We start from the raw sequence: 144,179 nt of genomic DNA on the forward strand, positions 1-144,179 counted from the left end.
GGCTTTCCCTCTGTCGGTTCAGGGGGAAGGTCCTTATCATCAATCTTCCCCTGCTCTAAAAGCTTTTCAATGTAGGGACCCTGAGTCCAAAGGACACGCTATTCTCTTGGCTCTTGTTTCTTGGTGGTATGAGCTCCTCCTGTCTCTCTGCTCGCTTCTCTCTTTTATATCTCAAAAGGGGTTGACTTAAGACACAACCTAATCTTGTAGATGGAGTCCTGCCTCATTAACATAACTGCCACCATTCCTACTTCATTAACTTCATAGAGTTAGAATTTACAAAACATAGGAAAATCACATCAGATGGCAAAATGGTAGACAATCACACAATACTAGGAATCATGGACTAACCAAGTTGACACACTTTGAGGGGAACACAATTCAACCCATACTGCCAACTTAGTCTGGAAGCTCCTCTGAAAACTGTTTAGCATCATAGAACACGCAAGCCTCCACTGACAGATGGGTGGTAGCTGAGTATGAGGTGCATTGGCCAGGAATCGAGCCCGGTCTCTGCATGCAAGGTGAAAATTCTACCACTGAACGACCACTGCCCTCACATCCTTGCTTTAGGAGATGACTGTTAGTTCCTACTCTGCTACTTTCTTATTGTTTAACCCTGGGCAAGTCACCCGTCTTCTCTGGGACTGTAAAATGGAAGTAACAATACTTGCCCATGAAATTATTGTGAGATTGATCGTGGTGCTTCACCTTCTCTTTCTTGGTTATGTGGCAAGTCACTGCCCTCATCTCTCATAACTTCCCTGAGGCAGTACATCCAAGGGTTTGGGAGCCCAGGATGTAGAGCAGGCATTCCTCCACCTCTTCTTTGAACCTCTCATTTTTTTTTTTCCTGTAAAATGGAGATAAAAGCACACACCTGCAGTATGTTTGGGAGTGTTGGTGGTTCAGTAGTCGAAGTCTCCATTTTCAGCCAACGCACCTCAAGCGCAGCTACCACCCATCTGTCAGTAGAGCCTTGTGTGTTGCTATGAAGCTGAATAGATTTCAGTGGAGCTTCCAGACCAAGATAGACTAGGAAGAAAGGCCTGGTGATCTACTTCTGAAAAATCAGCCAGTGAAAACTGTATGGATCACAATACTCTGATCCTGTTGTGCATGGGGTCACCATGAATCAGGCGCAAACTCAACAGCAACTAACAACAACTAGGGTGGTTAAGCAGACTAAATGAGATGATGTGTGTAAAGCTTCTGGCACATACTCTGAGCTCAGTGAACAGATGAACTGAAAATGGTGGCAAAACTTTTTCCCCTTACCCCTTGTTAACAGGGATGTGACAGGGCTGTTAGAAGGATGTAACAAAGTAAGAGATGGGAATGGGTTTTACGGTGCCCTACAGAGGAGGGATTCCTCTTTGAATCAGGAACCTGGAGCCCTAGAAGACCTGGGCAGGTGTTTTGTCTGTTCTCAGAGGTAAAACTACCCTGTCCATAACCTAATAAAGCTATGGCCACACCCGGGGCCACAGTCACTTAACCACAGGGATAAAAACCCCCATGAGAGCAATGCTAGCACCATTACCCTACCTGGAAGTGCCTCCAAGATCAGTATCAGGTGACTCCCACCCTTTGGCCACAGGAATAAGACCAGGCCGAACCCTGACCCCAGCTTAGCCAGTAACACTATTCTTTCCTCAGAATCTTAATTAAGAGACTTAAGAACTGTTGTCAACCCTTATTGGGCCCTGGAACTATAAGATCATGTAGCTTTGAGGCCTAAGCAGGGGCCTTGGCCCTGGAGGCTAAAATTATGGGGGATCAATAAAACTAGGGCTATATGTCTGCTCAAGATTAGAAAGGAGGTGATTAGTAGGGAGAAGTAGAAAAGACAGAGAGAGAGAAGCTGCCTGACGATTGCCTAGATCCTGTAAGGCCAAGCTCTATGTCCTGTAATTTGTTCCATGAACTTCTTCAGTTTCATTCCATGAAGCCATGCATAATTGAGTCAGATTGGGACATTTCTGTTCCTTGCAATCAGAAAGGAAACCCTGGTGGTATAGTGGTTAAGTGCTATGGCTGTTAACCAAGAGGTTGGCAGTTCAAATCCACCAGGCTCTCCCTGGAAACTCTAGGGGCAGTTCTACTCTGTCCTAGGTCACAAGGAGTTGGAATCGACTCGAAGGCAGTGGGTTTGGTTTGGTTATTTTCGCTAATCAGAAGACCCCAGTGGTCTCCTCTCTCTCCTATCCCTGTATCCAATCAGCCTCCAGGTCCTAAACATTCTACCACTTACCCTTTCTGGAATGTACACCTTCTCTCTCGCTGACCACTCTCCATTGCCACCAGGATGTGGGCCAGGCTCTTTGGTGCTGTGTTCTAGACATCTTATGACTTTACTCCCACTCACCTCTCCATCCTCATTGCTCAACAATACCACCATCCCTTCATTTATGCAGCCCATGCTCCAGCTCCTTCAAACTACTTTCTTCCCTGTTCAAACCTCATATTTTCATCCTTCTATGCTAGGGGATATCCCTCATTTCCCTCCCCATGACCAAAGTCCTACTTTGACTTTCAGGTCCATCACAAAATCACTCCCTGGCTGGCTCTCCACCCCAAGCTGAATGCATCATTCCTGACTCTGGGTTTCCACAGAACATTCTTTATTCTTCTAGTGGAAAGAGTCAGGAGAGCAGAGTGGTTCAAAGCAGGGGCTTATGTGAATCCACCAACTTATGTGGGGCTGCGATGGATTGAATTTTGTCCCCCAAAAATATGTGTATCAACTTGGTTAAGCCATGATTCCCAGTACTGTGTGGTTGTCCTCCATTTTGTGATCCATGTAATTTTCCTATGCGTCGTAAATCCTAATCTCTGCCTGTGGTTAATGAGGTAAAATTAGATTATGTTAAAGAGGATTAAGGTGGGACTTAACATTCTTACTCAGGTCACATCCCTGATGCAATGTAAAGGGAGTTTCCATGGGGTGTGGCCTGCATCACCTTTTATCTTACAAGAGATAAAAGGAAAGGGAAGTGAGCTGAGAGCTGGGGACCGCATTACCACCAAGAAAGCAGTGCCTGGGGGGATAGGGGAAGAGGGCATCCTTTGTACCAGAGATTCCTGCCCTGAGAAGCTCTTAATCCGGGGGAAGATTGACAATAAGGACCTTCCTCCTGAACCGACAGAGAGAAAGCCTTCCCCTGGAGCTGATGCCCTGAATTTGGATTTCTGGCCTACTAGACTGTGAGAGAATAAACTTCTGTTTGTTGAAGCCACCCACTTTTGTTTCTGATATAGCAGCACTAGATGACTAAGACAGTGGCCTTGGAAAAATCTTTAACTTTCTGAGCTTCAGTTTCTTCATCAATAACCTGAGGGAAACAATAGTACCTACCTCACAAGGATGGCCCCTGGGTGGCACAAACAGTTTGCACTCAACTACTAAACTAAAGGTTGGCTGTTTGAAACCACCCAACAGTGCCTTGGAAGGAAGGCCTGGTGATCTGCTTCCAAAAGGTCACTGCTTCAAAAATCCTATGTTACAGAGCAGTTCTACTCTGTAATACATGGGGTTTCCATGAGTTAGGAATGACTTGATGGCAACAGGTTTGGTTTGGATTTTTCACCTCCCAGGGCTGCAGTGAGAATTATTTAAGATGATGTACATAAAGGACCATGAGTGCCTAGGTGGTACAAACAGTTAACATTCTCAGCTGCTAACTGAAAAGTTGGAGATTCAAGTCCACCCAGAGTTGCCTCAGAAGAAAGGCCTGGATTAACAGGATACAAACCATAACCAACACACAAAATCCAGAAGATAAGCTAGATAACTGGAATCTTCTAAAAATTAAACACTTAGGCTCACCAAAAGACTTCGCCAAAAGAGTAAAAAGAGAACCTACAGACTGGGGGAAAATGTTTGGCTATTACAAATCAGACAAAGGTCTAATCTCAAAAATCTACAAGAAAATCCAATACCTCTACAACAAAAAGACAAATAATCCAATTAAAAAATGGGCAAAGGAAATGAACAGACACTTCACCAAAGAAGGCATTCAAGTGGCTAACAGACACATGAGGAAATGCTCACGATCACTAGCCATTAAAGAAGTGGAAATCAAAACCACAATGAGATACCATCTCACCCTGGCGTTACTGGCACGACTCAATAAAACAGGAAATAATAAATGTTGGAGAGGCTGCAGGGAGATCGACCTCTTATGCACTGCTGGTGGGAATGCAAAATGATACAACCATTTTGGAAAACAATACAGCACTTCCTTAAAAAGCTAGAAATAGAAATACTATACAACCTGCAATCCCACTCCTAGGAACATATCCTAGAGAAATAAGAGCCATCACACGAATAGACATATGCACACCCATGTTCATTGCAGCATTGTTCACCATAGCAAAAAGATGGAAACAACCTAGATGCCCATCAGCAGATGAATGGATAAACAAACTGTGGTATATACACACAATGGAGTATTAACCAAATAAAAAATCAAACCCAGTGCTGTTGAGTCGATTCCGACCCATAGCGACCCTATAGGACAGAGTAGAACTGCCCCACAGAGTTTCCAAGGAGCGCCTGGATGATTCGAACTTCCGACCCTTTAGGTTAGCAGCTGTAGCACTTAACCACTCTGCCACTGGGGTTTCCAATGGAGTATTATGCAACAATAAAGAACAATGATGAATCTGTGAAGCATTTCATAATACGGGTGAATCTGGAGGGCATTATGCTGAGCGAAATAAGTCAGTCACAAAAGGACAAACATTGTATGAGACCACTACTGTAAAAACTCACGAAATGGTCTACACACAAAAAGAAACTATTTTTGGTGGTTACTAGGAAGGGAGGGTTAGGGATGGAAAAACACTAAATAGACAATAGATAAGCAGTAACTTTGGTGAAGGGTAAGTCAGTACACAATACTGGGGAAGCCAGCACAACTTGTACAAGACAAGGTCATGGTAACTCCATAGACACATCCAAACTCCCTGAGGGACCAAATTGATGGTTTGAGGGCTGTGGGGACCATGATCTCCGGGGACATCTAGCTCAATTGGCCTAACATAGTTTCTGAAGAAAAATGTTCTACATTCTACTTTGTTGAGTAGCATCTGCAGTCTTAAAAGCCTGTGAGCGGCCCTCTAGGATACTCCACTGGTCTCACCCCTTCAGGAGCAAAGAAGAATGAGAAAAACTAAACACACAAGGAAAAGATTAGTTCAAAAGACTAATGGACCACATCTACCATGGCCTCCACCAGACCGAGTTCAATATAACTAGATGGTGAGTCCAAAACAACTAGATGGTGCCTGGCTACCACCACTGACTGTTCGGACAGGGATCACAATAGAGGGTCCTGGATAGAGCTGGAGAAAACTGTAGAACAAAATTCTAACTCACAAAAAATGACCAGACTTTCTGCCCTGACAGAGACTGGAGAAACCCCAAGAGTATGGCCTCTGGACACCCAAAGTCACTCTCGAGGTTCACCCTTCAGCCAAAGATTAGACAGGCCCACAAAACAAAATGAGACTAAAGGGGCACAACTGTCCAGGGGCAAGGACTAGAAGGCAGGAGGGGACAGGAAAGCTGGTAATAGGGAACCCAAGGTTGAGAAGGGAGAGTGTTGACACGCCGTGGTGTTGTTAACCAATGTCATAAGACAGTATGTGTAGTAACTGTTTAATGAGAAACTAGTTTGTTCTGTAAACCTATACCTAAAATACAATTAAAAAAAAAGAAGAAAGTCCTCGTGATCTACTTCCTAAAAACCAGCCATTGAAAACCCTGTGGCGCACAGTTCTACCCTGACACACTGGGGTCACCAGGATTTGCAATTGACTAGATGGCAACAGGTTATATAAAGAACCCAGCCCAGTGTGCAGAACACGGGAGGTATGCAACAAGCTGTGCTCCTTCCTGTCTTTTGAACCAGAACTGGGCCTCATGCAATCTCAGAGACACTGGGGAAAGAGCCACGTTTGGGCTCTCCTGAGTAGTACTAGTGGCATAGGAACCAGTTTCATCCCTCTGGGCAACTCCCAGACCAGAGGACTTCTAACACCTCCCTCAAGACTCAGAGTGTGCGACGGTCAGGAAATTCTGTGCCCTGCAATCCCAACCACAGCCCTCAGTTTTGCTACCTCAAACCCAGAGCTGCCGCGAAGCCCAGGAAAAGACAAGAAATAATGGTTGACAAAAGCCGGTGGTTTTTCGTTGGAATCTTCCACAGACCTCTTTGGTAAATGTTATCACCATGCCACGTCATTCATTACCTTAATTGTTGTTAATTTTTTTTTTTTTTTCCAAGCTGTCAGACTCAGCAGAGATTACTCATTCCAAAGAAAGCATGTTTTTTCTATTTTGGTCAAATAGTGGTTTGGGTTTGCTCCGAATGAGAAGCTTCTTCCGGCTTCCTTTGAAAGATATATATTCAGAGCAATGAGGTATTTTGGGCCATCAGATACCAAAGCCCTCCTGCAAGACAGGGAGGCTATGAGGAAAATGAAATGGGGAACTGTAATTGAGAACAGCCGAGGAAGGTTGAAGATAGCCAGGGAAGGTTTTTTTGAGCATGTGACATTTGCGCTGAGCCAGACACGAGAAGATGAGGGGGAGCGGTGTCCCACGTAGGGGGAGCAGTGACTGCAAACGCCCTAAATGGGGACAAGCTTGGCTAAATCTGGAGATTAGTAAAAATGTTGTTGTTAGTTGCCATCAAGTTGATTCTAGCTCATGGCGACCCCACGTGTGCAGAGTAGAACTGCTCCATAGAGTTTTCAAGGCTGTGACTTTTTGGACACAGATCACCAGGCACCTCTGGGTGGGTTTGAACCACCAACCTTTTGGCTGGTAGTTAAGCACTTAACCATTTGCACCACCCAGAGACTCCTATGACTCCTTATATGATGAAACTGCCTGCTAGCTTGCGAAAGTTTTTACATCTAGTATAGAATTGGAAACTTTTAGAGTTGGGAGGGGCTGCAAATATCATCCCTGTCAGCTGGGTGGCCAATGCTTGACTCCCTTCCAGTAATATCACTTCACGGTGTGTGAAGCATACCACTTCCTATTAAAGCCCTCCAGTGGCTACCCACTGCATTTAGGATGAAATCCACGTGCCTTCCCACAGCCTGAAAGGCCCCACACCAAACCCACTTCCAACCACTGTCCGTCTGCCTCACTATACTCAGTCATGCTGATCTCTATGGTCCTTGAGGAGGCCAAACTTATCCCCAGAGAGGGCATTTGTAAGGTCCCTGGGAGGCACAGATGGTTTGCTCTTGGCTACTAACCAAGAGGTTGGTGGTTCAAATCCACCCAGCAGTGCTGTGGAAGAAAGGCCTGTCTATCTGCTTCTGTAAAATTGCAGCCAAGAAAACCCTATGAAACACAGTTCTGCTCTGAAGCACATGTGGTCGCTATGAGTTGGAATCAACTCAACAGTAATGGGTTGGATTTGGTTTCAGGGCATTTGCAGTCACTGTTTCCCCAACATGGAATGCTGTTACCCCTCATCTTCTCATGCCTGGCTCAGTTCAAATGTCACATGCTCAGAAAGCCTTGCCTGACTCTCTTAAACAAAGTGCCGCTCCCAGCCATTCTCAATTACATTACCCTGTTTCATTTTCTTCATAGCAATTATCTGTAGCTGAAATTATCTGCCTTGTCCATCATTTCTCCTTCGTCTGGCATGTCAGATTCTTGTCTGTCTTGTTCATCACTGCAACCCACAGCCAACCCAGTGCCTGACACAGAGTAGGTGCTCAGTAAACATTTGTTGAATGAGTGAATGTAGTAACCACTTTTTTCATCTGAGTCTCATCAAATCTCTCTGAGGCAGACATTCATGGTATGCTCATTTGACAGTTGACAAAATGGGCTCTGAGACAGGAACTTAGTTGCCCAAATCCCTTTATCTAGCTACTCTTTGTGCTATAACAAACCATGCTAAATTTACTGGTTTAAAACAAGAAGGATTTATCATTTCTCTCAATCCTGTGCATTGGCTGAGTGTTCTGCTGGTCTCGGCTGAGCTCACACGTGAGGCCATATTCAGCAGTTGGGTCGGCTGCAAGAGCTGGGACAACTGGGCATCTCTCTCCGTGTGACCTTTCAAGACAAATGTCCTCACAGCATGGTGTTCTCCGGGCACAGTCCAAGAGGGTGAAAGTGGGAGCTGCAAGGCCTCTTAAGGCCTAGCCTAGGAAATTGAATGGCATCATTCAACTCTAGTCTGTTGGTCAAAGGAAGTCACAAAGTCAGTCCAGATTCAAGGGAAACAGAGATAAACTTCACCCCTTGTTGGCAGGAACTGTCACATTGCAAAAGAGCCTGGGCTGGGCTGAATTGTGGCCATCTTTGAAAATCTACCACCTCCAGTAAATGTTGGGGCCAGCTTAGCTTGAACCTCTGACTCAGTAAGGAAGACCGAGGGAAACAGCAATATCAAATGAGTCCGAAAATCTTAAGGCTTACAGAAAAATTTATCTCTCACTCATATTACATGTCCAGCGTGGGTTGACTGTGGAGTCCCTGGGTGGTACGAACAGTTAATGTGCTCAGCTGCTAACCAAAAGGAGTTTCAAGTCCACCAAGAGATGCCTCAGTAGAAAGGCCTGGCCATCTACATCCTAAAATCAGCTATTGAAAACCTTATAGATGAAATAGGCATATATATAGAAACCGAAGCATATTAGTGGTTACCAGGTGCGGGAGGGAGGGGAAAGGGAGAGTTATTGCTTAGAGGGGCACTGAGTTTATGTTAATGCTGGTGGAATAATTTGGGAAAGGTTAGTGATAATGGTTGTACACTCAATGTCTCTAAATTATACGTGTAAAAGCTGTTGCCTTGGCAAATGTTTTGTTAAGTATATTTTAACCACAATTTTAAAAGGAATTAAAGCCCTAAAGAGCACAGTTCCGAGATGACACACACTGGGTCACCGTGAGTCAGAGTCAACTCAAAAGCAGCTGGTTAGGTTAGTTAGTGGGTCCAGGACTTCACTCGGGTACCCAAGGTGACGGAGCAGCCTTTACCCTGGGACCATGCCTGGAACAGCGCCAGTCTCACAATAGAGAGGAAAACCCAACACGCACTGGCCCTAAAGACTCTCTCTGCTGGGAAGTCGCACAAATCATTCCCTCCAGCGTGTTAGTGGCCAAACAAGCCACAGACATACAATTGTGCCTTTGGGAGTGGCAGTGAATACGATAGACAGTAATCCCGCCCACCCTGGAGCCCATTTCAGTCTTCGACTCCTTTAAGACAACATTACTGAGCCAAATCTCTTTCATTCTATGTCTACCATGGGTCCAAGGGCTACTGTCTCAGTGCAGAGAGCCCTGCAAAGAGGCCAAGATCATCAGAATCTTCTTTTTTCCAGGACAGCATCCTAGCTTCTTCAGTCCCCGCCGCCCCGCTGCCCCCACCCCACAAAGCTTAAAAGCCTGCCAGCACTCCCCACCTTCCATTGCTCACAGGATCAAGTCAAACTCTCACCCAAGTCCTCAAAGCCCTTCACCACCCTGCTGGCCTCTCCAGCCTTGTCGCCTGCCCTGTCTGCTCCCCACACCTTAGGCTGCAGTTCTGCTAACCCATTCTGCATTCTCTGAATGCCCCAGGCTGTTTGGAGCCTTTCTTCTTGCTGTTTCTTCTGCCTACAAAGCCTTTTCCCTCTTTTCCACCTCCTGAAATTTTGCTTTCTTTTAAGATTCAGCTCCAAAGCAACCTCCTTTCTAAAGGCAATCATCTTTTCCCCTTGGCAGGATCAGTCAACATTTCCTTTTTCTAAACCTCTCCATCATAGCATCTATTCATGTACTCATTCAACAAATATTTACTAAGCATCTACTATATATGCCAGGTACTGCTCTAGTTTCAGGGAAACCCTGGTGGCATAGTGGTTAAGTGTTACAGCTGCTAACCAAAAGGTCTGCAGTTTGAATCCACCAGTCACTCCTTGGAAACTCTATGGGACAGTTCTACACTATGAGTTGGAATTGACTTGACAGCAACCGGTTTGGGGTTTTGGGGGGAGGGATTGGTTTTTTGGTGTGAAAACCACTGTGGAAAGAGGGTGACTGCCTTAGATAAGATGGCCATGGAGGGCCCTCTCTAGAGAGGCGACTTTTGAGCTGGGACCAGAATGAGGAAGAGTCAGCCATTGGAAGGTGTGGCGGAAGAGCGTTCTCAGCAGAGAAAACAGCCACTGCATAAGGCCTGTGGTATGGTCCTGCTTGGTCTGTTCCCTGAACAGGGAGGCCTGCTGAGAAAGGCGGAGAGCAGTAAGAGATGAAATCAGAGAGGTGGGAGTGGCCGGAGCACGTGGGGCCTCGTAGAGGTGATAGGGAGCTTGAATTTTACTCTTACTACCAAGGGAACTCACAGGAGGGTTTTAAGCAAGGAAGTAGAGCAACATGACCTGATTTACCCTTTTTTGAGATTACCTGATCTACTCTGTGGACTGCAGGTAAGCAAGATAGAGTCCAGAAGGCCAGCTTGGAGGCTCCTGAGATGAAGGTGACTTGGACACATGGTGCTACAAGAACCTCTCTGGGAAGCTGTAATCTCTGAGTGCCAGGGGACCCTGGCCCCTTCATCTCTGCATCCCAGCACCTAGCACAGGCTCCTAAGGTCTAGCAATCATCACATTAGCATATGTCCTATATTCATGCCCAGCTAAGCCTGCTCCCTTTCCTCTCCTTCACCCAGCTTCTGCAGAGGCCCTACACCAGGTACCAGATTCCTCAGGCAAGCGGGAGCACCCATCTGATGCCTCCTTTACACTGGGCTGGCTGCCCCAGGCCTGGTACAATGCCCATGGCTACACTGCACAGCCAGGCTCCTTTCCATTGAAGACACTGAAGGCTTCATGGTTAGCACAGCTCCCTTGATATTTCAGATAGGTTTTTCCATGTAAATCTCAATTTCCTTATCTGGAAGATGGGCATTATTTTCCCCATCCAGAAAGGCGTTTGTGAGAAAAGCCCCTTCTTCCAAGACCCTGCTCTCTACTTGTCTCTCTACATCCCTTCTTGCAACCAGAACAAGCCCACACTTGGGGATTTTCTGAAGTTCCACAGATTTGTTTTTGTTTGTTTTTAAATTTATTAAAACTAATTTGTTTCTATGTGCCCTTTAGCCTCAGGTCCTCTGATTTCTAGATTTTAGATCCCAGAATTATCCAGGCATTTCTCTCTAAACTAGCTCTTTCCCTTTTTTAGCCCAATTCAGGGTGGATAGAAAGACCAACAGTTGAAAAAGGACATCAGGCTTGGTAACATGGAGGGTCATGGATAAGGAGGGAAACCCTCAATGAGATGGATTGACACAAGAGCCACAATGGACTCAAACATGTCAAAGATCGAGAAGACCGCACAGGACTGAGAAACCTTTCATTCTGTTACATATAAGGTCGCCATGAGTCGGTTTCAATTGGAGGGCAGGTAACAACAATAAGGTCTTGTTGGGAGGCGGGGGGGGGGGCAAGATGAGGGGCTTCCCCCTGACCCAGTGGTGGGTCCAGCCCCCAGGACAGGGGCTCCAGTAGTGGCCAGAGACAAGTGTTGGACCACAGCTGGCACGCCTCTTCCACTCAGCCCATGTCTGCACCAGCTGGACTCTGGGCCCCAGGCCAGGCTGTCTCCCAACCTAGGGGAAGTGAGAGGATGTGAGGGGGGAGTGCGCAGAGGGAGGAAGGAGCATGAGTGGAGGGGCAGCACAGTCACAGAGATAAGAGGAAGCGAAGTGTCAGAGTCAAAGAGGAGGAAAGAAGGTCCAGGAGAAAGGAAAAGAGAAGGTGAGGTTTTTGTGGTGAGGGTGTGGGAGAGGGAGATGAAGAAGAAAAGCGAAGGAAAAATGTGTGTGAGCGCGCGCGTGTACGCGCGCTGTGCATGAGAAACAGAGAAACAGACTTCAGAGGGAAGGAGGAATTGAGAACGAAAGGAGGCAGGGGGAGCGCGGAGCCAGTTGGGGGCGGAGCCGAGGAAGTGGGTGCGAGGCGCGCGCCGCCCTGGGCATCTCTGCCGGGACCAGGAGCGCAGCCCGCGCAGGCAGGCGCGGGAGCCGAGGGGAGCCCGGCCGCAACCCCGCCCGGCTGCAGCGGCACCAGGTAAGGCGGCCGCCTCCTCGCAGGGCCTCGTTCCGGGTGGGAACTGCGGTGGGCGCGGGACCCGCAGGAGCGGCCGGGGGTGACCAGGCAGCTGCTCCCGGACCCTGGCGGGCGTCGTGGCCGCGACCCCGGGCTCGAGTCCCTGCCTGCCACTCGCGGGATGTGCCTGACCTTGGAGAAGTCCCTCTGACTCCTGTCCTCCGGTTTCTTCCCTGTGCCCCAAGAGGGGCGTTCTGAGGATGGGATGCAAGCCCCCGTTCCCCGCCGCGTTCGGGGCGCGGGGTCTGGGTAATGTCACCTTTTCCTCGTGGGGGTGGGTTTGGAAAGTCCACTTGTTCCCAGACTGTCCCGGTTTTGCCCGGGTTTGGGCGGTGGCATTTTTTGGGGGGGGGGTGGCTGAGTGGGAGGGTTCCGTGGGAGCACGGAGCCACTTTCTCTGTTTAAGCCAGGCCACCAGGGAGCCAGGGATGAGGAGGAGGGGTGCTCTGAGCACCTTGGGGACCCCAGGCAGCTGGCTTCCATTGGTGCCCTGGACCGGGGAGTTAGGACAAGCAGCCCCCGGCTGGTTGGCAGAAGCCCTCCCTGGAACATCTGGAGAAGGATTCGCCTGCCTGGTGAGAGGGACTGGCAGTTAATAGCCATTCCCCCTTTTAAGTAATGCTTTGACCTTGAACATGTGAGCCTCAGTTTCCTCCCCTGTAAAAAGGGGGATGCTAATACACCCCTTGGAGGGAGTTGTGAGGGTACCGAGGTGGGGCAGACAAGTGCCAGTGGTTTATGGTGTTCCCCAATAGGATGTCATCCCCAACTCCAGTGACCTGAGAGCCCTGGCTCTGGTTGCTTCCTGAGAACACATTTGTATGCTCCAGGTCCTCTCCCTCTCCTTTGCCTGAGATGGTCAATGGTTGGAGCGGAGTGGTGGCCCTGGGTGGGCATGAAGCAGGGCCCAGGGGGCTTGAGGAACACAGGAACTCGGCCTCCCACCCAATCACCTGATGGTTCTCTAAGACCTGGCATCTCCCAAATGATCATTTATGTCCTGTAAAGGCCCTACCTTATCCTCTCCCTCTGAGCCTGAGTTTCCTTACCTTGTAACAAAAGTAATGAATTCCTATCTCTCAGAAGCAATGAGTTCCCTGTCACTGAGGTTATCAAAGGCAATTGGATAGATTTTATTTATTGACATTTCTGACCCTGAGGTATAAGGAGAACTGAATAAAAGCACCTCTCAAGCACCTAGTAGGTGCAGACCTGTCTGTACCTGGTGCTTTATTAATGTATAGCATTGGCTACAGCCATCACAACAGCCCTGGAAGCAGGTGCCATTCAACCCAATTTACAGATGAGAAAGCCAGGGCTTACGAGGTAAATGGTTTCCACACAGTCACACTGGCAGGAAGGGACTGAGCTGGGATTGGACCTAGGTCTACCCGACTCCTAGATGTTTACAGTGGTACCACGTGGCCCACAAGGTATGAATGTGTAAGGTTCCTAGCACAGGGCCTGGCACCTGGCAGGTGTGAGATCAGTGTTGGTTTGTAGTTCCACATGTATGTAGTGGGAAGAGCTTTTACTTATGACTGGATAAAGTGGGTTGGCAGAGGGGTTGGAACATCATTGCCAAGTGCTTTGTCTGGGGGTCTGGAAGGAAAGGAGGTAATTACTCAACACCCCATGGGAAGCAGATATCAGGCCAGCCTGCTAGCTTCTTTTCCTTCTTCCACCACCTTGTCCTGGTTAACCTCTTCCCCATTAACCTTGGCCTAGGCTGAGTCTCCTGGGTTCACAGATACTTCCCATCCTCCATCCTTGGCTAACGGCTGAACTGACCTTCCTGGGCCCTGTGTCTTAGGAGAAGTTGAGGCCAGCTGTGGTCCATCTCCACCAATGCCCGAGAGAGGGAAACGGGATTAAGTCACTATTCCAAGAATTTAGCTCAGCATTGGGGAGGAAATTCCTGATGCCGGGAAAATGAGTGTCCTGGCAAGATGGAGAAGTTCCTTCACCAAAAATGTTTTCAAAGAACGCAGGAGTACATCCAGATAAAATGATGGGGATCCAAGCAAAGCCCCTTTTAAATGCAAAGATATTCACCAACAATCACAGATCGTCTAGAGGTCCAACAGTAGGGAATCAATTAAGTAAATTATGGAACAGCCATATGATAGAATATCATGTGGCTATTAAAAACACAAAGTTTGTAATGAATGGGGACACGCTTATGCATATATATGTCTGTGTGTATATATATGTGTATATATGTGTTTGTGTGTATATGTATACACACATATACATATATATATACACACACGTATACATATATATATACACATACATATACATATACATATATATGAGCCCTGGTGTCTCAGTGGTTAAGTCCTTGGCTGCTAACTGAAAGGTCAGTGGTTTGAACCCGCCAGCTGCTCTGTGGGCGAAAGATGTGGCAGTCTGCTTCTGTAAAGATTACAGCCTAGAAAATCCTATGGGGCAGTTCTACTCTGTCCTATAGGGTCACTATGAGACGGAATTGACTGGATGGCAATGACATCCAAAGTAACTGTGTGTGTGTGTATGTTGTTATTGCTAGTTGCTGTGGACTTGGCTCCAACCCATGGCAACTGTAATGGGTTGAATCGTGTCCCCTCAAAATATAGGCCATGAGTCCCAGTATTGCATAATTGTTCTCCATTTTGTGATGTGTTGTAAATCCTAAACCTCTATATGTTAATGAGGAAGGCTTAGTGTGGGATGTATCTTGAGTCACACCCTTACTCAATTCACACCCTTACTCAAGACACACCCTTACTTAAGTCACATGCTCACTCACACTTTTTATCTTACAAGAGATAATGGGAGAGAAGCAAGCAGAGAGGGAGGGGACCTCACCACCAGCAACAAAGAAGAGCCAGGAGTGGAGTGTGTACTTTGGACCTGGGGTCCTTGCACTGAGAACCTTCTAGACCCAGGAGACAGAGAGCTGTAACACCAGAGACAGCACAAAACAGCAAGAAGAAGGGACAGGAGAACCAGGAGACTGGCAGTAGATGGCACAATGGGCTACTGACCCATGGGCAGGAGAGCTAAGTGCCTTTTTGGGGTACCCCTGGGCACATATCGGTGGAGCTGAAGAGCTTTGTAACACTTGCCCAAGCAGGGCAGAGGTGAGGTCGAGGGCCCGGGGAGGGGGGGTGGAGGGAGGTAGAGAGGCTTGCCTGCTAGCATGGCTGAGAAGCTGTCCTGACCGAAGAACTATATTCTGAGTCATTTCTGATCCTGATCCTGTTATGCCAAGAGATCGCCAAGGAATGCTGGGCCCACAGTTGCTAAAAGGAGACAAGGACCTTCCTTCAGAGCCAACAAAGAGAGAAAGCCTTCCCCTAGAGCTGGCACCCTGAGTTCGGACTTCTAGCCGCCTAAACTGTGAGAGAATCAACTTCTGCTCGTTAAAGCCAACCACTTGTGGTATTTCTGTTATAGCAGCCCTAGATAGCTAAGACGGCGACCTTGTATATAACAGGACAAAACATGCCCAATCCTGCATCATTCTCACAATTGTTGGTATGTTTGAGTCCATTGTTGCAGCTTTCGTGTTAATCCATCTCATGGAGGGTTTCCCTCCTTTTCACTGACCCTCTACTATAACAATCATGATGTCCTTTTCTAGCAGTTGGTCTTTCCTGATGACATATCCAAAGTAACCAAGACACATACACACACACATATATACGTATACACACATATATATACTTACATGTGTTTGCGTGTGTATAAAACTAGTTGCCATTGAGTCGATTTCAACACATGGTGACCCCGTGTGTGTCAGAGTAGAACTGTACTCATTAGGGTTTTTGATGGCTTATTTTTCAGAAGTAGATCACCCAGGCCTTTCTTCCAAAGGCCCTCTGGGTGGACTCGACCCTCCAGCATTTCTATTAGCAGCCAAGTGTGTTAACTGTTCATACCACCTAGGGTGTCTCTCTCTCTCTCTTTCTGTCTCTCTAAATATATGGGGGGCATGGTCAGATCTGTGGCAAAACCTTAGAAGAAAGACAGGAAGGAAATAGGCTAGAGAATGTTAACTGTGTTTGCCTGAGGACAGCAAGATTATGGGACATTTATTCCCTGACTCTTTATATTTTCTGAATTTTCCAGATTCTATGCAATGAGCATATACTTCAATCATTAGTGCACATAGAACTGTCTGGCTTTTGCTGAGCGCAGGGAGGGAGATCTCTGTGTGGATCTATAAAACTGGCAACCCATCTCAGGGCCTGCCAGGCCCATGGTGGTGGAGACTGAATTGTCTTTGGAAGGGCTCAGCAGCATTTGCCAGATTGAATTTTTTACCATATCTCGCCTCCTATCTTGTCTCTTCCAATTCTGATACATTCGTCATCCTTTTGTCAATCTGATAGTACAGATCTGAGGACAGTGCACCCTTACTCAAATGTATTCCATGCCTACCTTTTCACAATTGGATCAAGCCCAATGTCCTTAGACTGGCAAACATGGTTCATCACAGTCTGGTCCCTTCCCAGCCTCATCACCTCCAGCTATCCCACTGTACCCTCTGCTGGTCCAACTACAACAATCTACAGTCAGCTGTCTGAATCAACCCTGTTCTTCCCACCACCAAGCTTTCGCAAGAGCACTTTCTCCTGCTTGCAGTGCCCTCCTTTGCTTGACAACTCCTTCCTACGCATCCTTCAAGATTCCGCTCAAACCAGATCTTCTGGGAACCCCACAGCCCACAAGTTTATCTGTCGCCCCCAGGCTCCTTGAAAATAAGGACAATGTCACCCACCCACCCCTTCTCCTCACCAGTACCCAGGACAGGGCTGGCACATACCCACTTGTGAATGAGAAGGCACCTCTGTCTTGAGGCTTGGCAGGTCCCTTGGGAGACAAAAAGAATAATTCAATTATTAATACAAATAATAAAAAAAAATAGCTGACATTAATTTTGTTCTTACTTTATGCTCACAATAATCCTAAGAGGTTGTCATTGTGGTTAGTTGCAGCTGGGTCGGCTCCAACGCATGTATAACAAAACAAAACATTGCCTGCTTCTGCGCCATCTTCATGATTGTTGGCATGTTTGAGTGCATTGTTGTAGCTATTGTGTGAATTTATCGCATCGAGGGTTTCTTTCATTTTTCTTGGCCCTCTACTTTACCAAACATGATGTCCTTTTCTAGCAGTTGGTCTTTCCTGATGAGCTATCCAAAGTAAGCAAGTAAAAGTCTTACCATTCTAGCTTTTAAGAAACATTCTGATTGTATTTCTTCTAGGACTAATTTGTTCATTCTTCTGGGAGTACACAGTATATTCAACATTCGTCACTAACACCACAGCTCAAATGCATCAACTCTTCTTCTGGCTTCCTTTACCCAGCTTTCACATGCTTACGAGGAGACTGAAAAAAATCAGGGCTTGAGTCAGGCATACCTTAGTCATCAAAGCGATGTTTCACTTTTGAAAACTTTAAAGAAGTCTTTTGCAGCAGATTTGCCCAATGCAATATGTCGTTTGATATCTTGACTGCTTCTTCTTCCATGGCCATTGATTGTTAATCCAAGTAGAATGAAATTCTTGACTTCATTTTCTTCTTCATTTATCATGATGTTGTTTATTGGTCTAGTTAAGGTAGACACTACTAATATCTCCGTTTTACAGAGAGGAAACCTAGAGTCAAGAGTCAGGTACATTAGACCACTTGCCCAACATCACAGAGATTGCAAGCCAACCTATCTAAATCCAGAGCTAACGCTCTTAACCAGAGTCAGGTCAACAGGCCTAGTCAGCCAGCCTTTAACCAACCTGTCACAGAAACCCAGTAAGAAGCAGTGGATCTGCTGATTTCACAGGTGAGAAAAGAGCTCAGCAGTGAGGCCTCCAAAGTGCTGGACTGTGTGCTGGATGCTAGGAAGCCAATGTGCATAAAGCATCATCTCCAGGGAGCTCATAGACAGAGGGGGTGGTGATGGTGGTGTGAAAACAGTGTCCTAGGGCCTTTGATGGGGGAAGTTAAGAAATCAAGGGGCCTCAGTGGATACATGGCGAAGGCTACGCAGAAATGATATTTGAAGTGGTTCCTGAACAACAGGGTGCAATTCACCAGGTGAGAAAGAGAAGTTAGGACAGTTGTTCTGAACAGGTGACAATTTTGCCCCTCAGAGGACATTTGGCAATGTCTGAAGACATTTTTAGTTGTCACAGCTGGGAGCAGGGGTTGCCAGCATCCAGCGGGTAGAGGCCAGGGATGCAACTAAACATCTCACAATGCACAGGAAAGCCCCCCACCCCCCACACAAGACTTATTCTGCTCAAAACGTCAATAGTGCTAAGATTGAGAAACCTGCGTTAGAAGTAAAGGGTATTTTTGAATAGGGACCAGTATGTGCAAGACACAGGCATCCACAAATATTTGCTAAGCACCTACTCTGTGCTGGCCACCTTGTTTCCATGATAGCCTTGTTGGCCACCTGGTCTCACCACTTCTGCTGCCCTGCCCCACTGTCATCCATTCTTCACACAACAACCAGAGTGGTCTTTTTTTTTTTTTTTCTTTTAATATAACAGCATTATTTACATACCATACAATTCACTTATTTCAAGTGTACAGTTCAGTGGTTTTTAGTATATTCGGAGTTATGCAACCATCACTACTATCACACATCAGAACATTTCCATCATCCCAGTCGTTACTCACCCTGTGCCAGTGCCTCCCCCTCCCTCAGCAAAGCCCTAGGCAACTACTAATCTACATTCTGTCTCTATAGATTTGCCTGTTCTGACATTTCATATAAATGGGCTCATACAATATGTGGTCTTTTGTGTATAGCTTCTTTGACTCAGGATAATGCTTTCAAAGTTCATCTACATTGTAGCATGTATTAGTATTTCTTTCCTTTTATGGGCAAATAATATTACATTGTATGGTATGAATATGCCACATTTTGTCCATTCATTACTTGGTGGACATTTGGGTTATTTTTTTTTAATAATTTTTATTGTGCTTTAAGTGAAAGTTTATAAATCAAGTCAGTCTCTCACATAAACTTATATACACCTTATTATATACTCCCATTTACTCTCCCCCTAATGAGTCAGCCCGCTCCCTCCTTTCAGTCTCTCCTTTTGTGACCATTTTTGCCAGTTTCTAACCCCCCTACCCTCCCATCTCCCCTCCAGACAGGAGATACCAACATAGTCTCAAGTGTCCACCTGACGCAAGTAGCTCACTCTTCATCAGCATCTCTCTCCAACCCATTGTCCAGTCCAATCTATGTCTGACGAGTTGGCTTCAGGAACGGTTCCTGTATTGGGCCAACAGAAGGTTTGGGGACCATGACCGCCAGGGTCCTTCTAGTCTCACTCAGACCATTAAGTCTGGTCTTTTTATGAGAATTTGGGGTCTGCATCCCACTGTTCTTCTGCTCCCTCAGGGGTTCTCTGTTGTGTTCCCTGTCAGGGCAGTCATCAGTTGTGGCCGGGCACCATCTAGTTCTTCAGGTCTTAGGATGATGTAGTCTCTAGTTCATGTAGCCCTTTCTGTCTCTTGGGCTCATAATTACCTTGTGAGCTTGGTGTTCTTCATTCTCCTTTGATCCAGGTGGGTTGAGACTCATTGATGCATCTTAGATGGCCGCTTGCTAGCATTTAAGACCCCAGACGCCACACTTCAAAGTGGGATGCAGAATGTTTTCTTAATAGATTTTATTCTGCCAATTGATTTAGATGCCCCCTGAAGCCATGGTTTTTACTTTTTGTCTGTTATGAGTAATGCTGCTATGAACATTCGTGTACAAGTTTTTACGTGGATGTTATGTTTTCATTTTTCTTGGGACTATTCCTAAGAGTAAAATTCTGTGTCATGTGGCAACTTTGTTTTACCTTTTGAGGAACTGCCAGACGGCTTTCCAAAGTGCCTGCACTATTTTACATTCACATGAGCAATGTATGAGGTTTTGATTTCTCCACATCCCTGCCCGTGCTTGCTATTATCTGTCTTTTTAATAATGGCTTTCTTAGTGGGTATGAAGTAGAATCTCACTGAAGTTCTGATTTGCATTTCCATGATGGCTAATGACGTTGGGCATCATTTCTTGTGCTCACTGCTCACTTGTAGATCTTCTTCAGTGAAACTTCTATTTAGTTCAGAGTCATCTTTTAAACTTTGTGTGTCATCCCTTTGTTGTTGTTGTTAGCTGCCGTCTAGTCGGCCCCTGATTCATGGCCAACCCACACAAAATGGAAGGAAATGCTGATCAGTCCTGCGCCATACCCGTGATTGTTTGCGGGTTGAACTGTTGTGATCTATAGTGTTTTCAGTATTTCCAGAAGTAGATCCCCAGCCTTTCTCCCTAGTCCGTGTTAGTCTGGAAGCTCCCCTGTAACCTGTTCAACATCATTGTAACACAAGCCTCCACTGACAGATGGGTGGTGGCTGCGTGTGAAGTGCATTGGCCAGGAACAGAGTCCTCAGGGATTTCCTTACTTAGAATGAAAGCAAAAAAAAAAGTCCCCACAAAATCTACAAGGCCCTATACAATCTCGCCCTGCCTATGGCTTGGAATGTATCTCCCATCTCTCTCCCCTCACTTACTCTGCTCTGACCTCATTGCCTCAAAAGCGACACGACAAGCTTGCTCCCTCCGTAGTCCTTTGCACTTGCTGTTTCCTCTGCCTGGACGTCCGTTTGCACAGTAGCTGTGTGGTCAGACTAGAGAGACCCTCCTGTCTTCCCAATCTCGAGTACCCACCCCCAAGCTCTCTCTAGCATATCTCAAGGTTTCCTTTAATCATTTATTACTATCTGATACGATCTTTCTTTTATTATTATGGTAAATACACACACACCAATATATATAGTTGCTATGGCTAATTAATGTCACTGAATTGTATGTGTAAAAAATGTTGAAATGGGAACTGCTTTGTTACATGTGTGTATATCTACATCCACATCTGTATCACTGACTCCACAGCAACGGGTTTGGTTTTTTGGATATACGGTATAAAAATATCCAAAAAACCAAACCCGTTGCAGCAGAGTCAATTCTGACTCAGTGATATAGATGTGGATGTAGATATACACACATGTAACAAAGCAGTTCCAATTTCAACATTTTTTTGGATATCTATACGGTATATCGGAAACCCTGGTAGAGTAGTTGTTGAGTGCTACGGCTGCTAGCCAAAAGGTTGGCAGTTCGAATCTGCCAGGCGCTCCTTGGAAACTCTATGAGGCAGTTCTACTCTGTCCTATAGGGTCACTATGAGTTGGAATCAACTCGACGGCAGTGGGTTTGGTTTGATTTTGGCATACTGTATATCTGTATCTATATGTATAAGAAGCCCTGGTGATGCAATTGTTTAGTGCTCGGCTGCTAACCAAAGGATCAGTGGTTTCAACCCAGGTGGATTCAGTGGCTCCACAGAAAAAAAGACCTGGCAATCAACTCCAGTAAAGATTAAAAAAAAAACTCTATCCTATAGAGTCGCTGTGAGCCGGAATCAACTCGATTACAATGGATTTGGTTTTTTGGTTTGGAACATTTTCAAGGTTCCCATGTTGTGGCATGTATCAGGACTTCAATCTCTTTATGGCTGAAAAATATTCCATTTATGTATATGCCACTCACTGTGACCCCGGGTGAGACATCGCCCCTCCCTGGGCCTCAGCTTCTTCATCTGAAAAGCAGTGGAGTCATGACTGGCTGATCTCAAAGGGCCTCTCTAACTCTGCCCTTCTCTGATGTCTTCTTCTGTGAGACAGGCTGCCAGGAGGGCACAGGCTTTTGCAGTGAGAGAAGGGTGGCTAGAGCCAAGTTGGTCACGGATAGGATCAGGCAGCACGGCTGATGGTCGCCAGCCCTGGGGAACAGTCTCCAAAAGCTTGCGGCAGCTTTGACCTATTGTCCAGCCCCCAGACACAGCAAGACAGATCATAAACACCTCCAGCCCCAGCAATGACTCTTACACCTTGGGGTCACTTTCAGCTCCGGAATTGCCCACTCTTCCTGGGAGACTACTCCTCCAGCCTCAGTGTTCTCTTAACATCAGAGGCATTCATTTCACTCATTCAGTCATTCAGCAAACACTCCCTGGGCCCTGCTTGTGCCCAGCCTGGGCAGTGTACTGGCGACCCAGAGATGGATAAATGTGACCCCTGCTGAAGGATGGATCTAATGAGGAGGGCTTACAAGGAGGGAGTAACATAAAAATGATGTCGCAGGGGGACAGATGCAGCCTGTAAGCCATGTGCAAACCACAGAGAACAGAGTCCACTCAGGTGGCCTAGGGGCATCAGGGAAGCATTCGCACAGCTGGGCTTAGAGGTGAAGGGGAGTGCAGAAGGTAGATGGTGTGTCTAGATATTCCAGATTGAGAAAGAACACATGCAAAGCACAGAGCTGCAAAACTGCCAAGAGCCCTCAGGGCATTCAGAGCAATTTGCTTTTGCCCAAGGCCCCAGAGGCTGTGGATGGAGGTAATAGAGGGGTCAAGAGCACTCAGATCTTGAAAAATCTTCAATGCCAGGCTGAGGAGTTTGGACTTCGTTTGGATAGAAGTCATGGAAAGATGTTAGGCTGAGGGTAGAGGTGAGCAGTTTTGTATTTTCTAAAATGCTCTTTCTCCAGACAGCAAGGAGGCAGGTGGGGCTGAGGAGAGAACAGGAGGCCAGGAACCTCGTCAGGATGCAGTTGGTTGTGTCCAAGTGAGCAGTGAGGAAGGCCGGGGCACTGCTGCTGGAGAGAAGGAAACAGATTTAAAAGCTGTTGTAGAGATACAATTTGACAAAGGTGGTATAGGAGGCAGTGGGAGGGGCCTAAGTAGTGAAAGACATGGGAACAGCTGCTGTCAGTCTCGTGGGTCCAGGAAGGCACAAGGACATGGCCATGGAAGGCACAAGGAACTGGGGGAGTGGTGTTTTTCAGGTGTCTGGGGAGGGAGAAGAGAGGCAGCAGGACAAAATGGTACAGACCAATGGATTTGGCTTTTTGGAAACCCTGCAATACATAGCACCCTCTGAGAGGGTCCCAGCACAAGCTGGTGGGTTCACTCAAGTCTGCATTCGAGTCCCCAGCTTGATTCGATTCACCTTTGTACTTCCCAAATGCATAGATTCCTTTCCAAAGCCACACCTTTAATAAACATCCATGGACCCACTTGGAGAAATGCCTTTTTCTACAGGTTTATTACCTGCCTGGGGTTTTTTTTCCTTTAAATTTTTGAATAGGTGAGGCCTTCATGTGGCTCAAAAGTCCAGTACACAAAGGAACAGGGTGAAAGGCCTAGCTCCCACCCCAGCCCCCATCTGCCCTGCCTCCCCCTCCAAAAAAAAAAAACAAAGAGATGATCATTTCTGTTAGCTTGTTGTGGCACCTCCCAGACTTTCTTGATGCAAATACAAGGAAAAACAAATATATATGTATATATGCAGTAAAACCCATGAAAACCGGCACCTGGGTAAGGCAGAAAACTGTCAGAGAAGGGAAACATAAATATTTTCCACTAATAGAGAGCGATAGAAAAGTGGTAAGACTGCAGCCTGTCAAAGGCAGAAACTTGCAAGACCCGGAAAAACAAGGCAATCTTGTCGAGTTCTGGCTCTCACAGATTTCACTGTACATGTTTTATTTTTGACACAAAGGGAGCCAATTATACCCACTGTTCCAAACCTTGCTTGCTTTTTTTTTTTTTTTTTTGGTCACTGTAGAATTAATGCTCAATATAGAAATTTTTGAAAGAAGAAATGTAGAAAGAAGATAGTAATCACATAGAACACCATTCAAAGAAAACCGTTACTACCATCCAGTCTTTCCTCCTCAGCATAAATTTTACTTACTGTTTTTTCCCTGTAAGCTAACAGGACAGGAGTTCATAGTTATAATCATCCTCTATCTACGATTTGCATCTTGGTATTTTTACTTAAATACAGGAATTTTCCCTTATTATTTCATGGCTTCCCAAAAGTGATAGTAGTGGCTCTATTAATTCTACTATGACATAATTTACTCAACCATTCTCTTTTTGAACATATGAAGGTCATTTGCAATATTTGGCTATTGTTACATAAGCCAGTTAAATCTACATTTTTTAATGTATTTGGGACTGGGCTGATTGGGCATCTTCAGAAAGCCTCGGAATCTGGGCCAGAAGGTAAAAAGCCCATGGTTTGATCTTCTAGGGCTGGGGGTAGGTAGGTCAGGTGTGGTATGGAGATAACTCAAGGAAGATGGGGAACCACTCTGGGCCAAGCATGGTGCTGAGTGCTGTGCATGACATACAGAATTAATATTTACTGAGCACCTACTAAGCGCTGAGCTTTACACACATTTGCCTGCTTGTTCCTCACAACAGCCATATAACATAGGAACTATTGTTATCTCCAGGGGGCAGTTGCAGTTCAGTGGTAGAACTCTCTCCTTCCATGCAGGAGACCTGGATTAGATTCCCAGCCAGTGCACCTCAAGCACAGATACCACCAGTCTGTCAGTGGAGGCTTGCATATTTCTAGAATGCTGAACAGGTTTCAGCAGAGCTTTCAGACTAAGACTGAGATCCACTTCTGAAAATCAGTCAATGAAAATTCCATGGGTTACATATGATCCCATTCACAACCGATCATGGGAATGGCTCAGGACTGGGCAGGATCTCATTCTGTTGTGCATGGGATTACCATGAGACATTGTTACCTCCAGTCTACAGTTAGGGAATCAGAGGCAGAGAGAAGTGGAGACATTGCTCAGGCAGCAAAGAGAAGCATAGAGTCAGAACCTAACTCACGTAATTGGCTCTAGAAGAGCCTTGCTCTTAACCTTCATGAACCCCTCAACACCCTGGTAGGATTATAATCTTCATTTGTTATGGATTGAATTGTGCCCTCCCCCAAAAAATAAGTGCTGTAAATCCAGGTGGCGTCACAGCTCCCTCAAGGGTACAGGGGGTGCGAACCACACCAGGTGACACTGGCAGAGGGGATGACACCGGCAGAGGGGATGACACCAAAATGGGTGTTTAAAAAAAAATCCCTGTAGTTAGTTACAACAACAACAAAACATTTTTGTAAACCAAGTTTACATGTATCAATATACCTACAAGGCTAAAACTCTATGCTAATTTACTTTTCGAACCTTCTAATGCACTCCAGTCAGAGCTGTCATTATTAGCCAATTACAGTGACGCTTCAGATCATGTGGTTTCATTCTTATGCACTACAAGCACAGGCTGTTGTTTTCGTTGCTGCCGGTGTTTGTATAGTGACTCATTTTGTCAAATTTTCTGGCTTTTAGCTACAATATTGTGGTAATTAGTATTTGTGAACCTACACACAATAACTTTTTTGAGAATGAAGTAGTGATTAAAGGAAAAGAAGGAGTGATATACAGGAATTACGATCTATAAATAACAGCAGTACAAAAAACATTACGAAGCATTCTGTATGGTCTGCTATGGAAGAAGGCCACGGAGGTGGTGGTGACACCATGAGCTTACCACACTGGGTGACACCAACCCTAGTGATGCCACTGGTAAATCCTAACCTCTATGTCTAGGGTTATAATCCCATTAGGGATCGATTGTCTTTGTTATGTTAATGAGGCAGGATTAGTGTATGGTGTATCTTGAGTCAATCTCTTTTGAGATATAAAAGAGATTGAACAAACAAGTGAGCAAGCAGAGATGGGGAAGAGAGATGCCAAGCCACATGAAGGCTGTCCAGGAGCAGAAACTCAAAAGAACAGACCCTCTTCCAGATCCAACAGACAGAGAGCCTTCCCCTAGAGCCGGCACCCTGAATTCAGACTTCTAGCCTCCTAAACTGTGAGAAAATAAATGTGTTTGTTAAAGCCTTCCATTTGTGGTATTTCTGTTACAGCAGCACTGGATAACTAAGACATCATTTTACAGAACAGGAAATTGGGGCTCCAAGCAAAGTCCCCTGGCCATAACGGCCTAACTGGTAAGTATCAGAGCTGGGATTAGAACCCACTGCAGCAGGGTGAAAGGACTCTTGTTCATCAGGAGCCCGGGGCTGAGATGAGAGGCAGGCTAGGAGGAAGGGCTGAGGAGAATTCCAGAGCGCCATTCTGAGGGCTGACAAGGTCAAACTCATGTAGAGTGAGGTGAAAGGCATTCAAAGAAGCTGAGGGAGGAGAGAGCAAAGTCATGGGCAGAGCTGTCAAAATTCGGGAGGGGGTGCAGGAGAAGCAGGGAGAGGACAAGGCTCAGCCCAGTGTTGAATTGAGGAAGAAAGTAGAACAGTGTTGATGCAGAGCAGTTCCCACGCTTTCCCAGGGCGAGGTCCTGCTTGGTTAAAATAGTTTTTTACAGAAGTTTCCGAACATACAGAGCAGTAGAGACAAGAAGCCCAGTGCTCATTCCCCTCCCCAGTGCAACAATTTCCACCTTATGTCAATCATCTTTCTTCCATCTCCTCACCCCACGTATATGTTTGTCTGTTCACTTGCATATTTTAAAGTAAATAAAATATATTTCAAAGTAAATTCAAGACACTAAGGAACTTTGTTCATAAAAATTCCAGTGTTCATTTCTAACTGATGAGTTCATGACTCCTTACCATTATTGCACCTGAGACAATTGCAGAATTAATAATGCTTCCTTCGTATATTCTGATGTTGCTGTGTGCTGTGGAGTTGATACTGACTCCTAGCGACCCTATAGGGCAGAGTAGAACTGCCCCATAGGGTTTCCCAGGCTGTAAGCTTTCCAAGAACAGATCGATAGGTCTTTCCTCCTGCAGAGCGACTGACCTTTGGGTTGGCAGCTGAGAGCTTAACCATTGCACCACCAAGTGCTCCTTAGTATATTCCAGTACCTGAGCCTGTATCCAAGAGTTTTGTTTGGATCAGGATCCAAACAAGGTCCACATGTGACATTTAGATATGATATCTCTGAAAGGACCCCTCTTCAAGCTTTAAACAAGCTTTGAAACTCCACTAAAGGGGTTTTGCATTTTCTGTTCACAGACTGAGCAGAACCACAAAGGCCAGTGGCATCTGTAACTTGATATTCCTTTTCTAAGGTAGCTGAATTTTATTAGCCTCAAGAGCAGCTACCTCAAGGTGACAAAGTCCGGTGTCTCAGAGGCCTGGCGGGTGGCGAGAACCAGACCACCTGGGCTAGGTTCTGGCCCTATTGCTTCTCTCTGCAGCCTGAGTGATGTCTTGGTGCCTGTCTACCTTCAATTCCCTAACTGTGTTATTGTTAGCTGTCGTCAAGTTGGCCCTCGACTCATGGTAACCCCATGCACAGCGGGAGAAAACGCTGCCCGATCCTGCACCATCTTCATGATCAGTTGTGGATCGGACGTTTGTGATTCTTAAGCTTTTCATTGGCTGATTTTCAGAGGTAGATCACCAAGCCTTTCTTCCTAGTACATCTTAGCCTGGAAGCTCCCCTGAAACCTGTTCGGCACCATAGCAACACACAGGCCTCCAATCACAGACACATGGTGGTTGCACATGAGATGCATTGGCCAGGAATCGGACCTAGGTCTCTCTCCTGGGAAGCAAGAATTCTACCACTGAACCAACATTGCCCCCTACCTTAACTGTAGACTGGTAATAACAATTTAAAAAAAAAAAAAAATTGCCATCAAGTCGATTCCAACTCATAGGTGACCCTATAGCACAGAGTAGAACTACCGCAGAGGGTTTCCAAGGAGCAAGCAGCTGGTGGATTTGAACTGCCAACCTTGTGGTTAGCAGCCAAGCTCTTTAACCACTATGCCATCAGGGCTCTGGAGATGACAACAGTCCCTACATTATATGGCCATTGAGAGGACTAAAAGGATGAATGTATGTAAAGGTTGGCACTTAGTAGGTGGTCCACATAGTGTACAAGCACTCAGCACCATGCTTGGTCCAGATTGGTTCCAAGCCTTCCTCCAGCTCCTCATTCGCCTCTCTCCTGCCCCACCCTGTGCCCTCTCAATGCAGGATCGCATGTACAGCCCCTTCTTCATGAGGCTCTCAGCAGCTTTCCCCAAACCTATCACTTAGGGAAGCTCTGCTGGGGGAGAGGGGGAGAAGCATGCCTGCAGAGGGTGTGGGGGGAAGCCACCGCTAAGCCCCAACCTTCAGGGGGCTGGTGGAAATGTGGCCCAGGACTGTTTTTCAAAAGAAGCTGGAAATTTGGATTTTTACATAAAATCTAATTTTTTGAAATATTGTTCTTTCTCCCCCATAAACACGACTTGAAGCAAATAACACTCTTCAGCAGTGTGTGGCCGTTACTTTGGTCTTTGCTGCCCATGCATTTGAGAACAGGCAAGATGCATGTCACTGGTTGTGTCACCACACTGTGATTGATGTCCTCACTGGTAATAACACCCTCGCCTCCTGCACACCCCATGCTCACAGACACGCACGCCACTGCAGCCAGGAACCACTGGTCTGCACATGCTTGTGAAGGAAAGGAGATTTACTTGACCCAGAGCAGAAGATCTTGCTGGGTCCACATCAGACACTAAACTGTGGGCTCCTCAAGGGCAGATGGGGTCTTACACAGCACAGGACTGTCACAGAGCAGTAGTCAGCAAACTTCCACTGGGGGTTGAGGAACTGGGGGTCTCTGGAGTGAAGAATGGTGGACCCTGGGAGCCCACGAGCTCTGGGTGGCTCCAGAGAGCTGAGCTGGGCCACAGGGAGGAATTGGCAGGCAGGCAAGCAAGCTTGGGATCAGCGTGAGGGGATCTTGCTAACAGTGCTGCCCAGAGATACAGTGAGCTGTCCCTCCTCCTTCACTGGAGCTGTCAGGGGAAGGCCTCACTCGACTGCCCCTCTGACCACGTCTCATACTATCATTCATTAAATCCTTCAACAATCTTTGGAGTAAGTTATTATTACCTCCATTTCCCAAATAAGAAAATTAAGGCACCCAGAGAGTCTCTGGTGACTTTATGAGTAAGATCGCTAAAAGGTCCTCCTCACCAGGAGATCCGTTGCTCCCCAGTGTGGCCACAGAAAAGGGAATGACCCCCCCATCTTCGGAGGTAATCAAGGAGAGGCAGCCTGGCCATTCATCTGATATGCTGGACAGGAAAATCTTACATACTCAGCTTACTGAGTTATTTCTTGGTCTCCACTCAGCTAGAGTATGATTCAGAGACCCAGCAGTGCCTCTCCCCTAACACTCTCTCTTCCTCTCCCCTCCCTTCCCCACTACTGGATCAGCAGTGTGCCTGAGAACACTGAAAAAAAGCCAGGTTGCAAATGGCAGTTGTAACCACTGGCCCAGAGAGAACCTACAAGACCCTTGAGCCCACCAGGGGCCCTTTGAAGAGTCTGTACAATTCAAATTGCTGCCTAATTCCATTCTCCTCACTGGCCAAAGACAGGCCACATCTGTGATGGCAAAAATCCCTTGATTCACTTTGCCAACCCCTATTTGGATGTGGGCCTGTAACAAATGCTTACAGAACCTCATGTGTGTGCAATGGGAGCAACAGACATGGGCCCCGCACCCCAAGGGCTTACACTTGTCTAGCAAGGACCAACAGAGAAACAAGGATGAGCATAAATGGTGTTTAATTACAGGTGCAATGAGTGCATCTGATCTCTTTGGAGAGGGTTAGTAGAGGGTGGGTGATGCTTTGGGGGAACCAAAGAAGGCTAGTGTGGCCAGGAGCCTCTGAATAAGGTGAAGAGAAGTTTGGATTAATACTAGAAAGGTCTCCAGGGGCCAGATCACCTGGGTCTTGTGGGCCACAGGACCGGTAAACCAGTTGCCGTTGACTTGATTTTGACTCATGGTGACCCCAAATGTGTCAGAGTAGAACTGTGCTCCTCAGGGTTCTCAATGGCTGGTTTTTCGAAAGCAGATCACCAGGACTTTCTTCCAACGTGCTTCTGGCTGGACTTGAACCTCCAGCCTTTCAGTTAGCAGCTTAGGGCATTAACACTTTTCACCACTGAGGGACTCAGGGCCACGGGGGTGAGGCTGGGTTTTCTCAGAAGAGCGGAGGGCAGGTTTAAGCAGGAGTGTTTTGACAAAGTTCACTCTTTAAGAAATCTCAGGGCACCTAGTTAGTTTTCTTTGTAGTCTCCATATATTGTACTCTGACAGCATGGCGGTGTCCTGGCCCCAGGACCAGGTTCCAGCTCTATAAATTCCCTGTCACTTCCCACCCTGGCCTTTAGCCCCACTTCCTTAAGGTCATTCCTCTGCTCCCAACCCGAACACAGTCCCATTTGGGCTGTGCAGACCATCCAGGGCTCACAGAGCTGCACCCAGTACTCAGACCACTTCAAATGGACATCCATGATTATTTGGAGGGCTTGTTGCTTCTCCCCATCTGGCGACCTTGGATGCCTTTTCTCACAAGAAACATAGCCAAGAGCTTCCAAGAGAAGACCAGAGAACAGCCGTGGGAAGGGAAGGGACATTTACTGAGGAGCCATTATGCATCTAGCACTATCCCTTTACTTTCACGTTTCATCTTCCCACCACTGTATGCTGTGATGCTGTGCCCATTTACAGATGGGTAAACTCAGCCTGACAGGGGCAGAGGTGGTTCAGTGGTAGAATTCTCTCATTCCATGTAGGAGATCTGGGTGCGATTTCCGACCAACGCACTGCATGCATGGCCACCACCCATCTGTCGGTGGAGACTTGAGTGTTGCTATGATACTGAATAGGTTTCAGTGGAGCTTCCAGACTAAGATAGACTAGGAAGAAAGACCTGGTGATTACTTCCAAATGTCAGCACTGAAAACCTTATGGATCACAAAGCTCTGATCAACAACCAGTGACGGGGATGGCACAGGACTGGGAAGCGTTTCGTTGTGCATGGAGTCACCGTGAGTGACCGTCTCCATGGCAGCTAACTACAGCAACGAACTGAGCTTCAGAGGATGAGTTGCCAAGCAATATCGTGAAGAAGCCATCGAGCCAGCTTCCAAACCCAGGTCTACCTGGCCTCTTACCACTACATGGTGTCAGCTTCCTGGGATGAGGAAAATGTTTTCCCAAATGTGTGATCCTGAGATGGATTAGGGTGGCCAGTGGTACAGAAATCCACCAACATTCAGTCATACAGTGAGAAGGCTCATTTTTTAGTTCTCCTCAAACCTCCTTCTTTATGTCAAAGAGACAGTCTCAGTTTGGTGCTGATGCGTCTCTACCACCTCTAACACATGCCAACTCCCTTTCTAACAAAAAGAGGGTTAGGTGGGGCCCTTCAGGCAGTAGAAGCTACATAGAATTTAACAACGCTGGTTTTGTTTTCACTGTATTTATTTTTAGGGTGAGGAGGTATTGGTGGTTCAGTGGTAGAATTCTCACCTTCCACGTGGGAGACTCAGGTAAGATTTCTGGCCAACGTACATCATGTGCAGCCACCACCCATCTGTCAGTGGAGGATAGCGTGTTGCTAGGATGCTGAACAGGTTTCAGGGGAGCTTCCAGACTAAGACAGCATAGGAAGAGAGGCCTGGTGATCTACTTCCAAAAATCAGCCAATGAAAACTCTGTGGATCACAACAAAACCAATCCACAACCAATCATGGGGATGGCGGGGTGGGGCAGGACAGGGCATGGTTTCATTCCATTGCGCATGGAGTTGCCATGAGTCAGGGGCCAATTTGATGGCAACTAACAACATCTGAGGGAAAGTTATTCTGGTACTCTGTTTACTGTAATGATAAAACCATTCTTTTTGCAATAAATTCAATCACTTTAAAGAAAAATATAAATAAAAACTAGAATTGGAATTATGTGGATTTGGCAAAAATCACAGAGGTGGTGCCTGAACAAATGAGGTTTGGGAAATGCAAAAGGAGCAGGGCAGGATAAGCCGTAGGGACTTAGTAGCAGAAAGGGCTGGATTCCTCCGACTCTCCCTTTGAGCACCCATGTTGACTCCAGCCTGGACACTCGCTTCTCTGTGTTACAACTGCAAAATGGACTAATAGTGACTGCCCTGGCTGCTTCACAGAGTGCTCAAGCAGGACTCACAGTGAGACAATGGGCTTGTGGAAGGGCCTTGGAAAGTGGAGGAGGTCAGAGAGGATTAAATAAGATAACCAGTGTATGCAAATGTTCCTGGCAAATGTTAGCTGTTTGCCGCTGATATCCTTAAGGTGACCTGGCTGGCTGCAGAACATTTGCTTGTAAGAGCAAGCTTTACCTTGCTGGAAGGGCAAGACCTGCATGGAACAAAAACTGGAGGAGAGGAACACAGACAGGAAGGAAAAGACAAAGGTGGGGAGGGAAGCTGCTGCTGCTGATGGTGGTGATGATGATGATGTTGGTGATGATAGCAAAGACAATGGTGATGGTGGTGTTGAGAATGGCCATGATGATGGTGGAGGCCGTGATGATGGTGATCATGATGGTGATCGTGGCAGTGATGGCTATGATGATGGTGGTGATGGCAATGGTATTGGTGATGATGAGTCCAGTCGGAGGACCTGAGGGCTGTTTAGTGTAGAAGAGTAAAGACCCTGGAAGACGTGGTACACTTGAGGGCTTTCTGGAAAAAGGGACTCAAACTTGTTAACCAGGGTCTCAGGTTCTTCAAGAATCTGCAAAAAATGTCTGCAAACTGACCAAAAAAAAAAAAAAGTGCTAGATCCAAAATACAAAAAGAAAACCACAAAATTGCAAGTAATAACTGTTTAATTGAATATCTCCAAACATAACATTATGCCAGCTAGTCTATGGCAGCTAATTCTAGTAAATAGTCATATAAATTATATTTACTGTGGAATGTGCATATACTGTGATGTTTTTGTTATGCAGTGGGGTACAGCCTCCAGAAGGAAGAGTGTGTAGGGCCCTGTAAATGTCTTTAAATGGCTGTGACTGATTGGCAAATACCTCAAAAGATAGTGAGCCCCCTATCATTGGGGTCATGCAAGAAGAGCTAGGATGTCTGCCTCTCTAGGGTGGTATAGAAAGGGTTCCTGAACACCAGTGACCACTGTGTTTTGTTTCTACCCAGAGCCCACCTATTTCATTGTTTTTAGGGCTCATGATTCCTCCCCCCCCGCCACACACACATAAATAACAGTTGTCATCGAGTCAATTCCAAGTCATTGCAACCACATGTGTATCAGAGTAGAACCGTACTCCACAGGGTTTTCAACGCTAATTTTTCAGAAGTAGATAGCCAGACCTTTCTTCTGTGACATCTTTCTCCATAGAGTTGCTGGAAGAAATCTTTGAGATATTCGAAGCCTATGTCCTCATCTAACTGCTGAGGAAACTGAGGCCCAAAAGGGGTATGAAACACAGCAAGTCAGAGCCACACCAGGGACGCAAACTCAGTATCCAAATTCCTAGCCAGTGCTGTTTCCACCCCAGCTCCTGTCCCCCACTCCCCTGTCCCCTCCCTGCAGTTTTGCTTCTGGGTGGCCAAGATTTGTGCCTCCTTACAGTCACAAGCCAGGTCTCAACTCTCCCAGAAAAACAAAGGCAGAGCTTGCAGCTCTCCTGGCCCAACCCCACCCTGGACACTCCCTCCTCAGGCCTTCCTCACATTTGCCAGCCCACTGCTGGTGGTGGACTTTGGCCAAGTCACAAAACACTCGTAAACCTCAATTTCCTCACCTGTAAAATGGAGATAAATAATGATACCGATGTAATACGGTTGTTTCAGAGATTAAATGGGATAAAGTATGTATAAAGTACTTAGAATATTGCCTGGCACTGTCAAAGTGCACAATAAATGGAATAGCATATTGTTATTATTGTTATTTTCAATACTCATTTAGCCAATCCAATAAATATTAATTCAGCTCCAAAAATGCCAGTCAGGGAGCAAGCAGGGTAAACCATGGCCCTGTGGAGCTCTTATTCTAGTAGGGAGAGACAAAGAGTGAACAAAGAGAGACACAAGAAAAATACCAAGGAAAAACATGCTACGCAGAAGAGGAAATCAGGGGTGGGGGGCAAGAGAGAGGGTGAAGGGAAATATTTTTGGTGGTCACCTGCAGAGGTAATATTTCCTCTGAGTGTGAATGCATAGATTGGGCAGAACACATGCAGAGCTTCAAGGAGGAATGAATGTGGAACCTCCAAGGAACTGAGGCAGGTCAGTGTGGGGAAGTGTCCTGACGGAGGCATGGGAGGAAACAGGAGATCAGAGAGGTTAAAAATCAGAGATCACAGATTCTGCAGGGCCTTGTGAGCCAAGGAAAGAGTGTGACGGCACAGCTTCAGTGAGGTATGAGCAGGCGGTGGTGTTATTGGATTAAAAGGCCCACACCAGGAAGGTTGGTAGATGTCACAAAGGTCCAGGCAAGAGATGATGAGGGTCTGGACAAGGATGGTGACAGCTGAAAAGGAAAGTAGATGTATTCAAGATATATGTATGTATGTGTGTTTATATTTATATATATGTATATGGAGCCCCTGGGTGCTGCAAACAGTTAATGTGCTTGGCTGCTAAGTGAAAAGTTGGAGGCTCAAATCCACCCTGAGACCCCTTGGAAGAAATACTAGTAATCTATTTAAAAAAAAAAGTGCCATTGAAAACTCTATGGAACACAGTTCTACTCTGACACACATGGGGGTCACCATGAGTTGGAATCAACTGGACAGCAGCTGGTAAATGCATATATATATATATATATATGTTGTTGTTCTTAGGTGCCATCAAGTTGGTTCCGACTCATACTGACCCTGTGTACAACAGAACAAAACACTGCCTGGTCCTGCACCTTCCTCATAGTCGTTGCTATGTTTGAGCCCATTGTTGCAGCCACTGTGTCAGTCCATCTCATTGAGGGTCTTCCTCTTTTTCACTGACGCTTTATTAAGTATGATGTCCTTCTCCAGGGACTGGTCCCTACTGATAACATGTCCAAAGTACATGAGATGAAGTGTTGTCATCCTTGCTTCTAATGAGCATTCTGGCTGTACTTCTTCTGAGACAGATCTGTTCTTTCTTCTGACAGTGCATGGTAGAGTCAATATTCTTCACCAACACCTCAATTCAAAGGCACCAATTCTTCAGTCCTTATTCATTCTCCAGCTTTGCAAGCGTATGTGGCAACTGAAAACACCATGACCCGAGTCAGGAGCACCTTGGTCCTCAAAGTGACATCTTTGCTTTTTAACACTTTAAAGAGGTCTTTTTGCAGCAGATTTGTGCAATGCAATGTGTCCTTTGATTTCTTGACTGCTGCTTCCATGAGTATTGGTTGTGGACCCGAATAAAATGAAATCCTTGACAACTTCAATCTTTTCTCTGTTTATTGTGATGTTCTTATTGGTCCAGCTGTGAAGATTTTTGTTTTCTTTATGTTGAGGTTTAATCCGTACTGGAGGCTGTAGTCTTTGATCTTCATTAGCAAGGTTGTGTCGTCTGCATAATGCAGGTTGTTAATGAGTCTTGCTACAATCCTGATGCCCCATTTTTCTTCATATAGTCGTTTCTCAAGTTATTTACTCAGCATACGGATTGAATAAGTATGGTGAAAGGATACTACCCTGACACACACCTTTCTTGACTTTAAACCACACAGTATCCCCATGTTCTGTTCAAATGCCTGCCTCTTAGTCTATGTACAGGTTCCTCACGAGCATAATTAAGTGTTCCGGAATTCCCATTCTTCGCAATGTTATCCATAATCTGTTATGATCCACACAGTCGAATGCCTTTGCATAGTCAATGAAACGCACATAAACATCTTTCTGGTTTTCCCTGCTTTCAGCCAGGATCCATCCGACATCAGCAATGATATCCCCAGTTTCATGACCTCTTCTGAATCTAGTTTGAATTTCTGGCAGTTTCCTGTCGAACTGCTGCAGCCACTTTTGAATAATCTTCAGCAAAATTTTACTTGTGTGTGATATTAATGATATTGTTGTTTGATAATTTTCGCATTCTGTTAGATCACCTTTCTTTGAAATGGGCACAAATATAGATCTCTTCCAGTTAGTTAGCCAGATAGCTGTCTTCCAGATTTCTTGGCACAGATGAATGAGCACTTCCAGTGCTGCATCCGTTTGTTGAAACATCTCAACTGGTATTCTGTCAACTTCTGGAGTCTTGTTTTTTGCCAGTGCCTTCAGTGCGGCTTGGACTTCTTCCTTCAGTACCACCTGTTTTTGATCATATGATACCTCCTGAAATGGTTGAACACCAATTCTTTTTGATACAGTGACTCTGTGTATTCTTTCCATCTTCTTTTGATGCTTCCTGCATCGTTTAATATTTTCCCTGTAGAATCCTTCAATATTGCAATTCTAGGCTAGAATTTTTTCTTCAGTTCTTTCAGCTTCAGAAATGCCAAGTGTGTGCTTCCCTTTTGGTTTTCTAACTCTAGGTCTTTGCACATTCATTATAATACTTTACTTTGTCTTCTCGAGTCATCCTTTACAATGTTCTGTTCAGCTTTTATCATATCTTCCTTTTGCTTTAGCTGCTCTACATTCAAGAGCAAGTTTCAGAGTCTCTTCGGACGTCCATTTTGGCCTTTTCTTTCTTTCTTGTCTTTTTAATGATCTCTTGCTTCCTTCACATATGAGGTCCTTGATGTCACTCCACAACTTGTTTGCTTTGTCTTTTTTTTTTTTCTTAGTGGGGGGTTGTTTATTATGTTATATATTGTATACGTATGGTATAAATACCATATATAACATAATAAACCCCCCAAAAAAACTCATTACCATGAAGTCAGTTCCTATTCAGTGACCCCATAATATATTTATATGTATTTTATAAATATGTGTACATCTTTCAGAGGTAGGCTCCCAGGGCTTGCTGATGGATTGGGTGTTGGGCATGATGCCTCTGTGTGTGGCCTGAACAGCTCGGTGGAGGAAGGCTGGAGGAGGAACATGATAGGAAAGGACATCATGGGCCTCCCTCAGTCCCACACTTCCCACTTTACAAACATGCGGGCACCCACAATATCCGGAAAGGGTAGATCTATAGGGACCGAGAGCAGATTTTGGTTGCCAGGGGCCGGGGGAGGGAGGATGGGGAGTGACTGCTAATGGATACAGAGTTTCCTTTTAGGGCCATGATAATGCTTTGGAACTAGAGGTAGTGGTTGCAAAACATCGTGAGAGTATTAAGTGCCACTGAATCCGTTCACTTTAAAGTGATTAATTTTATGTTATGTGAATTCTAACTGGATTTTAAAAAAAGGGAAGGGGAAATAAAGACTCTTTCAGATAAACAAGAGCTGAGGGAATTTGTCCTCAGATGTGGGTTCAGGGTCCCACGTGGATCTATGGCAGAGGCCCCTACCTCAGGGATGAGAAACAGCTCAGCCAGAACCAGTCCCCCAAGGAGCCAGTGAGTGACTGAGCTGGACTAGATGCGTGTGTGTTCTGGGTGAACGGTGCCTGTGGAAGCTCACTGACTATGTGGAATAAGACCTGGTTCAAAGCCCTGCCTGCCTCATTACTAGCTCTGTGGCCTTAGGCAAGCAACTTTACCACTGTTGTTGCCTGATTAGGATCCGTGACCTGGAGCAGCCAAGCCACTGAAATGTACTCCAAGTCAGAAAGAGTGAGAAAGTTTATTTAGGAGATGCACCCCACTGAGATCCATCTCCGACAGTAATGCAGACTGTCTCTATAGAATCCCAAAAAGCAATTTTACAATAGAGCTTACATAGAATTTTTACAAGGGTCAGAAGTGTCTTTGTAGCCCGCAGATGGCATGGCCGGAGGAATTATTCATTACAAGATAGTGACAAGAGACTCTTTATCAGGCTAAAGATATACATGAGCACTAATCTCCACGCGGGGGTCCTAAGTCACAAGTGATTGGACAGAACAAAACAAAGTTATTTACATCAGATCAAAACAAAGAAGAAAGTCATTAGCATTAGATCAAAACAAAGTCATTAACAAAGGTATGTGAAGGAGGAGGCAGGCAGAGGGAGAAAAAAAACTTACAGGTTCATCATGGCCTTAGTTATGTCAAGCTCTCAGTCGCCCATTTTGAAAAGGAGAAAACATGCTGGGGAGCATTAAGGTCACACTGTGAATCTCCGTTTCATCATCTGTCAAATGTGTACAATAATAGCCTCTGCCTGGCGTATGGTAGGCACTCAGTAAATGGAAGCGGTGGGTGTACTGGCTTCTGGTCCAGGTCGCCTTCCCCTCAATGTGATGGCAAAGCAGTGATATTCATCAAAATCAAATATCCACTTTGACCACACCATCCAGCACTGGGCTGACAGGTACCCGTCCCAGGGGCAAGTGGGAATGTTCTCTCGACTAGAACGTGCCTCAAATTCTAGACAACGTGAAGATCACCTTTCAGCCTGTGCAGAGGGGCCCCACCAAGGGGGCTGCCATGCTTGGAACAAGCTCCACTAGAGAACAGAAGCAAAAACAGCCCTGGTTCTGGTTCTCCTGTGGCTCAGCAGAAATGAGAGGGAGGGACTAGGCTCAGACCTACTGAGAGGCCAAGGCCCTTCTTTCTAATGAACTGAGCCTTCCCAAGAAGTCCTTTCCTGCTGTCAGGGCTTTTACCAGATGCCCAGCCCCCTGTGGGGAAGGAGTTAGAAATCTGCAGCCACAGAGAGGACGGTGGAGAAGTGTACTGAGCTGCACAGGCACAAACAGTCATGCTGTCGGTTTTAAACGCCAACAGTATGGTTTCTTTCTCTGTATGAAAAGCCAGATTTGTATTGACAGAGAACAGGGACTCTGGAGCCAGACAGACCTGGGTCCAAATCTTGACTTTTCCACTGACTGGTTACGAGACTTGGGGCAAGTCTCTTACTTTTTCTGAGCCTCAGCCTTCCTATTTGTAAAACAGGGAAAACAAGAATCCCTTCTTTCAAGGTTGTGATAGAGATTAAAGGAGACAATGTATATAGAGCCTCAGGCAGGCCTGGCGTGGATCAAGCATTCTATATACGCTAACTTATGCTAATTAACAATGGCTTTGTCTTTTTGGATAACCAAAAAACCAAACCCAGTGCTGTCCAGTCATCCCGACTCATAGCGACCCTACAGGACAGAGTAGAACTGCCTCATAGAGTTTCCAAGGAGCACCAGGCAGGTTCAAACTGCTGACCTTTTGGTTAGCAGCTGTAGCACTTAACCACTACACCACCAGGGTTTCCATGGTGATACATACACAAGGTAAAAAAATTCAAGAGGTGTCCCAGAGGGGATAGGATTAAAAATAAGCCTCCCTTCCACCCTCGTCCCAGCCACCCGGCTCCCTCCCTGGAGGCAGTCATTGTTACCATCTTCACAAGTGTCCTTCCTGAGCTAGTCTACCCTGCCCATGTAAAGATGTATAGATAGACGCACACATACACACACATATCCCCCCTTTTACTACCACACTCAGCACTTTTGTGGAGACCATCCTGTCCCAATCCAGACAACTGAAGTCCATCCTTCTAATGGTGGTATTCTGTATTCTGCGGTGTAGGCATTTACATTATTCTCAGCCTTTGCTACTACAAACAGTGTTGGGGTAGATCACAGGACAAATTCCTACAAGTGCACTTGCTGGGTCAGTAGTCTGAGTGCTTTTAATGTTAATGGATTTGCCATAACAGATCTCAACTCAAATATCACCTCTTTGGGGAAGCCGTCTATATCCTTCAGACCAGGTCAGGTCCTCCCATTCCATATTTCTGTGGCTCCACGCACCTCCCCTTTGTACTTCAACTCATAGCAACCCTATCGGGCAGAGCAGAACTGCCTCTTAGGGTTTCCAAGGCATGGTTGGCTGGTGGATTGCAACTGCCGACCTTTTTGGTTGGCAGCGGAGCTCTTAACCACTATGCCACCAGGGCTCCTGGTATAACTGTTAGCATAACTGCAGTTAAGTAAGCAGCTCTATGGTCAGCTACTTAATGTTTGCCAAGCTCCAAGGTCTGTCTGTCTTGCTCACTGCCCATGTTCGTTTCCTACGGCTGCTGCAACAGTGTATACAAATTAGGTGGCTTATAAAAACAGAAATTTGTTGTTTCACAGTTCTGGGCTCTGGGAGTTTGAATTCAGGGTGTTGGCTGTGTTGATTCCTTCTGAAGTTTTGAGGGACAATCTGTTCATGCCTCTCCTAGCTTCTGGTCATGACCATCTTCCCTCTGTGTGTCTGTGTCTCTTCTCCTCTTCTATAGGACAATACTCATATTGGATTGTTGTTGTCGTTAGTTGCCCTCGAGTTGGCCCCAACTCCTGGCAGCCCCATGTTCAACAGAACAAAACACTGTGCAGTCCTGGACATTCTTCACAATCGATGGTATGCTCAAGTCTATTGTTGCAATCACTGTGTATTTTGAGTGTCTTCCAACCTAGAGGCTCATCTTCCAGAACTATATTAGATAGTGTTCTGTTGTGATTCATAAGGTTTTCATTGGCTAGTTTTTGAAAGTAGATTGCCAGGCCTTTCTTCCTGGTCTGTCTTAGTCTGAAAGCGCCAATGAAACCTGTCCACCATGGGTGACCCTGCTGGTGTTTGAATGCCAGTGGCACACCTTCACAGCTACACTCAAGCCTCCACAGTACAACACACCAACAGAGGGGTGATAGCATATTGGATTAGGACCCATCCCACTCTGGTATGGCCTCATGTCAACTGATAACGTCTTCAAAGACCCTATTTCCAAACAAGGCCATGTTAACAGGTACCAGGGGTTAGGATTTAAAAAGCTCTTTTGAGGGGACACAACTTAATCCATAACACTGAAGTATCCCTAGAACCCATCACAGTGTCTGCCCCTGGAAATCACTCCATAAATATCTATAGAGTGACAGATGCCATTTCCTGGCCATGCAGCTTTGGGCAATAATAAAAATAACATGTGGAGAGAACCTACCATGCCAGGCACTGTTCTAAGTACTTCAACTCATAGCAACCCTATCGGGCAGAGCAGAACTGCCTCTTAGGGTTTTGTGCTACAGCTGCTAACCAAAAGCCTTTATTCTCTTTATCTTCACATCAACCTGGTGAAGGAAGAGCTATTACTGTCCCCATTTACAAATGAGAAAACCAAGGCTTGGAGAGCTGAAATAAAGTGCCCAACATCCCAAAGCTATTAAATGCCAGTGCCGGAATTAAAACCCAGATCTGTTCAGTGTCACCATTCTTGCTGTTAACCCCTGGGGCTTCCCTTCACTTCTCTGAGTTTCAGTTTTGTAGAATAAGGCCACCTACTTCACAGGGTCCCCCTGAGACCTGCCAAGCACATAGTAAAGCAAAAAAAAAAAGTTGTCACCTGGTCAATTCCAACCGATGACAACCCCATGTGTGTCAGAGTAGAACTGATCCATGGGGTTTTCAAGGCAGATGCTTTCAGAAGCAGATGGCCAGGCCTTTCTTCCAATGTACCTCTGGGTGACTTTGAACTGTCAGCCTTTCGGTTAGTAGTTGAGAACCCAGGGGCTAGCACATAAATGCTGTTTTCTTTTCCTGTTGTAAATGACTGCCAAAAAAAATCAGATTCATCTTTCAGGCAGAGTGGGAAATCCAATCAAACTAGCTTGGGCTGATTCCTCAAAATTGCTGGCAGCTTGTGCAATGGCCAGTCCCCCATGTGGTTGTGAATGGGGTCTTAGGGACTGATGCCATAGAAGGAGAAATTGATTTCACTCCTCACTGAAAAGGAAAAAGAAAGCACTGGACTCCAATTTGATAAAATTGGAAGGGGAAGGAAACCTCAGGCTCCAGACTGGTTTCTTTTTTAGTTAGCCTGGTCCTTTCAGAGAAATGTCCTGGAGCTTAGTAAAATGAAGGTGTTTGGCAGATAGAACGTACCAGAAGCAGCATTTCTTCAGGGCTTTCATGGGTGAAGAGCGAGAGGGGAGAGCTGTGTATCAGGTAGACCTGGGTTGCCTTCAGCTCTGCCACTGCTGGTGAGGTGGCCCTCGACCCTCCGAGCTCCTGTTTTTTTCACTGCCCAGTGGAAGGATGGTGGAGGGAAATGGTATTCTGGATCTAATTGCAACTCAGCTCCTGGGAGACACATTTAATAGTGAGTCACAAGGACCCCAGTGAGTAGGGGGAGCATTCTCTTGTGGCCCAGAAAACTCAGGACTCGATTCGGTGGGATTAAAGAACCCCTCTTTCCTGTCCACCTCAGAAAGCACAAGCCTCTGCCAGAGTGAGTGCAGCTGGGAGGTGGAAATGAGAGAGCATGGAGCGACTAGCTACCTCTGGAGGACTTCCTGGAGGAGGTCACAGATGAAGTCAGGGCTTGAAAGAAGAGTAAGAACTCACAATTCCAGCAAGAGAGGAAGGGCATTTCAGGCAGTGGGAGCAGCACATGCACAAGCATAGAGTCAGGACATGCCTGGCTCTGTTCAGTACCCGCAGGAAGTAAATACCCCTGGAGTGTTTCTCAAAGTGCTGTCCAAGGACACTACAGGGCACTTGGCAGGTGGGAGCCAAGATTAAAGAGGAAGACAGGACCAGGTCACAAAGATTCTTGAATGCCAGGCCAAGGTTCCATACCTAGAGAAAATCAAGGCTACTAAGTAGGGAAATGACCGGAAAAGATTTCTCCACACAGAGCCTAAGATGGGTCTAATATACCTCTGTTGAGAGCATTGAGGCCTCAGCTGTGGTCACTCTTGGGGATGAATTAACCACGCACAGCCTCAGACAGGCATGAGATGAGGCAAACGCTGAACTGCTGGCCCCGCTCTCTGTCACTTCTGCAGTTGCCTGGTGCTGACTGTAGGTAAAGGTCAAAAGTCTTCCTGGGAGAGAAGGGTGAGTGAGTGGGGAGGCACCGCTTTCCATGAGCGAATTCTCCAGAAAGGGCCTTTTCAAACTCTGTTCAGGCAAAGAGGAAAAGATGTGAGGGGAAGCAGGGTGAAAGGCACAAGTGAAACATCAGCCAGCTCTGCCCCCTGGGTAGAGGAAGTGGTTGAAGCCTTTTTAAATGAATTTCATGTAAATTCTACACACATACAGAGAAAGAAGGAATGAGAGGTATGGCAGACTATAGTTTGAGCAGACCATTGGGCAGGATGTAATGCTCATTGTATTGTTTTCTCAGCTTTCTTTGTGTGTTGGAAATTTTTCACCATAAAATGTTGGGGAAAATACATCCACTCTCACACGCTCGCTAAAACATACCCATCAGACGCACTGAATCCCGAGGTGAGCACATCTTAGGCTTCCAAGGTGGGGAAACTATGTACACATATTTATGTGTGTATGTGTTTGTACACACGTGCATGTGCACATACACACACACACACACACTGGGTACCCAGTGCCTCACTCATTGTGTAGACGACAGGAAATGTTTGCTGGCTGGCTAGCTGGTTGGATGAATGAATGGATGGGTAGAGGGATGGGTGGGTAGATGAATGGGTGGGTGAACGGATGGTTGGATGGTGGATGGATGGATGGATGGATGGATGGATGGATGGATGGATGGATGGATGGATGGATGGATGGATGGATGGATGGATGGATGGATGGATGGATGGATGGAGGGGTGGAGGGGTGGAGGGGTGGAGGGGTGGAGAGAGAGAGACAAAATCCAGTCCCTGCCCTAAATGGTTCCCACTGTAGCTGGGGGACAAATGCAGAGCTATATTCACAATAGAAGGCAGCAGGTGCTGCAAAGTGTAAATCAGTAGGAAGTACAGGGGAATCCCAGAGGGAGATCACTCCTGCCTCCAGGCACTTAGGAAGGCATTAAGGAGTTGGAGGTATTTTAGCTGGACCTTGAAGGGAGAGTAATTGAGGTGAATGAAAGGAAGAGTGAAACAACCAATGACAGGAACAGCAAAGGCAGGAGTGAAAAGGCACACTCCATTAGGGGAAATACTCGGTGACCTTAACTGGTGAAGTTATGGGACAAATAGGACCCCTTTTGGTGCAATGCTTAAGCACTTGGCTGCTAACTGGAAGGTTGGCAGTCCGAACCCACCAGCCGCTTTATGGGAGAAAAGACCTGGCGATCTGCTTCCGTAAAGATTACAGCCTCGGAAACTCTATGGGGCAGTTCTACTCTGTTCTACAGGGTCACTGTGAGTTGGAATCAATTCAATGGCACACAACAACAATAAAAATGGGACAAATACAGAGGTGTGTGGTGAGATCCAATTGGAAAGATGTGTTGAAATCTTATAAAACAAAGAGTATTAAAGGCTGGCTGAAGGAGTTTGGACTGGGTTTGGATCCAAACTCAGTCACCTAGGAGTGTGATGTCACTTTGCTTCTGAGTCTCACTTCCCTCGACTGTTAAATGGAGACATTCATTCCCCTCATTCATGGGGTGGTTGTGAGGATTAAATGGTATCATATATAACATAGGTAATATCACTCCACCCAGGACTATTCTACAGTATAGGGCTACCCTTCAGCATAGCTTCCAGACTGCGACAGACTAGGAAGAAAGGCCTGGTGATCTACTTCTGAAAACTAACCAATGAAAACCCTTTGGATCACAACAGAATATAGTCCAATATCGTGCTAGAAGATGAGCCCCCTAGGTTGGAAGACACTACACGATGGCCTCAACATGGGCTGAAACATACCAATGATCGTGAAGATGGCACAAGACTGGGCAATGTTTCATTCTGCCGTACATAAGATTGCCATGAGTCGGAGCAAACTCAGTGGCAGCTAACAAGAACGTTCTACAGTACAGATGGACCATCATTTATTCAACCCGCCCCCTGTTGATGGATGCTCAGGTTGTTTTCCATGTTTTGCCACTCCCCAATCTGCTGCCGTAGGCATCCTTGTCCATATACCTTCCCATGACAGTGGTAGTCTTTCCTCCAGCGAGATTGTCAAAAGAATGAGTTAGATCTAAGTGACCTAGAGAGGCATCCATTGTATGTATATTGAAAATTTTAAGAGAAATTGTTGTTGTTAGGTGCTGTCAAGTAAACTCCAACTCACAGTGACCCTATGTACAACAGAACAAAACATTGCCATCCATGCAGTCATTGCTGTTTGAGCCCACTGTTGGAACCACTGTGTCACTCCATCTCATTGAGGGTCCTCCTCTTTTTCAATGACCCTCTTCTTTGCCAAGCATGATGTCCTTCTCCAGGAACTGGTCCCTCCTGATAACACATCCAAAATAAGTGAGACAAAGTCTTGCCATCCTCACTTCTAAGGAGCATTCTGGCTGTACGTCCTCCTAGACAAATTTGTTCATTCTTCTGGCAGTCCATAATACATTCAATATTCTTCACCAATGCCATAATTCAAACGCGCAGAGGAAATGGTTGAGTAATGTGTAGTGAGTGTAGGTATGTGTAGGCACAGAGAGAGCGTGAAACGCCCCAGTCATACCATACCATCAGCAACGGTCATCCTGGGGTGAGGGTTTGGAGTATTTGTTGGCCCAGATGGTTGTTTTTTTCTGTATATCTCGGTGATATTTGGTTTAGGGTAACGAGCATGTTATTGCTCTGGAAGTTTGAAAGGAAAATTTAAGAAAGTGGGTTATTTTGTTAGCTGTGATTCTGTTTGTACGCAAAGAGGAGCCACTGAAGATCATGTCCATAAGATGGTGACATGCTTTCTAGAGCAGTCATATGGCCCCATGTGTATGTGATGGAATGAGCTCCCCACAGAAGCCCCGTTTTCAAGGTGGTGACTTGAAACTTCTGGGAGCTGGGCTTTAAAATAAGAATATGACAGAAATGGTTCTTTGAAACTGTGGGAAGAAAGGAACCGTGGCTTGTTTTGCTCATTGTCTCCCCAGCACCTGGAACAGCGTTTGGAACCTTGTAGGTTCTCAAGGAGTCCCTGGATGCCACAAATGATTAATCACTCAACTACTGACCAAAAGATTGGTGGTTCAAACCCACCAGAAACACCTTGAAAGATAGGCCTGGTAATTTGTTTCTAAAAGGTCACAGCCTTGAAAACCCTGTGGAGCAGTTCTACTCTGCACACATGGGATCGAGTCAGAATCAACTGCACGGCAACTAACAACAACAGTTAACAGGTTCTCAAGAAATGTTTCTTGAATAGAACAGAGGGAGGAAGGGAGGGGAGATGAAGAAGGGAGAAAGGAAGACAGGGAGGGAGGGAGAGAGGAAAGGAGAAAAGGAGAGGAAGGGAGAGAGGAAGGGGAGAGAAAGGAGGAGGGAGGGAGGGACTCGTCATTGTATGAGAGACTGATCCATTCAGATTTGAAAACCTCCGAGCATTAGCTAAAAAGACGGTGCAATGCCCAAATATACCTCTACCTGGCTGCTAGGGAGATACAGAAAACTTTGAGCAGAAATAAGGATTCTCAAAAAGATGCCTTATTGGCCACCCCTCTGAAGTTAATTAAGTGTGGCGGTGAGACCCATGCTGTTTGGGATATTTATGTAATGAAGAGATCTTCTAAAAATAACACCCAGAGGCCCAGCTTGCTAGGCTGGTGGCTGAGCCAGCTGGAGCAGCAGAAGGTGATGGGTTGTGATCCCAGCATCCACACAATGGTTATGATTAAATGAGGCTTCTCAGATTCAGGTTGCAAAACCGCTCCAGGCAAGAGCCCAGGAGATATTTAATTTATGTCATATGGAGATCAGCTTGCTTCTGAAAGAGGCTCCTCTGTCGATTTTCCTGCACACCCCGTGACTCAGGAGATTGCCTGCTACTTGCTCTCTGAAAAATCAGGATCAGCTTTTGTGAAAGCGTTCAGGAACTGAGCTGGGCCTTAGCTTGCTTTTCATCAATGGAAAGCATAGAGTATCACCACTAGGAAGGAGTCTTTGGGGACATTGGTGCTTTAGTGGTAGGATTCTTGCCTTCCATGCGAGAGACCTAGGTTTGATTCCTGGCCAGCACACCTCACTCGCAGCACCACCCATCTGTCCGTGGAGGTTTGTGTGTTGCTATGATGCTGGACAGATTTCAGCAGTGCTTCAGACTAAGATGGACGAGGAAGAAAGGCCTGGGTATCTACCCCAAAAAATCAGCCAGAGAAAACCCTGTGAATCACCATAGTCCATCTGCAGCTGTTCATGGAGATGGCGCAGGACTGGGCAGTGTTTTGTTCCATTGTGCATGGGGTTGCCATGAGTCGAAGGCTGACTTGATAGCATCTAACATCAGGGGTTTTAATTAACAAACAGCCACTGAACTGATGTTTGCAGTGGGAAGAAAGGAAGGAAAGAAGGAGGAAGGAAGGAATAAACTGGAAACCACCTGAATGCCCATGATAGGAGAATGATGAAATAAACTACGGCCAGCCCTTCCCCCTCCCCCACTGTCTTAACAAACAGAAATTTATTTTCTCACAGTCTAGGAGGCTAGAAGTCCAAATTCTGGGCACCAGCTCCTGGGCAAGTCTTTCTCTCTGTCAATTCTGGGGGAAACTCCTTGCTTCTCAATGCAGGGACCCCGGGTTCGAAGCATGCGCTCTGCTCCTGCCGCCTTTTCTTTCTTGGTAATAGAAGATCCCTTTCCTCTCTGCTAGATTCTCTCTTTTATATCTCAAGAGAGATTGTCTCAAGATACAGCCTAATGCTGTAGATTGAGTCCTGCCTCATTAACATAACTGCCTCTAATCCTGCCTCATTAACATCGCAGAGGTTAGGATTTACAACATATAGGATAATCACATCAGGTCACAAAATGGAGGACAATCACAAAGTACTGGGAATCGTGACCTAGCCAAATTGACAGAGATTTTGGGGGGAGACAATACAATCCATGACACCCATGGACCCGTTACGCAGTCATTAGGAAAAGTGAGTCAATGAGTTCTAGACAAGCTGACCTGAATAGGAAATCACACACACATGAAAAAAAAACTCAGTTGTGTTTAGTCAATTTCAATTCATGGGAATCCCATATGTGTCAGAGTATAACTGTGCTCCACAGAGCTTTCATGGCCCTGACTTTTCAGAAGCAGATCACCAGGCCTCTCTTCTGAGGTACTTCTAGGTAGGTTCAAACTGCCAACTCTTCAGATAGAAGCCAAGTGCTTGACAATTTGCACCAACCAGGATCTCTCAGGAAACCACAATGTGCTGCTAAATAAGAAAAGGAAGATTCAGAGATGTGTTTAGAGTATGGTGGTGGGGCATGGGAGTGCTGGTTTTGTACAGCCTGTGAGCTAAGAATGGCTTTTACATTTTTAAGTGGTTGAGGAAAAAAGTCAAAAGAATAACGTTTTGTGACACGTGAAAATTATATGAAATGCAAATTTCAGCCTCTATAAATAAAGTTTCATTGGCGCACAGCCACGCTCATCCATTTGCACGTTGTCTATGTCTGCTTTCGTGCTATGATGGCAGAGCTGAGTAGTTGCAACAGAGACCATATGGCCTGCAAAGCAGAAAATACTATCTAGTCCTTTTCTAAAAAAAAGTTTACTGACCCCTTATCTTAGTTATCTAGTGCTGCTATAACAGAAATACCACAAGTGGGTGGCTTTAACAAACAGAAATTTATTTTCCCACAGTTTAGAAGGATAGAAGTCAGGATTCAGGGCAATGGCTCTAGGTAAGGCCTTCTCTCTCTGTCAGTTCTGGGGGAAGGTCCTTGCCTCCTTTCAACATCTGTGGGCCTGGTGCTCCTTGGTGATCTTCATGTGTCTTGGCATTGATCTTCCCCTGGGTCTAGGAGGTTCTCAGCACGGGGACCCCAGGTCCAAAGAACATGCTCCACTCCTGGTTCATCCTTCTTGATGGTAGTAGGTCCCTATCCTCTCTGCTCGCTTCTATCTCCTTTTATCTCTTGTAAGATAAAACATGTGACTCAAGTAAGCATGTGACTTCAATAGGGGTGTTACTTAAGTAAGGGTGTACCTTGAGTAAGGCAGTAATTTGAGTCACACCCTTTTGTAAGGGTGTGAGAATGTGACTCAAAATACACCCCACCCTAATCCTGTTTAGGACTTATAACACATAAAATAGAGGATAATTACATAATACCACAAAATGGAGGACAATTACATCAGATCACAAAATGGAGGACAGTTACATAATATTGGGAATCATGGCCTAGCCAAGTTGACTCATATTTCTGGGGGACACAATTCAATCCATGGCAGCCCTGGTTTGGAGCATGATGGCATTTTATAAAACAGCAGTGTTAGATACCATTCTAAGTGCTTTACAAGAGCACATACACTATTTATTTATTCATTCATTCATTTTATCATTTATTCAGCAAATGCTTAATACCTACTCACTGAACCTGGCACTAGGCACTGGCGTTGAACAAGCAGACATGGCTTTTGTTCTTTTGGAGCTTAAAGTCTATGTCTAGATCTTTCTCTTTCCAATATAAATAATCCTAGTCCCTCCCAGTGTTTTTCACAATACTTGTTTTCAAGCTCCTTGCAGTCTGTTTCCCTCTCTCTCCCCCACTATACATCCCAAAAGCCTCAGTCCCTCCTAAGGAGGGTATCAGAATGGTCCCCAGGCCTCCCAGTATCTCACAAGGAGGTCATGTTCCAGAAGGACCTACCTTAGATTCAGTCTGGCTTCAAAGTGCTCACCATCCGACTTTTCCATTTGCAGCCTCAGCTCTCCAGTGTCCCCCAAGAGGGGAGGTACCCTAGTCCTTGACTCCTTTCATGTGGATGAGAGCAGACGCCAGCTACAAAGAAGGATGCGGCCATGTCTTCACATGACCCCTACTGCAGAAAACCAAAGCCACCTCCAGACACACGTCCCAGTGCCCGGTCTCTATACAATACAGTCCCAGGAGAAAGCCGGCCCTTCATGGCGTGATCTGAAAACCAGAGTTTGAGCCACGAGCTTCAAGACTTTCCTTTACCTCTTCTTCACTGGTGTTCATGCCCACTCCTCATTGCAGACTGCTTTATTTATTTCTAGAAAAACAGCCTTGGGTCAGTCCTTGAAAGGCCCCCCCAAATCCGGACCCTTTCTTTTGGCTCTGTTGGGACTCTGAAGCCCAGTGGTTGGCATAATTGATACTTCAGGGAGCTGAGGAGAAGCAGCCTGGGGCCGTGGCCTGGGAAAGGCACTGCAAGGTCCCAGGATGGCGCCCAGTGACACACCCTCTTCCATAGCATCCAAGATCACCATTAGTGTGGTCCTCACCATCCTTATCCTCATCACTGTTGCTGGCAATGTGATTGTCTGCCTGGCTGTGGGCTTGAACCGCCGGCTCCGCAGCCTGACCAACTGCTTCATCGTGTCCTTAGCCATCACTGACCTGCTCCTTGGCCTCCTGGTGCTTCCCTTCTCTGCCATCTACCAGCTGTCCTGCAACTGGAGCTTCGGCCAGATCTTCTGCAACATCTACACCAGCCTGGACGTGATGCTCTGCACAGCCTCAATCCTCAACCTCTTTATGATCAGCCTTGACCGGTACTGTGCTGTCACAGACCCGCTCCGCTACCCGGTACTGGTCACCCCTGTGAGGGTCACCATCTCCCTGGTCTTTATTTGGGTCATCTCCATCACTCTATCCTTCCTGTCTATTCACCTGGGGTGGAATAGCAGGAACAAGACCATCGGTAGCAACCATACCACTTCTCAGTGCAAAGTTCAGGTCAATGAAGTATATGGCTTGGTGGATGGGCTGGTCACCTTCTACCTGCCTCTGCTCATCATGTGTGTTACCTACTACCGCATCTTCAAGATTGCCCGGGACCAGGCCAAGAGGATCAATCACATCAGCTCCTGGAACTCGGCCACTATCAAGGAGCACAAAGCCACAGTGACCTTGGCTGCTGTGATGGGGGCCTTCATTATCTGCTGGTTCCCCTACTTCACCGTGTTTGTCTACCGTGGGCTCAGAGGGGACGAGGCCATCAATGAGGTCATTGAAGCAATTGTTCTGTGGCTGGGCTATGCCAACTCAGCCCTGAACCCCATCCTGTACGCGGCATTGAACAGAGACTTCCGCACTGCATACCAGCAGCTTTTCTGCTGCAGATCCACCAGCCACAACTCCCGAGACACTTCTCTGAGGTTTACCGACTCTCAGGTGTCCAGGAGCGAAAGCAGAAACCACAAGGGGCAGGAAGAGAAGCCCCTGAAGCTACAGGTGTGGAGTGGGACTGAGGTTACGGCCCCACAGGGAGCAACAGACAGGTAACAGCCCAAGCCATTTATGGGGGGTGCCCAGAACAGGGTCACAGGGATAGGGGTCCTACTAATGGTAATCATGGTGAAGAGATGGCTGAGTTCACGTGGTATCAGTTACATGCCGGGCAAGCACTCCTCACCAGCACTTGGGAAACCTTGTCTCGTTTTAATCCTCAAAGAGCCCCCTAAGGTGGAATTTTTACCTCCATTTTAAAAGGAGCACTTGAGTCTCGGAGAACTTGGCCAGGATCACATAGCTGGGACCTGAACAGAGGTCTCTTGACTCCAGAAATTCTAGGCTCTTCTTTCTAACTATGTTGTCCTTAAAATCAGGAGTCCTAAGTTTGAAGTCCCGCTCTGCCATTTCTTGGTCATAAGTGGCCATCTAACTCCTCCAGGACAGCACTCGAAAACCACCAGTTGCCTTCAGGTCAACTCTGACACCTGGCAACCCCGTGTGTGTCAGAGTAGAACTGGGCTCCATAGGGTTTTCAATGGCTGTAGATTTTTTTTGAAGTAGATTGTCAGGTGCCTCTGGGTGAACTCAAACTGCCAACCTTTTAGTTAGCAGCTGAGTGCGTTAGCCAGTTGGCCACCCAGGGACTCTTCAGCACTCAAATAGCCATGCATTAATGCTACCACCCAGTTGGGGGTACTGTGGGGATTAAACAAGAAACCCAGCTGGGTTCAACATTTATTGAGCATCTACTATCGCATCAGCTTTTGCCTTGGGGAAGCTCAAATTGGTAGAGATAGAGGATTGGCAGATTCAGGGGGGCCTTGAATGCCAGCCCAAGGATTTGGGCATTATTACTGTAGATCTTAGGAAAAGATTGGCAGGTTATAGCAAGGGTGGAGGAACACTGGTAGATCTGAACTTTGCAAAGGGGGCTCTGGTTGCAGTCTAAGACATGGACAGGAAGGGCAAGACAGCAGATGGGGATGTCAGAGAGGGGGCTGTGGCCCTAGTCCATGGAGAGGAGAAGAGGATAGAGCAAAATCTAGACGGCTGGGAGCCCTACTGGTTGTGCAGAGCGCAGGAGATGCAAGAGAGGAGGGTACCCTGGGGTTCCACCTCCACTAGTGTCCAGGCTGAAAAGATAAACAGTACCCAAATGAGACTTAGATAAACTCACTGGTGACAAGGACAATGCTGTGTACAAAGGGAAACCGCACAAAAGATTTGAGGCACCTTGAGGAAGCTCACTGTGTAGAAAGGCTGCTGGGGAACATAAAGGAAAGAATACAGGTAAAGTCCCAGCACGTAGAAGTTGCTCAATAAATGTTGCTTTTCTTTCTCTTCCCACAGACCATACCTTTGCCCCATAGAATGCTGGTCAGGGGGAATGACCCGTTCCATCTATCCATCCACCATTCATTCATTCATTCACTCATTCCTTCAGCAAACATGCCAGGACCTGTGCTGAGCACAAGGGTTGTAGAGATGATGTATTTGGGGTTTATCGTGATGAACAGTTCTGCAAAGTCAATGGCTAGCACTGGCCTCAGCTCTGCCCTCATTGTTCTGTGACACAAGCAAGTCCCTCCTGCTCCAGGGCCTCTGTTCCCTCCTCACACAGAGTGTTGGTTCTGTCCCATGCAGCTTGCCCTGCTCAACTTCAGAGTTGCCCAGAGCTCCATGAGCCGAGGTATGTGAACACACTCTGTGTCTCCCAGGTGGCTCACATATCTGCTCTCTAGCACAAGCATTGGTCTCAGAAAACACTTGAACAGATACGGCAGGACTGCACCCTAGGGCCTAGGTTCTGGTCTGAGAGTCGTAGGAGTTGGCTCACTGGACCTGTATCACCTCCAGTCCTTGCAGGTACTACCCCTACACCCACCTCAGGTATGAAGTGGTCCCCCAGGACTTGGGTCCCATCCCTTACACCCTTCCACACTGTCTCTCTGGGACAAGCCTTATTTCCCATGCACCCCAACTGTTGCCTCACTTTTTCCCTGGCCTTCTGGCCTCTAGACCCTTCCTCTCAAATCCTTCTTCCAAACCACCTAAAGGTGTCTTTCCAAAATTCAGATCTGGAGACTTTCACTTCGGGTCACAACGGATAAATGCCTGCCTTTGTCCTTCCACGCTCCCTCGTTCAGGAAGCAGCCTCAAGTACAAAGCTGATTTAGCCAAGTAAGGAAAAAAGAAAAAAACACGAGGCATGGACCATATCCAAGGAAACAGTGACACGATTCAGTTGAGTAATGTATATTTTTCACTAAAACATGGCTTTATGCTGCTTTTACCTGTGGAACTCCTGGGGTACTAGGCTGGCTTATAACCCTAGTCCTAGGGGAACTCACTTATTCAATAAGCGCTTAACAACGACAATGATGATAATAGCTAACACTTAGTGAGCACCTATTATTTGCCAGTTTTACTTTCTTTGAAGTTGTTTATGTGTATTAATCATTCTGTGAGGGCATCCAGTCCCCCCCCGCCCCGCCCCGCCCCTGTGGCAGGTACTAAGGATGCAAATAGAGATAAAACCAGCCCCATCCAATGCCACTACTCTTGCCACCTATAATTGCTTCCAGTCTAGTAGAAGAGCAGACAGGTCACGGTGCAGTGCAGCCTGAGCTAAGGATTGAAACCCAGTGTCCCAGGCACTCAGATGAGGCCACACTTGGCACAGAGAGCGGATCCCTGGGCCTTAAATGAAGAACAAGACCTGTTCATCCAGGGTGATGCTAGACCCTGAGACTCATGGCCTCATTTCGTTTTCAGCACAGCCCTGTGAAGTAGGTACTTGTTTCATCCCCCCTCTGCAGATGGGAAACTAAGGCTCAGAGAAATGAAGTAACTTGCCCCCAAGTGACACAAGCTTGTAAGTAACCCAAAGCCAGGTTTTGAGCAGCAATAGCAGCTTTGTTATCAATGGACAGCCCTGAGTGAGGTGGGGAGCAGGACTGTGAAGAAACCAAGGCCCGCAGAAGAGCAGCACCCACCAGGTCACACACCAGCTGCAGAGCCAGGACCAGAGCACACGCTTATGTCTATCTGCAGCAGGCTCTCCTCCAGACCCCAGGAGCAGGCACCAGGGGGGTTGGCAGAGAAGGATGGGATTACCAGTCAACCCCAAGGGCCTCTCACCACGGTTGAGCATGGGGGGTACAGGAGGCCCAGAACCAGAACAGTCCCAGGTTGATTTTCCCCTGAGGCTGTGGGTGAGTACATCCCTGGATAAGGTTGGCTCCCAGCTTCCCAGCTCACTGCCAGCTCACCTTGTTCTCTGTCCCAGAACCCTTATCACTGCCAGGGGTGGTGTGTCTGCCTGAGCTGAGAATTCTGGGGGGGACAGATCAGATCTGCCTCGGGTAGAGTAGGGGCTCCAGGCAAGAAGGTGGCCTAGCTGGCCCATCCTCCCTTCCCTTCCCGAAGCCAACTAGCAACCACATTCCTGTGAATCTTCCCCTAAATGACGCTCTGTCTGCCCCCTCCTTGACCACTAGTGCTGCATCTTCGTTTGACCGCGGACAGCCTCACCAGCCTCCTCACTCACTCCTCTGCCCCCAGCCTCATCCCTTCTGCTCCTTCACTCCGTGAGTTTTCTAAAGCACAGATCTCACTGAGTCACCCCTGCTGTATGACCTTCATGGCTTCCTTGGCCACTGGGTACAGTCCTGTGTTCGTGTCCCAACCATTGCCATGGAGTCGACTCCAACTAATGATGACCCCATGTGTGTCAGAGTAGAACTGTGACCCATAAGTTTTCAATGGCTGATTTTTCAGAAATAGTTTTTAGATAGCCAGGCCTTTCTTCTGAAGCACCTCAGGGTGGACTCAAACCTCCTACCTTTCAGTTAGCAGCCTAGAGCGCTAACTCTTTGTACCACCCAGGGCTGTAATTAGTGTCCTAGGACTTAAAACGGCACACATTCATTCTCTCATGGTTCTGGAGCCAGAAGTCTAAAGTCAAGGTGCAGGCAGGGCTGTATTCCTTCTGGAGGCTTCAGGGGAGATTCCATTCTCTAGTCTTTTCCAACTTCTAGATGCTGCCCACATTCCTTGGCTCACTGCTCCTTCCTGGTATCGCTCCAACCTCATAATTCTGTCCTTATATCTCCTCCTGTGTAGCCAAATCTCCCTCTGCCCCCCTCTTTTGAGGATACACATGATTACAGGAAGGGCCCAGGATAATATCTCCATCTCCAGAGTTCCTTAACTTAATCACATCTACAAAGTAACCTTCACTCTGTAGATTGGGACGTGGATATCTTTGGTGGTCATTTTTAGCCAACTGCAAGTTCCGATGCCTTAGCCTGGCATTAGAGGCCCTTCATGATTCCGTCCCTGGCCACCTCCTGCTCCATTTCCTGTCACCATAGGCAGGCCCAGGCTTACCCTCCACCACCCTCTGCCCCAGACAAAATAAGCCACTCAGAGTTGATTCATTCTAAAGCACTCATCAAGGACTTCCTATATGCCAGCACTATCTGGGATGTGTTCTTAGTTGAGAACCTAATGTACAATAGAACAAGACATTGCCTGGTCCTGCTCTGTCTTCATGATCATCGGCTTGCTTGAGTCCATTGTTGCAGCCACTGTGTATTTTGAGTACCTACCAGTTTAGGGGACTCACCTTCCGGCACTATATTGGACAATATTCCATTGTGATCCATAGGGTTTTCACTGGCTAATTTTCTGAAGTAGGTCCCTAGGCCTTTCTTCGTCATCTCTCTAGTCTGGAAGGTCTGCTGAAACCTGTCCATCGTGGGTGACCCTGCTGGTATTTGAAATACCAGTGACTTAGCTTCTAGCATCACAGCAACACGAACTGACAGACACATGGTGGGGAGCAAAGCAGAGGCCCTCCTCTCATAGAATTGTATACTAGGGTGGTGGTTCTCAAAGTGTGGTCCCCAGACCAGCACTGGGCTCCCAGAAGCAAAGTAAACAGCTCCAGGCCACACAGCCTCGTACAAGGCAGAGCTAGGATTTGAGCCCAAGCATATCTAAGTCCTATGCCTGAGCTCCTTTTAGGATGAACACCTGCCTGAACTTGAACTTATTTTTGACTTTCATCCCAGTACTAGTCACAACAGATACCAGATGGGAAAGCCAAGGCACAAGGTGGCAAGTGCCCTGTCTAAAGCGCACAGCAAACTGGGGTGGGGCTGGGAGTAGAACCCATTTCTCTGGAACCTGCCCAGGGCTATTTGGGCCCCTTTTCCACCCACTCACTTGCTTTCTGGATTATCTCCCAAGGTGGAAGATAGTATTCATAAGCACCTGGGTATCAAGGGTCTCTCTCTGGGCGTGGCACTCCCTCATTCCTGTGCTTGGGGCTGTGATACTCTCAGGTGCCTGGAGGTCTGGATTTCAGGAGAGCCGTAGAATGACTTAGAACAACCTCTGTAGGAAGGGGTGCAAATGGAGGTCAGGGCTCCCCACCGCTTCCATCAAGCTCTCCTCCCCACGGCCCCCTCACATGTGTTCTCCTTCCTTCTACAGCCAGAGAAAACTTTTCTGAATGGAAATGGCATTATACTCCACCCAAGCTGTTCCTTTTGGAATAAAATGCAGTTAGCTGCCTTGTCTCATGCACAGGGGATCAGACCATTGTGATCCATAGGATTTTCATTAGCTGACTTTTCAGAAGTAGATCCCCAGGCCTTTCTTCCTAGTCTGTCTTAGTCTGGAAGCTCCGCTGAAAACTGTTCAGGATCATAGCAACACACAAACCTCCATTGACAGTTGGGTGTCAGCTATTCATGAAATGCATTGGCTGAGAATCAAACCTGGGTCTCTCACATGGAAGACAAGAATTCTACCACTGAACCATCACTGCCCCCGGTGGAATAAGATGTCAAGTCCATATGGCAGCCTCCAAGGCCCTGCACCACCTGGTTCCTACCACTGCCCCAACCTCCTCTCACACCCCTCTGGCCTACGTCACTGACCACATGTCCCACCTCATGGCTCTTCCCTCAGCCCTGGGATCCTCTTCTTACCCCCTTTTCTGTCTGGCTCACATCCCTTCAGCTCCAGTGTTACATCCTTGATCCTCTTCTCTTTTGATTACCACCCTTATCCTCTTAAACCAACTTGTTATGATGCTTTCGATTTGTTTAATGTCTGCTCCCCTGAAGCCAAAAGTTCCCGGGGGACAGGTCCATGCCCCTACTGTACAGTGTGTTGTGTCCCTAGCACCCAGCACATTGTTGTTAACTGCTGTCGATCAGTCCCAACACATGATGACCTCGTGTGTGCCAGAGTAGAACTGTACTCCATAGGCTTTCAGTGGCTGATTTTTTTAGAAGTAGATGACCAGGACTTTGCTCTGAGGTTCCTCTGAGTGATTCAAACTGCCAGTCTTGTGGTTAGCAGCCAAGTGCATTAACCATTTGCAGCACCCAGGGACTCCTAGCACATAATAGCCTCAGTAATATTTGTTGAATGAATAAAGGCATCTATTCTCAGGTTCCTGCAAGCCTCTGTTCACAATATTTTCATCAACTAATCAATACATAACCTTGTTTTATGTGTGTTTCTGTTTTAAAGATGCCATATTTATATATTTTTTTAATTCACTGACATTGAACTCACAGCCAACAGTACTATAACTCAGGCCTGAGCAAAGCTTATCCAACACACATATTTTCTCCATAAGGCCCATTAGAGTCTTCTTGTGTTTAGTAACACTAGGAAGCACTTCAGAAGTATACTTGGGGGCCATTTGAAATAGCAAAATCACCAAGAAAAAGTTCAAAAATGAGAAAAGTGTGCCACTAAATAGACCATGAAAAGAACACTTGTTTACAGTATGAGAGCTGAAACAAGAAGACAGCTTCGCCTTGTTCGACATCAGCTGGGAACACAGGCGTCGGGCAACTCAAATTTTTAGCCGCTCTGCACATGTCCAGGAATGACTGGGAAAGTGGTTACAAATAAATTTTAGTGAGTTGGCAAATTCTAATATATGGAATCCGTAAACAGTGAGGATGGCTGTGCTAACACAGCAAAATTGTAAGAACAATGTGAAAGGGTACAGGTACTCAGCATGACTCCTGGCATGTGGCAGGCACTTTAACAAATGTGGGTTTTCCTTCTTCAACAGCCGTATCTTTCTCTCCTGCTTTCCTCTTGTTTTGTCTGTTTTTCTTTCACTTTTGATCTTCTTCCTCTCTCTTTTGTAACAGCTTTATCGAGATATATAGCACATTCCTTACAATTCACATATTTAAAGTATATAATTCAGTGGTTTTTTTGTAAATTCAGAATTTTGCAACCATTGCCGCAGTCAATTTTAGAATATTTTCATCACCCCAAAAAGAAACCCCTTCCCTTTAGTGATCACTCCTCTACCCCTAGTCTTCCCAAGCCCTGTTGTTGTGTGCCATCAAGTAGATTCCTACTCATAGCAACCCTACACGACCGGGTAGAATTGCCTGTAGTATGTCCTAGGCTGTAATCTTTATGGGAGCAGATCACGAGGTCTTTTTTCCTGTAGAGTGTCTTGTGGGTTCGAACCGCCAACCTTTTGGTTAGCAGCTGAGCGCTTAACTGTATTGCCAACAGGGCTTCTCACCCCAAGCCCTCAAAACCAAAAAAACCCCATTGCCCTTGAGCCGATTCCAACTCATAGCAATCTCACAGGACCGAGTGAAACTGCTCTATAGAGTTGCCAGGGAGCGGCTGGTGGATTCAGACTGCCAACCTTTTGCCAACCACTGCACCACCAGGGCTCCCCGCAAGCCCTAGGCAACCGTTAATCTACTTCCTGTCTTTATAGATTTCCCTATTCTGGATATTTTGTATAACGTGTAGTCTTTTGTGCCCAGCTTGTTTCACTTAACATAATGTTTTCAATTCTGTCTTTTCTTCCTTCATTTCTTTCTTTTATCTTTTTCTATGTGTTCTTTCCCACCCCTCTCTTTCCTCCTCTTCCTTCCATCCAGTGTTCCATTTCTCCTTCACCCAGTGCTTGGGCTCTATGGCGGCTCTGGGCCATTTGTGGGCCCTGGGTGGAGAACTCCAGGCTTGAGCCTGGTCATGGTCCATCCCGGTGGCCCAGGCTCCTCCCTCCTGCCCAGGTGGGCATAGAGCACCCACTCTCAGCTGCGGGGCTGCACTTCTGCATGGCTGCCAAGCAGAGTGGGGGCAGCAGCGGGAGTTAATCCTTTCCATCTTCTGTCTCTTCAGAGAGTTTGGGGAGTGAGACCCTCACCCCCGGAGAGGAAGTCAGGTGAAGGAGACAGAGGGAGAGGAGGCGGGAAGCACTTTACAGCCTCAAAGGTCAAGGAGAATAAACTGCGGCCCCCCAGGAGTCACTTGAAAGGTAGAGTGTCATTTACTGTTTGCAGATTGTGCCTTTGAAGTGAGCTGAAGGCCCCATTTGTACCTGTGCGAAGTCCCCTTCTTCCCTCTGGCCTGTTACAGACCCCTGCCGCTGCCCTCTCCCTGATCTATACCTCCTGGCTCCTTCTGACACAGGTCTGACGCAGGGCTTGCTGAAGTGCCGCTGTCCCTGGGGCTGGGATGGGGAGGAAAGGTCAAGTGTACCTTCAGGGCCACTGCTGGTATCATTGTTGCTGCTGTTACTGTTACCTGCCTTCAGGTTGGCCCTTGTCTCATGGTGACCCCATGCACAACATCCCCATGACCAATTGCAGATCGAACCGTTGTGATTCGTAGGTTTTTCACTGGCTGATTTTGGGGAGTAGATTGTGAGGACTTTCTTTCTTTCTTTCTTAGTCTGGAAGCTCCACTGAGACCTGTTCAACAACCTAGCAACACACAAGCCTCCACTGACAGAGGAGCCAATGGCTAGGAATCAATGAGGTGCATTGGCTGGGAATCACACTCAAGTGTCCCACATGGAAGGCGAGAATTCTACCACTGGGCCGCCACTGCTCCTAGTATTGTTGTAACCATAAGAAAAAGGTGCACACTCTAGAACAAGTTAGGAAAGGTCTCTTCCTCCAGGGCACCCACCCCAGGGCACACAGATTGGCAAGCAGACGGAGGGCTGGATTTCATCCCTTACGTACCTTGTTGGTCTGATTCCCTTGGGCAGTGAACATCCTGTGCAACTGTACTTTCCCCATGGGCCTTGTGGGGGATGCCACTTTGTAGGGCAGGGTCGGCAAGGTTTTTCTGCAAAGAGCCAGGTTGTAAATATTTTTAGTTCTTCAAACCATATGGAAACCCTGGTGGCACAGTGGTTAAGAGCTATGGCTGCTAACCAAAAAGTCAGCAGTTCGAATCCACCAGGTGCTCCTTGGAAACCCTATGGGGCAGTTCTACTCTGTCCTATGGGCCCGCTATGAGTTGGAATTGACTCAATGGCAACGGGTTTGGTTTGTTTTTGTTTTCAGACTGTATGGTCTCTGTCCTGACTACTCAACTCCCAATGTAACGCTAAAGCAGCCATAGATGATACAGAAAAGAATGACGGTGGCCAAGTTCCAATAAAACTTTATTTATGGACACTGCAATTTGAATTTCATATCATTTTCATGAGTCATGAGTTCTTTTTACTTTCTTCTTTCAACCACTTCAACAAAAACAGATGGTAGCTGGATTTGGCCCACAAGCTATAGTTTGCCAATGCTGGTGTAGTAGAAAGAATTGGGCTCCAGTTCCAGCCCCAGCACTTATTGGCTCTATGACCTTAGGCAGGTGGCTTGCCCTCTCTGAGCCTCAGCTTGCTCATCGAAAAATGAGAATAGGAATCCCTCCCTGTGAGGGTTGTGATGAGGCTTAAAAGCAATTTGTGTAAAGCACCAAGCACAGAGTAGGTACTTAGTGAGTGGTAGCTTCTACTTTTTCTTTTAGCCCCTTTCAAAGGAACAACTGAAATGTTCAGGGCCAACTTTGTTGTTTAATGTCTCAGCTGTGCCACTGAATATTTCAAGTCAGGTCCTGACCTTGGGCCTCGTGTCTCTCATCTGAAAATGGGGGGCTTGGACCAGTCTCAAGGGACCATTCCAACTCCCACTTTGTACGAATGCTTAGCAAGGGATAGAAATTATGCAAAACCCCAAGAGTGTTTGTGTCAAGAATCTTCTGGCAAGGGCAGTGAGGAACGTGTTTTCCATATTAATGAGTCGCTCTGACTGCGGAGGAAATTCAGTAGAACATGTACTTGTCACAACTCAAAGCTGCTGGTGCAGGGGCAAGAATTGGCAGGATGCAAGGGAGGTGCAGGGCGAGTCTGTGGGAGACCCTGACCTGGGGAACCAAGCAGAGTGGGCTGTTCACTGCCTCTGCCGCTGACTGCTGTGTGACCTTGAGAAGATCACGTCCCTCTCTGAGCCTCAGTTTTCTCATCTATAAGAAAGCTGATATCTGGTGACTGTCACTGCCCCTGCAGAAACAGGAGGGAGTCACTTTCTGTTTGGAGGAGACTGGTATAGGGTCGCTATGAGTCAGAATCGACTCGACGGCAGTGGGTTTGGTGTTCATTATATACAGTGGCTGTTTGTGGTCAGTGTGGTGGGGGGGCAGGAGGCAGGGATGGAGGTGTATCTGAAATCTGCTGGGCCTGGAGCTCCACACCCATGCCGGGGGTACACAGTTGCTGAAACTGTCCTGGGCTGGAAGGAGCCACCCTCTTCCTGCCCAGCTATGGGAAAGTGCTGGGTTGTCCCAACTGCTGAGAAGAGGCAGCTGGTGCTAGCTGCCAAACCTTTGGTTCTGCCTGGATCTCTGCCTCTCATCAGTGCAGGAAAGTTGCAGCATGAGGGAGGGGTCCTGCAGGCTTTGGGTATCACGGGTCCGTGGGTGAGACTTGGTCCTTTTTCTTCATGCCAGTCAGGGTGGGTGTCCATCCCCAATGCCCAGAGGACTTCCCCTAGCCAGATGTACTCGAGGGACACAGAATGCTTATAAATATTTAATTATTGTTGGAACAGAATCTAAAATTGAAAGTCAAAGAGAAAACCCATTCCTGTTGCCACTGTATTTGTTTCCTAGGACTGCCACACAGAGTACTACATATTGGGTGGCTTATAAGAACAGAAATTTATTCTTCCGGTTCTGGAGGCTGGGACTCCAAGATCAGGGTGTCAGCCATGTTGATTCCTTCTGAGTCCTCTAAGGGAGAAACTATTCCATGCCTCTCTCGTAGCTTCTGGTGACAGCAGGTGATCCTTAATGTTTTTTTGTCTTGTAAATAAATCACTCCAGTCTTTGCCTCTGTCTTCTCATGGCCATCTTCCCTCTGTGTCTCTCTATGTCTGTGTCTCCTCTCCACTTTTATGAGGACACAACTCAGATGGTGATTAGAACCTACCCTATTTCATTATGACCTTGGGTAAACTTAACTGATAACCTCCACAAAGACCCTATTTCCAAACAAGGTCACATGCAGAGGTACAGGGATTAGGACTTAACGTATGATTTGGGGGAACACCATTCAATTCATAGCAGCACGTTACACCACCCTTGAGGGCATGCTCTAGACTCCCTTCCTGTCTTAATACCATGGTGATGGAGGGCCCACACAATCTTGTGCTATTTCCTGAGCAGCTGGCCTCTCTCTCATTGTAGTGGCTGCTAAGTCCTCCCTTGCCTTATTCATTCGGTGGTCCTTCACCAAACACCCATTCTAGACAAGGTGCAGGGCCTGACCAAGGAGCCAGGGAAGAGGGATATGAGTACAGACATGTGACAAGTGCCCAGAAAGGGATGAACCTGTCAGCCTCCACTGATAGACAGGTGGTGGCTGCACGTGAGGTACGTTGGCAGGGAATCAAACCCAAGTCGCCTGCATGGAAGGGGAGAATTCTACCCCTGAACCACCACTGCCCCCATATTACCAGTACTCATTTCAAAAAGCCACTGTACGGATTAAAAGAGGGAGTAAACATAAAGCCCCTAGAAAACTGCCCGCAGTGATTGCTAGCTTGTAGTAGTTTGATGGTGTTGGGGTGGGGTGCATGGAGGAGCCCTGTGACTGGCAGAAATGTCTCCCTATTATTGTACTTGGCCATTGCTTCCAAGTTTTTGCTATTATAAGCAACCGTCTGATAAACATCTTCGTGCATGAAACATTTTGTTTCTTTTAGGTTATTTCCCTAAAAATTGAGTTTCTGGAAACAGAATTACTGTCTAGAGGGGAGGGATATTTTAGCCCTTAGTTGCACTTTGCCTTGCTGTTCTCTAGCAGGCTGTGCAGGATGCCCAGCTGTCAGCTACATCTGAGGGCTTCACTTCCTTGAAGATGTGTCAGCTGCAGGGTCCTGGAAGTGCCGGGAGGCTGGCTGCTTGAGGGCGGGGGTGTAAACCACCAAGAGAAGGGGCTCCTGGGAGCTAAGCTCAAACGTAGCATCCAACAGGCAATTCCCAGCTCCGCCATCCACAGCTGGATGACTTTGGGCAAATGGTGGACCCCTCTGAACCTTAGTTTCCACATCTATGAGTTGGGCGTGGCACTGCCTGCCTCCCGGAATGGAGTGTGATGAGTGATGGGAAATGACTTTACGAATTGCCTCCTGCACCCTGGGTTCTTTTTGATAAGCACCCACTGCCTGAGTGGGCAGGAGCTTTGGATGACCTTGAATTTGCAAAAACATTCCACAGCTTCCAGGAGAGGATTGGTCAAGCCAGCCAGTCTCAAATGGCCGTTACTGGAGGGTTCAAGCAACTGGGTGGGGTAAACACAGGGTGGGGACCTGGGAGACCTGAGTGTGACCCAAACTCTGAAGAGGTGCCGGACCACTGCCGGTCCTCCTCTGAGCGCCCTTGTGTCTGTTGTAAGATGAAGGTGGGCAGGGGTACCTCCAGCTTTGCAGTCGGGCAGACTTGGGCACGGGCAAGGGTCTGACATCAGATCACAAAATTGAGGACAACCACACAATACTAGGAATCATGGCCTAGCCAAGTTGACATATATTTTGGGGGGCACAATTCAACCCATGACACATAGACATGCATCACACATACACACATATATACACACACAAAGATATACAGACACACATGCTTACACACGTACATGTTTCACATGGATGTCGTGAAAGTTAAATGAAATCATGGACATTAAATGCTTGACTCTTGAATGCTGTCACCATTTTTCTATCCTGCAGTCCTTGTTCAGCGGCAGGAAGTGGATGACGTAAAGCTGGGGGAGGGTCTGAGCGGGAAGTAGGGCTCCTCATGTCTTGACTTCCCCTTTATGCCCAACATGCTATAACATACCCAGCACTGCTTACTAGCTATGTGGCAAGTTACCTAACCTCTATGGGCCTTAGTTTCCTCCTTCACAAAATGGGAAAAATAATAGTACCTACCCCACTGGGTTGATGTGAGGATTAACTGGGTCGATACATGCAGAAGGCTTAGAGCCAGGCCCAGCGTGCAGTAAGAGCTCTGTGGATGACAGTTCCCATTTCGTTGTTGAGCACAGGCTTTGGACATTCTTTTTGCAGTGTGGAGCCCCCATCACTCCACCCACCAGCTCTGTGACCTTGGTCAGGTCACATGGCCCCTCTGAGGGCCCATCTAGCAGGGCTGTGGGGAGGGTCACAGGTCAATCACAGACTAAGTGCTCAAGGTGAGTGTTGAGTCACGCATTTTGCCTGAAGGCCTTAAAACGGACGCCCATGAGAATTGCTCAGACACACTCCTTTGTGGCTTTGGCCCTCCCAGTGGCGTGTGAATGCTTCGCCAGGGGGGCACACTCCCCCCCATCAGGCACCCACTGCCCATGCGTGTAGGTGCAATGTCACTGACCCATGAAATAGTAAAATCTTGGGGCAGGGCCAGTCTAGGCCACAGGCTGAGGCCATTCCTCTGTCAGTTCCTAATACTCCTCTGCTCCAAATCTTTCTATAGCTCTCCAGTACCTGCCAGATTATATCCAAATGCCTCATCCTGACCCTCACATTCTGGCTACAGAGTCCCTTTCTCCTCTCCTCTCCCACTTCATCCCCATTCTCCTTTCTCCTGCTGAACTAGACCATTCCCCATCCCCAGTGCACAATCCACAGCTCTTGCCATTCCCTCTGCCAGAGGAAAGTTCCCTGCCTCCCCAAACACCCCTGTTGTATTTCCTCCCATTGCTCCAGGCCCAATTCACATGGCACCTACTCCATGTAGCCTCCCTGATTCCCAGAAACAAATACCATCTGTACTACACAGTCCTACTCACACACTCACACAGATCACACACACACTCACACAAATTACACACACACTCACGTCCAGGTGCATGTGCGCACTCACACACATACACACACTCAGGCACTCACGCATACTCACAGCCCTGTGTGCTCACAGACATGTTTGCACACACTCACATACACACACTAACAAGTACACCCTCAAGCCCACGTATGCTCATGCACACCCGTGTAGTTTTGCTTCTACACTGCTATGACTTGTATGTAAGATCACTAAGTTACCTGAGACCCTGTCCTGATCATCCCACATCTCCCACAGTATTCCACACGTACTGGTTGCCCAGTACCGTTTTGTCAAATTCATTTTGTCTGCCCCACAGGAAGCAGCATAGCATAGTGGGAAGGAAAGGAGCTTTGGACAGTTATGGATTTAAATTTGAGCTCTGCCAGTGAGTGACCTGGGGGCATCAATCACCAACCAACCCGGAGCCTCAGTTTCCTGGTCTGTGAAATGGGGACACGTGTATTTACCTTGGAATCCCTGAGTGGCTCAAACAGTTCGCTGTTGGCTACTAACTGGAAGGTTAGCATTTCAAACCCACCCAGTGGTGCCATGGAAGAAAGGCCTGGAGATCTGCTTCCATAAAAATTACAGCCAAGAAAATCCTATGGCGTTCGGTTCTACGCGGTAACACATGGGGTCACCATAAGTCGGAATTGACAAGTGGGTTATACTTACCTTGGAGTCCCTGGGTGATGCTTGGCTGCTAACTGAAAGTTTGGGGGTTCAAATCCACCCAGAGGTGCCTCAGAAAAAAAAGACCTGGAGACCTACTTCCAAAGAATCAGCCACTGAAAACCCTACAGACATACATGGAGTCATCATGAATCAGAATCAATTCCACAGCAACTTATTTCTTGTACTTACCGTATGTGACCATGGGAGATTAAATAGGAAAAGGGCTGCAGAGCACCTGGCCCAGGAGGCACCACGTGCACACCCGGTCGATGCTCGTTCTTGCCAATCATCCATTCATTCACGTCACCGGCATAATTCACACGTCCTGCTCCCTGCCAGCCCCATGGAAAGTGCTGGAGCCATAGCCAAGCCTTCCCTCAGCAAGCTCCCATTTGGCCCCAGCTGTGACCCACCAGTGTTTAGAAATGTGTGTCCTGGGAGGTTCCTAATCAAAATCCCCTTTATGGGCCTACAGCCCCCTGACCTGCATCATGTATTTCCTTTACCAAGGGAAAAAAAAGAAAAAAGGATTAATCATTTGTGCTTGTTACCTCCTAATCTCATTAGAGAAACCTTGGTGGCGTAGTGGTTATGTGCTAAGGCTGCTAACCGAAAGTTCAGCAGTTCAAATCCACCAGGTGCTCCTTGGAAACTCTGTGGGAAGTTCTACTCTGTCCTATAGGGTCTCTATGAGTTGGAATCTACTCAACAGCATCGAGTTTTTGGTTTTTTTTTAATCTCGTTAAGTCCCAAAGAAGTTCTAGGATTGGCTTTCTTGGATAATTTCAACCTTATTTGGTACAAAAGCGAACCCAGAGTGTTTGCAAAGCTCCTACAGAAAGTCTCTGCCCAGGCTCACATTAGCTTGCAAAAAGCCAACCACCCACTCACGCAGCTCTATGGATTTACGATTGGGTGTCGCCCCTGCCAGTCAGACTCTGATGGTGGGCAACTAGTTGCTGTCGAGTGGATTCTGATTCATGGCAACCTCAGAGTAGAACTGTGCTCCACAGAACTTTCAATAGCTTATTTTTCAGAAGAAGATTGCCAGGCCTTTCTTCCCAGGTGCCTCTGGGTGGGTTCCAACCTTCCACCTTTTCAGTTAGTAGTCGATTGTGTTAACAATTTGTACCGCCCAGGGATTCTGATGATGGCCGAACCCTCTGTGTTTACTTCCAGGAAATTGTGAAAGGGCCATGAGAACAAAAATTCCTTTCATGAGCAGAGGGCAGAAGTTCAGTAAATTCTCCATAATGGGTAGTACTGGTTTGTGGCAGAAAATGAAGGGGCAGGAAGACAACATTCTGCCTGGTCCTTGGCCAACTTGGTGTTCTGGAAGTGCCACCTCATGGCTTATTTTAAAACAACCCACAGTTGGGCCTGGCCTAGAGAAGAGGGTTGTCCCGGATTTTGGTGGGCACTGAAGGCTGTGGGAAAGACAGCATGTGGGTTGTGGATGGCTCCAAGGGCCTGAGCCACCCACTTCCCCACTCAAACCTCCTCTACTCCCACTTCCTCATAAAGGTGAGAAGACTTCCTTGTGACCCAGTTTCCAAAATGTAGGCCAGATTGGTGCTCTGGGTTCTCTTCATGTTGTGGGCGCAGGATAAGCAATGGCCTGAGTACAGGGGTCAGTCCAGACCCTCAGCACATTCCTGCCCACCATCAGTTCTTTGAGGACTCTTATGGGCAAAGCACCTAGTGGCTCTGCCCATTGCAGGAGAATCCCTTGGAAATTTCAAAATAGTTCTATTCTCCTGTCTCATCTCATGGCTTCAACAGCCTTTTCCTTGGATGATCCCCTTTTGACAGATGAAGAGAGAGGCTTAGGAAGGGAGATGGAGTTGTCTGAGACCAACAGCAGGACAATGAAGAAACCTATAGCTGAACACAGGACTTCTGGTCCCAAGACTCATACTTTTCCCCCGTCACCCCAGCTGCCAGCTGATGCTGAGAAGGTGTTTGTTGAAATGGCAAACACCTCTCACTGCCTCTCCCAGAGTTTCTGCCCACAAGGCTCCTACAGGCTAGTAGCAGTGAATAGGTGGCCTCATGGATTGAATTGTGTCCCCCCGAAATGTGTGTCAATGTGTCTAGGCCATGATTCACAGTATTGTGTGGTTGTCCACCATTTTAGGATCTGATGCGATTATCCTATGGGTTGTAAATCCTAACCTCTATGATGTTAATGAGGCAGGATTAGAGGCAGTTATGTTAATGAGGCTGGACTCAATCTACAGGATTAGGTTTTATTGAGTCAATCTCTTCTGAGATATAAAAGAGGAGAAGGACCTCATGCCACCAAGAAAGAAGTGCTGGGAGCAGAGCACATCCTTTGGACCCAGGGTCCCTGTGCTGAGAAGCTCCTAGACCAGGGGAAGATTGATGGCAAAGACCTTCCCCCAGCGCCAACAGAGAGAGAAAGCCCTCCCCTGGAGCTGGCACTCTGAATTTGAACTTCTAGCCTCCTAAACTGTAAGAGAATCCTATTTGCTAAAGCCATCCACTTGTGGTATTTCTGTTACAGCAGCACTAGAAAATTAACGACAGGTGGTTGTAATTAGTTGCCATAGAGTTGGTTCTGACTCATGGTAACCTTGTATATAACAGAACGAAATGTTGCCTGGTCCTGTGCCATCTTCATGATTATTGGCGTGTGTCATGGATTGAATTGTGTCCCCCCAAAATACATGTCAACTTGGCTAGGCCATGATTCCCAATATTGTGTGGTTGTCCTCCATTTTGTGACCTAATGTAATTATCCTCCATTTTGTGGTACCTTGTAAATCCTAACCTCTATATGTTAATAAGGCAGGATCAGTGTGGGGTATATCTTGAATCACAGGGTTATGAGACTTGAGTAACTCAAGTCACGCCCTTGCTTGAGTCACACCTTTCATCTTACAGAAAAAAAATTTTTTTTTTTTTAAGAAGATAAAAAGAGAAAGAAGTGAGCAGAGAAGGGAGGGACCTCACTACCACCAAGAAAGAAAAGCTGGTAGCAGAGCACGTCCTTTGGACCTGGGGTCTCTGCACTGAGATCTTCCTAGACCCCCGAGAAGATTGATGCCAAGACACATGGAGATCTCCAAGGAACACCGGGTCCGCAGATATTGAAAGGAGACAAGGACCTTCTCCCAGAGCAGACAGAGAGAGAAAGCCTTCCCCTAGAGTTGACGTCCTGAATTCAGGCTTCTAACCAGCTAAACTGAGAGAATAAAATTTTGTTTGTTAAAGCCATCTATTTGTGGTATTTCTGTTAGAGCAGCACTAGATGCTAAGACAGTATGTTTGAGTCCATCATTAGGGCTATTGGGTCACTCCATCTCATTGAGGGTCTCCCTTGCCTTCTCTGTCCTCCATTTTACTAACCACAATGTCCTTCTCCAGTGATCAGCCCTTCTTGATGGCACATCCAAAGTAAGTAAGCAAAATACCACAATATTTTATGATCTAAATTAGGTTTTCATTGACTGACTCTAAAAAGTAGAACATCAGTTTTTTTCTTCCAAGTTCATCATAGCCTGAGAGCGCTGCTAAAACCTCTCCACCATGGTTACCCTACTGGTATTTGAAATACTGCTGGTATAGCTTCCAGCGTCATAGCAACACTCAAGTCACCACAGTACAACAAACTAACAGATGGGTGGTGGATATATTGTTTAGGGATATACAAGTATTTGTTGAAACTGTAAAGAAAGCAATGGGTAACGCAAAATTCAGGGTAGTGGTTACTCCTGGGGAAGAGGAAGGCACACAGCCACAAATCAGGTACCGGTAAATTCTGTTTTTTTAACCTGAGAGGTGTTTACACAAGTATTATTTTCGATATTTTTTAAACCATGCATATGTACTTTATAAGGAGCCCTGGTATCGCAGTGGTTAAAGCACTTGACTGCTACCCAAAAGGTCAGCAGTTGGAACCTACCAGTCACTCCATGGGAGAAAGATGTGGCAGTTTGCTTTCATAAAGACTACAGCCTTGGAAACCCTGTGGGGCAGTTCTGCCCTGCCCTATGGGGCTGCTATGAGTTGAAATTGACTCAACAGCAAACGTATGTGTTTTATAGATAGCCTCTCTGAGTATATGATGTATACCATTTAAAAATATAGACGGACTGAACTAATACCTGACAAAGACAGGTAGCTCTGAGTAGGGGAATTATTTGAGATTTTTATTTTCTTATTGTTAATCTATATGTTCTGCGTTTTTTACTATGAACGTGTGATGTTTCTGCAATAGTATTATCTTAGGTGATTTTTAGAAAGAGAGGTAGTTATTTTGTAGCCTAGAGCTAGCTTTTCTTTGATAATGTCACAAATTTCAGTGCGAGTTACTTTATCAGAGCAGCAGGCTCTGCAATATTAATCCAAGGGCAGATACCTGCCTGCCTGGTCAAATATGTACACTGCTAACCTGAAAAAGGACACCTGAACCTCTGGAGTGCCAGGGGTATGCCCTTGAGGTCAAGGTGAGGGCACAGTGTTCCCTGGGGAAGGAGAGGCTGGCCAAACCTGCAAAGAGAGCTTGGGCCACACAGGCTCCAGGAATGGCTACACTGGAATGTGCCCCTGTGACTTGGATACCTAAATAAATAATGATTCCGACTCATGGTGACCCCATGAGTGCGGAGTAGACTGCCCCATAGGGCTTTCTTGACTGTCATCTTTATGGAAGCAGATGGCCAGGCCTTTCTTCTGTGGCAGCACTGGGTGAGTCTGACCCACAACACTTTACATTAGTAGTGTTGAAGAGTAAGAACGCTCACTACTGTAAAAGTAAAAGCAAAGAAATTTATTGAGGGTGATACAGTTTGTGAACTGGGAAAACACAGGGCAGAGAGGAATCTACCAAGTGTTCCCACCTTCCAAGGGAGAGGTGGGCCTTTTATGTGGTAATATGGAGAGGGTAAACACGTGATTTAAAAAAAAATTTGCCATCGAGTCAATTCCAACTCATAGCAACCCTACAGGATGGAAAAGAACTGCCCCATAGGGTTTCCAGGGAACCAATCACTAACAGTAAAATGGGGAGGTATAGTGAGAGACCATCAACACCATAATCTTCTCTCTTTTTTTTTTTAATTGAGCTCAAGGCGAAAGTTTACAGGTCAAGTTAGTTTCTCATGCAAAAATTTACACACACATTGTTATGTGACACTAGTTGCTATTCCTATAATGTGACCACGCATTCCTCCTTTCCACCCCGAATTTCCCATGTCCATTCAATCAGCTCCTTCCCCTTTCAGCCTTCTCATCTCACCTCCAAACAGGAGCTGCCCATTTAGTCTCATGTATCTATTTGAACTAAGAAGCACACTCTTCACAAGTATTTTATGTCTTATAGTCCAGTCTGTTCTTCGTCTAAAGAGTTGGCTTTGGGAACAGTTTTAGTTCTGGATTAACAGGGAGTTTGGGGGCCATGTCTTCTGGGGTTCCTCCAGTCTCAGTCAGACCATTAAGTCTGGTCTTTTTACCAGAATTTAAGTTCTGTACCCCGATTTTCTCCTGCTCCATCAGGGACTTCCTGTTGTGTTCCCTGTCAGGGTGGTTATTGGTGGTAGCAGAGTACCATCTATTTCTTCTGGTCTTAGGTTGATGGAGTCTGGTTTACGTGGCCCCTTTTGTCTCTTGGGCTCATATTTTTCTTGTGTCTTTGGTGTTCTTCATCCTCTTTTGCTCCAGATGGTTGGGACCAATTGATGCATCTTAGATGGCCACTCTCTAGCTTTTAAGACCCCAGATGCCACTCACCAAAATGGGATGCAGAACGTTTTCTTGATAAACTTTGTTATGCCAGTTGACCTATACGTCCCCTGAAACCATGGTCCCCAGGCCCCTGACCCTGCTACACTGTCCCTCGAAGTGTTTGGTTGTATTCAGGAAAGTTCTTAGCTTTTCATTTAGTCCAACGATGCTAACTTCCTCTGTATTGTGTGTTGTCCTTCCCTTCACCTAAGATAATTCTTGTCTACTATCTAGTTAGTGAATTCCCCTCTCCCTCTCTCCCTACCCATGTAACCGTCAAAGAATGTTTTCTTCTGTGTTTGAACGTTTTCTTGAGTTCTTATAATAGTAGTGTCATACAGTATTTGTCCTTTTGTGACTAATTTTGCTCTGCATAATGACTTCCAGGTTCATCCATGTTATGAGATGTTTTGAGGATTCATCGTTGTTCTTTATTATCGCATAGTATTCCATCGTGTGAATATAAAATAATTTGTTTATCCATTTGTCCACAGATGGGCACCTAGGTTGTTTCCATCTTTTTGCTATTGTGAACAGTGCTGCAGTGAACATGGATGTGCATATATCTATTCTTGTGGCGGCTCTTATTTCTCTAGGATGTATTCCAAGGAGTGGGATTGCTGGATCATATGGTGGTTGTACTTCTAGGTTTTTATGGAAGTGCCAAATCGATTTCCAAAGTGGTTGTACCACTTTACATTCCCACGAGTAGTGTATAAGTGTTCTAGTCTCCCCACAACTTCTCCAATATTTATTATTTTGTGTTTTTTGGATTAATGCCAGCCTTGTTGGGGTGAGATGATATCTCATTGTAGTTTCGATTTGCATTTCTCTAATGGCTAATGATCGTGAGCATTTCTTCATGTATCTGTTAGCCACCTGAATGCTTTGCCCATTATTTAATTGGGTTGTTTGTCTCTTTGTGGTTGAAGTTTTGCGGTATTGTGTAGATTTTAGAAATCAGACCCTAATCAGATATGTCGTAGTCAAAATTTTTTTCCCAGCCTGTAAGTTGTCTTTTTGCTCTTTTGGTGAAGTCTTTTGATGACCATAAGTGTTTGATTTTTAGGAGCTCCCTGTTATCTAGTTTATCTTCTGGTATTTGTGTGTTGTTAGTAATGTTTTGTATGCTGTTTATGCCAAGTATTAGGGCTCCTAGCGTTTTCCATATTTTTTCTTCCATGATCTTTATCATTTTAGAATTTATATTTAGGTCTTTGATCCATTTTGAGTTAGTTTTTGTGCATGGAGTGAGGTATGGGTCTTATTTCATTTTTTTACAGACGGATATCCAGTTATGCCAGCAACATTTGTTAAAAAGACTGTCTTTTCCCCATTTAACAGACTTTGAGGCTTTATCAAATATCAGCTGCTCATAGATGGGTACATTTACATCTGGATTCTCAATTCTGTTCCATTGATCTATGTGTCTGTTGTTGTACCTGTACCAGGTTGTTTTGACTACCGTGGCAGTATAACAGCTTCTAAAATCAGGTAGTGTGTGAGGCCTCCCACTTTGTTCTTCTTTTTCAGTAATGCTTTAGTTGTCTGGGGCCTCTTCCTTTTCCATACAAAGTTGGTGATTTGTTTCTCCATCTCATTAAAAAATGTCTTTGGAATTTGCATTGGGATTGCATTGTATCTGTAGATCGCTTTGGGTAGAATTGACATTTTCACAATGTTGAGTCTTCCTACCCATGAGCAAGGTATGCTTTTTCACTTAAGTAAGTCTCTTTTGATTTCTTGTAGTACTGTCTTGCAGCTTTCTTTGTATAGTTCTTTTACATCTCTGGTTAGATTTATTCCTAAGTGTTTTATCTTCTTGGAGGCTATTGTAAATGATATTGATTTGGTGATTTCCTCTTTGAAGCTCTCTTTTTTGGTGTAGAGGAATCCAACTGATGTTTGTATGTTTATCTTGTATCCTGATGCTTTGCTGAAATCTTCTATAAGTTCCAGTAGTTTTCTTGTGGATTCTTTGGGATTTTTTTGTGTATAAGATCATGTCACCTGCAAATAGGGATACTTTTACTTCCTCCTTACCAATTTGGATGCCCTTTATTTCTTTTTCTTGCCTAATTACTCTGGCTAGGACCTCCAGTACAATGTTGAATAAGAGCGGTGATAAAGGGCATCTTTGTCTGGTTCCCATTCTCAAGGGGGATGCTTTCAAACTCTCTCCATTTAGGATGATGTTGGCTGTTGGCTTTGTATAAACGTCCTTAATTATATTGAGGAATTTCTCTTCTATTCCTATTTTGTCGAGAGTTTTTATCATGAATGGGTGTTGGACTTTATCAAATGCCTTTTCTGCATCAATTGTTGCAGAATAAGATCATGTGCTTCTTGTCATTTGTTTTATTTATGTAATGGATTAAATTGATTGTTTTTCTAATGTTGAGCCACTCCTGCATACTTGGTATGAATCCTACTTGGTCATGGTGAATCATTTTTTTGCTATGTTGTTGAATTCTGTTCGCTAGAATTTTGTTGAGGATTTTTGTATCCATGTTCATGAGGGGTATTGATCTGTAATTTTCTTCTTTTGTGGTGTCTTTACCCAGTTTTGGTATCAGGGTTATGCTGGCTTCATAGAATGAGTTTGGGAGTATTCCATCCTTTCCTATGCTCTGAAATACCTTTAGTAGTAGTGTTGTTAACTCTTCTCTGAAAGTTTGGTAGAATTCTCCAGTGAATCCGTCAGGGCCAGGGATTTTTTTGTTGTTGTTAGGCGTTTTTAAATTACATTTTCGATCTCTTGTTATAGTTGTTCTACCTCTGTTTGTGTTAGTTTGGGTAGGTAGTGTGTTTCTCAAAATTTGTCCATTTCGTCTAGGATTTCAAGTTTGTTGCAGTACAGTTTTTCATAGTATTCTGTTATGATTCTTTTACTTTCAGTTCAGTCTGCTGTGGTATCACCCATCTCATTTCTTATTTGGGTTATTTGCTTCCTCTCCTGTTTTTCTTTTGTCAGTTTGGCCAGTTGTTTATAGATTTTGTTGATCTTTTCAAAGAACCAGCTTTTGGTGTAGTTAACTCAATTGTTTCTCTTTTCTCTATTTCATTTAATTCTTCTCTAATATTTAAAATTTCCTTTCTTCTGGTGCCCGAGGGCTTCTTTTGCTGTTCTCTTTCTATTTGTTCCAGTTCTTGGGTTAATGTTTTGATTTTGGCCCTTTCTTCTTTTTGGATGTGTGCATTTATTGCTGTAAATTGACCTCTGAGCACTGCTTTTGCTGTGTCCTAAAGGTTCCGGTATGATGTGGTTTCATTTTTATTTGATTCTGTCAATTTCTTTATTCCACCCTTAATTTCTTCTATAACTCAGTTTTTGAGCAAAGTGTTTTTCAGTTTCCATGTATTGGATTTTTTTCCTTGTTTTTTCTGTTATTGATTTCTACTTTTATGGCTTTATGGTCAGAAAAGCTGCTTTGTAATATTTCCATATTTTGGCTTCTCTTAAGGCTTACTTTGTGGCCTAATATGTGATCTATTCTGGAGAATGTTCCATGTGAGTTGGAAAAGAAAGTATACTTGGCTGCTGTTGGGTGGAGTGTTCTGTATCTGTCTGTGAGACTGAGTTGGTTGATTGTGGTATTTAAATCTTTAGTCTCTTTATCGAGCTTCTTTCTGGATGTTCTGTCCTTCACCGAAAGTGGTGTGTTAAAAAAAAAAAAGTCTCCTAATATTATTGTTTATTTCTATTTCTCTCTTCAATGTTGTTAGACTTTGTTTTATGTATTTTGGAGCCCTGTCATTGGGTGCATAAATATTTATTATGGTTACATCCATCAGGTATATTGACCCTTTAATCATTACATAGTGTCCTTCCTTATCCTTTATGGTGGATTTTACTTTAAAGTCTCCTGCTCTTTTTTGATTGTTGTTTGCTTGGTATATTTTTTCCATCCTTTGAGTTTCAGTTTGTTTGTGTCTTTCAGTCTAAGGTGTGTCTCTTGTAGGCAGTATATACATGGATCGTGTTTTTTTTTTTTTTTTTAATCCATTGTGCCACTCTCTTTCTCTTTATTGGTGCATTTAGTCCATTTACTTTCAGCATAATTATTGATCGGTATGAGTTTTTTTTTTTATGAGTTTAGTGCTGCCATTTTGATGTATTGTGTGTGTGTGTGTGTGTTGTTGCCAGTTTCTTTGTTCCACTTAACTTTTTGTGCTAAGTTGTTTTTCTGTATGTATTTTCTTTACATCTTTTTCATTGCTGTTGATTTTGTATTTGCTGAGTCTTTATGTTTTTCTTTTTTTTTTTTATTTTGATGTGTAGGATTGTTAGAGGAAACCCTGGTGGTGTAGTGGTTTAGAGCTATGTCTGCTAACCAAAAGATCAGCAGCTCAAATCCACCAGGTGTTCCTTGGAAACTCTATGGAGCAGTTCTACTCTGCCCTATAGGGTCGCTATGAATCGGAATTGACAGCAACAGAGTATTGTTAGTTTCCTTTGTGGTTACCTTAATATTTACCTGTATTTTTCTACATTTAAACCAACCTTTTATTTCTTTATATCACCTTGACTTCCTCTCCATATGAAAGATCTATGGCTACATTATTCAGTCCCTCTTTTTTGTTTTAATGTTGTCATCTTTTACATATTGACGTCTCTTTTTCCCTATTTTCAGCATTTTAGCTTTGATTTATTTTTGTGACTTCCCTATCTGGGTTGATATCTTGTTGCTCTTTCCTATGTTCTAGTCTTGGATTGTTATCTGATGTTACTGATTTTTTAACTGGAGTACTCCCTTTGGTATTTCTTGTAATTTTGGTTTGGTTTTTACAATTCCATAAACTTCTGTTTATCTGGAAATGCCCTAATTTCACCATCATATTTGGGAGACAGTTTTGCTGAATATATAATTCTTGGCTGGGAATTTTTTTCCTCCAAGGCTTTATGTATGTCATCTCGTTGCCTTCTTGCCTGCATGGTTTCTGCTGAGTAGTCAGAGCTTAGTCTTATTGGTTCTCCTTTGTAGACGACTTTTCATTTATCTCTAGTTGCTCATAAAATTCTCTCTTTATCTTTGGTTTTGGCAAGTGTGATTATAATATGTCTTGGTGACTTTCTTTGGGGATCTACCTTGTGTGGGTTTCATTGAGCTTGAATAGATATCTTCTCATCTTTCATGATATCAGGGAAGTTTTCCGCCAACACATCTTCAACATTTCTCTCTCTATTTTCTGTTATCCCCCACCCCCCCGCCCGCCACCCCATTCTGGTACTCCAGTCACTTGTAGGTTATTTCTCTTGATAGAGTTCCACATAATTCTTAGGGTTTCTTCATTTTTTTAAGTTCTTTTATCTGATTTTTCCTCAAATAAGTTGATGTCAAGTGCTTTATCTTCAGTCTCACTAATTCTGACTTCCAGTGCCTCAATTCTGCCCCTATGACTTGCTATTGAGTTCTGAAATTCTGAATTTTATTGTTAATCTTATGGATTTCTGTTTGCTGTCTCTGTATGTATTCTTGCAGCCTGTTAAATTTGTCATTATGCTCTTGTATAACCTTCTTAAGTTCTTCTATTGCTTTGTCTTTGTGTTCCTTGGCTTGGTATGCACTTTGCCTGATCTCCTTCTTGATCTCTTGAAGAGTTCTGTATATTAACCTTTTGAATTCCACCTCTTGTTATTCCAAGAAGTTATCTTCCCCTGAAAGGTTTTCTGATTCTTTTTTTGGTGGCTTGCTGAAGCCATAATGGTCTGCCCCTTTATGTGATTTGATATTGACTGTTGTCTCCAAGCCATCAATAAATTATATTTATTTATTTTATGTTTGCTTACTGTGTCATAGCTTCTTTTGTTTTGATATGCCCAAATAGGCTGGTCATGTGAGCTAGCTTGGTTATTGCCATCTTTGAAGCTCTCATGCCCTGTTTCAGGGTGGCTAGAACTGTTACTAGGTATGTGAGCCCAGGAGTTCATTTACTTTTCTTGTGTGGATTCAGTTCAGGTGTCCAGGTTGTCAGTCACCAAGTATGTGATGCAGGCTCTCACCTACAGTCCTTGATGGGCAGGGGTGATTTGAGTAGGCACAGGTATATGGTTGCAGTAGGGGGTCATACACTGATCAAGGCAGGGGGCTGACTGCTCTCCCTGAGTGTCTGGGTGGAAGGTTTGTCCCTGTTCCCTAGTGCATGTAGATGAGTAGGTTTTGCAGCCAGACTGTGGGCACCTAATGCTGTTGGCTGTAAGGACTGGGAATCACCGCTTATTCTTCAACCTGTATAGCAGGTGGTCTGGTGGAGTGTGTGGAGCCACCTGTCCTCAGGCTCCTGGTGTGGATAGGTGAGGACCATGCTTAATGGGCAGGGTGGTGTCAAATGTCATGAATCTGCCACACCCCTTTATAGCTGATACAGATGAAAATAGATTTCAGGTGTACACCCAGTTGTACTGTACTAACAAGGGCCTACGCTGTTGAAATGGGCCCACACAGGTCTTTGCAGGGGTGAAAGACATTCAAAGTCCATGCACCCATTATGCCCGTGTCTAGGCAAAGGGACTGTGCCCGCCCTGAGTTCCTGGCTTCAGGGAGCTGGCAGATTATTTTTCCCTGTTTTTTAAATTTGTCTGCTCTCCAAAGCCAGGAGAATGGCTCAGGACATGTGATGCATCCTACTTTCGGCCCAGGAAGTACAGCAATCTCTGAAGCCAGACCAGGATGCAGAGCAGAGCAGGGAGGGGGCAGGTAAACGTGAGAGTGGTACTTCCCGTAAGGTTGTTTTTTTTTAATCCGCACAGTAGGTTAGATGCTTGTACTTATCTTTCACTATTTGAGCACTGTTTGTCACTGGTTTGGAGCCTTGAGCAGACTCTCCACTGCTCAGTCTCTCCCAATGTGGAAAACTCCTCCCAAGCACCTCTGCTTGCCTCACCACTCATGCGCTAGCTGATCCAGCCTGCAGGGTGCAGGTGCTGGCCAGGTTAGGTCTGGCAACTCCTTGCTGCTTCTGAACCGTCTCTCCCTCCCCCTGCTGCTCAGTTCAATTCCTCCGACTTGGTCTTTGATGTTCAAGGCTCCTAGATTGTCATATATAATTGATTTACTTGGTTTTTTTTTTTTTTGGTCTTTGTTCTAAGAGGGACCACAGGAAGCATCTGACTACTCTGCCATCTTGGCCCCACCTGCCATAATCTTCTCTTAATGTCAGCAAACTGAGGAGGGGCAGGTAGAGACCACCAACATCATAATCAACAAACCCTTCCTGGAACAGCCACAGTCTTACCCCTACCCTTACTTTCTAAAAAAAAAAAAAATTTTTTTTTTTTTTTTTTATAAGAGTGTTTAAAATTTGGGGAAGTTGCAGACTACATTCTCAGGAATGCAGAAGCAGAGGCTTTGGTCAAGCTGAAGTCTGACTCAAAATGGAGACTAATTAACAATATGGAATTTGATTCAAAATGAGGTTAGCTATCCTGTTTTAGCCAGGCACCTCAATCTGGAGTATTCCTACACAGTAGCAAAGCTCAAACCCTTTGCACCATCCAAGGGCCCTTTAGTTTCCTAGTGCTGCCATAATAGAAATACCATAAGTAGGTGCTCACAGTTCTGAAGGTTAAAAGTCCAAATCAGGGTCTCAGCCATATTGGTTGCCTCCTTGTCAGTAGCCCTGGGCCTTCTTTGATTCCTTGGTTTTTAGACAATCCTCACACATGGTCTGTCTTTCCCCTGTGTGTGCCTCTGTGTCCATTCTGCTCTTCTTATAATTTAGAAGTGATGATACTTAAAACCCACCCTGCCTGGATATGGCCTAGTTAACATAACAAAGGAAACCCTATTTCCAAACAGAATGACATCTACGGTTATTATTATCTATGTTAGTTGCCGTGGAGTCAATTTTGACTCATAGCGACTCCATGTGTGCAGAGTAGAACTGCTCCATAGGGTTTTCTTGGTTATAATTTTAACAGAAGCAGATTACCAGGCCTGTCTACCATGCTACTGCTGGGTACACTCCAACCGTCAAACTTTAGGTTAGCAGTTGAGCGCAAACTGTTTTTGGCACACAAGGACCTATTCCACAGGTATGAGGAAGAAGATTTCAATACATATTGTGAGAGGACACAATTCAGCCCATAACAACATGCACTGAAGGAAGCTTGGGGGTTGGGTGTTGGCTGTGACCTCACTCACAGAGCCTGACCAAGTCAGGTCTCCAAACTCACAACTTCCTCACTGGCATCTAATAGACTCAGAGGGAGGCATAGGGCTCTTCCCTCTAGCTGTGGGGAAGGGAGAAGGAGCAGTAAGTGTGCTTCTTCCAGTGACCAGGTCTACCTACTTATAGATAATGGCTAGAGCAGAAGTGGGACTTCATGGCCTTAGACAGACCTTAACCCAGATTGTGGCCTGCCTTTGAACTGGAGCCCCAGACCCAGCCTCTGTGGAGACCATGTGATGCTTTTTTCCTCCTGTGTTTGGGCAGGGATGACTTGGGGTGGACTCATCCTCTACTTCAGCATTTCCCAAACTGCAGTTGCTTGCAAATCCCCTTCATGATCCAGGCCATCGTCCTATTTCATCTGCATTAAAACCAAAACCATTTGTCGACGAGTTGATTCAGACTCATGGCAACCTCGTATGTGTCAGAGTAGAACTACGCTCCGTAGGGTTTTCTATGGCTGTGTTTTTGGAAGTAAATTGCGAGGCCTTTCTTCCAAGGTGTCTTTGGTGGACTCCAACCTCCAACTTCTTGGTTGGTAGCTGAGAACTTAACCATTTACATCACCAGGGACTCTCCTCCTATATTGTTGTTGTGTGCCATCAAATCAATTCCCACTTGTAGTGACTCTATATGACAGAGTAGAACTGCCCCATTGGGTTTCCTAGGCTGTAACTTTATGGGAGCAGATCTCCAGGTCTTTCTCCCCCAGAGCGGCTGGTGGATTCTAACTGCCAGCCTTTCAGTTAGCATCCGAGTGTTTAACCATTGCACCACCAAGACTCCTCCTCGTATATTGCCCCAAAACCCATTGCCATAGAGTCAATTCCAATTCATAGCAACCCTGCAGAGTAGAACTGTCCCATAGGGTTTCCAAGGCCGTAATCTTTACAGATGCAGACTGCCACATCTTTCTCCTGCAGAGCAGCTGGTGGGTTCAAATCACCGACCTTTTGATTAGCAGCCAAGTGCTTAACCACTGCTCCACAAGAGCCCCTCCACCTATATTATGTATACTTGATTCGGTAAACTATCTTAACTGTTTTAAATGAAATAAATGTATAGAGAAACTTTGTATCATCACCATAAATGGAAACCACTGTCTTAGTTATCTAGTACTACCACAACAGAGGAGCTGTGGTGGCTCAGTGGTTAAGAGTTACGGCTGCTAACCAAAAGGTCGGCAATTTGAATTCACCAGCCGCTCCTTGGAAACCCTAAGGGGGCAGTTCTATCCTGTCCCATAGGGTCTGTATGAGTTGGAGTCGACTCGATGGCAATGTGGTTTTTTTTTTTTTTCCCCGCTATAACAGAAATACCACAAGTGAATGGCTTTAACAAACAAAAATGTATTTTCTCACAGTTTAGGCAACTAGAAGTCCAAATTCAGAATGCTGGCTCACAGGAAAGGCTTTCATTTTCCGTCAGCTCTGAAGGAATGTCCCTGTCAATCAGGACAGCATGTTCTCAGCCATGTTCAAAGACAGGCCTCTTATTGGCCCTCAGCCCTTCGGCTCCTTGGCCCCGCTGGTGCCCTGCTTGGGCAAGTATTATAAAGCTCTTCAACTTTGCTAATAAGTGCCCAGAGACAGCCAACTCTGCCAGGAAGTCTCCTACCTGAAGACACTCAGCTCTCTCACGCTCTGTGGATCAGCTCTCATGCCATCTCGTGCCAGTCTCCTGGTTCTGCTGCCTCCATTTCCCTGCTGCTGCTTCTTGTCATCTTGCACCATCTTTGGTGCAGCTCTCTCTCTCTCTGTCTCCTGGTTCTAGGAGGTTCTCAATTCAGGGACCCAAGGTCACACTCCTCTCCCATCTCTTCTTCTTGGTGGTATTGACGTCCCTATCTCTGCTTACTTCTCTCCCCTTTTACTTCTTGTAAGACAAAAGGTGTAACTCAAGTAAGGGCTTGATCTGAATAAGGGGGGTAAGAGTGGTGACTGGGATAAGGGTGCTGACTTGAATCATACCCTCTGGTAAGGCAGTGACTCAAGATATATTGTACCCTAATCATGCCTCATTAACATAATGGACAACTTGCTCCCAAGTGGGACCATAACCACAGGCATACCAAAACCAAAACCAAACCTAGTGCTGTCGAGTCGATTCCAACTCATAGTGACCTGATAGGACAGAGTAGAACTGCCCCATAGAGTTTCCAAGGAGCTCCTGGCAGATTCGAACTGCCGACCCTTTGGTTAACAGCCGTAGCACTTAACCACTACGCCACCAGGGTTTCCACCACAGGCATAGAGGTTAGGATTTATAATGCATCACAAAATGGAGGATAAGTATGTCAGATCACAAAATGGAGGACAACCATACAGTACTGGGAATCATGGCCTAGCCAAGTTGACACATATTTTGGGAGAGACACATTTCAATCCATAACACCCAGTATCATTTTGGGAAAAAAAAAAAATACTTATGATCGTGGATACAATGAATAATGTCATCGAAGTCTAGCTCAGAGCAATTGCCTGATAAAAGCTCTTCGCCTACCCCTGCTCTTTGTTATAAAGGGACATCAACAGGTGTTGAGAGGTGTTGAAAACACAGGAGCACCAAACTGACCCTTTCCCTTCGACCTGTTGAGGCTTGAAATAAATTTGACAAATGAACTCTTTCTTACTCACTGAGAGGAGCTGAGGGAGAAAGCTGATCTACCATCCACCTCACAGCAGGCAACTGGGCGGATGGAGGGCCTTTGCATGCCTAGGTGAAGGAAAGCCTCTTCTTTCTGAAAACGTGTATCAAAGACTTGGTTAACAGCCTCCCTACCAAAAGGTTCGGCTAACACACCTTCAATGACCTCTCCTTCAATCAGTTTGAATCAATAAAGGTTCACTGAGGACCTACTATGAGCTGACTACAGTTGCTGGGGTTGAAAGGGAAGTGCCTTGACTTCAAGGTGCCCACTTCCAATGGGGAGATAGATATGCTCCTTCTTGATTATAACCCAAGGCAGAATAGATCTTTATGCAGCTGATCCTCATTACTTGTGGATTCCGTATTTGCAACTTCACCTTATTGCTAAAATTTACTTGTAATCCCCAAATCGGTAGTAATTGCACTCTTGTGGTTGTTCTAGAGCATTCACAGCATTTGCAGAGAGGTGAAAAATGAGTTACCCGATGCACAAGGTTGGCTTGGTATTCATGAACTCAGTGTTCACGGGGACATTATAGAGCTTAACTACCACAAATAATGACAATAGACTTCTCCCAACTATCCTCCAACTCATCAGAGGCACACAGTCGCTGCTCAGGAACCATTGCATGGACACTCTGAAAAAAAAAAAAAAAAAAAAAACTCTGAAAAGGCAGGCATTAATTAGGCTTCTACGATGTGCCAGGCAGGAGTCCCTGGGTGGAGCAGGTGGTTAACATGCTTGGCTACTAACCAAAAGTTGGCAGTTGAAGTCCACCCAGAGACACCTTGGGAGACAGGTGTCTTCTTTTTCTACTTTCGAAAAATTAACCTTTGAAAACTCCATGGAGCACAGCTCTACCCTGACACACATGTGGTCACCATGAGTTGGAATTGCTCAGTGGCAACTCATGGTAGAGAAGGTACCAGGCGATATATGGGATACTTTTATATACATGGTCTAACAATTAATCCTTTCAAGAATTAGAAAGGTGGGTTTTTTGCCTCCTTTTGAGGTTTAGAGAGGTAAGGCGACTAGACCAAGGACACACAGCATGTTAGAAGCAGAGTTGGGATTTGAAAGTGGGTTCCCAGAATGCCTCCCTTTGGGGATTGAGGGAAGAAGTCACTGTTGTATGTGGACTGTTCTGGGTGGCAAAGGAAGGTGGCCCATCCCTCCCCATCTTACAACATCCCCCTCAGGGCCTGGCTTAGAAGAAATAAAAATGAGAAGCAGGTGGCCTTGCTCAGCAGCAGCTCAGCCCTGACCTGTGCTTGTGTCCCCACAGGAAGCCAGCACTGCCCTGCACCCTGTGCTCCAGCAACCTCCTGAGCTGCTGCAAGAGCCTGTGGGGGCTTCAGTTCCTTCAGAGGCACCTGGGAGCCCCCGCAGAGGAGCAGTTGGGGGAGCCACTGTCTGAGGAGCCACTGAGGACACTGCCCACGGAAGCAGTGAGGACGCTGCTCCAGAACCGCTGAGGACACTGCCTACCAGGTCACCCTAGACCTGGCCCAGAGTGGTGCAAGGCCCAGCCCCAGGACACTGAAGATATTCTCTCTGGTCACCAAGGATTTGAGCCCTGGAGCCAGTATGGACCCAGCCTCCAGAGCCACGGAAGACACCACCTGGCTTCAGTTGGGATATTCTGGGGCAGGACAGCCTGCTCTGTACTCAGCATCTCCTGAGAATGTGCAGGGCTGCCCTGGGCCAGACATGCTGCAGCTCATGGGTTCAAAGCTCACTCTGGTGCTGGCCATAGAAGTCACACACAGAGACTGCAGGACATATGGGGACATGCGCGTGTGTGCACAGATGTGTACATATGGGAGCACGTGTGTCCTCTGAGCAAGGCGGGGGTGTTGCTATAGAGTGTGAGTCTCTCTCTCCCTCATAGGTTCTGTAGGATGAAGGAAAGAAAATTAACCTTTAATGAACACCTGCCATGTGCCAGACACTTCACCTACGTGAACTCATAACATGTACAACTTTGCAGAGAAGGACACTGAGGCTCAGAGAAGGACGGGGCCTGCCCAAGGCCACTCAGCTAGAAACTGTGCCTGGCACATAGGAGGCCCCCAGAATATATTTGTTGAGTGAATGAATATGAATGACTGGGAGGATGGGCGAAATGCCAGGCCTCCCACCCATGCTCTTGACACTACACTGCATTGCCTCTCAAGGAGAGGTCAAGACGTTCCCTTGACTCAGCCCACTCTCCTAGCTAGGCTGAGGCTTGGAGCCTGCGGAATCCCTTCATGCCACAGTACTGACTTTCTCTGGTGCTTTCTGTCAAGAAGAAGTGGCGTGGAACAGAGTTCTGGAGGAAGTGTGTGTTTATGTGTGTCTGTCTGTCTGCAGGATGTCAGAGAGGAAGGGGCAGGGCTTGAGGGAATGTAAGGGAGGTGAACGCGGTTGACCCAGCAGTGCCCTCTGCTGACTGCGTGACCTTTGGCAAATCTCCTGACCTCTGAGCACCTCCTTACTCCTCCTTCCAAGGGGATAAGCTCCCCCTTTCCTGTTTACAGGACTGTTGAAGAGACCCAAGGAGATGGGGGTGGTGGCAGCCCCAGAGAGAGGAAGGGCTTCTTAGTAGCTGACCACTGCCCCACCTGGACACCGCTTCTCCTTTGTCTTCCAAGACTCCTCATTGCGTTTCAGCCTCTTTTGCAACTCACTGTCCTCTGCCCAGCCGTAAGATTAGATATCACCCTTCCCCAAAGCTCAGTCCTGGGCTGCTTCTCTTCATACTCTATGCTGTCTTCCTCCATGACCTCATCTAGAACAAAGTTACTCAGACTTATAACTGCAGCCCAAGAGTCTTCTGGGCTCTAAATCCTTCTAGTCCCACCACTGCCTATGCAACATCCCCACCAGGGGGTTTTGAAGGCACCTCACACTGAATATGTCCACAGCTCCACTTCTGACATCCTCTCTGTACCTGCCCCTCTCCCAAGGTTCTCCGTCTCAGACAAAAGCCTCACCACCCAGCTTCGTAGGCCAAGGATCATCCTGGGTGTCTTGTTCTTCCTCTCTCCTCATGGTCTAACCACTTGAGCCCAGCTTTCTATGAATCTACTATATGCTTACTTCTATCCATAGGCATGGCTATCACTCTGTCCCACTGCCACCATTCCTATCAGGACAACCGAAACTGTTTCCCCACAGGCCTTCTCATCCCCACTCGCCTCCCTCCAATTCACTGTCCACCTGAAACAGCCAACATGGGCCTTTCAGGATACAACCTGACTGTCTTAGTTACCTAGTGCTGCTGTAATAGAAACAGCACTAATGGGTGGCTTTAACAAACAGAAGTTTACTTTCTCACAGTTTGGGAGGATAGGAATCAGTTCAGGGGCCCAGCTCTAGGGGAAGTCTTTCTCTCTCTGTCAGCTCTGGAGGAAGGTCCTTGTCTCTTTGGTCTTCTGCTCCTGTGCAGTCTTCACATGGCTTGGCATCTCTCTTCTTGCTTCTTGTTTAATCTGTTAATATCTCAGAAGAGATTGATTCAAGATACACCCTACACTAATCCTGCCTCATTTACATAATAAAGACAACTGGTTCCCAAATGGGACTATAACCACAGGCATAGAGGTTAGGATTTACAATACATATTTTGGGGGGACATAATTCAATCCGTGACACTGACCATGTCACCACAGGGATAAAACCATCTTTAGCGTGGCCCATAGGCCCCGTGTAGTCGACCCCTTCATGCCTCTCCAGCCTTTCCCTGCACCAAACTCCTCTCCATCTCTTCGCTCCAGGTCTACTGGCCTTCGTGTTTTTGTTTGTTTAACTGACTCCGCTCCTTCCAGCCACAAGGCTGGCACACTGCTCTTCCCATAGTTTGAGATGCTCATCATGCTCTCTTGGCTGGTTAACTCCTTGAGACTTCAGCTCAGATGTCAGTCCTTTGAGGAAGTTTTCCTTGGCCCCCATACTAGGCCAGTCCCCTGCAACACGCCCTCAGAAATATGAAGTAACTGTCATTTCACAGTCATTTGTGTGATTGATTGACTACCGTCTGTCTCTCCAACTCATGAGGTCCTGCCTGATCCTGAGGACCATTGTACGTGTAACCCCTAGAACAGTGCTTGGCACATGTTCTTTATTTGCCATCGAGTCAGCTCCAACTCATGGTGACTTTCATATGACAGAACAAAACGTTGCCCAGTCCTGCGCCATCTTCATGATTACTGGTATGTTTGAGCCTGTTGTAGCTACTGTATCAATCCATCTCACTCAGGGTTTCCCTTGTTTTTGTTGGCCATCTACTTTACCAGGCATAATGTCCTTTTCTAGTGATTGGTGTTTCCTGATGTGTCTAAAGTAAGCTTGGCACACAGTAGGAGCTTAATAAATATATGTTGAATGAAAGAGAGCAGAGAAAGGACAAAGCAGATACTTAAAGCAGTGTACCCGCCAATAAACCTGAAGGCAGGATTTGCCTGATGACCCCATAGAGATGCTTGGCCCTTTGACAGGATAACTTCTGGTGGGGAAGCCCTGGAGTCCCCTCCTTGGAGGTTTTCTCAGGAGCCTCAGGCAAGTGTCTAAGGCATGGACAAGTAGTTGGAGATGCAAGACCTCACGTGCAAACAAACTGGTCAGGCTCATTGCAGCCTCAGTAGGTCAGAGATCCCACCCATGGTGCCCACACACCAGCTGCCACTGTAGGGCCTCCTTGCAGCCTGTCTCTGGACTGCCCCCCACCCTTCTGGAAGCCTCCTGGAGCCTCTGCTGGCTGCAGACATAGTGTGCATGCGGCCCGAGGAGGAGCAAATGTGGTAGGATCAGCAAACACTGCTCTATGTTTCCACCGCGTCCCAATAAAGCCATTGAAACAGATGCTGCCTTGTGGTTTCATTTTTTCACTTCCTGGTGAGGAGATACTCCCCAAACTTCATTATATGGTGTCTTGATTTAGAAAAGGAATTATGATAAAATGTGGAGGTGAAGGCCAAATTGGAAATTGCTTTAAGAAGTAAAGAAATTCTCAGGAAGCTAAGCTTCATTTTCAAATACCCTGTTAGAAATGAGAGAAGGGCTGATCGGAAAGATTAGGTCTTTGTCCCACTCACCTGGTAGAATTAGGTAGATAGCAGGTGCTAGGTAAAAGTTCCAGTCCCAGTTGCCATTAAATCGACTCTGACTCAGGGTAACCCCATGTGTGTCAGAGTAGAACTGGGCTCCATAATAATAATAATAATAATAAAGTTTTCAGTGACAGCTTTTTTAGAAGTGGATCAACAAGCCTTTCTTCCAAGACACTGTGGGTGGATTTGAACCTCCAAGCTTTCAGTTAGCAGCCCAGTACATTAACCATTTGCACCACCCAGGGGATCCAGCAAGTGTTAGTGGGATGGAATATTTCTAAAGTTGTAAGACTCAGAGATGCCTTTGATAAGTGGGAAGAAAAGACATCTTTGAAACGGAAAGCTTGCCAATCTAGGAAGCCTACGACAGCGGGTAGGTGAGTGTGATGTAAGAAATAAACTGGGTCAAGAAAAATTCATGAATTATATGCAAAGGATCCCAATGACACCAAGGAAAGGTCTTTGGAAAGGGAGAGAGCTGGCCAGAGTCAAGGACACCACGGTGGTATAGCAGTGTCCCCAGGAGACAGGCAGCAGGAGGTGGGGAATTCTGTGTAGATGGAAGAGACAACAGGGAAGGATAGCCATGGAAGTATTTCCTGACTGCATTAACTATAACCATGGGTGAGGCAAATATTGGGGCTACTTTATAGGTAACTGGAGTCCCGGTTATGCAAACTGTTAATGCACTCGGCTGCTAACCAAAAGTTGAAGGTTTGAGTCCACTCAGAGGTGCGTTGGAAGAAAGTCCAGGTGATCTACTGAAAAACTAGCCATTGAAAACCCTATGGAACACAGTTCTACTCTGGCACACACAGGATCACCGTGAATGACGCTGATTCATTTTTTATAGGAAAACAGCCAGGCCCAGAAGCCTGGGAACCACATTTCCCACAACACCATTCCAGCAGGTTTAGATTTCACCAAAGGGAAGTGGAAGAGAAGCAAATGCCATTACTGCTCACTAGACAAAAGGGAAGGAGATAAGCTGGGGGCTTCGTGGCTGCATTAAGAATTGCCTCGTATTTTACGAGTAATAGAAGGCTTCGAAAGGTTTTAATCAGGAAGGAGCTAAGATGATGAGGTCTGTCTTATGAAAAGATCATTCAGACTGCAGTTTGGAGAATAGATTGGGGGAGCAGGGAGTGGAGGCAGAGTGAATGTGAGGAGACTATTGCAGGTGAGGGTTGATAGTAACGTTTCATTAGCATCTCCCTGCAGACCTTAGCTACTTGCTGACCCAAAGGAGTCAGACAGCCCCTGCCTTCCAGAGAGATAAGGTTGTGCATAAATATTGTTGTTGCTATCATTAGCTGCTGCCAGGTTGGCTCCAACACATGGCAACCGTGTGCACGACAGAACAAAACATTGCCCAGTCCTGCAGCATCCCCACGATCTTTTGAGATCAGACCCTTGTGACCTACAGGGTTTTCTTTGGCTGATTTTCTGAAGTAATGGCCTTTCTTCCTAGTCCACCTTAGCCTGGAAGTTCCACTAAAGCCTGTTCAGCATCATAGCAACAGACAAGCCTCCACTGACAGACAGGTCATGGCTATGCATGAGGTGCATGGGCCAGGAATTGAACCCCAGTCTCCCGCGTGGAACAATAGAATTCTACCGCTAGCCATCACTGCCCCTCACATAAACTTTGTCATTGTGTGTTGTTGAGTTGATTCCAATAACATTACAGGGGAATTAATGAAGGAACAGGAGACAGGATGAAGGCTAGGGTAGCCAAGGCTGGGAGGAAGCTGCAGGCATGTGCAGTGTGGGAAGATATGGACCACATCAACCGAGAATTTCTAACGGGAACTTTTCTGGCGCACATTGAGCTGGACCACGTTTATACCCAGTTCAGAAGGGTGGCGAGTGGGAGAGGGTTAATCAGGAGCCTGGACAGAGAAAATCCCTTTAAAATCATGACAGAGTTGAACTGGGTGAGATGGAGAATCAGATTCCACTCACTGTGATGGAGCCTGCAAAGTACCTGGAGTTCACCTGCGTTACCTGCCTCCACCTGGTCCTTAGTTTACAGTGAGTTTAGGTGGCTCAAGGTTGCTCAAGCAGGACATGATAGCCATGGACACATCTCCCACCACAATGCCAGGCATTTCAGTGTTAATTCATGAGTCCTCAGTGGTCAGGGAACAGGGTGGAAGGGAGGAGTCACCTTCATCCTGTCAGCTGCCTGAGAGGCTCCTAAACTCTATTTTGGAGATCATTGCAGATGTTGGCGCCGTGTCCATGACCTACCAGCTCAAGGTCACATAGCACAGCATGCTTCTCATGCCCTCAGATGCCACTCTGCAAGCAGAGTTCCAACCCAAAGACTGTTTTCTCCAAAGTCCAGGTCTTCTTTTTATTATTCCTATTTTGAAATCAATTTTAAGGATATAAATGATATATAAAATACAGCCTTTTTTAGAAATCAAAAACATTACAGAAAAAGCTAGAGTTCGTTTGGCCACTCCACCCCCATCTTTCTCTTCTAGGAATATCCCCAGAAGCAACCACTGCTGCCCCCATTCGCTGGAGGGTGTTTGGTTCAAGTTTGTTTGTTTGCTACCATAAAAGTCATACTGCTCCTAAGACACTAAACTCAACAGCATGTCTTAGAGTTTCAGAGACATTAGCACATAAAGGTCTCCCTCATTATTTTTAACCATCACAGAGTATTCCATGACATCCCTAAACCAGTTTCCATGGAATCAATTCCAACTCACGGCAACTCCAAGTGTGTCAAGGTAGAACCTCATAGGGATTTCTTTCTTTCTTTTTAATAATATTTTATTGTGCCTTCAGGGAAGGTTTACATGGCAGTCTAGATTCCCATTCAACCCTTTCTACACAAGTTGTTCAGTGACATTGGTGAACATTCTCATTATTTCCATTCTGGTTGTTGTGTTTCCATTAATCTAGTTTCCCCACCCCCTTACATTCTCATCTTTGTTTTAAATTAATTGTTGATCGTTTGGTCTCATACAGGTGATTTGTTAAAGGAACACAGTACTTACAGATTATTTGTTGAGGCAATTTACTATTTAGCTACATGGTGACCTCAGGGGTTAGTTTTGGTTCAAGGTTTGAAGAGTATCTCAGGGCAATAGTCTCGGGTAGTCCTCCAGTTTCTACCAGCCCAGTAGGTCTGTTTTGTTTTGTTTTAGGAATTCGAGGTCTGTTCCACACTTTTTCCCATTCTTTCAGGATCCATCTATTGTGGCCCTGATTAGAATGGCTGGTAGTGATAGCCAGGCACCATCTAGTTCTTCTGGTCTCAGGGTAGATGAGGCCGTGTTTCATGTAGACTATTTGTCCTCTAGACTACCTTCTTCTTTGAGTCTTTGGTTTCCTTCTTTCTCTTTTGCTCCTGATGAGTAGAGACCAATAGTTGTATCTTAGACTTCATAGAGTTTTCAATGGCTGATTTTTTGGAAGTAGATTGCCAGGACTTTCTTCACACCCTTGGGTGGACTTAAACCTCCAAACTTCCAGGTAGCAGCAGAGCATGTTAACTGTTTACACCACTCAGAAACTCCTAGTCTTGGACATTTGGGTTGTTTCTAATAGTTTTTTTTTTTTTATTATTGTGTACTATCAAAATATATTTCTAATATTTTGCTGTTCAGATAAGAATACCCTGATCCTCTCTCTGTCAGTGTTTCCTTATGCATGTGTGAAACCAAAAAAAAACCCGTTGCCATCCAATCAATTTGGACTCATAGCAGCCTATAGGACAGAGTAGAACTGCTCCACAAGGTTTCCAAGGATATAACCTTAACGGAAACAGATCACCACATCTTTCTACCATTGAGTGGCTGGTGGGTTCAAAATGCTGACCTTTTGGTTAGCAGCCAAGTACTTAACCATTGTGCCACAGGGCTCCTTGCACTTATGAAAGGAGAGTTTTATTTGTTGGTGTATGTGTGTGTGTGTGTGTGTGTGTGTAGCATAAATATGCCTAGAAGTGAAATTCTGGGTAATAGGGAACACTTGATGACAAATAACTCCCCAGGGAAGCCCAGCTCATTTCTACTCCCACCAGCAACACTCAAGAGAGCCAGTCTCCTCACAGCCTCACCGTCACACATCTCATCTATGTCTTTACTGCCATGTCTTATGACTCTTTTCATTTCCTGGGACCTAGAATTCTCCTCACAGTTTAGGAGGCTAGAAGTCCAAATTCAGGGTGCCAGCTCCAGGGGAAGACTTTCTATCTCTGTCGTCTCTGGTCTAGGAGCTCCTCAGTGCAGGGACCCCAGGTCCAAAGGATGCGTTCTGTTCCCGACACTTCTTTCTTGGTGAGGTCCCCATCTCTCTGCTCCCTTCTCCTTCCTTTTATCTCTTGTAAGATAAAAGGTGATTCAGGTCACACTCCAAGGAAACACCCCTTACACAGGATCAGGGCTGTGACCTGAGTAGGGTGTTGCATCCCACCCTAATCCTCTTTAACATAACCTAATCTTGCCTAATTAACCACGGGCTATTTTTTTTAATCTTGCCTCATTAACCACGGGCAGAGATTAGGATTTACAGCACATTGGAAAATCACATCAGATCACAAAATTGGGGACAACCACATAATACTGAGAATCATGGCCTAGCCAAGTAGACACATATTTTTGGAGGACACTATTCAATCCATGTTGTCCCTTCACACTGCCACAAGGACTTAGGTTCCAGTCACAAGAAATGCAGAGCCTACTATGAATGACTGTGCATTCTTGCTTTGTTGGTTCTGAGTGCCCCAAATGGCAAAAGCTTGCAGGTTACTTCTTCTCCCAAAAGCTGGAAAAAGCCCCAATACTCCTCCCGCACTCCCCCACCCCCATCTGAGTTCAGGGTGTTAGTAGAAAGTGAGGATTGCTCTGGGCACCCAGCATCTCATAGGGACAGAGCTTATACTGTTTTCATTCCACACCCTTCTCCCGTGGACCGCCAGACATCTGATCTAGGGGCCTGAGCCAGAGAGGACAATCTAAGTGACAAACATAGTCCTCTCTGATCCTCATTTTTTCTTATCCATGAATAGGGGCATTAGAGACATTTTTCTTTACGCTATTTTTAACCAAAACTGCCTTTTCAGGAGCAGGCCCTTAGGTGGAAGTCCCTTTGTTCTGTTGAGCACCTAGATGACTCTGGAAATACATTTATCTGCATAATGGCGGAAGAAGAATTTGGAGTCCCTGAGGTAGACTCGGGTGGGAAGTGGTGAGGAGGAAAGAGAAGAAAGCAGAGCCACCAAGATGAGGACAGGGGTGAAGTTAACCCTGCACATTCCCAAAAGGACCCTTGGAAGATAAGGGAATGCCTTGAGTCCCTGGGTGGTACAAATGATAAAGTGTCTGGCTACTAACTGAAAGGTTGGTGGTTCAAACTCACCCAGAGGTATCTTGGAAGAAAGCCTTGGTGATTTGTTTCCAAAAAGTCACAGCTATGAAAAGCCTATGGAGCAATTCTACTCTGAAACACATGAAGTCACCATGAGTTGAAATCAACTTGACAGCAACTGGTTGTCCAGTGTTCATTGTATAGTTCTGTGCATGGATGTGAAGCAAACACTTCTCCGTGTCTCCCCCTACAACATAATCTCCAGAAGAGTCCATTGTACTCATGTGTACTTTGTATGACTGACTTCTGGGGGGAATCTGGGAAGTGGGTGGAGTTTCACATCTGGATCCACATAGAACACAACAGAAAGGAACCTTAGTGGAGGTAAGTGCCCAGTTGCAGAGGAGACCATGAGAATGTGAGAATCTGAGCCCTTCAGGAAGTCACTGGAATCATGGGGAAGGTGGTAGACTTCCAAGAAGGTAGTGAACAGTGGGAGTCAAAACAACCTTGTCCAGATTTTGAGGACCTGGGAGGCCACAGATGATATTTTGGTTATGCAGGTTAATAAAATCTATCTGGCAGGTTGTGGAGGACTAAAAGAGATGACGAATAAAAGCCCCAGACAGGTACATAGCAAGTGCTCAATGAGCAAAAAGGACAATGATTACTTGAGGTAGGTTTTCCTTGTGGTTATACCCTCCAGAAAACGACTGTCTTAGATACCAGAAACAAATGATAGAAATTTCCAATTTGAAGATCTGAGCCTCAAGCAGCATAAAATGCTAGGGCACTGGATGGGTCTAAGCAGGTGTTTTGAACAGCTCGAAATAGTTTAGACTCATATTTCTTGTGAGAAATGGAGGGGGAAGGATCCTCTCAGTTCTTGGAGCCTAAGTCTCCTCTGAAATATGTCACTAAAGATAGGCTCAGCCCAAGCTGAAAGATGGTTTGGGCCAGACAAGTAGGGCAGAACGCCCTTGTACATCATGGAAATAAACCACAAATACGGTAATTCGAGTCTCCAGAGTCAGTCTTCTTTTATACCCAGCACAATGTGCATTGATTTTCACTCTTGCAGCAAAGTATGTGGTGCCCCCTTATGGGAAGTTTGAAAACATCTCTTACTGGTGGTGACCCATCTCCAGAGTATGTGTTTTTTATTGAGATATAAAATCACATATGATGAAATTCAGAGAAAAAGATTTAAGTGGTCAAGTATTTCATTTTACTTGGATTCACAATCAATACCCATGAAAGCAGCAGTCAAGAAATCAAAAGACACGTTGCATTCAGCAAATCTGCTGCAAAAATCTCTTTAAAGTGTTGAAAAGCAAAGATGTCACCTTGAAGACTAAGGTGCACCTGACCCAAGCCATGGAGGTTTCAACTTATAAGCATGCAAGGGCTGGACAATGAATAAGGAAGGCTGAAGAAGAATTGACGCCTTTGAATTATGGTGTTGCTGTACCATGGACTACCAAAAGAACGAACAAATCTGTCTTGGAAGAAGTACAGCCAGAAAGCCCCCTAGGAGCAAGGATGGCGAGACTTTGTCTCACATACTTTGGACATGTTATCAGGAAGGTCAAGTCCCTGGGAAAGTACATCATACTTGGTAAAGTGGAGAGTCAGCAAAAAAGAGGAAGACCCTCAACAAGATGGATTGACACAGTGGCTGCAACAATGGGCTCAGGCATAACAATGATTTTGAGGGTGGTGCAGAACAGGGCAGTGTTTCATTCTGTTGTACATAGGATCGCTATGAGTTGAAACCGACTCGATAGCACCTAACAAAACAACCATGAAATTCACCCCTTTAAGTAGTCTCTTACTTATGACATAGTCTAGTTATGATGAACCGCACTTACTACCATTGGTTTGCTTTTTGTTTTTAGTACATCTTATGGTTAGTAATATGTACTACATACAATGTTGCAGTATGTAATTTGCTGATGTTATCATTCTCAGATGTTCACTGGAAGATGTTCAAAGACAAACGAAGATCAGATTTATAAAGAAAACGATAATAAAAGGTAATAATAATGAAAATTAAAAAAAAAAAGGAGGTATTCGACGTACGTCAAAACTGACTAATAACAGAGTCATTGGATGGGAATCCCTTCACGAGTTTGGGAATACCTGTACACAGTTCAGTGGTTTTTAGTACACTCACAATGTTGTGCAACATCACCACTATCTAATTCCAGAACATTCTCATCTCCCCCAAAAGAAACCACGTACCCATCAACAGTCACTCACCAAGTCCCTGGCAACACTAATCCTCTTTCTGTCTCTATGGATTTGCCTCTTCTGGGCATTTTGCTATGTACATGCACAGTCAGAGCAAGCTTGGGGTCTGTCGTATCATCTGCTGATGTCCAGAAACCCAGTAATTCATGCCATCCTGCTGTTTACCAATAAAAAATAATTTATTACCTAAAATTAAAACTCTTTACTATGTCTCCCACTAAGTTGTTTGATTTAGATGATTCCCCAAAGATAACCTAAAGAAGGAACAAGAACCACAAAAAAAAAAAAAGGAGAGGAGAATCCTTTGCTGAATATTTTCAGAATGTGACCCTAATACTTCCCAGCATGCTTTCTCCTTTTCAAAATGGGAGACTGAGAGCTTAACATAACTAGTGCCGTGATGAACCTATAAGTTCTTCTCCTTCATCTGCCTGCCTCCTCCACATACCTTTGTTAATGACTTTGTTTTGACCTAATGCTAATGACTTTGTTTTTTGTTTGATCTGACTCAAATAACTTTGTTTTGTTCTGTCCCACCACCCATGACTTACAACCCCCCACAGGGAAATCGGAGCCCGGATGTCTGACATATATATCTTTAGCCTGATAAAGAGATGTTCACCATGTATCTCTAGTCTGATGAAGAGTCTTTTGTCATTATCTTGTAATGAATAACTCCTCCGGCCATGCCATCTGTGGGTTACAAAGATACTTTTAACCCTTGTAAAAATTCTGTATAAGCTCTAATGTAAAATTGCTCTTTGGGATTCCATAGAGACAGCCTGTGCTGCTTCCGGGTCCCTGGTGATGTATAAAAAAAAAAACCAAACCCAGTGCCATCGAGTCAATTCCGCCTCCTAGCGACCCTATAGGACAGAATAGAACTGCCCCATAGGATTTCCAAGGAGCCCCTGGCGGATTCAAACTGCCGACCTTTTGGTTAGCAGCCGTGGCCCTTAACCACTATGCCACCAGGGTTTCCTTGGTGAGGTACACACCTCCTAAATAAACTTTCTCAGTATTTCTGACTTGGAGTACGTTTCATTGGCTCGACTGCTCTAGGACACAGACACAAGAATACTGACTTTGCTGTGACCGTGGAAATGGATAAGTGACTTTGTTTTTATATATAGTTTTTATTAAGAACAACAACAAAAAATAGTTCCCCACTGACCTTGCTAAATAAATGTTGAACAAAGATTAAAAGACATTGAACTGAAGGGGTTCCAAATTATCTATGTGGGGCACTCACATATCTAGATTCAGCCCTGTCCTCAACAAGGACTTACCCTAGAAAAGCCCTTTTCTTCCCCCTTTCCATTGTTAAAAAAATGTATCCAAAACATGGAAATGAGGCTAGAAGATGATAGCAGGTTTTTTCTGAGACATACTGGGGCATATCTAGCAGGCCTGCCTTTGTTTGACTTACTATTTACTATCGATTAGGGGGCAGATTCTGCAAAGTTACATATTAACTTGTAGAGGATTGATAAGTTGCAAGTGATATTGTTTTGCCCAGTAGAAAAACAAACGATTTCTGCCCAGTAGAAAAGATAACCCCAATGGTTATGGTTTATTGTCCTGAAGGACGTTGACCAGTTTTGTGTCTAACTAAGCAGTCATTTCAACATTCTGTGTTTCAGTGACAATCTATGTCAGTCTCTCAGAAACTTCCTTGAACCAGCTCTACTATCCTGTTTTTCCCATATTAAATAAGTTAAATTAGTGTCTGTCACCTGTGGACTATGCATTTGTATGGTCATTGTGGAGTAAAGAATTACTTTACATAAAGTACTCTGGTCTTTGTACTTGGTTCCTGAGAGATAACTTTAAACCCTTTGGATTCCTTTAGTAATTGAGGTGCTCTTGTCCTCTATAGGCCTCCAGAACCACACATGAGAGTTTGTGTTAATGAATAACTCTTGCATGGGGGCTGGCCAGGCCAGAAAGACCACCAGTCATATCAGCCAACTTCAGGAAAGGGTGGGGGGCATGATTCAATCAACCTTGCCTGTTTAATGAGGTCCCCAGTAAAGGCTCTGGACACAGAAGTTCCATGGGCTTCCTGGTTGATGAAGGATATTGGTACTCAGAGGGTGATGTGCCCTTTTTGAGTCATAGAAGCTCTGGCTGGGGACCCTCCCAGACCTTGCCCTACGTGTCTCTTCTTTATGCTGGTCCTGAGTTGTATGCTTTCGGCTATAATAAAACTGTAATCATAAGTATAATTTTTTCCTGAGTTCTGTGAATCATTCCAGCAAATTTTCAAACCCAAGAGAGTGGTGGGAGCCAGGAGGTCAGAAGTGTGGGGGCCCTGGGGACCCTCAAGCTTACAGCTGGTATCCTGACGGGGTAGAGGAGACCCCCAAATTTATAAGCAGCAGGTCAGAAGTGAGGGTTTCATGAGGATTCCCAAGCTTGGGGCTGGTGTCTGAGATCTTGGGCAGACTTGGCATCTGGAGGACAGTGACCTTTAACTTGTGAGGTCTGACCTAGCTCCAGGTGGTTAGGGCCAGAGGAAAAAGTGCTACATGTGCAGTTGGTGTCACAACAGACATGAGAGAACTGAATTGGTTTGATTGATCTACACAGTCATGTTTATAATTTTTTTTTAATTACACTTTAAAGAAAACAAGCTTCTAACCACAGCCAGTGGGCAAGGATGCTCCCTGCTGGCAGGGCTGTTTATCCATTAAGCACTATAACCGCACCCCCCCCAAAAAAATGCCATCAAGTTGATTCCAATCCATAGTGACCCTATAAGACAGAGTAGAACTGCCTCAATAGGGCTCCCAAGGAGTGGCTGGTGGATTCAAACTACCAACCTTTTGGTTAGCAGCCATAGCTCTTAACCACTTTGTCTCCGGAGCTTCTTAAGCACTATAAGCACCAGCTTTTAGGAGGCCTACAAAGGTATTTAGAACCTGGAAAAAAAAATTTTTTTTAGAGGCTCCAAAATCTGAAAAGAAAAATGCAAATTTAAAAAATAATAAATGCTTAGTTAAATATCTACAAAATATAACATTTTAAATGTCTACAAAGTATATCTTGTCAACCATAGCTGAACTTAACTCATATGACTATACAAAAATTATTTTTAGTTTAGGATATTCTCAGTGGTCACAGTTTTTGATGTCAAAAATCCCTGAGGACAAAAGGACAAGGCATGTTCTGTGCATTGATTTCACTGAATATAAGTGGAAATAATAATAAAAATGTCTTTGGAGGCATTCTCTTGGGGCAGCCAGTCAGCCCCACCTATTGTACCTCTGAAATGAGGTCTATTGTAGACTACACAAACCCAGGACCACCTGCCAAGCCAACCTTGGCTCCCTAGGATTTGGTGGTAGAGGGTAGGCATACTTTATGCCCTCTCCTGACTCTATGGATCAGAGAATTAAGTCATTTATGGATTGTATTGTATCCCCCCAAAAGATATGCTAAAGTTCCAACCCTTGTGCCTGTGAGCATGGCCCTGTTTGGAAATAGGGTCTTTGAAGATGTGATCAGTTAAGTTAACACGAGGTCATACTGAAGCAGGGCAGGTCCTAACACGATATATGCAGTGCCCTTATAAAAGAGGAGAAGAGACACAAATACAGAGAGGGAAGATGATGGGAGCAGAGATTGGAATGTTAAGGATTACCAGAAGTCATCAGACTCTCCCTTAGATCCCTCAGAAGGAATCAACACGGTCAACTTCTTAATTTGGACTTCTAGCTTCCATAACTGTAAGACAATACATTTGTGTTCTAATAAGCCAGCCAGTTTGGGGTACTTGGTTACAGTAGACCTAGAAAACTAAGACACTCTGCCATCTCTCTGTGGTCCTTTGCCTGTACTTTCGGGACACTGGGGTGGGCTGTGGTCTTGACACTAGACAGCTGTCCATCTGGGCAACAAGAGACCCATCTCCATTTCTACACAGCCCACCAATGTTTATGGGAAGTGCACTAATGGAATGCTCCTTCCACCACCCTGGTCACAACAGCCATCTAATCAGTTTGGCTTTCTTGGGTCCTTGTTGCAGGCTGTGAAGACTTGGCTAAGAAACATGTAGGTGTTAAAGAATGCACTCTCTTTTGTTCTGGTTTTCAGCTGTCTCCTGGGTAATTCTTTCACCAGCTGGTAACCATGGTAACCCCAGGGGGCAAGGAAGAGGTCTGGACAGGGATTTTGTATGTCTGTGTCCACAAGTTCACAAATTATTTTTTTTAAGATGTTCGTTTTGATTTTGATGATCTAGAAGTATTCATTTTAGTCAGCCATGGATTGCAACTTAAGTAAGAAATAGCATTACCTGTTTTTGTGCACAAGAAAGTCTGAGGCAGACCAAAATCGTTCTTACGGAGATGGGGTAGAGATTAAGGCTCCTGTCCTTACAGTTCTCTGGAACTCTGGTCAGGTCTAACATATCATTGTTTATAAAATCAAGTGCTATTTTGACCCAAGATAGGGGGACAGTGCAGATATGCCAACTTGCAGGTCTCGACATCTTTACTAAGTAGGACCATCATTTCCTCTCTCAGCCTCAAAACCCTGAGACCTGAGTTCTGGCTCTAGTTCCAAATCTAAGGGAACGTTGGGGCCTGGTACTTATTCCCTTGACCTCAGTTTCCCCATCTGTAAAATGAAGGTTGTTGTTGTGCGTCAAGTTGATTCCAATTCATAGTGACCCCCGTCGGACAGAGTAGAACTGCACCATGGGGTTTCCTAGGCTGTAATCTTTATGGGAACAGATTGCCAGGTCTTTTCTCCCATGGAGCAGGTAGTGGGTTTGAACCAATGACCTTTTGCCTAGCAGCCCATGACTCAACCATTGCACCACCAGGGCTCCTTGAAATGGGGGTGACCATTAGTATATACTCATAAGGATCAAGTCAGGATTGAATGAGATAATGTATATAAAGTTCCCAGCATCTATTCGGTACCCAATAAGTATTTGCTTTAAAAGTCCCACAATTTTAAAATAAACAGCTATTTATTTTTTTTTTTTTTAAAAAGCTATTTTATATGTCACCAAATAAAGATGGCAAAGGTTTTCCTGGTTTAAAATGCCAGGAATTTGAATGTTTGATGACAGTCCTTTCTATACAGACACGCTAATTACAGCAGACTTACTTTATCCACATATTACAATGTATTAAATTAAATGTATCACAATTCCCAGCCAGAAATGATTCTATTAGTGTCAAATTCAATTGCAGTTCACCGGTTGGCATAAGATTACTGCTTGTAAAACACGTTTAAAAAGAAACATTTATTGGTTTTAACCTTGCAGTTTTCCTTTCATATTCTGGAACCAACTTTTTTCTTTACTCTTTCTTTCTTTGTTGCTTTCTTTGTTTCTTCCCTTCTTTTCATAATATGGAGGCAAAAGCTGGAGAGAGGAAAGTGGCAAAGCAGTAGAAAGGGAGGAGGAAAAAGCCTTAAGCAGAGGTTATAACCTGCGACCTGTACCATAGGGAGCCTTCTTGGGGTTGCTTAAATATTTACCCAGGATTTAAATAGAATGTGATTTGAAAAAAAAAAAAAAAATGGAAGGGATTGAAAATTCTTTATGTGGCCAGATCAGATCTATACTTTTTCCAAACCAGCAGTCTCAGAAAGTAAAAGTGATATTGGTTATTAAGAAAAAAAAAAAACATAAATGGTCCGGTTTTTTTTATACAAGAATACATGCTTTTTTCCTGTATTTCTTGCTATGGCAGGCATCTGTCAACCATGGCTGCACAAATTTAATCCCTGCTTCCTGTCTCTCCTGGGTTGCTTCTGTTCTGGCATGACCCTGCAGGCACCTCACCCCTGCCCAAGAAGGTTAGAACAAAGTCTCCCAGGACCACCCTCAAACCCAGGAAAGAAGGACCCCTGCCACGCTTTCTGTGCTTTGGGAGACCCTGGGCTGGCCCTCCAGCTGCCCCTCTCCCCGTCAGGTGAGGAGTCCATGAGGCCAGGGGAATGTGCCCCTCAGGGGTGCACCCCTCCCCTCAATACCACACTCTGAGGAGCTGGGACTCTGGAGTTCCCCTTGGTCAAACAGTGCTAAAGCCCCACTATAGAGCCTGCACAGGCCCAAGGGCAGATGGCACTGACAGTGTGTACATGGCCAGGCCCAGGGATGGCTGTTTGTGGGCGTGACATCAGCAGAGGTATGACTTATGGGCTGGGGGTAAAGGATGAAGCCAGGGTGAGAAGAGAAGTGGGTGGTCTCAGCCCAGGTCCAGCCCTCTCCATGCCACCATGTTCCAGCACAGAGCTCCGAGGAGTCCAAAGGTTCTAAATTTGAACCTGGCCTCCCAGAAAGTTTTGAAGGTGTACTTTGTTCAGGTCAAAGGATAGAAAGTATTTAACAGTTTGTCTGTGTATTAGTTAATCTATCGCTGCATGGCAAATCATCCCACAACTTAGCGGCTTAAAACAATACCAGTTTAGTATCTCACCGCTTCTGTGATCAGGAATCCAGGCACGGCTTAGCTGAGTTTCTGCTTCACAGTCTCTCAGGAGGCTGCAATCAAGGTGTCAGCCCAGGGTCCACTGCCTCATTGAAAGGTCGACTAGGGCAGGATTGGCCCCCAAGCTCACTCATGGCTCTCAGCAGCATTCTGTTCCTTGTAGGCTGTTGGACAGAGGGCCTCAGTTCCTCACTGGTTCTTGACCACAGGCTGCCCTTGATTCCTTACCACATGCCTCACCCCAATTGGCGGCTTGTTTCATTCACTGTGAGCATTGAAAGGCAATAACAAGAGTCTTCCAGCAAAATGGGATATTGGTGGTTCAGTGGTAGAATTCTCACCTTTCATGTAGGAGATCCAGGTTTGATTCCTGGCCAGTACACCTTATATCCAGCTACCACCCCTCTGTCAGTGGAGGCTTGCATTTTGCTATGATGCTGAAAGGTTTCAGCTGAGCTTACAGACTAAGATGGACTAGGAAGAAAGGCCTCTGGTGATGTACTTCTAAACATCAGTCAGTGAAAACCCAGCAGATCACAATGATCCAATCTGCTACCAATCACGGGGTTGGCACAGGACCAGGCAGCATTTCTTCACAGGAAATTACCACCAGCCATGAGTCGAGGGCTGACTTGACAGCAGGTAGCAATGACAACAGCCAGCAAAACAGATGTTACAATCTTTTGTAACCTGATTATGAAAATGGCATCCCGTCATCTGTGTTGTATTCCATTGGTTAAAAGCAAGTCAGTAGATTCAGCCCACATTGAAGGAGAGGGGATTATACAAGGGTGTGAATACCAGGAGAGTCCCTGGGTAGTGCAAATGGTTAACGTGCTTGACTGCTAACCAAAAGTTGGAGGTTCAAGGCTCACTGAGAGGTTCCTGGGAAGAAGGGCCTGGCAATCTACTTCAAAAAAATTAGTCACTAAAAACCCCACGGAGCACAGTTCTACTCCAAACACATGAGGTCCCCATAAGTTGGAGTCAACTTGACGGCAATTTTTTTCTTATTTTTTTTTGGTGAATATCAGGAGGCGGTGTTCCTGGGGATCATCTTATAGACCACCTGCCACAGGATGCTTGATTTATAACTTGTACATATTTAGATATATGGGGTGTGTTCCTCCCAAGCTCCGCACATCCTCAGAGCAGGCGAGTATTTTCCTGTGAAGACCACCAAGCACAAAGCACCTCCAAGCCGTGCCAAGAATGCCCCAGCTCAGGGGGGCTCCAGCAGAACCCCAGTGCTCCTCTTGGAGCCAAGTCCAGTGCTGTGGCCCTGCAGCTCCCACTGAGAGTCCCCAGAGAACTCCCCAGAGCACTCCCTCCATTCTAGACAGACGAGAAAAGCCCAATTCAGAGGACGCGACGCCTCCGTGAAGGACAGAAATTACCACCTCCAGTTCCAATTACCAGCTGAGCTAATTGCAAAAGTAATTGCAATTGAAGGGTCTAATTACCAGGCTGGCCCAGAGAAGCGCCTCCTCCCCGCCTCTGGGGAGCCTCCCGCTGCCTCCAGGGGCTGCGAGACAGGGTGGGAATCCCATTCTCAACGGAACAGGAGGTCTGGCCAGTGTTCCAGAGACCAGGTGGCCAGAGATAGACCAGACCCCACCCCCCGAGCTGAGGTTCCCCCAGCCCTAAAGGTGGCCTCTCCTCTTGGGATTCTGCTCCAACCCTGGACTGTGAAACCACCTGGCCCACCCAGGTACTGCACCACTGTCTTCGTTTCCTAGGACAGAGGTAACAAAAAACAATAGAAATATATTGTCTCATAATCTGGAGGCTAGAAGTCTGAATTCAGGGTGTCGGCAGGACTGTGCTCTCTCTGAAGGCTTGAGAAAGATTCTTCCCTGCTTCTTCCAGCTTCTGGTGGTTCCTGGCAATCCTTGGCATTCCTTGGCTTGTGGATGCATCACTCCAATCTCTGCCTTTGTCTTCACATGTCTTCACAAGTCTTCCCTCTGCGTGTGTCTCTTTTTTAGGACACCACTCATATAGGATTAGGACCCCCTTACTCCAGTATGACCTCATGTTAACCTAACTGATAAAACAAAACAAAAACCCAAACCCATTGTCATCGAGTTGATTCTGACTCATGGCAACCCCATGTGTTACAGAGTAGAACTGCTTCAAGGGTTTTCTTGGCTATAATCCTTACAGAAGCAGATTGCCAGGCCCTTCTTTCATGGCACAGCTGGATGGGTTCAAACTGCCAACCTTTAGATTAGAACTTCATCGCAAACTGTGATAACATCTGCAAAGACTCTATTTCCAGACAAGTTCACGTTCACAGGTACAGGGGTTAGAACTTCATCAGATATATTTGGGGGACATGATTCAACTCATAACACCCACCAAAGCCAAGAAACATGAACAGCAGGCTCCTTGGCCCCTGCGTTCCTGTCCTTGGCCTCTGCCCTGCTCTTTCCTCCTCCATGTGTTTCTGTACCAGCCACTGTCGGCCCACGGATTGTCCCCCACATCTGGCCCCATGTCTGCCCTTCGCAGGGGTGGCTGCCCCCCTCCTCTCAGAACACCTCGTGCCAAGCCTCTGGAGTCCACTTTCCACCTGTGAGACTGGTCCTTTCCTGCACTTTCTGCCTATGGCACCCAGGCCTGCCTGGCACTTCTGGCCCAGGAAAAGCCACCTGGCCCAGCCTGGGATAAGCCCGGGCAGACAGGGCAACCCCAGCACAATGCAGGTTCTCGTAAGTAATTGAGGAAAGAGTAAGGGTCAACTGAGCAGGCCACATGGGCCCCCGCAGCCACCCTCCTGACCTGACAATAGTTCCAATTGCCTCACGGCCCTTCATTAGACCCCTCAAACCCCCTCTCTGCCAATATTGTTGGTTGTCAAGTAGACTCTGACTCATGGTGACAACAGAACAAAACATTGCCCAGTCCTTTACCATCTTCATGATCACTGGTATGCTTGAGTCCATTGTTGCAACCATGTGTGTTTTGAGTGCCTTCCAACCTAGTGGGCTCGTCTTCCAGCACTCTATCAGACAACTTTTTGTTCTGATCCATAGGGTTTCATTGGCTAATTTTTGAAAGTAGATCATCAGGCCTTTCTTCCTAGCCTGTCTAAGCCTGGACATTTGCTGAAACCTGTCCACCAGTGGTGACCCTGCTGGCATTTGAAATACCAGTGACATAGCTTCCAGCATCGTAGCAACACACCAGCCACCACAGTGTGATAAACTGACAGATAGATGGTGAAAGCCCCTCTCCCTGCACCCCCACAAACAGCCATAATTGGGCCTAGCCATAGATACATCAGCATGGCGGGCCCTCTGGAGGCTGCACCTGGGGAGAAGGCCTGCAATCAGGATATAAGACAGTTTGGCCAAGGAATATAGGAGTCCCTACTCCCTGGGATGTGACCTAGAAGGGGAGAGGGTGGAATCCAGATGGGCACATCCTCCTGGCCTCATGGACTCCTAGCTCCATGGGGAGGGTCTCACAGAAGGGCCAGGGCAGGGGCTTCTAATGCATGGGAACCACTGCAGGGGCCCCACTCGTCCGGATCTGAGGGGGTCCTGGGAAAGCCCCTTGTTCTATAGAAATCTTCCTAACTCAGAAGTGACCTGGCCACTCCCCTGCTCAAAACCTCTTCATGGTGCCCCGCTGCCCTCAGGGCAAAAGTTACTTTTCTTCTCCTGGTCAACTTCTGCCACTCTCGGCCTCTATAACTTTATGCTCCCTCCACCCCCACCCCCACCCCCCCGCCAAGTTTCCCCCAGCACACCCCCAGGGCTCCAGCTACTCCACCCTGTCCAGCTGGCTCCGCCTGCTCCCTGTTCTCTCACGTGCTCCTCCTTTGTCCAGGGGTAGGGCCAGGCTTGGTGAAGTTCCTGAAGTTTACACAATTTGGGGGAGGATCTCCCAACAGAAAAGAACACGAAATGACAAACACAACACCAAAGCAGAGCCCTGGAAAGTGAGGGCCTCAGAGCCTTAGGGTCATAGCTTCATGGGAAATTTGCCTCTCCCTCCTGATCCCAGCGAAGGAGCCCTGGTGTTACAGTGGTTTGCAGGTCAGTGGTTCAAATTCACCAGCCACTTTGTGGGAGAAAGACATGGCACTCTGCTTCCTTAAAGATTACAGCCTTGGAGACCCTATAGGGCAGTTCTACTCTGTCCTGTAGGGTGGCTGTGAGTTTGGTGGGTTGGTTTCTGATCACAACTCTTCTCCAGGACTCACTTCTGTGTTACTTTCCTTGGGAAGCCTTTCCCTGCCCCTCCCTTCTCCCACCCGTGTTAGGGCTCCCAGAAAGCCCTGGGCTTGGCCACGGGGTCACCCGCATCACCCTGGATAGTGGGTGTCAGTCTGTGGCTCTGACCCTCCCACGAGGCTGGGGCTTCCTGAGGGCAGGGGGCTGCTAAGTTATCAGCGGCCTGGGGGGTACAGGAAGCTCTAGGAGACACAGTAAAGGAATGAGTGAATAAAAGCTTTCCATAAATAAGTAAATGCATAAATATTTGTTATCTGTTCTGGAAGGCTTAAACACTCTGCTGTCCCAAAGCAGGGCCGGCACCTCATCGCGCCTCCAAGAAGGTCTCCTCTAACCTACCCTCAGCTGCCAGAGTGGGCCAGAAACTCCCAGTTGAAGACTCCCACTCTCCGGGAGGCTAGGAATGGGGTGGCCACCAGGCGGCAGTGCAGGACCGTAAATGTCTGTCCAGTAGGCTCCTGCAAGTAACTGCCCCTGTCTAAGCCTTCCCTCTGCAGAAAAGGGACTCTCACCATCCCTGTTCTGTACCTCACAGGGTTCCTGTCGCTTTTTTGCACTTTTTAGCAGAAGAAAAAACCAGGGCTGTGGAATCAGGTAGGTCCACGTTGAAACCCCAGCCCTACCACTTCCATCCTGGCAGTGTGAATTCAGGCAAGCTCCTCCTCCCTGAACAAGGCTTCTAACTTGGCAAGGCTGTTGTGATGCCCTTGAGGGTTCTCCGGAAATGGTAAAATGCAAAACACATGTTGGCTATTGGTTAGTTCATCATTAGTGCATTGTCTCAGATCGGTGTGTCATTTCCAAAACGGTCACGTTAATCTGACTTTAGCTTTAGGGAAAAAATGTTGAAAATGCCATCCCCATCACAGGGTTATAAAAAGCTCTGATTTAGTCTCTATTAAAGATATCATGAACAATTTATTGATTTTTTTTTTTTTTAGGAAACAGAAGCAAACCCTTCTGGGTGCCAAATGAATTAGCACTGAGGAGTTTATTACAAAGGAGACCACGGTTCTGGCTGTTGGGGTACCGGCCCTATGCCTCCTCTGTCTCCCTTCCCTGCCTGCAGACCTTGAGCTTCTCCAGGTACAGTGGGGCTGATGCCTCCCCAGAACCCCAGTGCTAGGCACAGCAGCTGGCACACAGTCGGCACTCAGTAAATGTGCACAGCATTGCTTTGAGGAAGACTTTGGTAAACACGTTCTTTCCTGCTGTCCACTGTGGTTTCTGTTTGTATCGAGAGAACTCTTTGGCTGCAAATCCCAGAAACTGGCTTGAGCTAACTTAGTGTATTGGGAGGACGTCGGGTAGTGCTGCCATAACAGAAATACTACAAGTGGGTGGCTTTAAAGAACACAAGTTGATTTTTCTCACAGTTCTGGGGGCTAGAAATTCAAATCAGGGTCTCAGCCCTGTCAGTTTCTTCTGTGAGCCTCTCTTCTAGTTCTCGTGTCTGCTGGTGATCCTTGGCATTCCTTTGCTTATAGATGGGTCTTCACGTGGCATGTCTCCCCCTGCATGGGATTAGGTTTAGGCCTGGTATAACCTCGCTGACATAACAAAAGAAAAATCCCTATCTCCACACTGGGCCATATTTACAGATACCAAACCTCAAAACCTACTGTTGTTGAGTCGATTCCAACTCACAGCAACCCTATAGAGTTTCCAAGGCTATAAATCTTTACAGAAGCAGACTGCCACATCTTTCTCTCAAACAGTGGCTAATGAGTTCAAACCACTGACCTTTTGGTTAGCAGCTGACTGCTTTAACTACTGTGGCAGCAAGGCTCCTTATTTACAGGCACGGGGATTAGGATTTCAACAATTATTTTGGGAAACACAATTCAACCCCTAACCATAGCTCATAAACAGTGAGAAGTCGAAAGATTAAGCTCAGCAAACGCAGGGGCACCTTATCAGAGGGTCCAGATGGAGAGACCTGGGCTAGCCCCTGCAGGTCGCCCCACTGCAACCTGATGGTTCTCTCCCTACAACTGGAAACACTCAGAGTCAGTTCACTGCCTGCCTGGCCTGGACAGCACAAGCACCTGGACAGGCAGCCCCAGGACAACCCCTCACACAACACAGGAGAGGCAAGGCCCCCAGTGAAGGGGCCAGGGAAACTAAATGGCAAAAGACCAGCAAATTTCGCTACACAGTCAACACAGCAAGTCTGAGTTGGGACTCAACCCCTTTAACACCCCATCCAGTCTATGGGCAGCACAGAGCTTGGAAAGATGGGGTGTGGGAGGAGCGAGCAAGGCCCCTCCTTCAGAGAGAATGGAGCCAGCTGAGGAGGCAGGGTTCGCGGAAGACAGGGCAGCCTGTGAGCGGGTAAGAGCGCCTCAGTTGTTTCATCAGTAAAGATGTTTCTGGACAAGCCTACCTGCCCTCTGTCCAGCAGTGGTTTACCTACAATGAATCCCAATACGTGATCCCCACAGAGATGCGAGGACTCGGTTGTCATTTACCACCACACACACATAAACGCACAGTCACACACATTCACTCACACACTTAAACACACTCATACTGTCACACATTCACACAATCATACTCTCATACTCACACTCACACACACATACTCACATCCATACATACACTCACACACACGCTCTCCAGGCCCCAGTGACAAGGATGTCCCTCCACATCTCAGGTATAACACACACCAAGCATTGAGCAGCAAGTATCTAGAGTCAGGGAAGCTGGGCTCAAGTTGACTGCCATGCTCCTGAACTGTGTGACTCTGGACAAGTCACTAATCTTCTTTAAGCTTGAGGTTTCTGTTTGTTTGTTTTTTAATCTGAAAATGTGAATAACACCTTCCTCATAGGTTTGATGAGAACATCATGAGATAAGGAACGTGGGAGAGCTCTGTATGTTATAGAACTGAACAATACAAGGTTTTTTTTACCAAACTGTTGTTGGTTTTCTTGACTCTGCCTTTGGTAGCCTATATGAATTGGTTCATGTTTTCAGTGGAAAAAACCCAGGGCCTTGTATTTGGAGGTGAGCAGAGCCCTTTTTGTCTCTCTCTGGAGTTTGTGAACTGGCTCATTGGGAATCCTCAGCTCTCTGGCTCCAACCTTCTGTTAGAAGATCAATGCAGTAGATCCAGGGAGAGCCATCCTGGGAGAGGGTGGCTCAGTGTGGCCATCCCTGCCAGCGAACAAACAGCCAACACGTATGTCAGGAATCCTACTTTCATCCAAAGGTGGTACTTACCAACACCAAGTCTATTAGGTAGAGTAAGGCTAGCTGCTGTAGAAATAGACTCAAAGGTGTATGAACACTCAAACAATAGCACAACAGGAGCTGCTTTCTTGCTCATGCAGTAGTCCGCGCCAAGAAAATCCAACCAACCCAGAGAGACAGATAGATAGCTGCTGTTGAATTGACTCTGACTCATACAACTTTATGTACAACAAAACAAAACATTACCTGGTCTTGTATTATCCTCATGGTCACCATGATGTTCAAGTCTGTCACTGTGACTATTGTGCCAATCCATCTCACCAAAGGTCTCCCTTGCCCTTGGTGGCCCTTTACTTCACCAAATATCCTGTCCTTCTCCAGCAGTTGATCCCTTCTGATCATGTGTCCAAAATAATATGGTAGGAAATGTTCCGTTGTGACCCGTAAGGTTTTCATTGGCTAATTTTTGGAAGTAGATCTCCAGGCCTTTCTTCATTGTCCATCTTACTCTGAAAGCTCCACTGAAACCTGGCCACTGTAGGTGTCTGTGCTAGTATTTGAAATATTGATGGCATAGCTTCCAACATCATAAAAAAAACAAAAACAAAAAAACCCATTGCCACTGAGTCAATTCCAACTCATAGTGACCCTATAGGATAGGGTAGAACTGCTCCATAGGGCTTCCAAGGAGCACCTGGTAGGTTAGAACTGCCGACCTTTTGGTTAGCAGCCATAGTTCTTAACCACTACACCATCAGGGTTTCCTCCATCATCATAACAACACTCAATCCACCACAGTATGACAAACTGACAGACAGATGGTAGAAACCACCCAGAGAGGACCCAAATTTTCTGATCTCCTTCTATTTCTTTTCATTTCGGCTTGCAAGCTGGACAATTCTTGCCTGAGCTCACGTCTTTCTTTCTTGTAATACTTTCGTATCGGCAGCAAAAGGGAACAAAAGCACACTAGCTTGCATGTGCTGTACTAGTTCCCCTGGAGCCACAGGCTCCATGGCCCATTGTTGTCCTTCCAAGTGCTCTCAGGCAACAGTTCACTAGAAGCTTTGCAACTGCATAAACTAACACCCCCAACTTTCCTGCCTGGGATCTCCATGTCCTCTCCACCCACTGCCCAACCTCTGGGGCCATGCCAGATTTTAGACTGGTTGTTATGGCAACACACTCGCATCAAGATACCGACTTCTGAATTAATTAGAGTAATTCAAGCTGCTGAAACAAATGCAGGTAGTCCCCTGACATACAGCTAAGGTGTGCCTGACCCAAACGTGGTATTTTCAATCACCTCATATGCACGCAAAAGCTGGTCTATAAATAAGAAAGATGGAAGAAGAACTGATGCTTTTGAACTATGGCGTTGGCAAAGAATGTTAAATATACCATGGACTGCCAGAATAACAAACAAACCTGTCTTGGAAGAAGTACAGCCGGAATGCTCCTTAGAAGCAAGGATGGAGACTTCATCTCATGTGTTTTGGGCATGTTATCATTTTTTTTTTTTTTTATCAGGAGGGGCCAGTCCCCGGAGAAGGACATCACTCTTTGTAAAGTAGAGGGTCAGTGAAAAAGAGGAAGACCCTCAACAAGACGGCTGCAACAACGGGCTCAAGCATAGCAACTATTGTGAGGATGGTGCAGGACCAGGCAGTATTTCGTTCTGTTGTTCCAACTCAATGACATCTAACAACAACAATCTGTAAATATGACCTTATTTGGAAATAAGGTCTTTACAGATGCAATTACGGTAAGGATCTCGAGATGAGATCATGCTGGATTTAGTGTGGGCCCTAAATCCAATGACTAGCGTCCTTATAGAAAAGAAAGGGAGATGTGAGACACAGAGACACAGAGGGAAGATGGCCACGTGGAGATGGAGGCAGAGATTGGAGTGATGCAACTACAAGCTAAGGAACATCTGGAGCCACCAGAAGCTGGAAGGAAGGATTCTCCACTGGATTCTTCAAGAAGGAGCATGACCCAGCTGACACCTTGATTTTGGACTTCTGACCTCCAGAACTGTGAGAGAATAAATTCCACCAAATTTGTGGTGATTTGTTACAGCAGCCCTAGGAAACTAACACAGCAACAGTGAAGACCAGAAGAGATCACGTTGGTGAATCCTGGCACACAGTAGGCACCTACAGCTTACAAAGTCCTCTCCCATCTCAGTCTCCAAACAATTACTGGGAGCCTCCTGCTTGCCCGACCCTTGGTGCAAGGTTATCATCTGTCCCATCTTAGAGATGAAGGTGCTGGAGCTCTGAGAGCTGAAGTGACTTGTTCAAGGTCACAGTGACATGCTGAAGGTCAATTCTGCATTCACTGAGCACTCACTAAATGCTTGTCACCAAATTTAATCACTTCCGTTTACTTCCTTCCACTTTAAAGATGAGAAAATGAGAATCCAGATGGGGCTTCAACCTGCACAAGATCGTCAAGGTCCCTGGACAAAGCCTTGACAAGGGCAGGACCTCATTTGTGATGGTTAAGGTTTGTGTGTCACTTAACTGGGCCATGATTTTCAGTGGTGACAGTTATGTAATGAAGTTGTTTGGCAGTTATGTAATGAAGTAATTTGACAGTTATGTAATGATGTGGGTTATGATGTAGTTATCCTCTGTTTTGTGATATAGTGTAAATACCTCCATGATGTGATCTGATATGATCAGCCAATCAGTTGTAAGGGGAGTTTCCGTGGGGTAGTGGGTTACATCCAATATATACGGACATTCTGGCAAAGCTTGCTGGCTTTTACTCACTCTGGATCCTGCATCCAGCTCATCATCATCTGATCTCCAGTTCTTGAGACTCGAGCCAGAAGCCTCCTGTCTGGACTGCCAGTCTTGAATCTTTCCACCCCTGCAGCTACATGAGTCAGAAGAAACATCCAACCTGATGCCTGACCCACACCCTGGATTTGACAGCCTCTACAACCGCATGAACCATTTCCTTGACATAAGTCTCTCTATGGGTAGATAGACAGATAGATTAATAGATAGACATTTCACTGGTTTTGCTTCTCTAGAGAACTCAGCCTAAGACATTTGGTACTGAGAGCAGTTCTAGAGAAACAAAATTGTAAAAATGAGTTTTCTGAATTGGTTCCCAGGTCTGGTTAGTCCTAAAGATGTTGATGAATCTGCTTCCAGTAGTAAAGAAGGCACTAACAACCCATAACATGAGGTGGCAACAGAAATACACAAAATATCACCACCAACAGATCGAGTATTGGTGAGAGGCAAGGCTCTGAATGATCACATGTTTGATACTTTTCTACAATTTTGTCAGAATGATAAGTATAAGGAGGCTGGTTGGCTGGCCCTACTTTTGCTAGACAAAGTGCTGAAAGAAAGATATGAGCTCAGGGCTTCAGAGTCACAGTTCAAATAAACAATCTCAAAGTTGCCACTTGTGCACTGAAAGAAAGCCTTATTTTTGTAATAACAGAGCTGATATTGCCAAAAACCAAACCCAGAGTCATATTGTAAGAGTAGCTATATTACAACACCAAATGAATTTCCAACCTGGAATGCTGTCTGAAGTTAAAATAAGGGTGTCAACTGGAAAGAAATGGGATTCCAAAACTTGGGATGGGGACATATAGACAGGTAATCAGGAACCTGGGGACTCTAAGCCCCTAAATTCTAATGAATCATTCCCGCCAGGAGAACCAGCCCTTTCATTCCCATCTGAAGAGATTATTCCATCTTTGTCTGCTAAACCACCCTCCCCAGTAAAACCATTAGCCCCTCCGTCCCCATCTGATGAGATTAACCTAGCTGTGTCTGAAGAACTTTTGTGTGAGTTATTGCCTGGGGCAGTGTCTGAGTCATCACCTGGGGACGTACCTGCGACATTGCCTGAGGCAGATGCCTTTCAAGACATTGCTGAATGTTCTCAGAACACATCCCCACCACACATTTTTGCTTCTAGACTTATAACTAGACTTAAGTCCCAGCAAGCCCCAAAAGGTGAAATACAAAGTGTGACCCAGCAAGAGGCATGTTACACTCCAAAATAACTGCTTGAGTTTTCTAATATGTGCAAACAGAAACCTGGGGAATATGTGTGGGAATGGTTAAGGGTGTGGAATAATGGTGAAAGGAACATAAAGTTGGATCAGTCTGAGTTGATTGATATTGGCCCATTGAGCACAGTTTTTCGATTCAATGTTTCAGCTCAAGAATTTAAGAAAGGATCTAATTGTTTGATTGGTTGATTTGCTGTAGCTTGAATTATGTGGTGGCCTACACTAAATCGAGTTGAAGTGCCACACCCGCCTTGGTATACTGTAGAAGAAGGTATTCAAAGACTTAGGGAAACTGACATGTTAGAGTAGATTTATCAGGTTAGACCCACAGATCCACACATGGAGTGCCCACAGGACACACCTTTTACCACAATGGTGAGGAACAAATTTGTGAAGGGAGCCGCAGCATCCCTGAAAACTGCTGTGATTGCCTTTTTATAAAAGTCATATTTGCCAGTGGGAACTGCCCTAACTGAATTAAAACACTTGACTACGATGAGACTGAAACTGATTGGACCCCGTGGTAGTAGGGGCCAAGCGGTGGCACTCTATTGACAAAGACAAGGTGGACATGGTTACTGAAATGGACAGCTGAGTCAAATAGGCTGACTTGTATGGGCTTATGGCATTGACTACTTAGTCACGGTGTCCCTAGGAGTGAAAAAGATGAGAAATCTACCGAGTGTTTACTTGATCTGTACAAGTGGAAGAATTCTAGGTCAAGTGAATGGCAGCCTAACTTGGATTGCCAGATATAGAGTCACGGCCCCTCAATCAATCCCCAGACTTGAACCAGTTTACAGACCCACAACCCCCTGAATGAATGAGAGGCTGGGTTTCCTTAAGGAAAGACCCCACTATGCTGCCCAAAATTTATAGTGTTAACCTATCTACAACCTTCTATGAGGGTGATTGTTCACTGGGGAAAAGGAAATAATCAGACTTTTGGGGGATTACAGAATATTGGCTCTGAACTGACACTAATTCCAGGAGAATTAAAATGTCACTGTGGCCGATCAGTCAGATTAGGGTCTTATGGAGGTCAGATTATTAATGGAGTCTTTGCTCAGGTTCATTTCACAGTGAGTCCAGTGAGTCCCTGAACCCATCCTATAGTGATTTCCCCAATTCCAGAAGGCAGCATTGGAATAGATAACACTCAGCAACTGGCAGAATTCCCACACAGGATCTCTTACATGTGGAGTAAGTGCTATTATGATAGGAAAAACCAAGTGGAAACCATTAGAACTGTCCCTGCCTAGGAAAATAGCAAACAAAAAGCAATACTGCATTTCTGGAGGGATTGCAGAGATTACTGCCATCATCAAGGACTTGAGGAATACAGGGATGATGATTCCCACTACGTCCTCATTCAGCTCACCTATTTGGCTTGTGCAAAAAACAGATGGTTCTTGGACAATGACAGTGTATTGTCAAAAACTTAACCAGGTAGTGACTTCAATTGCAACTACTGTTTCAAATGTAGCTTCATTGCTTGAGTAAATTAATACATATCCTGGTACCTGAGATGCAGCTATTGATCTAGCCAATGCCTTTGTCTCAATTCTGGTTTCAAAGGAACACCAAAAACAGTTTGCTGCCAGCTGACAAGGCCAGCAATACACCTTAAATTTTTTCATGCTAGAGGGTGGGAAATTAATCCAACAAAAATTCAGTTGCCTTCCATCTCAGCTAAATTTCTAGGTGTCCGGTGGCGTGAGGCATGTCAAGATATTCCTTCTAAAGTGAGGGATAAGTTATTGCATCTGGATCTTCCCACAACTAAAAAGGAGGCACAACACCTGGTAGGCCTCTTTGGATTTTGGAGGCAACATATTCCTCATTTGGGTGTGCTATTTATCAAATGACTCAAAAAGCTGCTAGTTTTGAATGGAACCCAGAACAAGAGAAGGCACTGCGACAGCTTCAGGCTGCCATGCAAGCCACACGGCCATGTGGGCCACGTGATCCGGCTGATCCAATGGTGCTTGAAGTGTCAGTGGCAGGTAGAGTTGCTGTTTGGAGTCTTTGGCAGGCCCCTATTGGTGAATCACAGTGCTCACCCTTAGAATTTTGGAGGAAAGCCCTGCCATCCTCTGCAAATAACTACTCCGCTTTTGAGAAACAGTTTTGACTTGTTACCGGGCCTTAGTATAAACTGAGCACCTAACCATGGATTACTACATCGCCATGCAGCCTGAGCTAGCCATCATGAACTGGGTACAGAGTTGTCTGACCCACAGAGTCATAAAGTTGGACATGCACAGCAACACTCCATCATCAATGAAAGTGGTATATATGAGATTGGGGCCAAGCAGAACGTGAAGGCACAAGCTGCATGAAGAAGCAGCCCAAATGCCCATGGTCTCCATTCCTGTCACATTACCTGCCCCCTCCCAGTCTGCACCTATGGCCTCATGGGAAGTTGCTTATGATCAATTGACTGCGGAAGAGAAAACTTATGCCTGGTTTACAGGTGGTTCTGCATGATGTGGAGACCCCACTTGAAAGTGGACAGCGGCAGCACTACAGACCCTTTCTAGAACCTTCCTGAAGGAAAGTAGGGAAGGGAAATCCTCCCAATGGGCAGAACTTTGAGCAGTGCACCTGGTTGTTTACTTTACTTAGAAGGAGAAATGACCAGGTGTGTGGTTATATATGAATTTGTCGGCTGTGACCAATGTTTTGGCTGGATGGTCAGGGACTAGGAAGGAACATGATTGGAAAATTTGTGACAAGGAGGTATTGGGAAGAGGTATGTGGATAGACCTATCTGAATGGGCCAAAGAGGTGAAAATGTTTGTCTCATGTGACAGCTCACCAAAGGGTAACCTGCGCAGAGGAGGATTTTAACTATCAAGTGGATAGGATAACATTCTATGGAAACCAGTCATCCACTTTCCCTAGTCACTCTCATCATTGCCCAATAGGCTCATGAACAAAATGGCCATGGTTGTGGAGATGGAGGTTTTACATGGTCTTAACAACATGGACTTCCACTCATTAAGGCCAAATTGGCTACAGCCACTGCTGAGTGCCCAATCTGTCAGCAGCAGAGACCGACACTGAGTCCCCAATATGGCACCATCCCTTGAGGTGAAGAGCTAAAAGCCTAGTGGTAGGTTGATTACATCGGACTGCTTGTATCATGGAGAAGGTGGTGTGTTGTTCTTACTGGAATAAGCATTTACTCTGGATACAGATTCGCCTTCCCTGCACACAATGCTTCTGCCAAAACTATCATCTGTGGACATCCAGAATGCCTTATGCACTGTCATGTTATCCCACACAGCCTTGCCTCAGATCAAGGGATTCACATCACAGCAAATTAAGTTCAGCAATAGTCGCATGCTCATGGAATTCACTGATCTTACCATGTTCCCCATCATCCTGAAGCAGCTGGCTTGATAGAATGATGGAATGGCCATCTATAGAAACAATATGGCACTAGCTAGGTGGCAACACCTTGCAGGGTTGGGGCAGTGTTCTCCAGGAGGCCGTATATGCTCTAAACCTCCATCACATGTATGGTGCTATTTCTCCCATAGCCAGAATTCATAGGTTCAGGAATCAAGTGGTGGAAATGGGAGTGGCACTCACTATTACCCCTAGTGACCTACTCACAAAATTTTTGCTTCCTGTCCCCTAGAGCCTATTCTCTGTGGATCTTTAGGTCTTAGTTCCAGAGGGAGAAATGCTCCCACCTTTTTTTTTTTGTCCCTTAGAGCCTATTCTCTGTGGATCTTTAGGTCTTAGTTCCAGAGGGAGGAATGCTCCCACCACGAGACAAAACAATGATTCCATTGAGCTGGAAGTTAAGAATGCCACCTGGTCACTTTGGGATCCCTATGTCTCTGGATCAACAGGCAAAGAAGGGAGTTACTGTACTGGCTAGTGTGATTGATCCTGATGATTAGGGGAAATCAGACTGATATTATATAATGGAAGTAAAGAAGAGTACATCTGACATACAGCAGATCCCTTAGGAAGTCTCTTAGTGCTAACATGCCCTGTGATTAAAGGCAATGCAAAACTACAGCAAGCCAATTCTGACATGACTACTAATGGCCCATATCCTTCAGGAATGAAGATTTGGGTCACCCCACCAGGCAAAGAACCATGACCAGCTGAGGTACTCACTGAGGGTACAGGGAATACGGAGTGGGTGGCAGAAGAAGGTAGTTCTAAATACCAGTTACAACCACCCGACCAATTGTAGAAATGAGGACTGTAATTGTTATGAATATTTCTTCCTTGTATGTGTTCATCAAATATTTTTGTTTTCTTCACTTATAAAATACAAGGTGTAAATGGGGCTAGTGCATTTTCAGTTGCACACATGTTAGGCACAAGTATGACTTTACATTTGTCTTCATTTAGAGATTATGTATGGTTTAAGGAGATGTGTACAGGTGCCAAGTTGACAAGGGGTGGACTGTGATGGCTAGTGGTGGCAATTCTGTAATGATGTAGTTTGGCAGTTATGTAATGATGTGGTTATCCTCCATTTTGTCAGCCAATCAGCTTTAAGGAGAGTTTCCTCAGGGGTGTGGGCTGCATCCAGTAAGTATGGACATTCTGGCAAACTACCTGGTTTTTTGCTCACTCTGAATCCTGCATCCAGCTCATTATCATCTGACCACCAGTTCTTGAGACTTGAGTCAGTGGCCTACCATATTGCCTGCCGATCTTTGGACTCATCAGCCTCCACAGCCTGTGAGCCAGCAGCCTACCATCTTACCAGACAATCTTGGATTTGCCAGCTTCCACGGTTTGTGAGCCAGCAGCCTGCAGTGTGACCTGCTGATTCGGGGTTCATCAGCCCCTGCAGCTAGTGAGTCAGAAGAAACCTACAACCTGACACCTGACTTATGGGCTTGAGATATGCCAGCCTCTACAACTGCATGAACCATTTCCTTGAGATAAATGTTTCTCTCTCTTTATTTATTCTGACTTATAGAGACCCTATAGGACAGAGTAGAACTGTCCCATACGGTTTCTAAGGAGCAGCTGGTGGATTCTGACTGTCAACCTTTTGGTTTGCAGCCAAGCCCTTAACAACTACGCCATCAGAGCTCCATATATATTTATACGCTTCACTGGTTTTGCTTCTCTAGAGAACCCAGCCTAAGACATTATCCTTCTTTGCTGCTCCCCACCCATTCCCATTCAGGCACTTCTGCTACCAGGCTCAGCACAGCCTTGGGCCCCATATGTGGCCCTGGACAAACCCAGAAGTTGACACAAGCAACCTGGTCCCAAAGGCTTTTAAAGTTGGCTATGTGATACCTGGAGTCCTTGGGTGGTGCAAATGGTTGATACACTTGGCTGCTAGCTGAAAAACTGGAGGTTCACGTCCATCAGCCATTGAAAACCCTGTGAAGCACAGTTCTACTCTGACATGCCATAAGTCACAGTAGACTCGATGGCAATTGACACCCAGTCCCCAAGGGGCTGAGTTACCTGCTAATAGGACAGTACTAGACACAGATTCTTTCCTCACCTATAAAATAGAAATAGTAATTATCTTTACTTCCACATGCCCTGTCTCAAATAGCAGAACCCCACCCCAGTTTCCCACTGGGAAGCATCCCCTCCCACTCTCAGCCCATGAAGCGTGGATGGCGCTAATGTCCCATCCCCAGCTCCAGATTTGGCCACCGGATCCAGCAGGGCATCGCATGTCATCGTCCCACTGCCACAGGGTTTGCATCCAAGTCCCAAGATTCTTGACATCTGTGATGGGAAGGAGGAGCTCTTTTGAAGGAGCTATTGTGAGGACAGTATGAAAGCAAAAGGCTGCCCTACCCAAGAGCGAGGGCCGAACAGAGGGCAGCAGAGCCAAGACAGAGACTCTCAATCCTGACACCATCACCTGCACCCAGCCCTGTGTTTGGCTAAAGCCACCCCCTAGAATACTTAGATCCACTAGCCAATGAATGCCCCCTTTTCCAGGGGCCAGTTTGAACCAGGTTCCTGTTACTTGCAACAGTAGAAACTTGACAAATACAGGAATCCCAAGCGGAGCTAAAAAGTCACATTTGCCATGAAAAAATACAAGACGGCATTAACATTTTAATGGTAGTAATTAAACAAACAGGAAAACAATCAAATTAAATACGAGAGTTTTATTTATCTAGAAGGCAGTACTTAAGGAGAAAATGATTTATTTAGGGAAGGATGAGAAATAAAATGGAGACTTCTGAAATTGTGCAGAAGGCGGCTAGGAACTCAGAGGGAGAAGCCATGGTGGAATGAGGGCTAACCATGTGCTAGGTTCTTCCACAAATGCTCAAAACCCAGCCCAGAAGGTGGTGTTATATCCACTTTCACAAATGAAGAAATTGATGTTCAAGGTGAATGAGACACTAAGGTAAGCACTCATAAAATTGGAAGTCCAATTCTAGGGCTATTTCTTTACCACATAATTCATTCAAGTATTTATTGAGCACCTGTGGAATACCAGACCTGGCATGGCTCTGTGATCACAGGCTCTGTAGTCATTACATACACATTATAGAACTAATCACAATTGGAAACCCACAGTAAACATCAAGGCCAGTGCCAATGGGAAGGAGGCTCCACGGCTGCCTGTCTCCAACCACTTCTGGGCTCTCCAAGCATTAGATGAAAGTTCAGGACTGTTTGCAGAGCCTGTACACAGCTCCCAGGACCAGGGCACCATTTGCCACCAGGGCCGGCGCGCCTTCTGTCCCTGGGACCAGTGTACCCTCTGTCCCCCAGAACCAGCACACCTTCTGCCCCCAGGACCAGCGCACCCTCACCCCTTGGGACAAACACTCTGTGCTCTTAAGAAAAGCACTAACAGTCTTGCCTGAAAATCCTTAGACTCTTCCTTACATAAATAAGAAGAAATCCCTTGCAGATAATTATACTATCCTGTACCCATTGTCCAAGTGAAAAGCAAATCTTTCATAAACCTTTTTTTTTCAATTCCATGCAGAAACTCTGCCCCTGATGGAAGACTCAAAGAGCTCAGGGCCACGCAGGGACAAGACGGACTCAGTCTAGCCAGAAAAGAGTTTTGGGATGACCAACTAGTGAGCCCTACTGTGTGTGCTCTGTGTAGGGCTGTGAGCCCATGTACACCACTGTTTCCCCTGCAGGGAAATAGTGTAGCAACCGAGAGAGTGGCGTCACAGCCACCTAGGTAGAGCAGGACTTGAACCCAGGCCCTTTGCCTCAGAGGCCATCCTTTTCTCAGGCATGCCCTTGCAACAGTTATTGGGCAGGCATCACACTGGGCTCCCAAACGGCTCTTTATTGCTACAAAAAGGAGCTGAAGGTCTTCTCCCTGGTGTCTGCAGATCAGGGTTGCAGAGACTCCAAGGAACAAAGTCATTCACATCTGCCCTGCCATCCTCAGAATATATCGCAGAGCTCTGGGAACACATCTTCTTAGCCCCATCAATAATTGAGAGCCTGAACGCCCTGTGGCATTTCTGCTGAAATCATCACTCACCCACACTCTGTGCTTCCTGCAGAGCCAGGGAAATTTGTGTTGAAATCTTTTTTAATGCAGTCTTTGGTTGAAACGAGCTTTTGGATCCAGCCTCTAGTGAGCACCTGCTGTGTCTTGCTCAGTCTCAGGCAATGGGGGCACAGAGGTGACCTGGACATGGCCTGCCCTCCAGGAGTTCAGACAGGCTGAGAGGAGAAGGAGGCTCAAAAGACTATTAGAATTGCAGTGAGATGAAAAAATTGTTATTAGCTGCTATTGAATTGGCCCCAACTCATGGAGGCCCCATGCACAAAGGAATGAAATGCTGCACAGTCCTGCACCATCTCCATGATTTGTTGGGGATTAGACTGTTGCGATCCATGGGATTTTCATCGGCTGGCTTTTGGAAGTAGATCACCAAGCCTTTCTTCCCAGTTGGTCTTAGTCTGGAAGCTCTGCTGAAACCTGTTCATCATCAGAGTAACAATACTCAAGCCTCCACCAACAGATGGGTGGATTGGCCAGGAATTAAACCAGAGTCTTCTGCATAGAAGGTGAGAATTCTACCACGGAACCTCTGCTGCCTCATTGTGAAAAAATTACTCACCAGAATCAGGGGCAGGGGAGAAGAGCAGGAAGGGAGATGAGTGGCTCCTTAGTGTGCAGGTCCGCGCCTTGCAAGAGGACAGGAGGAGCCATGGGAGGAGGGCCAGTGGAGGGTCAGACGTGGTAGAAGGGTGTTCTTGGAGATGGGGGGCCAGTGAGTAGGAGCCCGCCTAATGGAAGAAGGCTCAGCTGTGAGCCACCAGAGTCTTCTGTTACCCTCAGGTCTTCAGCAAAGCTATTAAACTCTCAGAACCACAAGTAGGATGAGTTCTTTGTGGAAATGATGAGGAGTCTAAGCTGTGCAGGCCACCCTGAAAGGAGCCACTCAGATGCGGGAGCTGAGGGCCTCATGGAGGAAGGTCAGAGCAAAAAGATATCAAGGAAGGAGCTTGTCACAGTTACCTTGTGCTACTGTAACAGAAATGCCACAAGGGGGGGGGCTTTAAAGAACATAAATTGATTTGCTCATAGTTTTGGAGGCTGAGAGTCCAAAGAGAGGTTTTGGCCATGTTGATTTCTTCCTTGTTGATAACCCAGAACCCAGTGGCCTCAAGTTGATTCTGACTCATAGCGACCCTATAGGATGAAGTAGAACTGCCCCAGAGTTTCCAAGGAGGGCCGATAGCTCTGGGTATTCCTTGTTTTCTTGGCATTCATTGGCTTGTTGATGATCTTCACATGGCATCTGTCTTCCCATGTGTGCATTCATGTCTGTGTCTATGTTGCTGTTTATATAACTGTGATAGAGATGAGATTTAGGACCTACCCTACAATAGTATGACCTCTACTGATTGATTGATTACATCACATTAGATTGCATTACGGAAGGTGATTACATTAGATTAGTTAGATTAGATTAGATTAGATCCGCAGGTGTAGGGGTTAGAATTCCAACACATATTTTGGGGGGACACAATTCAATTCATAACACTGCTGAACTGGTACAGGCTCTGAAATTGGGGTTGCAGTCAAGTTCATCAACATCTTCCAGAGGCAAGTGCTGGGACACCTAGCAGCATAGTGTAGTGTGATGGGGTGGGCATGCAGAGAAAAGAGTGACTTACTCTAGGGTGGGACAAAGGATCAGAAAAAGAAAGTGACACTAGAAGAGAAGCTAAGAAGACACATGAGAGTTTACCACATGCAGAAGAAGAGGGAGGCATTTCAGACAGAGGAACCAGAGGGTGGCGGACATCTGTTGTCTTAGTTTTCCAGCCTCTGTTCCTCTTTCTTTTGGTAACCACACCCCAATTTTCCTCAGGGGAATCCTCACTCCTGGTCCTTGTGGCTAACCCCACCTTCCTAGGTGCAGGAGTGAGTATACAATCCAGGTCTGGCCAATTGGTACTTTCCACCACCCGCAGTCACTGGCGTCATAATGGACACATGAGCAAAATCAGCCAGTGAGGGTCAGCCCCAGGACCTTTGCTGGAATGCCCAGAAAAGAGATTCTTTCTTTCCCTTGGAGCTGCTAGTGATCATCATGAGGGGAGGGCCTGCCTGAGAATGGAGCCAACGCAGAAGGAAGCATATTCTGGAAGGCATTGTTTAAGCACCTCTGCCTGCCACGACCTGTCTGTCAGTTTGTCATACTGTGGTGGCCAGAATGTTGCTATGATGCTGGAAGCTATGCCACTAGTATTTCAAATCCCAGCAGGGTCACCCATGGTGAACAGGTTTCAGGGGAGCTTCCAGATTAAGGCAGACTAGGAAGAAAGACCTAGTGATCTATTTCCAGAAATAAGCTAATGAAAACTTTATATATCACAACAGGATATTGTCTGATATAATGACAAAAGATGAGGCCCCTAGGTGGAGAGACACTCAAAATACACACTGGTCACAACAATGGATTCAAGCCTACCAGTGATCACAAAGATGGCACAGGACAGGGCAATGTTTTGCTCTGTTGCACATAGGGTCTCTGTGAGTTGGAGCCAAGTCAACGGCAACTGTCCACGACAGTCTGAATAGCTTCAGTGCCTGAAGCTACCTCCACCCAGATTGTCAGTTACATAAGCCAACAATTTTTTTTTTTTTTTTTTTTAAGTATTTGAGCTAGCTTACTGCACTTGTGACCTACAGGGTTGTGACAATGGGTGCAAAAGTTTCTAGGTAAAAGATAGTGTGTCCAGGAAGGCGTGAAATGCTTATGCCGAATGGTGACTGACAGACTGTAGTGGAAAATGAAGTCACCTAGGCTGGCAGTGGAAGGCCATGATGTGAATCTAAGCACTGGCTGGCTGGGGGGCAGGAAAGGAGTTAGGTAGGTGAGTGGTAGAATCAGATATATGTGTGGGGACTCACTCTGCTTATTCAAATGTGTCTTAAAACCTAGAAAGAATTCCCAAGCAGAATGTCAGCTAAACATCTTTCTTATCCAGTTTTGCGTGAAGGTGCTATCCAAAGTACTGAGATTCCTCAAGAGGGCTCTTCCAGGAAAGAGAGCTGACTGAGTCGTGTGGGAGGACATTGGCAAATTGGCTTGAATGCTGGAAATACCACCAAATTCCGTTCCCTTGCGTCTGCACAAATAGAATTGGCCCTGTGCTTCCATCTTCCCCTTGCTCGCACAGAGGCAGAATATTTGAGTATTGGTATCTCCTAAAGCACTGATGGCATACTAGTTAAGAGCTCTGCTGCTAACCAGAAGGTTGGCCGTTCAAATCCACCAGCCGCTCCTTGGAAATGCTGTGGGGCAGCTCCACTCTGTCCTATAGGGCCGCTAAGAGTCAGAATCGACTTGAAAGCAGAGTGTTTGAGGGTTTTTTTTGGTTTTTGAAGCCAACCTCAGGGCAGACACAAATCTTTGGTTCTTGCCTCTGCCTGGGTTGATAGGGACTGATGAAGCTTACAGGCAAGAGCACCAGGGGCTGTTTTGGAAGGTAATGGGTTCTGTGATACTGGAGGTGTTCAAACAGCCAGGAGGATTAACACACTGTTATAGGGTTTGTGGAAATTGGTGGGTTAGTGGTAAAATTCTTGCCTTTCATGCCAGAGAGCAGGGTTCAATTCCCAGTCAGTGCACCTCATGTGCAGTCACCACACATCAGTCAGTGGAGGCTTGCATGTTGCTATGATGCTGAACAGGTTGCGGTGGAGCTTCCAGACTAAGACAGTCTAGGGAGAAAGACCTGGTGAGCTACTTCTAAACATTAGTCATTGTAGACCCTGTGGATTAGAGCAGTTTAATCCTCAACCAATCATGAGGATGGTGCAGGACTGGGCAGTTTTGTTCTGTTGTGCATGGGGTCACCATGTGTTGGTGGCTGACTCTGTGGCAGCTAACAACAACAACAAATATAGGGTTTGTGGTAGATTGCCTGGTCTCAGTTCTTCACCTCCGCCTTTACCCAAGCCCTTTGTCATGTGACTTTGGAGCCCCTCCCATTAAAGGAACAGGGTATATTTCCCCTTATGACTTGCTCTGGCCAACAGAATGTGGGCAGAAGTGATGGTGAGCCTGTCCCAGGCCAGACCTTACAAAGCCGAGATGTTTCCATTTGCCTTCTTGCTTCTCGGCTATCACAGAGAGGAAAGCATGCACCAGGGAGGCCGCTGTTGGGAGATAATTCTCCCCACGTCTTCACACAGCATGCGAGCATAGGCCAGGACTGGCTGCATAATTTGCAGGTCCTATTTTTTTTTTTTTTTTTTTTTAGTGCAAAAGGAAAATTCAGGGCCTTTCACTTAAAAATATTAGAATGTTCAAAATGGCAATAGCAGAGCAGTAAACAGAGTGCAGGCCCTTCCCTGTGCAGAGCCCTGTGTGTGGGGGCCTGTGTGACTGCACAGTTAGAACACCAGTGAAGCCAACTCTGGCAAAGGATGTGACAGCTTTTGTTCTAGACCAGGGGTCAGCAAACTATGGCCCTCTGGTCAAGTCTGGTCCATCGCCTGTTTTTGTATGGCCCTAGAACTAAGGATAAGTGCTACAGCTGCTAACCAAAGGGTCAGCAGTTAGAATCCGCCAGGTGTTCCTTGGAAACTCAATGGGGCAGTTCTACTCCGTCCTATAGGGTCGCTGAGTCAGAATCGACTTGAGGGCACTGGGCTTGGAGAGCTAAGAACGCCTTTTAGAATTTTAAATGATTGAAAAAAAATCAAAAGATGAATACTATTTTGTGACACATGAAAATTACATGAAATTCAAATTTTAATGTTCATAAAGTTTTATTGAAACAGCATGCTCTTTCATTTATGTATAGTCTATGGCTGCTTTTCTACTACAACAGCAGAGTGGAGTGGTTGCAACAGACACTGTATACGCCACAAAGCCTAAAACATTTACTTTCTGGTCCTTCTACAGAAAAAATTTGGCAGACCTTGTTCTAGGTAAGACAGCAGAGTCGTCTGATCAATTCCAGCCTAGAGTAGTTGACCACCCGCTGAGCCACAGATCTGTGAGAAAGAAGGCTTATTGTTGTATGCCCCTGAGGTTCGTGTAGTTGCTTGTAATGCAGCAGTAGCTAACCAACACCCAGGGCTCTATCTAGGCTAATGTTTCTCAGAGGCTGGTGTGTGAGGTGATTTTAGATGTACATGGAGGAGACTTGAATGACATTGAAATGCATAATAAGAAAGCAATGGTCTTTTCCAGTCTCTTTAAGTCCTTCTCATTTCATCAAGGAGAAAACCTCAGCTTGGTGCTGAAAAGTCTTTAACATTTTTCTAACTCTGGGTGATTCTCAGTTACAGAGATAAAGCAGACGTTAAGCTCAGCTCCCTAGAATAAAATAGGAGTATTTGTTTTCATTGTATTTATTTTTATGATTATCTTCCAGTTCTGGCAAGCAGTGCCTGCTTTCTATTTATGTTAGTGTTTTGACTTCCTTTTTAAATGCCATTGTTTGTTAACATAGTAAGTTTATTTTAACAAAAATAAAAATAATGGTTTTATTTAAATAAAAATATGGAATAAGTAAACCACTGTGCAGATGAAAGTAAATGCGAGAATAAATTCCAAAGTTGGCAGACAAGTGATTGAAGTTTGGGAAACACTGATAGAAATGACTTCTAAGACCCACTTCTCTGGTTGGAATGCATAATGCTACTAAGCATGTTAGATGTGGGATAACCGTCAGTATAAAGTAGTGATTAGCAATGTGGGCGCTGGAGTCGGGCAAACCTTGGTTCAGGCTCTATCTCTGCTGCTTACTGGCTGCATAGCCTCAAACAAGTTACTTCACTCTCTGACCCTCAATCCTCTTGCTGCAAAATGGAGATGACAGCACTTACCTCCTAGGCCAGAGTGAACACTTTAGGCTGCCTACTGACATGCTTCCTCTCTTGGCCCATAGTAACAGAGCCCTGATTTTGTTCACGTATTCACTACTTCCCCACGTAGCCATGAGCTCCAGGGAGGCTGAGACCGTATTCAAAGGTCGTCAATTACTCCAAAGGTAATCTGTTGCCCTCTGCCAATGATTTATCCAGGAGTAGGCATGTAATCACCACTGATCTGCCAGTGGAGGTTTCTGTGTTGCTATAATACTGAACAGGTTTCAGCAGAGCTTCCAGACTAAGGCGGACTAGGGGAAAAGGCCTGGCAGTCTAGTTCTGAAAATCACCCTGTGAAAACTCTACGGATCACAATGGTCCAATCTGCAATTGAGCATGAGGATGGCGCAGGACTGGGCAGAGTTTCATTTGTTGTATATGGAGTTGCCATGAATTGAATGTCAATTTGATGGTACCTAACAACCAATGCTGGCCACTAAGACATGATAGACTCTTGAGAAAATTTTCTAACTCCTGAGAGAGTGTCGGAATTGACTCAACTGGACCGCAAAGAGAGAGTCACTAGAAATGATGTTCTTTTTTCTCTACTTGGACATTATTAGGTCTGGGTGTGATTCCTGGTACCAGTGTGGCCATCTTGCCTCCAGCCTGAGGATGAAACCAGCACCAAGTACAGGAGAACAGAGAGGTGACAGAGCCTAGTCTTGATGTTGTCGAGCTTCTAAAGCTAACCCTACCCCTGGAGAAGGGAAATATGTGGGAAAATAAATGTCCTTACTGTTTAAGCCAGTTGGAGGTGGGGTTTCTGTTACTTGCAGCTAAAAGAATCCTAAATGATACAGAGAGCGGTACTTTGTGTTTCGAGTTCAAATGGCTAAATTAATAACCGATTGCTGACTCATAACAACCCCACGTGTGTCAGAGTAGAACGGTGCTCCGTAGCATTTTCAATAACTGATTTTTTGGAAGTAGATCCCCAGGGCTTTCTTCTGAGGCACCTCTGGGTGGACTTGAACCTCCAACCTTTCTGTTAGCAGCCGAGTGCTTTAACCGTTTGCACCGCTAAGGTACTCCAGCTTTGTCGATACTTTTGCAAAATAGTCTACTTGGTCTAATTCTCATTATACAGTCCTTTTCACACAGACATCTGTACCAGGGACCACCAATATTCCTTCCACTCTTCTTAGGAAAAGAGCCCAGATGTTTTTCAGATTAGCCATGAACCCAACTAAAAATACTACATTTCTCATCCGTCCCTTGTAATTAGTTGTGGCCACTTGACTGAGTTCCTGCCGATGATGAGCAAATAGAAATGAACTGTGGGAATTCCAGGAAGGCTACTTAAAGGGAGCTGACTAACCTAGAAGTGCACCCCTTTCTATCATTTCTTTCTTCCTCTTCCTTCTGCTTCAATGAGGCTGTGATGGTTGGAGTTCCAGGGGGTCTTCCCGACCATGTAGTGACCTTGAGGGTGGAAGTTATGTGCAGCTGAGCATAAAGGTAGAAGGAGTCTGGGTCCTTGATGAATTCCCAGAGCTGCCATTCCAGCCCTGAACTTCTGGCTTCCTGACAACTTTTATGCCAACAACAACAACAAAAATGTAAACCCTTGTGTCTTTAAACCACTGTTACTTTGGGTTTTCTGTTAAGTGCAGCAAAATCTAATTCTAACTGATACTGTATCTAATTAGAAATTCTTTGTCCTTTATAAAGATTCTGATGGTTTGTAAATCTATAAAAGTGTGGCTAGATAACTTTCAGATACACAAAGGATCTAAGAGTTAATACGGTCTTTCTTGATGCTCTAGTTTTTCAAAGAAACTTGGAGTTGTTGGGAGGTTTAAATGAGATCGTTTCTGTGATGCGTTTACCTCAGAACCCAGTGCATAAAGAGCACCCAAGTAATGGTGGTTTCTAGATTACTGCCATCAGCTAGTCCCACCTCTGATTTGATTTGACACTGAGGAAGCTAAGGCCAGAACAAGGAAGCGCCTTGTTGAAAGTCATGTAGCCACTTAACAACTCAGGCAGGACTAGAACTCACAACTCTTCATTTTTGCCTCAGTGATCTTTCCTCTATCCTGAATGGGCTCCACAATCAAGAAAGTATTTAAGGGGCACCCTGAATGACTGCACTACTCTGAGGAGACTCCTCTGGCAACAATTCCTCTCCTGGGTAGCAAGCTTGGTTGAATAATCTTTCAGTTCTCTTCCAATTTTAGGATTCCTTGTCCAAATGAAAGGGAGGATTTGGGAGCCCTGTCTTCCTCCATCTATGTTTCTGTGATGCCTGTGATTACAACAGTGCATGACAGAAATGTGTACAGAGTAAATAGTCTAAGCACAGTGGGTTCATGAGGCACTTCTTTCTTTCTTCAGAGACTTTGCTTGCCCCCCCCCCATTTCCCCATATCCTGTAGGGAAGGTGGGAGCCATATGACATCATGGGGGTTGACACAACCATGGAAGAGGGTCTGGAGGTATCTGATCTCCCTTTAAGACCAAAAAGGAAAACTGATAGGAAGTTACCAAAAACAGTTCTGACGCTGCATCCCTGCCAGAGAAGTACCTGCTATTGGCAGAACCTTATCAACATTTTCTTAGTGCTGTCGCTATGAGTCGGAATCGACTCGAGGGCACTGGGTCTGGGTTTGGGTTATTAAGGCACCCAGCTTGCCCCAAGTTGATAAATTTTAAAAGAAGCATTAAAAAAAAAAAAATCCTTGAAGCTGAAAGAGTAAAGAATGTTTAAAAGCTTGGCTCGTTTGAAGCTTGTCTCCAGAGCAGATTAACCCATTCACTGATCACAGATGAGAAAAAAACATTGTTAGCAGATTCCAAGAATGATGTTAGGCATGAAAACATCTCTCGCCGCTCAATTCTTAGAAGAACACTGTGAGCCAGGAACGGTTGTCATGCCCTCCCACCCAGCACAAACCAAGGAGCTGGACTCAGATCCTGGCCCCTCTGACCGTGAAGCCCACACTCCAGTCTCTGCACTGAGCCCAGCCCTGTCTTGGTGCTCTACCATGAGCGCAGCCCTGGAACAAAGCTAGGGGAGATGGCCCACTTAGCCTACCCAAGGACAACCTCTCGAACTTGCCTGCCAGCTCTCAAACCTTCCAGCCTGGCTAAGAAGGTCAGAAAGTTCTCAGGGAGCAGGGGATGCAATGTTGTGGGCAGCTGCTTGTGCCAAGTACTCCATCCCAGTTCTTGTTGGCTGAGGTGAACAGGCCACCACATCCACCTCGAGAGATCAGAGGTGAATCTGGTCCTGGTAGCCTTCAGAGCAAAACTGGAGACCCCAGAGGGGAGGTCACACGGAGGCAAGTTTCTGTAGAAGATCAGCTTCTAACAGAACTGCCCAACCAGACAAAAAGGAATTTCTTGTCACCAGAGGCTCATGTCCCTTGGTGGTGCAAATGGTTTGAACCCACCTAGCTGTGCTGTGGAAGAAAGGCCTGGCAATCTACATCCATCCATAAAGGTTACAGCCAAGAAAACCCTATGGAGCAGTTTTACTTTGTAGCACATGGGGTTGCCATGAGTTAGAATCAACTCCACAGCAACAGGTTTTGTTTTGTTCAAAGCAGAAGTCAGACTGCCCCTCCCAGGAATGCCATGTAAGGAATTCTTTCTGTGGGTGCCCATGGCACTAAACGGTCTCTAAATAACCCTTGTCCGTGGAGCTTGGGTCACAACCAGCATCATGTTATTGTGACTGAGCACTCCCTGCTCTTGCCCTGCTCCAGGTGCCCCACTCAGCTCTTACAACAGCTCTGCAAGGTGGGGATGTTAGTCCCATTTTATGGAGGCTCAAAGAAGTCAAGTGGCTTGTCTGTCATCACACAGCTATCTCCCAAGCCTGTGCAGCTATCTCCCTACGTCCAGCTATCTCCCAAGCCTGTGGTTTCGACATCTGTATCCTGCTTGAGGTCAATCCCATTTGTGGTGGGAGGTGAGCATGGCCATTAGCCCCATTTCAATGATCTCCTAAAATATAAAACTGCGGCTCAGAGATGTGGAGAACCTGCTTAAGGTTACAGGACAGCCAGGTGGTAGGTCCAGTAGGAACCAGCAAAGTTTCTTCATAAAAATTATAATTACTACCATTTATTGAAAGTTTGCTATGTGCCGGGTGCTCTTCCAAGTGCTTTACAGATGTTATCCACCCAAACCATTTTTCTCATTTGATGTACACAGGAACTGACCCCCAAAGGTGACGGAGCTTGTTCAAGGTCACAGTTAGGCAGTGGCAGAGCAGGCCTGGATATGGGCTTGGGCTCCGCTCTGTTTCTTTGTGATACTCGCTGGTTGTGCAGGAGGCAAACCCAGCCATAAAGTGTGGGGGATGAAAAGAGGCAGGCAGTGAGAAAGGAGAGGAGTGGAAATAGTCAGGGGCAGTCGTCCAGGTGGCTGGCTGGGCCTAGGCTGGATGGCTGAGGTCGAGGTCCTGATGCCAAAGTGTGAAAAAGCAGAGTTTTCAAGGCTTTTAGGAGGCTGAGGAAGACCCTTCAAACAAAGGGGCCTAGCTGCAGAATGGGGAAGAGACTCCCACCAATTGTAAAGCATTGGGTTCCAACTTCTCAGAGAAGGAGCTGGTGGCCCTTCGAAGCCGCCGTTTCAGCCTCCTGCACTCTCATTTCCCACTTGTATCTTCCAGTGAGGACCTGTAAGGGGTTCAGATACCAACCAGCTTCCAGGGAGATGATCTTCTATGTCTCCTCCATCCATTTTTTCATTCATTCAACAAACATTTATGGAGGCCAGCAAGTACCACTCATTTCTGGGCAAGATACTTTCAGGTCCATAACCTTTGCTACTCTGGGGAGGGAGTGATTACCCCCATAGGACCAGAGAGAAAGGAGTCAAACAGCCCTTAAGGGGCAGAACCAGGATTCATACTTACGCCTGTGCCCTTGCCACCACGCCATTCAGCCCTGGTCCACCTGTGTCTGAGCTGAGCCCAGCCTGGGCCGGCTGCCTGTGCTGTGTACGTGTGTGTCTGAGGTCCTGGATTTCCCACCGTCCTGGCACCTGTCACAGTTTAGCAGGTTACCATGGTATCATTCCCCAGCACCCCGGGCAGCAGAGACCACCATCTGTTTACACGGCTGTCAGAGGAATTGATGTCATGCGAAATTGTCAGCTCAGTGGGGTGGGAGAGGAAGAGTGGGCGGCTCAAAAAGCTTCCAAGCCATCAAAACTCATCTCGATCAAAGCCCAGAGCAAGTCCCTGGTCCCCTGGAGAGAGAGGAGCCAAGGGACCAAGAAAGAACATTTCCTGAGGAGAAGCAGCAGGTAGCACTAGCAACAGTATTATTCTTTCCATTTTTACTATCATTTACAACTCACAAGCTCATTTCAGCCCCTCGCAGCCCTGGAGGTGAGCAAGACCATTAACGACCATTAGCTCCATTTTACAGATGTCTTAAAATATAAAACTGAGGCTCAGAGATATGAAGAGTCTGCTCAAAGTCATATGACAACTGAATGGGATGGTAGGTACAGTAGGAAACAGCTCCCCAATTCTCAGGCTAAGAGACTGGCAGCTGCTTTTGGCCCAGATGAAAGGCAAGTTGCTTACCTGTGCCAGGTAAGAACAGGTCAGTTATCTAGTTAACCACACCTCTAGAAAGAGGCAGAGAAAAGCTGTGAAGAACACTGGACTAAGAGTAGGAGTTCTGCGTTCTAAATACAGCCCTGATCCAACAATGCTGCGATAACAGGGTAGCTGGAGGTTACCAGGGCACAAATCTCTAAGAGTCATTTAAACATCCCTGGAAATACAACCACTTTCACATGCAGTACCCAGCCTCACCTCTAAATAAATTGTGACCAAGTATTTGGAGAATATTGATTGGAAGGAACCCAAAGTGTTAGCCAGCCTAAGTGACCCACTTGTCTTCCACTAGTCCAAATACTATAAAGCCTTGTGACCTTGGGAAACTTCTGCCCCCACTCTGGGCCTCAGTTTTCTCATCTGTAAAGTGGAGACTATGATTACATTTGCTAGTGAGGAACAGGGAAAAGCGAGGGGGAAGGACCTGATGGACAGTGACCTGTGGCAGGATCAGAAGAACTTGGACTCTCTAATACCTCACTGGGTATTCAAAATCTTCCATTTTTCAATAAGCAAAGGTTTTCAGATGGGAAGTTTCTGTTCCTTTAAAAATATATGTCCGAGGGAGCAGGAGAACAGTGGCATGCAGACCCCAAATTCTCACAAAAAGACCAGACTCGATGGTCTGACTAAGACTAGAAGAATCCTGGTGGTCATGGTCCCCAAACCTTCTGTTGGCCCAGGACAGGAACCATTCCAGAAGACAACTCATCAGACATAGATTGGACTGGACAATGGGTTGGAGAGAGATGCTGATGAAGAGTGAGCTACTTGTATCAGGTAGACACTTGAGACTATGTTGGCATCTCCTTTCTAGAGGGGAGATGGGAGGGTAGAGGGGGTTAGAAACTGGCAAAATTGTCACAAAAGGAGAGACTGGAAGGAGGGAGAGGGCTGACTCATTAAGGGGAGAGTAAGTGGGAGTATGTAGTAAGGTATATATAAGTTTATATGTGAGAGATTAATTTGATTTGTAAACTTTCACTTAAAGCACAATAAAAATATTTAAAAAAAAACACAGATCTACACACATGAAAAAATATATATATGTCCCACTCAGTCAGTTGACATAATATAGTTCACAAAAATCATAATCTTCATCCTAGCCAAGTATCATCTGGTGTCTTAAAAGCTTGCAAGTGGTCATCTAAGACACAACTATGGCTCTCTATTCACCAGGAGCAAAACAGTAAGAAAGTAATCAAAAGTGCAGAGAAGAAGCAAGTCTACACAAGCCACAATCTCATCTACTCTGAGACCAGAAGAACTAGATGGTGCCCGGCTGTCACCACCGACTGTTCTGACCAGGGTCACAATAGTTGGTCCCAGATAGAATGGGAGAAAATTATGGACCAGAACTCAAATTCTCTTATTTATGTATATCTATATCTATATCTATCTATCTATCTATCTATATATATATATGCCAGACAAACTGGAACAGTAGAGAACAGAGGACACCCCTGAGACTATCGCCCTGAGACACTCTTTAAACCTAGAACAGAGCCTATCCCCTGAGATCACCTTTTATCAGAATAGCAAAATAGTACAGTAGCACACAAAAATAAAAGATATTACCTGTAAGATGGATGACCTACTTAACAACCATTAGTATGAGACCAAAAGGTCAATAATTACTCAAAAGCAAAGATGAGACAATAAGGGACAAGGAAACTAGAGCACTGAAAAGGGAATAAACTGAACACAATTAAAGAGAATGTTGACACATTGTGATGAATGTAACTAATGTCACTGAACAATCTGTGTGGAAATTGTCAAATTGGGAACCTAACTTGCTGTGTAAACTTTCACCAAAAACTCAGTAAAATATTATTAAAATACATATATGCATGTGTCCTTATTCCTTGAAGATACAAACTGAAATACTTACGGATGAGATGATATGATGCCTGGGATTTGCTTCAGAATAATATGGGAAGGGGAGAGTGTGTGGAGGTATAGATTAAACAGGATTGGCCAGGGGTTGTTGAAACCAGGGTGCTGGATATGTGAAGGTTTATTACACTGTTTCTCCTCTTCTGTATACGTTTGAAATTTCCATAATGAAGTGTGATACAGAATAAACCTCTAGTCTGCTATCAATCTAGGTCGCTCTGATATGTTTCAACATATTCCAGCCAGAACACTGAACAGGCCTCACTGAAGGGAGGGAAAAAGAAAGGTGCCAGGATAATTGATGAAGGTATTAACTTCAGCTTGGTGTTTCCTATATGTTTTCTCTCCCCCATCTCAAGCAAGTTGGCAGACTTCAAGCTCCTGACTTTCACAGAGGGCTGAGGCAGGGCAGGAAACAAAGACTGCTTGAGACATCACTGAAGAGAAGGGAGAATTTTGTGGAGGTTGGCCAGAAAGGAGTGGGAGAGCCTTCCCCAAGACTGCAAGGAGTCCTCAAGAAACCACAAAACCACCAGTTCCAAGGCCTTAAGGTTCCAGGACTGGGAACATCTCCACTAATGCCCAGTGACTGAGGGGAACCTCTCAGAGGATTTGGCAGGGCCTAATGGTTTTTTTTAATGGTTGACCTTGGCTTTAAACTAGAGGGTAGGCTGATACCACAACGATTGACTCCGCCTTTCTGGTCTGTCAGATGGGATGGGGATTTGGATTTTAAGTTGATTTAAAGGAATATATAATGGTAGATACATGACCGAAACTAAATAAAAATAAACAACAGTTGCCATTGAGTTGATTCCATCTCATGGCGACCCCACATGTGTCAGAGTAGAACTGTGCTCAATAGGGTTTTCAATGGCTAATTTTTTGGAAGTAGACTGCCAGGCCTTTCTTCCCAGGTGCCTCTGGCTGGACACTAACCTCCAATCTTTTGGTAAGCAGCCAAGTGTGTTAACCATTTCCACATAACAGAGGACAAAACAAAGCAGGAGGCTCTGGTGTCAAAACAGTAGGTCTGAGGTGGGGCCGAGAGGGTGGAGTAGTCAGATGCTTCCAGTGATCCCTCTTACAACAAAGACCAGAAAAAACAAGTGATACGATTATATTTATGACAAGCTAGGAATGCTGGTGGTGTAGTGGTTAAGCGCTACAGCTGCTAACCAAGAGGTCAGCAGTTCAAATCCACCAGGCACTCCTTCGAAACTCTATGGGGCAGTTCTACTATGTTCTACTCTGTTCCATAGGGTTGCTATGAGTCGGGTTTGGTTTTTTGAGGAGCCCTGAACATCAAAGGCAAAGTTAGAAAATGGACTGAGCACCAGAAGGAGGAAGAGACAGTTCAGAAGTGGAAAGGAGTTGCCAAACTTGAATAGCTGGGAACCCTCGGCACCATCCCAGGAGCAGCTGATGTGGGCTGGTGATAGTGTTTGGCCACAGTTTCCTCAGGAAGAGGCAGCCAGCTGCACAACCCACTCACACCTCTGAAACCAGAGAAGAACGGTGCTCAGCAAAAGCTAAGTATTTGGATATATTTTAATGTGCCCCCAGACCCCAAGCTGGCTTCAGTGGCTATCGATTTTCCTGGGCCTGAGATAGGTCCTGCTGAGCACTCTGAACCATTCTCCTGGCCTTGGGGAAGGAATAAATTCATAATTTGGGGAAAAGATAATCTGCCAGCTCCACTAACTGGGGAGCTCAGGACAGAAGGAGCTCCTATCCAGGCATAAACGGCCCATGGGCTTTGAATACCTTTCCCCCCTGTATGGACCTGCGTGGGCCTATTTCAGGAGAATAGGCCCTTGTTGGCAGATGGCAACTGTTTCAGCTGTGCAGCGGAGAGATGGGTGTTTGATGTTTGACACTGCTTTGCTTATTAAACAGGGTCCTCACCTACCAACATCAGGGGACTAAGGACTGGTGGCTCCCTCCACATCACCCACAACAGGGGTCCAAGGATATCTGACACCTCCCAGTCCTAACAACCAAAAGCATTGGGTGCCCATGGTCTGCCCACAGAACTCACCCACCTGTGTGCTCTAGGGAACAGGGACATGCTTTCCTCAGAGACACTCGGGGGATGGTTGTCAGCCCCCTGCCTTGTTCCTAATGTGACCCCTGCTGCAACCAGATACCTGTACCTACACTAATCACTCCCACCCTTCTAAGACTGTAGGACAGAGCCTGTACCACACACTTGATGGTCAACTACCTGGATACCTGAGCTGAATCCATACAAGAAAAGTGAATTGATTCCTAGGTTGATATACTTGATAACAGCTCTAGCCATCTGGTGACAGGACGTTACAGCTTCAGAGGCAAAAACAATCATGCTAGCTCACTCAATCAACCTATTTCAACATATCAAAACAAAACAAAGCAAGAAGCTAGGATACAGTAAGCAAACATAAAATAAACTAATACAATAACTTATAGATGGCTCAGAGACAACAGTCAATATCAAATCACATAAAAAAGCAGACCACGATCTCTTCAACAAGCTCTCAAAACAAAGAATCAAGGGATCTTCTGGATGAAGGTGCCTTCCTGGAATTACCAGATGCAGAATACAAAAGATTAATGTACAGAACTCTTCAAGACATCAGGAACAAGATCAGGAAGGTGATCAGGCAACACACACAACAAGCCAAGGAGCACAAAGATAAAGCAGTTGAAAAGATTAAAAAGATTATTCAAGAACATAATGAAAAATTGAATAAGCTGCAAGAATCCATAGAGAGACAGCAATCAGAAATTCAGAAGATTAACAGTAAAATTACAGAATTAGACAACTCAATAGAAAGTCAGAGAAGCAGAAGTGAGCAAGTGGAAGGCAGAATTACTGAGATTGAAGATAAAACACTTGGCACCAACATATATGAAGAAAAATCAGATAAAAGAATTTAAAAAAAAAATGAAGAAACCCTAAGAATCATGTGGGACTCTATCTAGAGAAATAACCTACAAGTGATTGGAGTACCAGAGCAGGGAGGGATAACAAAAAATACACAGAGAATTGTTAAAGATTTGTTGGCAGAAAACTTCCCTGATATTGTGAAAGATGAGAAGATATCTATCCAAGATGCTCATTGAACTCCATATAAGGTAGATCTCAAAATAAATTGACCAAGACATATTATAATCAAACTTGCCAAAACCAAAGATAAAGAGAGAATTTTCAGAGCAGCTAGGGGTAAATGAAAAGTCACCTACAAAGGACAGTCAATAAAAATTAGCTTGGACTATTCAGCAGAAACCTCGCAGGCAAGAAGGCAATGGGATGACTTATATAAAGCACTGAGAGAAAAAAATTGCCAGCCAAGAATTATATATCCAGCAAAACCCTCTCTCAAATACGAAGGTGAAATTAGGACATTTCCAGATAAACAGAAGTTCAGGGAATTTGTAAAACCCAAACAAAAACTACAAGAAATAACTAAAGGGAGTTCTCTAGTTAGAAAATCAATATCAGATATCAACTCAAGACTAGAACACGGGACAGAGCAACCAGATGTCAACCCAGATAGGGGAAACCACAAAAATAAATCCAAAGTAAAAAAAAAAAAAAGGTCAAAAGAGAGAAACAGCGATGTCATTACTTAAAAGAAGAAAGCATTAAAACAATAAAGAGGGCCTAAGAAATGTAGTCATAGATCTTTCATATGGGGAAGAAGTCAAAGCGATATAAAGAAATAAAAGTCAGGTTTAAACTTAGAAAAATAGGGGTAAATACTAAGGTAACCACAAAGGAGACTAACAATCGTACTCATCAAAATAAAATACAAGAAAAAAATAGAGACTCAGCAGAAACAAAATCAACAACAACAAATAAGAGGAAAAGACAATATATAAAAATAAACTACTCAGCACAAAAAATTAAGTGGGAAAAAGAAACTGTCAACAACACACACAAAAAAAAACACATCAAAATGACAGCACTAAACTCATACCTCTCCATACTTATTCTGAATGTAAATGGACTAAATGCACCAACAAAGAGACAGAGAGTGGCAGAATGGACTAAAAAACACAATCCGTCTATATGCTGCCTCCAAGAGACACATCTTAGACTTAGAGACTAAGACTAAAACTCAAAGGATGGAAAAAAACATATCAAGTAAACAACAATCAAAAAAGATCAGGAGTGACAATATTAATTTCTGACAAAACAGGCTTTAAAATTAAATCCACCAAAAAGGATAAAAAAGGACACTATATAATGATTAAAGGGACAATATACCAGGAGGATAAAACCATATTAAATATTTACGCATCCAATGACAGGGCTACAAGATACATAAAACAAACTATAACAACATTGAAAAGAGAGACAGACAGCTCCACGATTATAGTAGGAAACTTCAACACACCACTTTCAGTGAAGAATAGAACATCCAGAAAGGAGCTCAATGAAGACACGGAAGATCTAAATGTCACAATCAAACATTACGGACATATACAGAACACTCCACCCAGCAGCAGCCAAGTATACTTTCTTTTCTAGTGCACATGGAACATTCTCTAGAATAGACCACGTGTTAGGTCATAAAGCAAGCCTTAGCAGAATCCAAAACATCAAAATATTACGAAGCATCTTCTCTGACTGTAAGACCATAAAAGTAGAAATCAATACCAGAAAAAGCAGGGAAAAGAAATCAAACACTTGGAAACTGAACAATACCCTGCTCAAAAACGACTGGGTTATAGAAGACACTAAGGATGGAATAAAGAATTTCATAGAATCCAATGAGAATGAAAACACTTCCTATCACGACCTTTGGGACACAACTAAAGCAGTGCTCAGAGGTCAATTTATATCGATAAATGCACACATCCAAAAAGAAGAAAGGGCCAAAATCCAAGGACTGTCCCTACAACTTGACTGAAAACAAAAAAAGAGAGCAACAAAAGAAACCCTCAGGCACCAGAAGAAAGCAAATAATGAATATTAGAGCAGAATTAAAAGAAATAGAGAACAGAAAAACAATTGAAAAAGTTAACAAGACCAAAAGCTGATTCTTTGAAAAAATTAACAAAATTGATAAACCGTTGGCCAAACTGACAAAAGAAAAACCGGAGAGGAAGCAAATAACCCGAATAAGAAATAAGGTGGGCGATATCACAACAGACCCAACTGAGATTAAAAGAATCATATCAGATTACTATGAAAAATTGTACTCTAACAAATTTGAAAACCTAGAAGAAATGGATGAATTTCTAGAAACACACTACCTACCTAAACTAACACAAACAGAGGTAGAACAGTTAAATAAACCTGTAACAAAAGAAGAGATTGAAAAGGTAATCAAAAAAACTCCCAACAAAAAAAAAAAAAAGCCCTGGCCTGGATGGCTTCACTGCAGAGTTCTACCAAACATTCAGAGAAGAGTTAACACCACTACTACTAAAGGTATTTCAGAGCACAGAAAAGGATCAAATACTACCAAACTCATTCTATGAAGCCACCATATCCCTGATACCAAAACCAGGTAAAGACACCACAAAAAAAGAAAATTACAGACCTATATCCCTCATGAACATAGATGCAAAAATCCTCAACAGAATTCTAGCCAACAGAATTCAACAACATATCAAAAAAATAATGCACCATGACCAAGTGGGATTATTGCCAGGTATGCAGGGATGGCTCAACATTAGAAAAACAATGAATGTTTTTGTGCAAATAAAACAAAAGACAAGAACCACATGATCTTATCAATTGACACAGAAGAGGCATTTGACAAAGTTCAACACCCATTCATGGTAAAAACTCTCAGCAAAATATGAAGAGAAGGAAAATTCCTCAACATAATAAAAAAGGCATATTTACAAAGCCAACAGCCAACAGCATCCTAAATGGCGAGAGTCTGAAAGCATTCCCTTTGAGATCGGGAACCAGACAAGGATGCCCTTTATTACCACTCTTATTCAACATTGTGCTGGAGGTCCTAGCCAGAGCAATTAGGCTAGATAAAGAAATAAAGGGCATCCAGACTGGCAAGGAAGAAGTAAAAGTATCTCTAAGTGCAGATGACACGATCTTATACACAGAAAACCCTAAGGAATCCTCAAGAAAACTACTGAAACTAATAGAAGAGTTCAGCAAAGTATCAGAATACAAGATAAACAGACAAAAATCAGTTGGATTCCTCTACACCAACAAAGAGAACATCGAAGAGGAAATCACCAAATCAATACCATTTACAGTAGCCCCCAAGAATGTAAAACACTTAGAAATAAATCTTATCAGAGATGTAAAAGACCTATACAAAGAAAAGTACAAGACACTGCTGCCAAGAAACCAAAAAGACCTACATAAGTGGAAAAACATACCTTGCTCACGGATGGGAAGACGTAACATTGTAAAAATGTCTATTCTACCAAAAGCCATCTGTAGATACAATGCAATTCCGGTTCAAATTCCAATGACATTTTCAAATGAGATGGAGAAACAAATCACCAACTTCATATGGAAGAGAAAGAGGCTCCAGATAAGCAAAGCATTACTGAAAAAGAAGAGCAAAGTGGGAGGCCTCACACTACCTGATTTCAGAACCTGTTATACCATCACAGTAGTCAAAACAGCCTGGTACTGGTACAACAACAGACACATAGACCAATGGAACAGAATTGAGAATCCAGACATAAATCCATCCACGTATGAGCAGCTGATATTTCATAAAGCCTCCAAGTCAGTTAAATGGGGAAAAGATAGTCTGTTTAACAAATGGTGCTGGCATAACTGGATATCCACCTGTGAAAAAATTAAACAAGACCCACACCTCACACCATGCACAAAAACAAACTCAAAATGGATCAAAGACCTAAATATAAAATCTAAAACGATAAAGATCATGGAAGAAAAAATAGGGACAAAGTTAGGAGCCCTAATAAATGGCATAAACAGTATACAAAACATTACTAAAAATGCAGAAGAGAAACTAGATAACTGGGAGCTCCTAAAAATCAAACACCTATGCTCATCCAAAGACTTCACCAAAAGAGTAAAAAGACTACCTACAGACTGGGAAAAAGTTTTTAGCTATGACATTTCCGATCATCATTTGATCTCTAAAATCTACATGATACTGCAAAAACTTGACCATGAAAAGACAAATAACCCAATTAAAAAATGGGCAAAGGATATGAACAGGCACTTTACTAAAGAAGACATTCAGGTTCCTAACGGATACATGAGGAAATGCTCACGATCATTAGCAATCAGAGAAATGTAAATCAAAACTACAACGAGATTCCACCTCACTCCAAGGAGGCTGGCATTAATCTAAGAAACACAAAATAATAAATGTTGGAGAGGTTATGGAGCGACTGGAACACTTGTACTCTGCTGGTGGGAATGTAAAAATGATATAACCACTTTGGAAATCGATTTGGTGCTTCCTTAAAAAGCTAGAAATAGAACTATCATAAGATCCAGCAATCCTACTCCTTGGAATATATCCTAGAGAAATAAGAGCCTTTACAAAGATATATGCGTAGCCATGTTTATTGCAGCACTGTTTACAATAGCAAAAAGATGGAAGCAACCAAGATGCCCATCAACGGATGAATGTATAAATAAATTACGGTATATTCACACAATGGAATACTATGCATCGATAAAGAACAACGATGAATTCATGAAACATTTCATAACATGGAGGAATCTGGAAGGTGTTATGCTGAGTGAAATTAGTCAGTTGCAAAAGGACCACTATTACAAGAACTCAAGAAATACTTTAAACAGAAAAGAAAATATTCTTTGATGGTTATGAGATGGGGGCGGTGGGAGTGGGGTATTCAGTAATTAGATAGTAGATAAGAACTATTTTAGGTGAAGGGAAAGAATACACAATACAGGAGAGGTCAGCACAACTGGACTAAACCAAAAGCAAAGAAGTTTCCTGAATAAAGCCAGCGTAGCAGGCCGGGGGCTTGGGGACCATGGTTTCAGGGAACATCTAGGTCAACTGGCATAATAAAATCTATTAAGAAAACATTCTGCATCCCAGTTTGGAGAGTGGGGCCTGGGGTCTCAAACCCTAGCAAGTGGCCATCTAAGATGCATCAACTGGTCTCAACTCACCTGGAGCAAGAGAATGAAGAACCAAAGACAGAGGGTAATTATGAGCTCAAGAGACAGAAAGGGCCACATAAATCAGAGACTACATCAGCCTGAGATCAGAAGAACTAGACAATACACGGCTACAACCGATAATTGTCCTGACAAGGAACACAACAAAGAACCTCTGAGGGAGCAGGAAAGCAGTGGGAGGCAGACCTCAAACTCTTGTAAAAAGGCCAGACGTAATGGTCTGACTGAGACTAGAAGGACCCTAGAGGTCACGGTCCCCAGACCTTCTGTTGGCCCAAGACATGAACCATTCCCAAAGCCGACTCTTATAACAGGGATTGGACTGGACTATGGGAAAGAAAATGATACTGGTGAGGAGTGAGCTTCTTGGATCAAGTAGACACATGAGACTATGTGGGCAGCTTCTGTCTGGAGGGGAGATGAGAGGGTAGAGGGGGTCAGAAGCTGGCTGAATGGACATGAAAACAGAGCGTGGAGGGAAGGAGTGTGCTGTCACATCAGGGTGATAGCAACTAGGAGTATACAGCAAGGTGTATATAAATTTTTGTATGAGAGACTGACCCGATTCATAAACGTTCACTTAAAGCACAATAAAAATTAAAAAAAAACTGAAGACCCACCATGTTACTAAGGAATGTTTTACTTGTTAATCAATTGAAGTATTTAAAGCAATTTAACGTACATTAAAAAAAAAAAAAAAAAAAAAAACAGCAGGTCCTGGTTCTGCTGCTTACAAGCTTTGAAACTTTGGACAAGTAACTGCACCTTACTGAGATTCAGTGTCTTCGTCTGCAAAATGAGGATAGCAGTACCGAATCATAGGGTTGTTGGGAGGATGAAGAAGGGCTATATAGGGTATGTGGAGCCCTGGTGGCACAGTGGTTAAGAGCTATGGCTACTAACCAAAAGTTTGGCAGTTTGAGTCCACCAGCCACTTCTCGGAAACCTTATGGAGCAATTCTACCCCGTCCTATCCAGTAGCTACGAGTCGGAATCAACTTGCCGGCAATGGGTATGTAGGGTAAATCTCTGCAAAGTACGTGACACATGATAGTCTTTTTCTTTCCACTTCCTTCCCTTTTCCTCATCCCAACCCCTCCCCCACCACCCTGCATTTAGGAAGAAGCCATCTAAATGGAGCAGTAATTAGTATGCAGTCAGCAGAGGCTAATCAAGAATTTATTTTTACTTCTTGATTAAATGAGAGTTTAGAGTCGGGTTTCTACTTTTCTTGGTTGACTACACAGAGTCCCCTGGAGTCTCTTGCACACAGTCAGGAGGCCCCAGTTAAATCTACAAAAAGGACAGGTCATCTCTAGAATGAAAGCCCAATTTGGGTTCCTCTTCCTGCAGCTATTGTGGCTTTCTGAGGAGCAAAGGCCCCAAAACTGGGGAGATCTTTCCCACTAGCCCCAGCCTGCAGAGGTTATGAAACCCCCACTGACAACTCTTGATTTTCTCAAAACATGCGCCTCTGCTGGTCTCAGGGGTGGATTACCTAATAAGCACCACAGTGGAAGGGAGCCAACAGAACACTAAATGAAACTGATACCAATTCCAGTAAGCGAGAATGTACCAGCTGGAAATAAAGTTCACGAAGCTATGAGGCCCCTACCACTTCAACACCTTCATTGACTTCTGTCTCCTACAATCCCCTCCCATATAATTGAAACTCCTTATCTCAGAGGGTCTCTTGGGAGTATACAATTTCTTTCAAATGAACAAGAGATGGAGGTGGACTGTCGAGTCTAATTCTTACTACATTCACCCAATATGCAACTGGATGCAACATGAGTGGTTACTGGGCAAGGATGGATTATATTAATAGATAACAGGTCTCTGATCCATTTTGAGAGCACCACCTTGTACATCGACATCTGCTGATCCAGCACCTCCAGCCAGGAGAGCCAGCAATGCTTTTTGCCATGATACAAACACAGGGGATGCTCTTGCATACGCCCTGGTAAACAACTAATGGGAACTCTGCAAAAGCCAGGCAACTCAAATAAGTCAACCATTGCAATGAATTCAATCAAGTTATTTTTAACCTTATAGCATTTATGTTAGTTATGTCCTAAGTTTTGTAAACAATAATATTTATAACTTTAACTATAAAATATGTTTGACATATACTTGGATTAAATCTAGCATGTATTTAATATAATATTAACATAGCAAATGTCCACAAA

The 144,179-nt window shown here is 45.4% G+C and overlaps 1 protein-coding gene across 11 annotated transcripts; it reads left to right on the plus strand.

The window, feature by feature from the left end:
- The first annotated feature begins 11,721 nt into the window (after positions 1–11,721).
- On the plus strand, positions 11,722–87,281 carry HRH2 (histamine receptor H2). 11 transcript variants are annotated; one of them, XR_007516184.1, is made up of 6 exons: positions 11,816–12,096; positions 49,510–51,054; positions 53,084–53,251; positions 59,201–59,336; positions 59,753–59,839; positions 83,722–83,777. XR_007516184.1 is itself a non-coding variant. In XM_049874357.1 (4 exons), exons 3-4 carry the CDS (start codon positions 49,994–49,996, stop codon positions 83,909–83,911), a joined length of 1,251 nt encoding a protein of 416 aa, XP_049730314.1. In that variant the 5' UTR covers positions 11,816–12,096; positions 31,372–31,430; positions 49,510–49,993; the 3' UTR covers positions 83,912–87,281. The 11 variants fall into 11 exon arrangements, 4 of the variants coding, with proteins under 4 accessions (XP_049730315.1, XP_049730314.1, XP_049730313.1 ...); XR_007516185.1 differs by lacking the exon at positions 59,753–59,839 and having other exon boundaries at positions 83,722–83,809; XR_007516186.1 differs by lacking the exons at positions 59,753–59,839; positions 83,722–83,777 and adding an exon at positions 68,795–69,254.
- Positions 87,282–144,179: the final 56,898 nt, after the last annotated feature.

This window comes from Elephas maximus, chromosome 2, assembly GCF_024166365.1.
Source record: "Elephas maximus indicus isolate mEleMax1 chromosome 2, mEleMax1 primary haplotype, whole genome shotgun sequence".
In the NCBI taxonomy this organism is placed as follows: Eukaryota; Metazoa; Chordata; class Mammalia; order Proboscidea; family Elephantidae; genus Elephas; species Elephas maximus.

What these genes read in the sequence shown, in the direction of transcription:
- HRH2 (XM_049874358.1), top strand. Translation starts at nt 49,994, where the DNA reads ATGGCGCCCAGTGACACACCCTCTTCCATAGCATCCAAGATCACCATT. An exon ending in CCACAGGGAGCAACAGACAG is followed by an intron (nt 51,055 to 83,721) that starts GTAACAGCCCAA and finishes GTGTCCCCACAG; the next exon opens with GAAGCCAGCACTGCCCTGCA.